Genomic DNA, 121,896 nt, shown 5'->3' on the forward strand with positions numbered 1-121,896 from the left:
TTTAATCAAGAATTTTTCAAAAAGCATCTCTGCAATCCATGCATATCAAAAGAAAGGGCTGGTGCTGCATGCCCCAGTTATATCAATTATCATCTGAAAAGTGAAGTATCCATTACACTTCGTTGTCGACTATTTTCAACCAGTATGAATCAAGAACTGTTTAAATAACACCTTTGCAATCAAAATGGCCACTATGAAAAATAAGGATGATTCCCATTACAAAGGGAAGCCATCATGTGCTACTGCCAAATTGACACTCTTTACTGTCAGCAAAGATGAATGCGACACAAAGGAGGACTCTGGTAAGTCCATGAAGAATGCATTGTACATACTGCAGTATGCCAAAAGACACTTCTCGGGCCAAAGTTATGTTGAACAGTGAAAAAATCAAGCCTATAGCCTTAGCCGTTATCGAGTTATGCTTGTCTGAAGGCATCAGTCAATCAGTGAGTCAGTGAGTCAGTCAGTCAGTGAGTCAGTGAGTGAGTCAGTGAGTCAGTGAGTCAGTCAGTGAGTCAGTCAGTGAGTCAGTGAGTCAGTGAGTGAGTGAGTGAGTGAATGAGTGAGTGAGTGAGTGAGTGAGTGAGTGAGTGAGTGAGTGAGTGAGTGAGTGAGTGAGTGAGTGAGTGAGTGAGTGAGTGAGTGAGTGAGTGAGTGAGTGAGTGAGTGAGTGAGTGAGTGAGTGAGTGAGTGAGTGAGTGAGTGAGTGAGTCACCTATAAGGACTTCCTGCAGGAATGCTGAGCAATATGCTATGTAGCACCAGCTATGATTGACTTATTTGTAAGCATCGTGAACTATTCAGTATCGTGAATAGTGGCTTTAGTATCGATCGTGATACTAAAATGGCAGTATCGCTCAGCCCTAGTAAGCACTACTGCTTTTCTCATTGAATTTTCCATATTGCTAATGAGATTTTTCTGAAAGACATTTTGTACATTTTGTAGGTGTATGGTGTACCATACATAGGGTCCACAATGCAAAAAATTGATATCCTCCAATCAACTACTTAACTACTATCATGTGTTAGGCTAAGTGTAACTTGAATAACTCCAGTGTGGCAGCCAAGTTTATTATTTTCTTCTGGTGGAAATGACACAAATGTCTTAATATCATGTGATTTTTCGTTGCAGTGGTTCGTAGGGTTCTTCATATGCCACGATATTCACTCTCAATACTGTTCAAGTAGTCTACGTATGCCATGATATTCACTCCCAACACTGTTCAAGTAGTCTATCATCAACTCAAAGTATCAGTAGTTTGATGTTATTTGGTGGCAGCACGATCTGTGTTCCTTTTTGGCAACAAACAAAACACTTCTTCCTGTGGAGCACAGGACAAGCAGAGCAAAAACTGCACTGTGACCAGTACTATGTAAAGAACCTGGATGCAAAGTATGGTTATAATTGAAGCTTGTTAGCCATCTGGCTAAGCCATATACTGTATAAACTGAAATTTGGCCAAAGCGACACGATTTTTCAAACAAATGCCAGAATGGTTGATAAATCAGTGTATCAGTGTAAGTCAGTGTAACAGTGTAATCTGTCTCAGTGTATCAACCATAATCTATTCCAATGATCTTCAAATTGCTTGAAATCAAATGAAAACAAGTTTATATGCATTAGGTTCACAGCAGTCTAATACTCTCCCTATGATGCCATCACAGTAAAAGACACACCTGCACTGGCCCAGACCATGCCTGAACTAACAATTAACACAAATATTTACAAAAGGAGTGCACTTCAAGGTTCTTTTTTCAGAAATGAAAGTGGTTTCATGGCTATTTCTGTGGTTTGAATTTTGATCATGTGAGTGCTTATTTCATGCATTGGACTGCTCCATTTGTTTACTAGGTGAGATAGCTGTGCTTTTAGGTGTTTATCAGTTTCAAATCCTTGTTGCTGGAGACTGTTTAACTGATTTATCAACCATTCTGGTATTCGTTTGCAAAAATTGCATCGTTTTGGCCAAATTCCAGCACATAGATGGCTCAGCCAGATGGCTGACAAGCTTTAAATATAACCATACTCCACATCCAGGTACTTTACCTAGTACTGGTCATTGCTGACACATGGTGCAGTTGCTGCTCTGCTTGTCCTGTGCTCCAGTGGAAGAAACATTTTGTTTACTGCCAAAAATGTTCACAGATAGTGTTGCCACCAGAAACTGACCAATAAAATCAAACCACCGATATTTTGAGTTGATGATAAACTACTTGAACAATGTTGAGAGTGGATATTGTGGCATACAAAGAACCCTTTAAACCACTGCAGCAAAAAACAAATGATTTTAAGATATTTCTACCGTTTCTACCAGAAGAAAGTGACAAACTTGGCTGTCACACTGGTGTTATTTAAGTTACACTTAGCCTAACACATGACAATAGTTAGGTAGTTGATTAGAGGATATCATTTTTTATGTTGCGGACCATACCATACACTTTGCATATATGTACCGTATTTTTCAGGTGGCTTAATTGCAAAAACGTATAACAGAAATGTGATCAAACATAGGGTCCACACTGAATCCAAAAAATCTACTTTTACAAATCAATCCCTTACCATTGTGGGATGTTCATTGTAGTATCCAATTGCTAGATCTACCATGAAACTGGAGGCACATTTGTTGTCTTCACAGAAACATCAATTTTAGTATTTTGTGAGATGCAAAAATTATTTTTTAAATTTTGTGCTTCACACAAATAACAGGATAAAACTTGCTACTAAGCTAGATGTTATCTAGAGTTGTTGTAGTTGAAAAGTACGCACAGTAATAAGCAAATGATTCACTGGGTTTCCGTCACAGGGTTGCTTGAACTTGCAGTTAGCTACTGAAGGTTGTTTTGCTTTTAAATCTATGTACTTGAGTTACAGTGCATACTTAGTTGTCATCACGTTGTTGCATTCTGTTGTCTCTAAAATTACTGTCTGAATAATCAAATAATGATGTTGTTATTGTCATAAGGTGTCAGGCCTATGTAGATTACAGTGTTATAATTACTACAAATAGCAAGAGCAGGGTTTAGAAAAATTCCAATTTGAAAAGTTTGCGAATGCATGTTATTTGAAAATATGTAATTGTGCAGAAGCTCCTATTGTTGAAATACATATAAATACAGTGGTTTTGTGATTGTTAGTTAGTTATGAAATTATGCTACGTGTCATTTCAGTCTTTCGGTATTGTACAACTAGAAACTCACCTTCCTCTTGGCTTAACTTTGGCCACTAGCCCTTTACTAGTCCCACACAGTCTTACCTAATTTGTTAATGTTTTATCAGTACTAACTTCATGTATCACATGTACTAGTAGACTGTTATGTACATGTTAGATTTGTAGTGGATTAAGCAATAAATTATACTACATATATTAAATTAAAAGGATTACTGAAAAAGACTGAGAGAAGTATTATTGCTATACACTGAATAAACTCACAAATCCTTATTTTCATTAACTAGTGTCAAAGGATTTGTGGGTTTATTTGATGTAACCATGATCCTTGTCAATTTAATCCAGTAATTCCTTCTTATTTCATGGGTTTTTTCAGCAATCCTTATTCCTAATTTTTCTTAATTTTTAAAATATGTATTGTCTAGTTTATTTACTTTATCTAAATCAATATATGCATGGATTACTAACTTGTAAGACATTTTAGTGTAACAGAGATTTACATGTATCACAGTAACAGATTAATCAAAGTAGCTATCAGATTTTAATGGTAACCTGTGATTAGCCATGCCTGTAAAGATTAAATGTAAACATCTTAGTGGTACTGCATAACAATGATACAAGTAGCTACTTTGTGCAAATAAACAAATAGTGTATGTAAGTTGTATTACAGAATGTAGGCTAAGTATAGGCTCTGCATGTACAGCAGCTATATTATGTAAGAGTACACATGATCACCTGGAAAACTATGATGGAAGACCAAACAAATTAATTGTGCATGACTTACATGTTTGGATGTGAATGCTTCACAGATTCATCCCAGAGTGCCACCAGAAAAGAATAAGCTAGAGGAGGTAGCATTTTCTTCAGACACAAGCACAATACAAGCACACACAGTTCTGTATATTTTCTATGGCTACAGTAGTCTAGAATAGTCAATCCTAAGTGACTGCATGCACAATAACAATGTCAGAGGAAAACTGTGTATAATTGCTCTAATAGGCATACATGGAAACCATGGGCTTTCAGCCAAGTCTGATCAGTAAGAAGCCATATGGTTTTAATCATAGATATTATAATTATACTATGTGTCTAGGATTGCATATATACTGATTTTGTTATTGTACTTCTATTCCAGTGTTCCATTAGTTATCACAAACGTTTTTCCTACAAGTATAGGAATTTTAAATTAGAGTATGGACAGTGTATAGTGCTGCAATAAAAAGTACTGAACAAGCTGTCCAGATAACTTTATCAGCCCTGTGCGGCTGTCTGGTAGTGCTGTCGAGACCTTGTTTAGCCAGTTTAAACACAGTACACCAGTGGGATTAAACTGATCTCCACAAATTATTCCATTGCAAAAGCCACCCATTTAGTAAAACATTCTGTTGGCTATCATGATGGTTCAAAAGGATACCAAGATGTTCCTGTTCATTTATCTGAGTCTGTCTTAGAGAAAAAGAAGTATGGATCAAGCAGCAAAGCATAGATGTAATGTCCATGCATGTTGTATTTTTGTTTGGCTTACTTATACTTACACTTGTATTAAGTTTGATTTACCTTTAGTACTTTTAGTAACTATTCATAGTAATTGTGTTTTGTCTATTTTCCTTTGTAATTGTATTTAATATTTACCCTTTTAACTGTATTTATTTCCCAGTCACCCTCGTAACCTGTATTTCCTCACTCACTATTGTGCTGTATTGCATTTGCACATTCACTCTTCTCTAAACTTACAATGATTGCAATAATTTTTTATATTTTGCTTTTAAGGTTTATAATGTGGTTACTAAGTAATAAGTCTCTCAAACTCTGCCCTGCTAAAGCTCCACTTCCTTTACTGGCTGTTGTTCTTTGTTTAAAGGAATCCACTTGAACTCAAGTGTAGCAAATTTAGTGGGTTAGTTCTTGAAATTAATACTGAATCAAAGCCAGCAAAACTGGCATCCTTCAGTTTGGATATTTTATTCACCACAGCATTAGCAAACATGGATCGAAGACTGGAATTGCTCACAACAGTGTCATGTACTGTTTTTAAAAGTTCAGAACCATATTTCCTGAAATTTGTATCGTTGCAGTTTTCTTCAACTGCCTTTTAAAATAGAATAATTCAGTGCACGGAAGTAACTTAAGATAATCAGCAACATTACTTTTATCTTCTGGCTGCTATGTACTAATCTTCTGTAACACAGATATTTGTATAAATAACTTTTGTTTATCAGTCAAGGCACAAGTTTTGATTTGAGAATACCTATTGTGTAACATGCTTGCAATTGCAGCTCTGCCAAGATGATAATACACATCATCAGAATCTGTAATGCAAGCCTGAACATCAGATTGGCTGCTTGCTTCAATGACTAAATGACACTTGAGATCAACATGACTCATCATGTATACAACTGCAGTACAGTATAAGGAAGGTCTTAGATCTCTCCTTTTGAAGTGAATACTTCATTGAAAGACAGTGCCATTCGGATCTGACAGATACCACATCAACTGCTATTGAGTCTGAAGGATGTAATCCTACCATTGACAATTCAGCTGCAATCAACAAGAAAATAGTTTAAAATAGTTGCAGTAGTGATGCCATTTAAGTTGAAACTGAAGATATCCGTCAGACGCTGCTGAAATGGCAGCACCTTTTTCATATAATGTTACAAATCTTCTCTTTAAATGTTTAGTTAAAAATTCAATAGTACTCACTGGCAGAGAGTCACAGAAATCTTTCAAATCTTCACTTGGAGGGGAAACTGGCTGCATACTCTCATCATGGCAAGCATGAAGAGTGTTGTATTGTGAACACCATCCATGTGATGGATAACACTAGTCTTCTCACTCCTATTCAGAGCTTTTCTCCTATAAGTTTTATTGTTTGGTCCACATTGGGTTCCACTGCAGTGTCTGTTGTGACCTCCTGAACCTTCTTAGTATGTGGGTCTTCACAAACTGTCTTGGCTTTGTTGGGCTCTTCCACAGAGGACTGAGAGCATTACTTTTCTTGTGAGTACCTTTGGGTTGAGCTTTTTGCACAACTGTCTCGACGTTCTCGCTTCTTTTCCCTGCTCCATTCCACATGTAGAGTCCTTACTCATGATCTCTCATGATCCAATATTGGCAACAGATTTGTGGGTAGTAATTAGTCCATTATCGATATCAGTGTTGTAACCCACTCTGTATCCACCACTGTCATAAAAGTAAGCATCATGCTTTGTAAGTAGTGTTCATCTATTATACCCATAAGAAATACCTCTCTTGCCAACATTGTTGGCTATTAATTCCCCTAGTTCATTTAAATGTAAGAGTATTACAATTATTCTATTGACTGCTTAGGAATATAATTTGTGTAACCATTCTATTTAAAATGTTTCACTGTTCCATTGGAGTATCTCGATCATTTTAATGGAATTGTACAAGTTGCAAATTTTCCTACTGTTAAAGCATAATTTCTTCAAAATTTCCCAGCATAATTCCTAATCCCCACACATCTATATTATTCCTAAGGCCAGGCCAAGTTAATTCACAGTTTATCGTCACTGCTGCATGGGTTTTTAGTAATAATTTCATAATTCATTATTTCTCACGTGATAATCATTGTTTACACTTCCAAACTCTTTTTGTATATCAAAACATGGTGTGTGCAACAAACATAACAATTATCCCCAGCCTGGACTCGTTAGAACCTCCAATAAATGGATTTCTAAAGAGAGATTGCATTAAACGAGTAGCTAAGTATTAACAGTGACGTAATCACATAAGCTTCCAATTATTGCTAAAGTAGCTAGCTATGTAGCTAGCAACTGTGTGAAGCTACTTTTTACATGTTTTTCCATGTTAAAAAATTATGAAATGTGAAAAATGACCTCCCACCCGCATGATTTTTTCAAATATCCCAGATGATAAACTGTGAATCAACTTGGCCTGGCCTAAGGTTATGCTGGCATAACTGCAATATTTCAAGTGACTGTCAGTTGCAGTTACTTCAATAATAATGTATCCTTTTCAATTCTTTTCCAACTACTACAAATTCTGATTCTTCCAGCTTACTAGTCCCTTCAATCCTGCCTTATTTAATAAGCATCTGTTAGTACATTTATGCCAGTTAAACTTGATTAGCACTTTTCTATCACTTCCCGCATGCTTGTTATATACTTGTATTAGATTTTCATTTTTAGCAATTTAGATTGAGATGCTGTAATAGAGCGGTCAATTGAGTATAGTCGAATAGAACAGTCAATTCTACTCTGATAGAACAGTCAGCTGTGCTGCACTGCACAGAGCCTTTAAAAACATTAAAGATTTGTGTATTTAAATTTTGTTATGTATAGCTACTTATAATGGTGCTGAGTCACTCAAGCAATTTGAATAGCTATCCATTAGTTATCTTAATGGTTACAGGGTTTTTCTCAGGTTTTTGTTAAGTAACCATACAAGAAACACATGCCTATAAATTATGGCTTAGCCACCATACCACTTAGTACAGCCAACCACATTAAAAATGTTGCCTATCATTCTGCTATGTGACAACTGCTCAGCGGCTGTATTGCAGAAGGGTCACTCAGTATACATAGCAGTTATTAAGTTTGAAATGCACAAGTTAATGTTCAAAATACATAGCTATGCTGGGGGCTGAGAACCATGCCATGAAACTAGATATGGAGTATTTGTGATATTATAGAGGTTGTACAGCTGAGTTGCTTAAAACACGACCAATTTGTGTCAGTATCTTTTTTACAGAGAGTTAGCTATGGTATTTCCCAGGAGTTTTGTCTTGTAGACCAGCGCAGTTGTGTTCCTACATAATGGTGCCCTTTGCCTATGGTTCCCTTCATGGAGTGAATAAATACACATTGTATCTGTAATCAAGAATTCTCTGCAGACCATGCCATGAACTATCTTACTGGAGGCACATATGAAATTTTACTGATGATTAGTGACCAGAAATGCATGTGTTTTGGTGTGTGTGTGTGTGTGTGTGTGTGTGTGTGTGTGTGTGTGTGTGTGTGTGTGTGTGTGTGTGTGTGTGTGTGTGTGTATTAGTTTCTTCATGTGACTGGACTGATATCCATGAGCTAGCCTATGAAGAATTACACAACAGTATATCTGTGAACTAGTTTTATTATTTAAAAAGTCTTAATTTAAAATTGAAGTAAGGATCCAAGTGATAAAAAGTAGTGAAACAAGAAATGAATGATGGATAGCTCAGTACGAAGATTCCTATATTGGAATGTCTTAACAATTATTTTGTTCAAAGCTAAAGCAGGAATTTTCCCTCTAAGCTATACTGTGATACCCTCATTCATCACATGATTCATTACTTTGGATCCCTACTTCAATTTTAAATTAATAATAATTATACTAGTTTGTCTTTTTTTTTGTCACAGTACACAGCTACATATGATGTACACATGTGACTGTTTTATTAGAATAATATCATACATGATTGCTGTATTAGGGTGACTACTGTATTATAGTAGAGCAGCATAGGTGAAGATTGTGTCATTCATGAGATAACATGAAACTTTCCGTATTAATTGTACTCCTAGAATGAAAGTCATTTTTTGATATGGTGTCATCACATTTTTGACTTTTGGTGTCCTTTGCAGCCATTATTGTACTGAAGACTCATAACTTTTGTCTTTATGTCCCTATTATTTTAACATGGGGCTTAATTAAACTAAACAACAACAACTTGAATTTTTTTTGAAATTAATAGCTCGTTCCATTCTAAAAATAATCCTCAATTTTATTAGCCATTTAACTTTGAATTTATACATCCTTGGAGTGTAAATTACGTACCAATGGACAGCTAATTTTATAAAATTTCATGGCTAATGTACATGACTATAACTTAAAAATGAAAGTACCTATTGACTTGAAATAAAAACAAGTTGTTTCATTTGTGATTATAATCATGGCTGATAAGTGCACATGATCAAATGCAAAACTCAAAATGCGACAAAGCTATACACATGGGAAGAAATGCTGGAACTACTGGAAAACAAAATGTCTCCTCAAACACTTAAATTTCCTCTCCCTTGAAGTCTCCCTTCACTGTGTATACAGCAAATCTGTCTTCAGGATTGTAATATTCTTGTTCATTGCAAAGGATTTCACCCAGAAATAGAGTCAAATATCCTTACACACTGGCGTGGTGACTGACACGAACCACTAATGCCTCTATTGCAATGAGCGATTCTGTGTTAACACACCATAATTATTTATTAGGTGTATGTGCCTAACAGATAGTATGATATTTTACAAAAGTTATTATAAGTTGTTGCACTTAACAACCCAATTTTATGATACTTTAAGGATGCAATTAAAACCTAAAACAAAAACAGCCTTGGATCTGTGAAAAAGGTGCTGCCAAGTAAAGTAGGATCAATCAAACAAGCTTATTCAACATGACTGATAAGAGCAAGGACTGATATCAAGTTGTAGCCAAGTAGATTGGAATATTACCATGATCAATCTGTTAAACAACTGGTAAGAACAAGGACTGATATCAAGTTGTGGCCAAGTGAACGTAGCATTACCCATTCTCTTTGTATCTAGCTATAGCTATATAATAAAACTAGAGCAAATACACATGCAACTGTTATTCAATTGTCATTTGGTCGCTTTTTAAAATCACACACTACAAAAAAGCAGCCAAATGACAATTTAATAACAGTTGTATGTGTATTTGCTCTAGTTTTATTATATAGCTATATAGCTAGATACAAAGAGAATGGGTAATACTGTGTTTACTTGGCCACAACTTCATACCAGTCCCTGTTCTTACCAGTTGTTCAACAGATTTATCATGGTAATATTCCAATATACTTGGTCACAACTTGATATCAGTCTTTGCCCTTACCAGTCATGTTGAATAAGCTTGTTTGATTGATCCTACTTTGCTTGGCAGTGCCACCCCAAGGCTGTTTTTGTTTTAGTATATCACACATTTTTTGTCACTGTGCAAGACCAAAAAAAATTATGCATAAAGCTAATAGCTAGTTTCATACAAGCCACCTTTGGATATCACAACAGCTTCAACAGTTATTGTGCATATAATTACATCATAGCTTGGGGCATGAAGTGGCAAAACCAAAGAATATAGTTTGGTACAAGAAGGCAGGTACTGCAACCTCAATAGGTTATGACTTCTAGGCAGCATTAAAACCACCAGTAAACAGATTGAGTAAAGGCCATTTCCCGGTAGGTGAGAATGTGCCCCAAACTTACTGGATTGTCCCTTGAAATGCACAACCAAAGCTGTGTTGTGGGCTGCGTTAGCTACTTCAGACCCATTATTAAACAACTGAATAACAAACACTTACGAGAATAGCATGTGAGATAGCAAGTTCATTGAGTTCTGACTACACTGATCATGTTCACCTGGCGTTGACGCTTACGGCCGAATTTGCACTGAGTTCACCGACTATAAACAAATGCTACTGTGTTAGAGGTGTCTTAAATTAAATTTAAGATATGGTTCTAAAAGACCACAAAATTAATCAGCAATTAGCATAGGTGACATTATTATCCTATGAGCACACTTATGGAAATTAACTCACCACTTCCCAGAAAAATGGCAGGTCATAATCAGGTGAAACTACTCCATATGTTTAATTACATATCAAAGATTGTCCCATGAAGCGCAAGAGTGAATGAATCAAACTTTGAGAAAATCGCTTATGGTGGCTCTTGCAAGAGAGGTGGAGTTCCAAGATTTGTACTTAAGAAACTTAACTAGCCAAAGAACTTGTGATAACAAATCCAAGGCTGTGCAACTATCACAGTGTAAGATATAAGAGTAAAAAAATGGCAGCTCACGATAACAAGTATGCAAAGAAGGAGAAGGAGAAGAATACGATGTTTTCAGCAAAATTTCATTTGGTGTTACTGAAAGATAACAGGAATTACTTACTTAATAATACACTTATATAACAATATACCAAAGGTTTTGTTGTATCGCGAGGTCTTTTTTACAAAAGAATAGTTATAAAGGTAGGTCTTAGGTGTGCGTTCTATTAGAATTAGTTGTTATGTAAATAACTCACGGTAGTCGTACGCCCTACTTTACTTGGCCTCGCAACACCATGAGTCTTGATACTGTTTCTCATAGATATTAAGACAAAAATGATGAGCCATTATAAAAATGGTCTAAAATGCACTATATCAAAAATAAAAGTCACTGTAAACACAGTCTATGTGCAAAGTTTGATGATTTCTCACAAATTGCACAAAGTCACCATATTAATGCATTATGTCACTCTACTATTACCATATCTTGAGTGATCTCTCAATTGAACTTGAGTGGATCTCAAATTTTTCATCTTGAACACTTTGAATATTTTTTAGCATCTAAATACGTTCCTCATGGAAAGTGTGACATGGAAAATATTTCCTTGATATGGTTTAGTTGCACAAAGAAGATGACAACCAGCCCAATTAGAGTAAAAGGAAAGACAAGGTGCAAGGGGGCATACACTTGTTGAAACCCAAAAGACATGCGCCATTGGTGGGTTCAGTGGCATAACTAAACCCGGGCCTACCCGGGCCTGGGCCCGGGTGTCAGCAATCAAGTCATGCCCACAGAATTAGCAATAGAGTAGTAGAAAAAGACAAATTCACCAAATAATCGATCAAGACCTTGACAACAGCACACATTTTTGGCAGCGAAACAGCTATATTACCTTTCGTTATTGTGAAATCGCTTCAAACTGACAGGTTAGTGGCATAAGTGCCTCTAGAAATAATTATCGTTTTGATAATGCAACTACTTTAATAGTGTTTCTTGTGAATGCAACTTCAACTTATTGCACTGGGCCCTGGTGTCGGTGCAAGTCTAGTTACGCTACTGGGTGAATTTGTTATTGTGACATTATAGTCATCATACAATACACCATTTAGCCTCTAGCCTTTCGACTGTGATCAGGAACGTAGATAGGTAGGCAGGCAGGCAAAAATGCAGGTAGACCTCATAATTTCACTTTTAAATTCAATATATAACTTCTGTAATAGTCTTTCTATAGTAGAGCAGAATAGCACATAAATATGGTGACTTTGTGCACTTTGTGCCAAAAAGCATCAAGCTTGACACAAATATACTGTGCTTCCAATCACATTTATTTTTGAATATAGTGTCATTGCATATTAATTGACCTTTGATGACCATTTTTACATGAAAAACTCATCATTTTTGTCTTAATTTACTTGAGGCAGTATTTTACATTGTTAAATAGTTTCAACTTTAAGCTCTTGTCAACTCATTTTTAATTTAATAGGTAATTTATTCCAAAGTTATGATCATTTACATTAGCCATGAAACTTTATAAATTTTATAGAAAAACCTGCCCATTGGTAAGTTACATGTATTACACTCAAGGGCCGACAAATTCAAAAAGTTTGATGACTAATAAAAATAATCATAACTTTGTAGTGGAATGAGCTATTGACTTCAAACAAAAGTCAAGATGTTTCTTAGACTAACATCTTTAATTTGCACCATGTAAAATAATGCGTTAGGGAGATAAACACAAAAATTGATGAATTACAGTACAAAAATGGCTGCAAAGGGCACCAAAACTCAAATCTGTGATGACACCTTATTAAAAAATAAATTCCATTAGAAGTACAATTAATACAGAAATTTTCATGCTTTTCTCACAAATGACAGAATTTTTGCACTAGACGTACTGTTTAAAACCTTGAGCATTAAACTGGCAAGCAAGTTTTTATAATTGTATATTGCAATGTCCGTTAATAATACTAATAGTTACTAATGCTGATTTAAAAAAGGAAGTGGTAGCTAAAATTGTTAGTGTACTACAAAGACTAGTATTTAAAGAATGTAAATTTAAAAGTGAAGTTGGGATCTATGCAACAAAATTTAGTGAAACAAGAGATGAATGATGGCATTACAGCATAGTTAAGTGGGAACGTCCCTACTTTGGCATTGAAAAAAATAGTTGTTACAGCTAATGTGCTAAAATAGGGACTTTCCTGCTGAGCTATGCTGTAATACCATCACTTTTAAACTCATTCATAAATGCAGATTAGACTTTTGGCAATTGTTTTGATTGTAGAAACTCTAAATTAACAATGTAGTCCTTGCTAACACACACACACACACACACGATAAATCAACCAACTATTATATATTGTCGTTGTTATGAAGCAGTGATCTACTTTGGATGGCATGAATGGGATTATTGTATTGAGTGTTAGTGTAATGTTAGTACAGTATATACGTGTTACTACTGGTCAGCTTAAAATGTATGTTTTGTATAGGATAACCAAACACCTGTGTACATTGCTGTTAGAAAAGGACACAATGAAGTTGTGAAGTTGTTGTTACAGTCAAATGCTGATGTGAATTGTGTTTGTACAGTGAGTTAATTATATAATTCATAAGTGTCCATTGAAAACTGCATCATGCAATACAAAAGTATGTATATCAGTGGCAGATACAGGGGGTTGCAATGGTTTCAGCTGAAACCCCCTTTGTAAAGGTGCTCACGACCCTAATTCATGTATGATTGATGTGAGTGATAAAATCACCAACAGTTATGCGTAGTGTATCACAGTGGGACCTTTTCTACTGGCCAAACTTCATACTTTTGCCTTTGAAATCACTGAAAATGGCATTACAGCTTGAAGCATGTTAAGTGCGTCTAAAAATAATTATCGTTTAGTGCTGGTTTGCTTCAAAACTTTCTGCAAAGTCTTGGATCAACTATGAAACAGTGTTTTGGAGTGATTTTTATGATTCACTATAGATCTATGTAGCAGCTATAGGCCACTGAGCTATAGGACTGAGTTAACAGCCCCAGCTAGACTATACTGTAGCTAAGTGGGATCAGAGTTATTGAAAATATCCTGAACCTGAAATTCCCTCTGAAAATTCCCAGATCTGCCACTGTATATGCATTAATCCTTGCAATGTTATGTTCTGATTATTGAGAATGTTTACATTGATGATGTTGATCTTTAAGTTGTTCATTGTACAGCAGATTCCTAGATTTAATCAATTAGGTACGAATAGCTGCAATTCACGTCAAATCTTCAAAATGATTAGTCAAATGATATGCCACACTAGTTAGTCAACCAATTCCAGTGGTATTCTTTAAGACCTGTTTACATTATAATACCACCTGCATGTTCCATCACATGTATGAACTAAATAGAATTATTGTGAAACTTATAGGTTCAGTCTTAAACCTTTTGTGGAAAAAATGTTTGACCAGAAAAGGAATGTACACTGCATAACTTAATAAATAGATGGTTAATTGTTATAATCATCCTGATCAATAACTATGCTGGTACAGTGGTACTACTGTATTACACATAACCATTTGTCTCATATCTTATACTATACACAGTATGGTGTGTAGTGACATGACCATATGTTCTATTTCATTAATGTGTGGTGATAACTCTTTCTGTATTGTTTATAGGGACAGCATACTCCACTGAATATTGCTGCAAAGAATGGTCACCTAATGATAGTGAAAACATTACTGGCATACAATGCCAAACTTGATTGTGTCAATGTGGTAAGTATGATCATATGGTTAACATCTACTCTATATAGTGGGTACACAATGATTAAATGACATGTGTTGATATTACTGGTAAAGATATTGCACATGGGAAGTAATGAATACTATTTTATCTACTAAACTTCAGAAATTTAAGGGAATCATGAAAATCTTTGACAAGGCAATTGTAATCTGAGTCTGATCGTTGTTTAATATTCTTGTTTCAGTCCTGATCAAATGTGTATGATGTGGATCAAAGTGTATATGTATATATGTCAACTGCTTTTTTCAATCCTATTGATGTTACATTGTTTAATCTGACATGTAGTTGTTATCTAGTTTGGTTATAGTTAGGGCTGCACTGATTCCACTTTTTACCGATACTTTAAATACCAAGTACTCAGCTGGGAAGTATCTGCAAGTACAAGTACCGATACCAATTACCTTAAAGTAGCTACTTCATAGTGCACATATTTATTATATAGTGCATTTCATGGTATTCTTGTACACGTTTTCAGTATGGTTCATGTTTATAATGAAGTAGCCAATCAAGATTCACAAAGAAGAAAGTCACTGAAATGCAAACCAGTGGATATTCCAATATTTTTCTGGAGAAATGTAGATAATATCATAATGGTGCTTACAAAAACACAAAATATTCTAATACTGAAACAGTCACTTTTACCTGATTGCTCTATTAGAGTTATTGACTGTTCTATTAGAGTAAATCGATATTTTTCTCAGTAAAGCGTTTTCACACGTAGGTTTCAGCATAGATCAGTAATTTTGCTGGCAGCTATTGGTGTTATACTTGATGCTTTTAGGTGTCCACTGTGCTAGTAAAATAAGCAAGTAGAAACGAACGTTATTTTATTCTCGCACGTGATAAGAATTGGTATCTGCAACAATATAATCGCCGATTCCGATCCTTCATGAAAACAACAGTATCGGCCCGATACCGATACCGATACCGATACCGATACTAGAATCGGTGCAACCCTAGTTATAGTATAGTATAGTGCATGTTTGCATCTGTCAAAATTCTTTATATCAAGTAGTCAAATTAGTAAACAATATAGTATAAATCATTGATGACTGTAGTTCAAAAGCTATACACAAAGCTATACTTAACACATCATGAGATTTACTCTCCCCCCAAGCTGTTGTATTCAGTAGTATGTGGTGACTGACTATACACACTATTATGTGTGTTGAGATTTTCTTCATATATACAGCAATAATTTTATTTCTTATATGTACATTATTGTAAATTGGAAAATCCATTTTAGAGTAATAAAACACCATTACAACTTGCTGTGGAGGAAGGGAAGAGTGATGTTGTGAAATATCTTGTAGAACATGGTAAAATGGACATCACCCAGTTTGATCAGGTACATAAACACTATTGTTGATAGTACTGAGTGATGTACTGTGACTATAGTCAATATGCTTCATGTACATAGTATTCATGGCACATGGTAATATCACAATAATGTCTTCATTCCTCTGTTTTAATGGTGATATGTCTGATTGAAATCACTTCCTAGACGTACATCAGTCAGCATGTCAACCATGATTAGCAACACTATGGATATCTGCATGTTTTCAGGGAGTCTTGTTATTGTCACATTAATAGTTGATTATGAAAATGGGTGGCCTAGCAGGGGCGGATCCAGAGTTTGGAAAGAGGGGGGGCACCTTGCTGAAAAACAGTTGAAGACCAAAACAACTTGCTGAAAAACAGTTGAAGACCAAAAAAAAATAAAATAAAATAAGGTCACAACAATAATAGCTAGTTATCCTTTACCAAATATATCACGTCTGTTATGTAAAATAAAATCCTATTTATAGCTTCATAGGTAAGCTACACTGCCTCATGAACATTGTGACTGCTTTATTAGAGTAATTGACTGCTCTATTAGAGTATCTCGATCTTGTATGCGGTTTCTTGAAGGGCATCCTGGATCCGCCATTGCCTAGAAAAGTCCATACAAGTACACAGAAAAATTTGAAATTTTCAACTAGGGTAGGGACCATAGTACATCGATAAAAAGTTCTGAAAAAAGCTGGAGTAGGGCATGATATTAAATCACAGTAAAACATAAGAAGTGTTATATCCCTACTGTGCCATAATGGAAATGCACAGTAGGGATATAACACTTCTTATTGTTTTACTGTGATTTATATATCGTGCACTACTCCAGCTTGTACTTTTTATCGATGTGCTATGGTCCCTACTCTAGTTGAAAATTTCATTTTTTCTGTGTACTTGTTTGTTAACTTTTTTGTAAATAATTGTTTTGACTGGTAAACCCATGCATAGCTACCACATCTGAAGTGGTGCCGTGCACCCCAATTATCATCTGAAAGGTGATGTATCTATTACAATTCATTGTCATCTATGTTCTAAGTGTTATGCAGAATTTCGAATCAAGAACTGTTTGAAAAGCACCTCTGCAATCCACTCATACCGAAAGAAAAAAATGGTGCCGTGTGCCCCAGTTATACAGTATCAATTATCGTCTGAAAAGTGAAGTATCCATTACGCTTCGTTGTCAGCTATGTTCAACCCGTTACACAGCAGTACAAATCAAGAACTGTTTGAAAAGCACCTCTACTATAAATAGCCACTATGAAAAATATGGACAATTTCCATTACGAAGGGAAGCCAACACATGCTACCACCAAATTGACACTTTTTACTGTCACCAAAGATGAATGGGGCACAAAGGAGGATACTGGTAAGTCCATGAAAAATGCACTGTACATACTGCAGTGTGCCAAAAGGCACCTGTCGGGCCAAAGTGATGTCGAACAGTGAAAAAATCAAGCCCGTAGCATTAGTTGTTATCAAGTTACACTTGTCTGAAGGCATCAGTCAGTTACTCAGTCAGTTACTCAGTCATTCAGTAGAAACTTCTGTTGAATAAAATATTTTAAAAGTTCCATAGCAACTTGTTGAAAGCGTTTCAGGTCATTCTGAAAATTTGTTTGGGCTTAGTTTTAACAACCGATACTGCCTCATCATCATCAGGGAAAATTGAGTCTGGTTTTTGAATGATGTTATCCAATGGGCCACGCCTACTCCTTTGTGGTCCCTACTATACAGTACTATCATACCGTATGATAAGTTAGCAACCAAATTGATTCTGAAGAGTAAAATGTACATCAACTCATACCTTACTACTTTATTTTGCAGGATTTCAAACAAAAAGTGATAGTGTAGCTAGAGTATTCATTGGTAGCACATATAATTATCATGCACAAATGCAAGGTGTTTATTGATTACAATCACTCCAGCCATTGTATTGCTTTGCATCATTTAGACGTGTGGAGCTGAAGTGTCTGTGATATTCAATGCTGCAATATAATAGTCTTTATAGATGCGTTCAGTTATGTAAGTGGATAGCTATACACTATTATATTTTGCACAAACAGAAAAAAATTCAGGCCAAGAATTATTTTTACAATGAGAATACTGTCATATTGGAGGCAGATGCTAAGGGTATTGGAGTTGAATTATTCCAAAATTTATGTTGGTAATAATAGGTGTGCAAAACATATCCAGCATGCAAAGCATGATCTGGGAGCATATATACCCCCAAGAAAGTTTTGAATAATAGGTGTCAGGAGATTGAATTGTGAGGAATGTTCATTGAGAATGTTCAGTGGAAATGTTGGAGAATGTTCAATTTGAATGCACGCTTGATAGATGTATAGGTGACTGCTCTATTGGGGTTACTGCTTTATTAGAGCATCTTGATGTTGACTGACCAGTTTCTGGATACCTTGCAGGAGATTATGTGATGAATATTGCACAAAACAGTGGAACCCCTCTTAATGGACACCCCTGAATGGTGGACAGCCTCTTTATAACTGACAATTACTAAAGTCCTAAATGTAATTTCCAATACCTGTGTGTATTAATGCCCCCTCAATAACGGACACCTCTCTATTCCGTAAACCGGACACTGCACAATTCCCAGATATGGCAAGCACTACAGTACAACACCTCTCTAATCGCAGACGCAATTAAGAAAGATTCATTGTCAGTTACAACAATCAATCGAACTACATCATTTAATGCAGAAAGCACTGTCTCTGCATGTATTGCCTATTCTACAAATCCATGGTTGAAGTTACGAGAAGCCATATGAATGCATACACAAGTACTGCTGTTGATCGTATTGTTCTTACCCAGGTCTTCTGAAAATAGTAGCTGGTGCACTTTAAGAATACACTGCACTACAGGATAAACTATATAATCTGTATAGCCAACCATCTTGATAACTAATCAAATATGGAGTAATCCAGACAAGTCTTTATGGGAGCATGTGTAAAATTTTTGTGATGCCTAATTGTCTGGATAGTGTAGTAGAGGCCACACACTAGGTAACCAATGCTTAATAACATCACTTCTGTTGCTATTAAACTTATCATACTGTATCTGGTTCACATGGTACCATAATCCATCTTGCTCCACCACTTAGTCTAGTTTCATGCATTAAAATAAAATTTTAGATTACTCCTTAAATAGGGACACCTCCCATTATGAAGGACATTACTTCATTTCCCCAATGGTGTCCATCTTAAGAGGGGTTCCACTGTACAGCTTAGAATTGAGGGTGCTCAGCACCTCCAGTAAATAAGTTGCACCCCAGAACCTCTCTTCCGCCATCTACATAGACACAAGAAAATAAAAGAATCTATATACTGCTTGCTGTAATACATTTAGTTATACCATGTAGGGCATAAAAGCTATACCTTACTGTGTGAACAGTCCAAACACTAATGTAATTATGGACCTAAAGGAATGTGGGACATGGCCCAGGCCTGTAACCAGGGGGGTTCAAGTGGTTTGGATGAACCCCCCTCCAGGATTATCAACTTTTAAAAAATGTTTTAAGCTGACATATAAGACATGCATGAGTGCCTGAAAGGTAGGGAGGGGCTATATGTAGGGCACTGACGGCTGCTATGAGGTGTTAACTAAAGTGGAGCTAAGCCCCACTTCTGCACAGCTAAGATCTGGGTGGGAATGAACATTTATTAAAAGATTGATATACTATAATAGAACAGTCACTAAAGTACTCTAATACAACAGTCACTCAAATGTTCTAACAATGCAGTCACTCAAATACTATAATCATGCATGGTTAAAGTTTTCAAATGACCAAGCTGAACCTCTTCTATAATGTGCTTATCTGAACACTGTGCTATACCTATTATTCAGATATGTAGTCATGGCTAAAATGATGAGATTACTATTAATAAGGTGTAGACAACCCAAATTATTAATTTGTGGTTCCTTGTACTGATGTAACTGAAGAGGTCTGTGTTTTATATAGCTGCTAGGTAATGAATAGTAGTTACTGCTTAGTATACCTGAGAAATGCTTGTGTGCATGTAATGCTCTTGATGTTTAGTTATTGGGATAGTGCTGGCCGAATAAGTGAACTAACTATATAGCAAGGAAGTTCACAACAAAACTATCTGCATGAGTATATTTGCAAAGTCCTGGCTCTTTCACTGATGTGCAGGGGTGTATATGGGCAGGCATGGAGAGTTCTGGATACTCCCCCGTGAAAATTCAAGCTTAAAAAGCTGTAGTAATATTGATCTAATCAAAAACAGCCAATCTGTAAAAAAGGTGCAGTCCCCAAAAAGGCCATGGTGAAAAAAGATGTGAAATCCAAGGTGGTGGCCAAGAAATGGCTGTGATGGTAGGTTAATGGTAAAATTTTTAATAACGACAATTCAGGTGAATTTGGTGCCACTTGGTCTTGGCACAAAAGTCACCTGAATTGTAGTTATTAAAATTTTTACCATTAACCTACCATCACAGCCATTTCTTGGCCGCCACCTTGGATTTCACATCTTTTTTTCACCATCGCCTTTTTGGAGACTGCACCTTTTTTACAGATTGGCTATTTTTGATTAGATATCACTTCTTTTTGTATTTGTATACTGCAAAGCCAGCCTATTTTGGGGCTTTTTAAATCTATCTGTTTTTTCCTTACTACAGGAAGAAGAAAAGAACTTAAAGAAGATTTTTAATACTTCAACTATTTTTAATTGTATTAGTAGTTATACAAATTATATACATATATTTATTACATGCCAAATTATTCCCCACAGGATAATTTGTTTACAGCTGATTTCTCTACTGGGTGGCTTGAAATGTAGCTGAACTATCTACAGGATGGTTTCTTTGTAACTGAACTCTCTACAAGGTGACTTGTTTCTAGCTCATCTCTCTATAAAGTGGTTTGTTTGTAGCTGAACTCTCTGCAAGTTAATTTGATTGTAACTGAGATTTCTACAGGCTTCTTTCTAGCTAATCTCTATATAGGGTAACTTGTTTGTAGCTGAACTCTCTACAGAGTGGGTTTGTTGGAGCTGAACTCTCTACAAGGTGACTTCTTCTAGCTGATCTCTCTGCAGGGTGACTTATATCTAGCTGAACTCTCTACAGGGTGATTTGTTTGTAGCTGAACTCTCTACAGAATAATTTGTTTGCAGCTAAACTCTGTAGGGTGATTTGTTTGTAGCTGAACTCTCTACAGGATGGTTTCTTTTTAGCTGAGCTCTCTACAAGGCTACTTGTTTCTAGCTGATCTCTCTACATGGTGACTTCTTCTAGCTGATCTCTCTGCAGGGTGACTTGTATCTAGCTGAACCCTCTACAGGGTGATCTGATTGCCACTGAACTCTCTACAGGGTGATTTGTTTGTAGCTGAAGTCTCTACTGGGTGGCTTTTTTCTAGAGTGATCTCTCTACAGGGTGATTTGTTTACAGCTGATCTCTCTACAGGGTAACTTGAACTCTCTACAGGGTGATTTGCTTGTAGCTGAATTCACTACATTATGTATAGTTTCAAGCTGATCTCTCTACAGGGTGTTTTGTTTGTAGCAGAACTCTCTACAGGGTGATATGTTTGTAGCTGACACTGCTTGAAGGTTCTTAGTTTACTAATTTGTTAAGATGCCTTACTGTAGTTATACTGATAGTAAAGTGTCAGTAAACTTAAGTATATGGAACATAATTATTTTACTAAGTTTTAAACTCTCAGTAAAACATCAGTGAATGTGGGTTTACTGAAAAACTACTAAAATAACAAACAATTAACTGCTCCATTTACTGGGGATATACCACTGTAGTAACTAAGACACTTCAAGCAGTGTGAACTCTCTACAGGGTGATTTGTTTGCAGCTGAAGTCTCTGCAGGGTGATTTTTTAATAAATGAGCTCTCTACAGGATGATTTGTTTATATAACTGAACTCTCTACAAGGTGACTTCTTCTAGTTGATCTCTCTACAGGGTGACTTTTTTCTAGCTGATATCTCTACTGGGTGACTTGTTTCAAGCTGATATCTCTACAGAGTAAATTATTTGTGGCTGAAATCTCTATAGGGTGTTGTTTGTAGCTGAATTCTCTACAAAGTGACTTTTTCTAGCTGATCTCTCTTAACAACATGATTTGTTTCTACTTGAATTGAACTTTGTACAGGGTTATCTGTTCGTAACTGAACTCTCTACAGGGTGAAATGTTTGTAGCTGAACTCTCTACAGGGTGATATGTTTGTACGTAGCTGAACTCTCTACAGGGTGATTTGTTTGCAGCTGAACTCTCTGCAGGGTGATTTGTTTGCAGCTGAACTCTCTGCAGGGTGATTTGTTTTTTGTAAATGAACTCTTTACAGGATGATTTGTTTGTAACTAAACTCTCCACTAGGTTACTTCTTCTAGCTGATCTCTCTACAGGGTTACTTGTTTCTAGCTGATCTCTCTACTGGGTGACTTGTTTCAAGCTGAACTCTTTCTAGGGTGATCTTTCATAGCTGAACTCTCTATTTTCGTAGCTGAACTCTATCTATTAAGAGCTGAGCTCTCTACAGGGTGACTTGTTTCTAGCTGATATCTCTATGGGATGACTTGTTTCTAGCTGAACTCTGTACAGGATGGTTCCTTTGTAGCTGAACTCTCTACATGCAGGTGTTTCATTTGTAGCTGAACTCTCTACAAGGTGACTTCTTCTAGCTGATCTCTGTAACTTATTTCTAACTGAACTCTCTACAGGGTGATTTGGTTGTAGCTGAACTCTCTTAGGGTTTGTAGCTGAACTCTCTACATGGTGATTTGTTTGTAGTCGAAATCTCTACATGGTGATTTGTTTGCAGCTGAACTCTTCAGGGTGGTTCCTTGTATGCTGAACTCCCTACAAGGTAACTTCTTCTAACTGATCTCTTTACAGGGTGATTTGTTTCTAGCTGAACTCTCTACAGTGTGATTTCTTTATAGCTGAACTCACTGCAAGGTGATTTGTTTATAGCTGAACTCTCTACATGGTGATGTCTTCTAGCTGTGAACTCTCTCTTGTTTCTAGCTGATCGCTCTATAGAGTAATTTGTTTGTATTGCTGAATTCTTTACAGGGTGGTTTTTGGTTGCTGAATTCTCTACATGGTGACTTGTCTGTAGCTGAATTCTGTAGAGAGTGACTTGTTTGTAGCTGAACTCTCTACAGGGTGCATGACTTGTTTATAGCTGAACTCTCTTCAGTATGACTTGTACTGTTCTGAATCTCTACAGCGATACATTTGTAGCTGAACTCTCTATAGGGTGACTTGGCTTGTAGCTGAACTGTCTATAAAATTAACTGTTTGCAGACTCCCTACAGAATAACTTGCAATGAAATAGAAATTCTATAATGGAGTAAGTCATAAATGTAACCGAGTGCTCTATTAGGGTGACTGTTCTATTAGAGTATCTCGATCTCGCATTTGCTACACATAGTTGGCTTTCGAATCATAACTCAGTGGTTTGTAATCCGATTCTTCTGTACTACTGCAAAGATTTTCTACGATTATTATTCCAGCCACATACCGATTTTCAGCTCATTGCTATAAGCGATTTGCCTGGTAGGCGTGAAAAGTATTGGTAATTTTATTCACGAATCTCGATCGCGCAATTGTTACACACCTACGGTTTCGTGTCATATCTCCATGATCTTAATTTCGATTGTTTTTTAACCACCAAAAGGTACTCCTACAATGGTTGATCTATCCACAGACCGATTTTTAACTTATTCCATGAAGCGGTTTATCCTGTAGGCGTGACAACAAATCGATCTTGTTTTACGCGAATAATCGGTCATAACTCCCGAACCATTCGTCGAATTTGCACGAAAGTTCACATTAGAATTTGCCTTTGGACTACCTTTATGTGTGCCAAATTTCAAGGTGGTCTGTTTACGCGTTTGTGTTTTATAGCAATTTTTCAAAATGTGCGAAAAGACGAAGAATAAGAAAAAAAAGCGAAGAACTAAAAACGAAATTTTGGCCACTCATATCTCGGAAATGGCTTAGGCGATTTTCTTCAAATTTGGTATGTAGGGTGGCCTACCTGGCGGGCACCTCTGCAGCGAAACTGGTTCCAATCGAATGAAGGATCACGGAGCTACAAAAGTGTGAAAATCGCATTTTCTTTCTTCCTGTCAATATACTCATGGTGTGGCGCGCCGGCTTCTTGGGCCGCACGACACACTACCGTGTGTCTTGATTATGATTATGATTATGATTATGATTATGATGTGATTTGGGTTGAAGCTTAGAAGCCTGTACACCCATTCAATTACATACATATACATACATAAATTAGATGCAATAAACAAAAATTAACTATGAATATAATTATTACATTAACATGGTCATAAAAGTAATTATCTATAGCTGATTTAAAATTATTTAATGAAGAATTTCCTACAATATCACTTGTAAGATTGTTCCAGTCATTAATTACTCTAGTACCAAAATAGTTGACCCGACATGAAAGGTGGGGAGGGGGCTTGAGTAATTTATATGCATGACTTCTAGTTTGTGTATTGTGGGAAAGAGTGAAAACGTTGGAGTGATCCGGTCTTGATAAAGGACTAACCATACAATAAGAAATCATGAACCAATGTAATTTTGAAGTATTTTAATGTTTATAATGTATCAGTGGTGGGGGGCTATGCCCCAAGACCCCTGCACTCATGAATCACCACCAAATATGGGAACCACCTTGGAAAAACCCCTTGTGTATTTAGCTATGTACTTGCATGTGCACTGTAAACCTACTTAGTCTCTGTCCTAAGAAGCCACAGCATTGTACAGTACAGCTAAGGAGTCACATGTGACCTAGATAGCTCATGTCACTTAAGTGTGACACAAAGAAATAATAGCTATTGATTGATTAGAGGAGTACTGAGCAAAACACTGATAAGTAGGTTGTATTGAAATGTATCTATAGCTACTAAATTAGCCCATGCAGATGATGCACATGCAGAAGTTGAGATTAACTTCAAATTAGTTATGTCAGATTTCAAGGGAGTAGTCAGAACCATACACTTACAACTGCTCTTTGGAGTTATTAGTGTGTACTATCAATTTTAGGCCAGTATGGAGAAGTCAAATATTAAAGTGTTGTCAGCGGCTGGGAACTGTGCCCCCAGACCCCTGCTGCTATGAATGCCTACAGTACCATGTAAAAGTTGAACCCCTTTTCATAAATCTTAGTTATGGGCCTGCATGCTCCCCTAGAAAATTTTTGAAAAGAGACTCTAATATAAGTGGTATTGAATCTGAGAGTAAGTTCAGAATTTTACTATTACGGCAACAGCTTAATTAGGGTATCTTGTTCTTGATGTTTATATTCATTGTTGGCATGCATCCAACTGGTTGCAGTTATAGAAGAAACCAATAAAGTACAATATTTAATCAGGAGGCTAAGCCTCTCCACCTACATTTTGACAGGGGCTATTATATAGTCTTCTTGCCTCCCACCCCAGCTATGTGTTCATGATTCAAGATTCACAACACATGAAGCCTAGTGGTGCTTATAAATAGCTTCATTGATTTAAAGGTTGACAAAAATTTCTTGGAACTGCACCCTATACAGACTCCTGCATCTGGGATTTACTGCTACCATTATTACAGTCGAACTTCAATTATTTGAACCACCAGGGGTGGTCCATAAGCCAAAGTCTGTATATTGTGTATAAATAAATTTAAAATAGCACAAGAAATTTTTACTATCACCAACTACCCTAATAGAACAGTCACTACTCTAATAGAACAGTCATTTCCATAGTTCAGTAAAACGAAATTCCAGATAAGTGGGTTCTAGGTTCCACTTTACTCTACTTGAACATTCTCATTAGCATAATTATTACCAGCTATAATGCAATGACTTTGAGCCATGAGGAAAGTGAAGTCTGTTTTTGCTCAATAATCTAGTGGGTAGCTAAGTTCTAATTGTGTATACAGCAAACTAAAGGTAATACAGATGAAAAGATTATAGAATACATATAATTGTGATATCTAAATTTTAATCTTCACTTGTGCAGTAGCTAAACCACTGTAAGTAGTTACATGTATCAAGAAAATGGTATCTACATAACTACAATCATAGATTGCCATTAACAGCTAATCACGTGCTGTATTAGTAATAGTTCATATCAAACAAAAAGATTGAGACATGATTAGACTATAATGTAGGTCTCAAATTGCAGTGAGCAGATTGGCACTAGTTACTATTTAATTTTATACATAGCTATAGCCATACACATTGACATGCAACATCCAATCAGCATAATTATATACTTGCTTATGAAATTCTACAGCTGCTTAGGTAGCTATGTGATATGTATGTTGTTATGAATTTGTATTATGAAATTTGACATAATTTAACAATGCACAAAATTGCATTTTACATCATTGCACACTTTAGGTTTAACACTACAGATTTGTGCAGTGGTAATGCCTTATATGGTCCTTGTAATGGTGGGAAACCAAAGGTTATGCAATTCAAACCATTGCATGGTAAAACAGTCACAGTACACTGTGCAAATAATTAAAGGCTCAATGTGGCTGTGTTGTAGCACTATTCCCATTGCTTAGTTAAAAACAGCACATAATACCAAGCAATACGGTAGTACTGTGTAAGTAATCCCCTAAAGTGACCAGTGCTGTCCATAAATGCCACCTTTAAAAATCATCCTAGAGATATCTTACATGATGAAAATCACCTTTGCAGAATAAAGTTAGTCCATCTAAAATGACCAGTGATAAAAAATTGTGAAGCTATAGAAATAGGAAAGATGGTAGTTACTACAGCATACTGTAGCTATGTGGCAAAATCACTACTTTGGTTGGTAACATGTTAATGTAAAGTAATGGATGCGTAATGCTTTGGAATCAAGGGATAATCTAACATGCCAGTTCATCAACTAGTGCAATTATAAAATAATAAAAAGTAGGGTTTCAGTGATAAAAAGAAATGAAACAAGATATACTGGATGTTATAGTTAAAGCACCGCCGAGCATGTGTACGAAAAATACAGCATGAGGGGGCGTGTCAAGAGGCTAATACAGCTCGAGGCAAATCCAAGTGCTTTATTTGCCTTGAGACACTCCGAGTGCTGTTGCTGTATTTTTTGTACAAACAAGCATACATGGTGCTTCAGGTGTTTTATTGCTGTCTTGTTCAGAGCGATTTTCTTGAGTACCCAAATCACTTCAATTTTCAGTGATCAGACTATCAGTAAGTTGTCTGTAGTCGTAGAATAAACTGGTAGGATTATTTCAGCTAGTTTTAGCATTTGACAGTGTCGTGCACGTGATCCATTGTGTCGTCTGTGTGAGATTGTTGCTTCAATTTGCATCTCAGACTATCAGTAAGTGTTAATGTAATCTATTTCTAGTCATAGAACTGACTGGTAGGATTAGTCCGGCTAGTTTTAGCGATTTACAATGTCATGCCCGTGATCAATCATGTTGTCTAAGTGGGATTGTTTTCGTACATTCCTTACATAACTGCGCTGCATAGCTCTACTGAATTTTCCCAAGCATACTGTATTTTCCCAATTACCCACATAACTCTGCTGTCTGACTCATACATTACAGTTATGCAGCTAATCGGTACAATATAGAAAATACAGAATGTAGTGGCATTTTGATCCTCCCATGCAAGGTACAATAAATGAATGATGGTGGCTAATATAATCAAGACTCACGGTAGTGAGTCGCGTGGCCAAGAAACTACAAAGCGCACACCCAATTAAAAGACGCGCGGCCACTACTGTGAGTTATTTACGTGTAGGGCCGGTTTTGCAATATTAGTCCTAGATTACGCAAGATCTCTCAATAGATTTGTATTGCGTTACGTGATAAAAAATCTTTAGGAGTCGTCATCATCATCATCATAGTTTTCTTGCGACCTCGCTAAAATAAAAAAGTAACCATCGCAAAATAAAAAATAGGTGTATTTTACTTTATTTCTCTACCTTATGTTACAACTACTGTCACGTTATACCAGTCAACATAGTCGTGTTTGTATAGTCCATCTAGCACTGACATTATCCAATCCTGGTTTGCCTATACGCGTATTTTCTTCAATCAAACCTCTAATCCCTACAATAACTTTTAAAGGCACGACGTGGACACAAACTCTAATGCCTGATAAACAAGTTGTGACAACGTGCTGAACTGTAAGTTCCCTAGGGATGGCGTTTTAAGCAGAAATCTTTTAAATTCCATTTAGTGCCACACCCCATGCGAGCGTTTATAAATCGCCAGTTGTCTTAAGGTGTGAAGAACAAAATCACTAGCGAAGGTGCTTTAAGCATACTCTTCAATTCTCTATTTACATGTAATTTTTAATAGATTAACCACAAAGGCCGATAAGGTGAATACAAAAGGTAACAAGCCTTTAGGGGTTACCACCTCTATTTAGTGTTTACCATGTAGCTTGTGTTGTGGCTTTCATTAAGTATTATGCACACACAAATGGTGCAACAAAATTTTGTAATGGATCGCTCGAATGTGGTTGGTGGTGTTGTGGCTCGAATGTGGTTCGTGGTTTGCCAGTGACCATGTATGAGTTGGGGTTGTTCCACACAACTTACACAATATTCAAATTTCATGATGGCCATGAAAATTTCTTGCCATATGGTAAACATACAACAATGTGTAACAACGTTAATCAACATCACATCAAGACTTGACTAAAAATAGTTCCAACAATAGTGATGATTTCTTGTATATCAGCATGACGATACTGAGACCTGTAAAAGAATAAGCAGGCACTGAAGTTAACCTTAAATTAAACACTCATGCAACTGACCTGGAACATTGGTCACAACACCAAAAACACTTGTTTCGATATCTGATGACACAATCCAGCAGGCACTGAATTAAAAGAGAATGTATAAAAAATCAATATGCCGGGCTGTATCAATAATAGCATGGATAATCAAAATGAACAAAATTATATCCCAGGCTAAGTGAATGAATAACATAACTGTTGGGTAAGCATGTCAAACCTGAACATTAGGACATTAGTCAAACAAAAGTACGCTATCACAACTTGGTCATAATAAAATGTTTGTACTACTGGACTTCACACTGGTTGCCCAAAAATTGTGCCATTCCAGGACAACAGCATAATTATGAAACAAATAGTTACTACAACACAGAAGGCTTACTGTTGTACCATCTACACTGATATACCATAATTTAAAAACATAACAGGTAGCTAGGCATTAAATACAATACACTTAACATCTGGGTACTAGGAAAAAATCACTAACATCACAACATGTAAACTGACCTAGAAATTAACACCCTTGATGCCACTACAGTCTACACTGGATATTTGTTTGAACCCATCAACACTATGCCCGATACATCTGAGTAGACTGACCTGCAAATTCACATCACTAGTATACAGTGATAATTGATAACTACAAAAACAACAATTGCAATAATACAATTCTTCTGTACGTCAACTGACCTGAAATTCATGACACTCGATACCGAGACCTGTAAAAGAATAAGCAGGCACTGAAGTCAACCTTAAATTAAACACACATGCAAACTGACCTGGAACATCGGTCGCAACACCAAAGACACCTGTTTCAATATCTGACGAAGCAATCCAGCAGGCACTGAATTAAAAAGAGAATGTGCAAAAAATCAATATGCCAGGCTGTACCAATAAAGGATGGATAATCAAAATGAACTAAAAAATATATATCCCATATGCAGGTTAAGTGAGTAACATAACTGTTGGGTAAGCATGTAAACCAGAACATTAGGTCATTGGTCAAACAAAAGTACGCTATCACAAACTGGTCACTGATAATTGATAACTACAAAAACAATAATTGCAATAATACAATTCCTCTGAACGTTAACTGACCTGAAATTCATGACACCTATATCTTTGTTCTTGCATGGTCTCAACTTACATATGTACCATGATCACATTCAACTGCTAGTGGATAAACCAGTATGACCAGATGGCCTGCAAAAACCAACAAGCAGGTGTTAAATACAATACACCTAAAGCCTGGAATATGAAAAATATTATATAAGCATTATTCCACACTGATATAGTAATAGATTATAGGACGTTGTGGAACTTGCCTAAACGTGTAAACTTGAACAAGAGGACAACTGCATAATCTGGACACTTGGAATTGTCCAATACCTGATGAACAAGTTAGTACTAATGACATTCACTTCAACATTTTATCCCAGCTGGGTGAATCTCTTGTAACTGAGTAAAAAGGTGTTTATTTTCCACCTGCAACCAAAGTTCTACATTTCGATCTGTGGTTGAGTGTACATAAACTGACCAGGAAAATTAGTATGCCATAGCCGGGGTATGGAAATGGTTCCTTTCCTTCTGTTGTGACATTACTTACAGCTGACTGGTAAATGATCATCGATGTCCCCGTGGACCCCAACAATGAGTATATCAATAACTTCACAAGTTGGAATGAATTTCCTTTCAACATGTGGTGGAATGAATTTCCTTTCAGCATCTGGTGGACAGGTCCATAAACCCTATCGCACAAACACGGTGAATCAGTGTGTGGCGATGTGACACGTTACACAAACTTCACTCCTCGTTTCGTTAGCATTCAAGACCGGCATATATCATAGAGTACCTCGATCAGTATTCTTGACTCTTACTTCTTCAAGCGTTGCTCAAGCGATGTAGTTTCTCACGAGGGGCTTGAGTTTCTCATTAAAGTCGAGCCGATTAAAGTACGCCTCACCACCTAGTTACATTCTTGAACCATTCAATTTAAAACCACGTATTACGAGTGTCTGCTTAAGGTAATTAGGGACTTTCCACGAGATTCCCCCCCCCCCTAAATAGATCACATGTTAGTTGTCAATCCGGTGGATTCTGGTGGTATACATTTTTTTTTTTACAAATTAATGACATAAGATAAAACAGTACATAATAAACAAAAACAAATTATCTTACATATGGGCCTCAGCGACCTGCACAGCAATCGGTGCCTCAGCAATGGGACAGCGCAAACTGGACCTGGCACCGCGAATGCACATAATTGCAGACCTCAACAAAGAGAAGCTCAATTTACATCTCAGCCATCCCATCACTATTCCATAGGAAAGACTGTGCTTTGCACTCAAAAGGTTGGCCAATCTCTTATAAAACTGAGTAGCAGCATCACCCATTCCACCAGTAGTAGTAAAAATTAAGGGAGTAAATGAGGCATTCTCTACTTCATGAACCCGTTGTTGGTATTTACGTCTCTTTTCCTTGTCATGACATCGGTATGCAGAGTGTAGGGGTTGATTTGAGGGTGCACTAGGGTTAAAAATTCTGACATCAAAGTATGACCTCTCAAATCGTCCTCCCCAAAAACCATTAGCTGCAATGTCAAGCCTTGCATTATCATCACGAGTAGCTGTTTTGTATTGAAGGGTCTCACCAGAAAGAGGCTGAAGGTGGGGTTCAGTGACAACATTGTTACAGACCTCGGAAAGTAAATTGGCAGTTAGATCACGCACTTCATTATGTCTCAGAAGGAAACCCATCCTTTGGGCAAGACAGAGCATGTTCTATGGTAAAAGAGTGACCACAGGCACAGGAAGTAGGGCAGGCAGATGGTAGCCAATGATAGTGAAGCAGTTCTCACTGTGGCCATCACACTTAATCATAAATCCATCCGGCAGTACCAAAAGGCCGCCCACAAGAGCACCACACACGGTCAGGGTCATCATCGTCAACATCGACGTCATTATTAGACAGATCAACTGGTTGTTTTTGACGGCTCTTCTTACGCCGTCCGGGCATTCCAATAAGTGCGCATCAAAGGATCAGAACTCAAGAAGCAGAGCGAGAGAATAACATGGTAACAAATGGTAAACTCAACCTACTTAGCGCCGTGCCCAGAGCCAGGAAGCGAATACCAGGACCGAAGATCACTCGAAGAATCAAGAGGAGTTTCTTGGAGCTACGAACACGATCAAACACGCCTATACACTGGTTCAACAATGCGGTAAGTGTACATATGCTGTCAATAATTGTTTGTGCACTGCTAAACTAAGTTATTTTTGTGTGGTAAGTATGCTTGAGGAAGGGTCTGGGGGACGACACTAATGTTTTGACAGCAGTTGATGATGCCCAGGCAAAGAACTGCGAGAAGAACTACTGTGATAGTGTGATAGTAGGGAAAAATTCCCACCCCTATAGCACTGCCTAGGGGCATTATCTACAGCTACTGTATTATGTTGCCGATATGTACATCCGGGCCAAGAATAAAGGTGAAAGTGGTAGTAAGGCTCAATCCTATTATTCTGCTGAACAGACAAGGGAGTCTGGGACTCTGGGGGCATGCTCCCTCAGGAAAGTATAAGTACTACAACTTTTTTGTTTTAATTGCTTCATCAAGTATAAAAATTTCAGTCAAAAGGTGATGATCGAGGCTCTGGTCTTATGCACTGGTTGGAGTGGTTGTATCGATACTGCACTGTGGCAACCTTGAGGGGTTAGTGCTGGCATTATCCTTAGCAATACTATTCCATCTCTCTGAGTCTTGATGATTGAGTCCTCCATTTCTTTCTCTGCTGCTCCAATCCTGAAGTTGTGACCACAGTCAAAAGGTGACGATCGAGGCTCTGGTCTTGCATCTATACTGTACTGCAACACCCTTGAGGGGTTAGTACCGGCATTGTCCATCGCAATACTGTTCCATCTCCCATATACAAGTCTTGATGGTTGAGTCCTCTATTCCTTTCTCTGCTGCTCTAATCCTGAAGTTGTGACCAAAATAATAAAAAATGGTTATAACATGATAAATGATTATGGTGATAACAATTACAAATGTATTTATAGCTGTGTAGCAACTGTAAACTAATTAGTCACTTGCAAGTTTAATTAGGTGTCTGAAGCATTTAACATGCACAGATATGAGATATATTCATCACATGCAGGCAGTAAAGATAGACTTACTCTAATAGAACAGTCATACTACACCGTAAATTCATACTTCCGAATTTACGGTGTTATGAAACAATCATTATTATGTATGGATTTTACTGACTCTCCAAGATAATATTCTGCATTAATGTTAATTGCTCATTTCCAAAAAAATTACCTTTTAAACCAAATGTAGAGTCTATCACTGACAAAAATGAGTGATATCCACCCCAAAAACACCTTCGCTGTAAAAAAGGCGTGCCCAAGAAACTACAAGTACCTGGAACCCAATGTAAAAAAACAAAAAGAAAACAGCTCAGCTGAAGTGAAAAGTAACTGGTAACTTAAAGAGCTGATATCTGAAGCGGCCAAGAATACAATTACTAAAGTTTAATCCATGCAAGAACACCTTGGCTATAAAACAGGTGTGTACATGAAAGTAACTGGCAACTGAAATGGCTGATATCTGAAGCGGCCAAGAATGAATGGTCATATACAACTAATTCAAAAATTTAACACTGAACCTTTATAATTCGGCTGTGTTCTATATTCACTCTTGCTACATCGTAAAGTAATTTCTTTTAACTCTAATTGGCTGGTAATTTGGCCGCCTTTTTTAATAGTCAGTATAATAGAGCAAAAAATGGCGGCCAAATTACCAGCCAATTAGAGTTAAAAGAAATTACTTTACGATGCAGCAAGAGTGAATATAGAACACAGCCGAATTATAAAGGTTCAGTGTTAAATTTTTGAAATAGTTGTATATGACCATTCATTCTTGGCCGCTTCAGATATCAGCCATTTCAGTTGCCAGTTACTTCATGTACACACCTGTTTTATAGCCAAGGTGTTCTTGCATGGATTAAACTTTAGTAATTGTATTCTTGGCCGCTTCAGATATCAGCTCTTTAAGTTACCAGTTACTTTTCACTTCAGCTGAGCTGTTTTCTTTTTGTTTTTTTACATTGGGTTCCAGGTACTTGTAGTTTCTTGGGCGCGCCTTTTTTACAGCGAAGGTGTTTTTGGGGTGGTATAATATAGCTATGTGGTCTCTTTATTCTCAACTTTATAGCACTTGTATACTTGTAACTATCATCATGATGTTTTCAACACCAATTCTTTACATAATCATGCACTACTGGTATACATTTATGTTGTAATTGCAATTGTAAAATGGGTAAATCAATGGGTACGATCATACAGAGCAGACTGGATCTGCAAAAACCCGACACAATTGCATATTTTTAAATTCCTGTTTATTAAATGTTTACGATCTGCTTAGCCAAGTGTAAACTCTGGCAAAGTTTCAACCTCATATGCCAATCACTTTCGGAGTTACAGCCTTACAAAGTAGCAACAACAGAAAATCGATTTGTACAGCAAATATAGGGAAAATAAATTACAGGTGCTTACAAAACCGGTTGTAACTTACCAACTGATTGAGGTACAGAGCTGAAATTTTCACCATCATTTTCACCATCATGTTCACCATGAATAGAGGAATGAATTACTGGGTCTGTTTGTCCTTTACTCGCCTTTCTTCACTGCACACTCTAAGGCGACATCCATGAAGAAAAATTTATTGTGTACAATTACTTCGATGTGATGTAAACAAAGGCTCATAACTTGCGTATCCTTGGGTCTACTGCAGCCAAGGCAACTGAAATGAAACAAAGATTTCCCAACTCCTCTTGAGCAGGCATATAATCTGTAAATGGGATTGGAAACAGCTCAAGTGTACCCAATAGACCAATAATTTCTACCACTTTCTATCTGTGTAATGAGAAGTTTTCGTGGTTAGTATCCCTCCTTATGGAAAGAGAACTTCGTTGCTACGCTGGTTAACAGGTTCCATTAGGGACTAAAAAAAGGGGCTAGCTGTGGCCAAAAATCTAGTTATAAATAACTTTTGGTTAGTTGTAAATGGATTGGGCTAGTTGTAAAACTTAGGTAAAAATAGTCAGCTGCAGCACAGAAAAGCCATAAACTCAAAGTTATATATAGCTACTTACATGTTGTATATACATCTTAACTCTTTACAATTTACTACAGGGATTTGACTAAAGTATTCAAGATCCAATCTTGAGACAGCCATTTTCAAATTTTTTCTACATATCAAGGACATTTGCTATACATTTGTCCATGGTAAAAATGCCAGCTGGAACAGGCATGTCCAATACATTTTAATTGAAAAACCATTTAAAATTAAATTAATTATCGTGTACCGCCTACCTTGAGTCCGTTTGGTAACTTTCCGAATTTGATACATGTAGAGCAACTCTCTTCAAGTACAATGATACCAAAAGAAATCCAATTCATGGAAATTTTGGTGTGTCAAAATGGCCTAAACCGACCAGGTGTAGCAAATTTTCCCATACATTTTGTATTGGGTATTTCGAGGGGATGCAATAAATGGTATAATAACCTACAACACATGATAGATACCTCAGATTCCAAACCAAGTTTGGAAAGAGCAGTGAATAGCAATTAAGATGAAATATAGCAGAAGGAAATCAGAGTAAATTTAAGCACATCATTTTAAGGTTGAAAATCACTTACTTTTTCTATGGAGAATTGAATGGAGGATATTTAGAAGGCAACACTTTAGGCTATTTCAATGTCTTGACAGTTAACCTCACTACATTAGTGTTACAATGAAACAAAAGCACTGTGAATTAGTTCTGCAGGTTAGTTTGTGAAGATTACAGTGTTCCATGATTAAGCCAAATTATGTCCGTGCCATGTAGCAAACTTCTTCATATGTTTGTGGGTTAAAATTGCCTTACAATCCAACTAGTTTGTATTCTCTTCCTTATAGTCCACTATAAAATAAAATTGCCAAAATCCAATAAAACAAGGCTCGTAACTTTATAAATAGTCTAATTTTATCCGTTCAGCTTTCTATTTTCTTTAAGATTTCAATCATTTCTCTAGAATTGCTTCCAAATTCAATCTTAGTACATTTATGTTTCAAAATTTTCCCTCTTAGTCAGACAGTTTTCTTCTTTACAGGCACTTTGTCCACATACCCTCTTTTTACTTTAACCGTTTGGACAAGCATGGCAATAAACAGCACTAAACTTAAAGTACTTACTTTGAATTCAAACACTACATGTATCCCCGGTCTCAGGTTAGGGCTAGTTGTAAACAAATTGTTATTTTTAGCCACTGGGCTTCGTCTTGTGTCATATCTCGTGTCGCTCTATTACTACCGCAGGAACTGTATAGCTGGTATGTTAGATAATTATGCCAGAAAACCGCACAGTTGTGTGGTTAGTTATGTTGAAAATGTTGATGGTTTTGAGACAAATGTTATGTGGGGGCAGCGTCGCTGTATACACACTCTACATGGATGGTAATTAGCACGTTTACCTACTCTCTGAGTGTTATTTTGCATGCTGTATAAATGTTGTTGTAACTATGGAGGTTTACAAGTTATTCAGTGAGACATCTTAAAGTTTTGGTTGCCTCACCATCTGATTTTGTGGGGGAAGTTCTCTTATTCTAAAGTTAATAATAGTGACCAATTCTTGATTATTCTGAGCAGCTTAAATGCTATACTTTTGCATAGCACTTGTGAACTACATCGGGTGTTAGGCTAGGTTTAGTATTTGAAGCATAAACAATGTGAATTTTCATTGTCACCGCTGGCATGTAGCTATCATTTAGGCTAACTTGTTGTACAGTATGACTCTACAACTTTTTGTGCAGAAGAAAGGGTGGTAGAAAGTTAAACTGTAAGACTGAAGAAAGAAAGAAGGCTATGAAAAAGAAGCATGTTACAGCCATGCATGCAAATGATTCATAATGCAGCAGTATCAATTCCTAGACAAATTACCTCTTCTGATGTTATTCACTCCCAAATAACTACACTGATTTCTTCTTTTTCATACTTACACCCATCTTGGAAGATAGCCACTGCAGATCTTGCACTGACCCTTTGTAAGCTGGAGGTACAACATTTGTCTTCAAGTGAAGCATTGTTATTGGCCTCAGCCTCATTGGCAAATCTCAACCTTCTCAATAGACCTCTCCCAAAGGTATTTGAGGTCTCTATTGTGCTGGGAATTGTTGTCTGATTATCAACGGTAGCTTTGTCAGTTTCCTTATCTAGAGCTGACATTTGCATAAAAGGCATAAAACTTTGATGCAATCATATTTATTTTATTTATGTGCGTATACAGAATCCACAATAATAATTTGAATGCTGAAAAATGTTGAATAAATAATTCTGACAGAGAAGTCTTTTTTTACAAAATAGTTTATTATTTGTTATGTCTTAATGTGAGTTCTGATTTGGGAGGTATAATGTGGGTGTGTGGTGAAAGAAAAGATGTCATACTCTGCTAAAAACTGTTCAGTCAGAGTGGACTATGACTGTTACATTTGTAATCAGTCTAGTCACATAGAAAAGAACAGTTTTCCCATTTTCTTCACCCAGCTGCTTCTTTGGGATTTTCTCCTTGTATTTAAAGCATGATTCAATGGAACTCGTTAAGTTCTCTTCAAATCTTGTTGTTTCTGCATTGTTCCCAGGTCGTTCAGTCCATTCCTTTGCTGTATTAATTATATTTCTTGCTGCTTATGATGGCATCATGAAAGATTCTTCTTGTAAAATTGCCTTGATTCCACTTTTCACCAATCCACTAGCTGTAGACTCTGTGCAGAATGTCATTGAAAAACAATTATATTATACTTACGTAGATATAAGACATATACACTTATAGAATAGTATAAACAGGAGTACATAATATATAGGGATGGAGCCCCTTTATAATATGAAGTTATCAATGTATTAAATCACTATGGTTCAATTTGTAGAATAAAACTGGCAATAATGTGGTATGTCACCATACTAATGTGGTAAACTGCAAACTTAACTACCGAACTACATCCTTGACAAATTAGCTAGCAAATAACACGAAGGGCATAAAATACCTGCCATTACTACTGCTTTCAATCATTAAACTAGGTAACTAGAAGAAGCTAAAATGTGCTGAATTAATGTGCACTGATAACACGGATAGAAATTGGTTGCAAGGTAAATTCGAGCGTGTTTCCACTCCCGTTTACGCCCTTTATTATCCCTGAGCATGCAAATAAGATGATATCCAGGTTTTTATTGTTAGTCCCTTCCTTCACTAAGAAAGAGGTGTTTAAGAAATTTACGGAATTTTTCAATATTATGCAAGTAGCTATTTCACACATTCTATTCAATGCTTTAAACTGTAAAATTTAGGTTTGTGTAATTGTGTCGGGTTTTCACAGATCCAGTCACAATTGTATATTATGGATCATGGAAGTTTACACTTACTCACAAAAAATACTAACCAGAAACCAGCCTCATAATACATTCATGGTGCTTTGACAGCATTGGTTAGGTAGAATAAAGTCCCCGAGTGTCTTTAGAGCTGCCAAAAAATATTTCTGATTAGTTACTACAGAACATTTTAACAAAATTTCTACTGACTGACTATATGCAACTGGATCTGCAAGAACCACACATGTTAGTGCATTTTTCGAATTACAGTTTCTTTATCTAGATAGCCAAAAGAATGGTCAACTGAAGTTTCAGCTCTAGAAGCCATGAACTATTGAAGATACAGAGCTACAAAGTGGCAACAACAGAAAAATTGATTTGTACAGTGAGTGACAGTATGGAAAATAAACTACAGGCACTTGATTAAACGGTCATGACTTACACAAATCCAGTCTTCTACCAACCTTGCTACTTTGTGACTACTAAAGCATTCTTTGGTGCTTTAATCCTCCCATACAAAATACCATTATACTAATATATGCTATAATATTCGTTGGAAACGTGTAAATGGTTTTTAGCTATACTGATTGCATTTTAGAATTGTCAAGAGCAAATCTTAGGTCTCCTTCAGTTTGAAGCAGTCCTTGAAAGGAGCAAGACTGAAGTGCATACAGAATCATCACAGTTGGGCATGCACAGTGGAGCTGCTACACATAAATCAACAACTATTCCGAAGTCCATATTTCCTAGGTCTTTGAGCTCCTACGCTACAAACATGACACTTGAAGAAGTTAATGAAGGATACATGGATGGCACTTTACCCATAGTAGATCCACGTGTGGTGCTACTCGGATGTGAAGGATCGGGAAAAACATCTTTAATTGACACTTTTGTTGGCAACAGCTTTCAAAACACTCCTGCAACTGAGGGTGCAGACCAAATGGAAATCAGTGTCACAACAGCTGCCAATTGGGAACTCATGAATGAAAAGCAAAAAATCTATGACCTCCAAAAGCAAACCCTGTTGGAATCAGAATTCTTTTTATCAATAAGGGAATGTTGCCGCTCTCTTGATATTCCTCAGTCAATCTCGCAACCCTCTGGTACGGCTGCTTCATTTCAACCACAACAGCCTGACCCAGTTCAACGTTCTATTGCTGCAGTAACTCCAGCACTTCCTACATCCAGTAAATCATCAGAAATCCCACCATCTTCAGCCAATAGAGAAGCAATGGCACAACCCCATAAATCAGCGCATGCTAATTTAGGTCGTCACCATGCTCACAACAGCAGGAAGGAGAGGCTTGTTTACATAACAAAGGAGGAATTTCAGGAGTTGAAAGCCATGACAGAAAAATATGACCCAAAAAAGAAGTACATCCACCTGTGGGATTTTGCTGGCCAACAGATATTTCAGCATACCCATGGCTTGTTTGTTTCAGAGGAAGTTGTTTGTCTGATAGTGTTCAATGCAGGAAGGTCACTCTATGAGGTACCAGGACGTCGTTACGCCAATGATGTCACTCCAGCCAAATCAACAATCAAGGTGATATGCTACTGGATGGAGTTGATCAGTTCTCGCATTAGCAGGAGAAGCACTGATGGAGATGACCTGTCAATACTGTTACCAACATTCATTTTAGTTGGTACTCACATTGATGAGCTAGATCCTGACATTGAAAAGGCTGCAGAATTGGCTTTTCAGATAATTGTGCCAGCCCTAATCAAGGAGTTAGCATCAAAGCCGTTTGCCAGGCACATTGCTGGGTCTAAAAATAACAAGCTATTTGCCAAGGGGTCTTCTTCAATCTTCTTTGTGAGCAATAAGAATGAAATGCGAAACCCAGTGGTTATTAATAAGCTCAAAAGAACAGTGATGAATGCAGCCTCCATTACCAGAAAGGTCCGTCCAATTCGATATGTCAAAATGGAAAGGAAATTAATGCTGCTTGCTTACCGGGAGAAAATGTGTGTCATTGACAAATCACTGGCAAGGGAGGTTGCTGAGAGTTGTGGCATTGCCTGCACTGATAAACAGCTAGTTTCCATGCTGCACCATTTTCACCAGAAAGGTATCCTTCTTCACTTCCACAATGTTTCCGCTCTGTCCAGCATGATAATACTCTCCCCACAATGGTTGGCCAAGCTCCTAACATATGTGCTGACCACCCTGAAATGTCGACCCATTGGTCCACCACTTGCACTCTTCATGGAAAAGCTTGAGAAGACAGGGTTGCTTGAGCAGGAGCTGTTGGATTGGAGTGTGCTGCAGTTTTCCAAAGATGAAATAGCTAGAGGGAATAAGATGTTGGATTTTCCTGGCCTGAGTGTTGCAGAGCTACTAATCAACTTCAAGCTGATGGTTGATGTTAGCAATACTTCACTGGTTGGCCGAAAACCCAGAGGACCTGGGAAGCATTTGTTTTTGGTGCCTCATCTGTTGCCTGCAGAAAGGCTTGCTTATTCCACAGTTTTTGGTTATTACTTCTTTTATTATTTCCCAGCCAAATTTATTCCAGAACACTTGGTTGATCAATTGATTGTGAAGTGTGCTGAATGGAATGGGACCAAACAGTATGACATGCTCAAGTAAGAGATACAATTTATAGTAAAGCAGTTACATATTGTGTGTATTACTGTACAGGTTGATATACCAGTGGGTATGCTTGGAGCTGGGAAAACGTCAAATATATGAGCTGGAACCAGAATTTGATCATCACATTATCAGTTTGAAAATCATCCCTGAGCCATATCTTCTTCCAGTAGAGAAGGAAAGAGCTTTCGTTGACAGCAATGAGCTTGTCAGATCAGTCCAGAAGTTCATTGATGATCTAATGAGACAACACATGACTGCTACATTCATGAAGGCTCCAGTGGTTTGCTACATACCATGTTCACAGTGCATGAAAATGCACTTGAAAGTGGACAAGGCAACTGAGAGTAGTACCATATACTGTCCTGTGAATCGTGTCCATGCTGACATTACTGACTACCACAAGATCTTGACAGGTATGGAAGATTGCATTATGTATAATGTATTAAGCAGCCTTTCTTTATCAAGCTCAACCCTTAAAGCAAAGGGATGAAGATCCTACTAATATAGTCTCCCTAGCACTAAACAAACTTCAGCAAAGCCAAACTGATCAGAATTTATCAAGTAAGTTGTATATACTGTTTTGTAGCATTGCTGAGTATATTGTTTATACATACATAGCAACACAAGAGCAACTTTTGAAGAAAGCTAATCCTTCTGAGTCATTACCCGTAGAATCTGTTGCTCAGCATCTCTCATTGTCAGGTATGTAGTTATCAGTAATCAAGGTAGTGATTAGCTGGTATGTTACAACTTAAAAAAACCATACAACTATCCATATGAATAGTACGTACTCCTTGACATGCATTTTTAGAATATGCCATTGCAGTTTTGACTTTTGGTGACTTTTAGTGCCAAAATTTTGATCATTTCTATCTGATATCAATAAGTGATTTCATTCCAAAATTATAATCACATTTACAGCTGCAAATCCTGTAAATTTACCTGGGATATAAATTAATTGTATTTGGGTATGCAAATCTATACAATTTCATGGCTAATATTAAAGGTCATAACTTCAGAATAAAATAAACTATTGCCATAAAGTTATTTCTTTCAACTAAGCCTTTGTTTTAGTACCATGTTTTAACAATTCAATTAAAGCCTTAGGGAGTTAAAGACAAAAATGGTCAAATTTCTGTGCAAAAGGACCATAAAAGTCACCAAAGTCAAATCTGCTGTGGCATTGCATCTAAAACTTCATGTCATGAGAAATACTATTAATTTTATGTGAAAAGTTGCAGATGCAGTGGCTACGCTATTATACTAGTAATTTAACTTACAGGTCCGTCTCTCCAGTCCACTTCTACTCTTTCTCCAAGGAGTATTACTGAACAAGGTAATCACAGTAAAGCCACTGCCTTAGATTATTTTATAAATGTTTTATAGTGCCAAAAATGAAGCTCCTACACAACATTGTGGTTCCAAAGATTTCATCTGAATGGAAAATAGTGGCAGATTTCCTTGAATTAGAGTTTTCAATAATAGATGTCGTTGAAGAGAGATGTAAAGATGACCCTGTCAAGTGCTGCGAAGAGATGCTAAGAGAATGGCTCAAGACTGATCATGGACTGCAACCAAAGACGTGGTCTACACTAATCACAGCATTGAAAGTGATTAAAAAGCTACCTACAGTCAGTCAAGAAGTTGAGCAGGAACTGAAAAGTAAGTAATGACCTTTGCAATTCATGTGTGTTTTACATAGTGCTACCACTAGGTGAAATTCTAACCAGTTCTCAACCCAGTGACTGCAATAACAGTTTCCAACAACTTTCTGCCATTGGCAGTGATAATCATACAGGTAGTTGGTCTTAATACAGAACCTGTATATTTGTTTACTGTGTATGTATTACAGGAAATAATGAACCACAAACAAAGGAAATATCAAACGAGCATGAACCTCACTTGGAGCACTCAAAAATGAATGCTGACAGTGACTCAGGTCAGTTGAAATATCGCCACAAACTATGTTAACACTACTCACAGGTACAGTCAGGGCAGCTGAAACCATTGAAAAAGTACTTTTTCCTCATGTCTTCGATGCTCTTTCACATTCTCCATCAGACACAACACAACCACCAGCTAGAGGTGAACTTGCTCTCAAGCCAACAGCAGGTTAATTTCAATGATGCATATATAGCAATAATGTTTGCGTTAAATAGGAATGTTGTGTTTATTACTATAAAAACTGCAGTGTAAGATATCAAAGCAATCCATTTAATGTGGGGCTTTATGTTGATGGCTTAATATTAAAACCTTGGGAGGGATGTTTCTTTTCATCTATTTCACTTCACGTGGGTTACACTATCAAGAACTGTACTGCTATACATGTAGTTACTGTCAGATTGTCACAAGTCTTTGCTTTCTTAGGCTCTGATTGTGAATATGCACTATTGTGTTGTACTGCAAAGTTTAAATGGTTACACATATACCATGCATTTAGCCTCATCTCTACGTATTTAGGCCAATCTATCCGGTCACTTACTACAATAAATCCTCTTGCTGAAAATGATATTACTGAACAAGGTTCAAATTAATTTTAATGCATGCTCTATATATTACATGCTTGTCATTGTGTATTGTATATTCATCCACAGAGCCAAAGATGAAGCAACTCCACGAACATGTGATCCCCAATGTAGCAGCACACTGGAGGAAAGTTGCTGAATTTCTGGAATTTAAAATGTCTGCAATTGACCTCATAGAAGAAAAGTATAGAAGTGACCCTACAAGATGTTGTGAAGAGATCTTTAGAAAGTGGCTCAAGACGGCCGACTGTGGTGTAGGACCAAAGACTTGGTCTACGCTAATAGAAAGTTTAAAAGGAATCAAGAGGTTTAAAAGTGTTGCTGAAGAGCTTCATCATGAGCTCAACAAACAATCAGGTTGGGCTGTATACATTATGTAATGCAGCTGTCATATGCATGTGCTTACAGGTGATCATGAACAAACAGCTGCAGCTAACAATCTGGTAGAATCCAGCATACTAGAACAAAGTGAGAGAGTACACTATATAAAGACATTTAATTTGTGTATCAACCATCTGCTAAGCTAGCCACTAAACTAACCCATCCCCACTATTCTAATAATCTGTGCAGGTGCATAGTTTTATTGTAAATTTTATATGCTAAAAATGTACCAAGAAATTAAATTATTTCACCCTGAATACTACTTATAGATATGGCCAGTAGGGGCTATGCCCTGTGTATAAAAGTATATATTTATATGTGCATTGGAAAATTAATGTTGATCTATATACACACATAATAGATTGTGTTTGTGTTACAGATGAAAGAGGTGTGGTTATATCAGTAGCTATATAATTTGCTATGGATTAATGTGAGATAAACACTGCGGTTTGCTACATTCATGATAAGATCTCAAACTCGTAGCTTTAGATCTTGCCAAGCTATACTGGATTGAAATGTTTAAAATTGCATATCGTGGGTAGAGGGTGGAGTAGTGGGCGGACAATTGGTATAGGAACTGAAAATGTCTGAGTAGGTCATATGGTATCTCCAGCCTTAATATTGGGCTCTCAAGACACCTCTGCTACTGAAAATGAAATGAATTTACATAGAAAACATCTAGGCAACTGTCCAAGGTTGTTTGTGTCATTTCAGCTAGCTAGCCAGTGGCATTACAAGGTGCTAGAGCATTCCCAGTGGCTGGCACATGTCTCTAGAAATTTACTCATGAAAACCAGCTGCAGCCTGAGCAAATCAGTGGCATGGCTATGGTACAAATGTATAGTGCTATCCATTCATGGTGAAAAGTAAATTTTACTGGTGTGTGAGTAGATCAACAATTATCAAACATTTGGTCACATAATGAAGCTGTAAAACCCAACACATATACTGTTCCTCACCTGGTCAATGTAGTTGAGATATTGAACTTCTGTTTGGTGCAAATTTCCAAAGCATGTACAAATTACAGCATTATTACAAAACACTGTAATTTTACACTGAGATTGACTTTTCTCCTACTGCTAATTGTGAGTATCTCCAACAATTCTTGTGGATTTTTATGGTATTGTCTTTAAAAGTATGTAAACAGATTTTTAGATGGATAATGCTGAGTATCTGATAGTTCATTTGAAAGAAAAATTGAACCAGCACTTAAAACAGACCATAGAACTACAACTAAGAGAAAAATAATATTATTTGTGGAAATGTGCAAATTTCTAATATTTTTGGTCCAAAACACTGAACTGAGTCTTTATGGCATTATGGCATTTTTCCTCCCTTAAATTTGGTTAAAAGTGGCACAATCAGTTGTGCATTCTGCAGACAGTTTAGGCACTAGAATTTTCCGTTTTATAGAGATTACCTGGTCAAGGTAGTGATCTTCTGATGAGTTACCTCATGATTAGAGTAGCTACGTAGGCAGCCCTAAACTTAATCCCTCTGTAGAAAATGTATTGAAGATGACAGCAGGCTAGGTTTGTCAATCACCACGTAGAACAGTGTTCCAGTTATTCAATAGGGTAGTTTTCAGTCAGAGACTTGAGCATCTGTATTAGTTTCCTGGTAATTCTACGTAATTTATAATACAAAGTGACATATGATCACCTATACATCCCTTGTTTTTGTTTCGTCACATGTTTACCAATGGTGTTCAATAGAGGTCTGGAGAATCACCTATTTGCGATTATTGGCTATAACAATCTTAAGCTCTACAAGATACAGTGGCTAAAACATGCATTTGTCACACTTTTAAAAATCTGTTTGATATCCCTACGGCTACCAGTGGTACAGAAGAGTGAAATACTCTAATAGAGCAGTCACAGGGGAACTATATACTGCCCAAGATTTTTTAATTTTGCACAACAACAATAATACTAAATTAATTATGGCAAAGATGGTCATGTGATACAATCTTGTTACAGAGCCCAAAATGAAACACCTCAATAATATAGTTGTTCCTAAGATTGCTGCTAAGTGGAAAAGATTTGCTGATTCACTAGAATTTGAAAGTGGAGTAATAAACACTATTGATGTCAAGTGTATGAGATCCCCTGAGGAGTGCTGTGAGGAAATATTCCGAGATTGGTTGTCCCTTGACCATGGTATTGGGCCTAGGACTTGGTCTACACTTTTGAAAGTTCTTAAAGAAACCAGAGGATGTGAAGCTGCTACTGAACAAATTGAAAATGAAGTTAAATCGTTGCAAAGTTGATAGATATGTATAACGTGTTTCCAGTATAACTTTTTATTTAATAGATAGCATTTGTTTGAAACTATACCCTACTGAACAATACTTAGATCTTACATGTTCGCACAAAGACAAGTAGTTGTATAGAAGTTTCTTTAACTTATATCACACCAATTTTGTAATTACATTGCATAGTGTGTGTACCAATAAGATTATAATATTAAATACTAAGCTCATTTGCTGTTAGTTGTAAATATTTATAGATCATCTTCAGTCGTACTAGTTCTTGTACTTCAACTGATGGATCAACAATAGTCACTGCTGTCCCCTCTTTCCCCACCCTACCAACACGACCACACATGTGTAGATATTCTGCAGCTCTCTTTGGGACCACCAGGTTGTACACTGTCTGTACCCACTTGAAGTCAAGTCCTCTCACAGTCTCTTCAGTACCCACAACAAAGTTGATCTTTCCCTGCCTGAAATCCTCCATAAAGGAAGAGAAGTTACCTGCTGAGTGTTTATATAATGGATCTGCAGTGAATCCTCTGTTACGTAATTCATAAGTGAACTGATCAATCTTGGCTTGGCTATGTATAAACACAAGTGCTGACTTTTCTTGAGACTTACAGAACAGTTTCACTAACACATCCAGTTTGTTTAGCCCACCACCAGTCTTGTTAGCAACAACATAACAGTGTTTGATACCCTGGGGTATGGTAAGAGGAGCTGTGTAGCTGATATCAACATAATTCTCACCCCATCCCAAGTCAGCTAGTTCTCCCTTCAAGGTGTCATTGATAGTTGCTGATGTACAAATTAACTGAATCTTCCCTTTACGAATATGCAACAATTTTGACAGGAACATTTCACCAGCCCTAGGATGTATGTGTGCTTTTCGTTTCTTCAGTTTTTTGTGTCTCAGTTTGAGCTGTTCGAAATCCATCATCATAAATGTCTTGTCTGGCTCATCAAAAACCAAACGATGAACATGTTGGAATATATGAACATCATCTTCTACAGCTTTTAAAAGTCGTTTTGGAGTACCAATCAAGACGCTGGGCTTAATTTTCTTAAGTTCGTCTGCCTATGAAGTCAACACTGCATTTAATGCTGAAATGAATAGTATCTATTATTAATACTTATTTATACTCCACTGTTACTGGCCAACTAACAGTAGATCAGATATTAATATTTAAATACATATGTAATTAAGTTCCTACCCTGTAAAAACTGACTGTGACTCGATTTGGGAAAATTAACTATTATTGTTGGAACATTAACAAACTTTTATAAATAACACCAGTACAAGATACCTACATTATCTGGCTAACAATTTTCCTACTAATTTTGTTCAGGTCTGCTTTCTGGGATGGGTGTAACAAAGCACATGACATTTCTCGGCAACTTTGGCACTGGAACAACTAAAGATGATGTTATTCAGCTGGGCCTGTCTGGCAGAGTTGATTGTGTAATATTTTTTGTGTTATTGCAGCACCATGGAGTGCAGAGGAATGTAAATGAGTTTGGAGCTTGCTAATACAAACTTCATCTGTTTTACATCCTAATTGGTGCCCACTCAATCTGTACATGATCTGATACTCAAGATAATCTGAATGGCTATCATTGGGTCTATTTTAGGCCTGTCCTAATAAACCAACAAAAATTGTGAACAGATCAATAAGGAATCAGCCTGAAATTTGATCATGCATACCTCTAACATAGCATTACTGCTGGATATGTTTCAAGACAATTGGTTGAGTTTGGAATTTGGAAAAGCTACGTATAAGACCCCCTTTTTGCAGATCTGGTCAGGTCTAAACTTTGTAAGCATAATTCTAGGCTTATAGGATATTTAGAAGTACGATTTTAAAATAATTTGGCATCAATTGTGCAAGGAAAAAACTGTCCATGCATTACCTTTCATTTTGGAACCTGAATACCTTATATACATTACACACTACTACATCTTCTCCATGCCTTTGAACACATTGAAAAATCTACTGTATAGGTAAAACGAAGAATGAACTTTATTGGAATGATAGGTGAATAGAATAATAGGTGAAGTGGCCAACCTTGGCAGTTATGAATAGTGAGACTAATATGCTCAAAAATTTACGGATTATTCCTTCCATAAAATTCTTCAACTTGATTAGTTATTTCACAGGCGAAAATCTCAATAGAATATGGTCAGTAGGTTGACATGGAAATAAAACCATTCAGGACAAAATGAGCACAAAATAACAAAAGGGGTGTGGTCTTGATCAGATACTATCATGAAAAAAGTTGCTCAAAATCATGGTTATATGTTTCAGTAGCCAGCTTGCTGTGAGTTTAAACATTATGGTTGGCCGCATTCATGGTAAAAATTTAAAACTCATAGCTTTTGGCCTTGCTAAGCTACACTGGATTGAAATGTTTAAATTTGCATACCTCACAATCTATTGATGTGCGTACATCAACAGTTTTTCCAAATTAGGTCACAGATTGGTGAACTCCTTATCAATCAGTATTGGTAGTACGTTACGATTAAGACCCACTCAATCCAATAGTAAGAGTGCTATGCCAGCAAAACTTGTGACAACAGGCTGGAAATCGTATACTAGCATAAAAGGTGCAGTGATCTGATACCAATAGCAGTTGGTTACTGATAATTGCTGTAAAGTTTGTGCTTGCTTGCTCACAGTTTAAAATTGCATTATAGTGCCTGTACTTGTTTTACAATAGTGTATTTTATGGATGTAACTAACCACTGCACCTAACCACTGGACTGACATATATGACCCAGTCTAGAAACCAAGCTTATCGTCTATTTTAAAGTATCGAGAAATTCCGGTTTTAAATATTTAGTGTGTTGTAGCTCGCCAATATGTATGTGTACCAAATTTTCACATGTTTTACACCAATTCCTTACCTTCCAGAGCATTTACTGTACAAGTAGCCAGCAGCTAAGTTTCCCACGATTTTAGATAGCTTTTGAACCAAGGTTGGCTGTATAAGTCGAGCTCCAAATGGGATGGGAGGCGGGGGCCTGGAAGGAGAGCATGAGGCTGTTCAAAAATTGAAGAGGAATGCATAGGGATGGATTAGGCCAAGTTATGGGCCATTCAGGTCTCAAAACTGAAAGGAAATTCGCAGCATAGGTCTTTAGTGAACACCACGGAGCTGTACAACCACATACAGCCATCCTGAGGCTGACCATAGCTCCATTATGGCCCCACACCACACATACAGATCACCACTGGGCTTGGGAAAAGCAGCCAGCAAAAGCAGACCATTCAAGTCTAGCTGATTCTGATTGTGCAATTTGATCATTTATTCCTGTAGCTTTCTGCGTTTGGTGAAAAATCGAATCTGCTGACATGGGCGATAAGACCAGTTTTCCCACATCCAGTCACATATATTTTTTTTTTTTTTTTTTAATACATGGATATATTGAGTGTCGCTAGCTACGGGCCTTGAGGGGACTTTCAGCCTACTCACGTTCAGCAGTTGAAACTCTCTCTAAGGATTTCACTACTTATTATGTTCTATAGCACTTATACACTTTTTGTGCTGCACGGAGTGTGATAGCAATGGTTATCCAAAACTCAACTTACCAATGATATCTGTGAATAAAATAGAGTGATGCAGACCATCTGAGACACAAGCCATCTGTCCTAAGACAATCTATCTAACCTAACTTCCTTCCAATTATTACACAACTGTAAGCTTTTTTCTGCCATCATGATAGTTCTTACATGCACAAGCTGGCCTATGTGACTAGTATATGTGACCAAATTTATTAGAATTGCATTGTACAAGTTTACTGCTGCCTCCAATACTCATCGTTGGTTAACTATTGCTATCACATTCCCTGCAGCATAAGGGTAAGGATAAAGGAGTATTAAGATTTATTAGTGGGGAAGAGCATAATAAATAGTTATGAAATTGATAGTTTCTGCATTACTCTATATTCATCATTTAATAGTGGGCTGAAGGCCCTTAGCTAGCAACACTCAATGAATCCGACCTTAGCATGTGTAAAAAATAAAAACATATCAGTCCAGTAATCCAGTCCAGTGATTAGTTACACCCGCATTTTATAACAAATTAAATTCCTTCCAAGCTAGGTATGCATGTATGATTTTATTGTATTAGAATTTATACTTTGTAGTGACTGTTCTATTAGAGTATTTCAATTTTCATGCAAACCATGATAAATTGCAGTTGCTCAACTTTAAAAAAGCAACTCCTAGGTACTGATAGAACACTACTTTATCATTATCGTATCTATACATAAAACAATTCAGAATAAAAACAAGCCAGTTTATGGTTGGCTTTCAAATTGGGATACTTAAAATGCAAAAAGTGAAATCTATGCAATAAATAGCCAAGCTGTATAAAGGGTGCAGCCATCAAAAGCCTGGGTGAAAAAGTTGTGAAATAAAAGGTGGCAGCCATGTAGCAATGATGTTAATGATTACAACAGCTGTGTATTATTAAAATATATTATCATTAACTGTTGCAGCTATTTCATGGCCACCACCTTTGACTTGATGATTTCACAACTTTTTTTTTCACTCATGCTTCTAAAGGTGGCACATGCTATCATCACAGTCCTTATAGATCACATTAAAATAATAACAAAAAAATGTGTAATATCCAGAAGCGAGGGTATTTTTAAAGGGGCTTCCACAGCAGTATTGAATTACCATGAAGGGGGCACAGCCCCCAGCCGCTGAGAGACTTTCAAATTATTTTAATAAATCAAAACTCAGCAAACTGCTATATTTTATGCAAAAAAATAGTACATTAATTATAAGTGCCCCTGGTATGAAGCTAGTACTACCTAGTGGAAACAGGCAGCATAACACATAGAGACACATATAGACATCTGTAAGTGATAGCTATCTCACTGGTATAGGGACCATGAATCCACTGATACAAATGGAATGACTTACAATCAAAACATTACAAGTACATATGGGCAATAATAACATGGATTCGTTATATATGCCCAAGTGATAAATTACTGGAGTTCTATATCTTTAAACACTGCACACCAAAGCTATAGCAGTATAAGGCTAAACACTGCACACCAAAGCTATAGCAGTATAAGGCCATGCTCAGTTTTGCATTTAATGCTAGAATGCCTGAAAAACTCCACTAACACTACTGGACAATAATCCATGCTATTACCATGAAATTCCCATGATCCTATGAAATACCCATGAAAGTTGCAGTAGGTTTTTTTTTTCGTGGATAATGAAATACCCTGGAGTAAAATAATGTACCCATGAACAACCCATGAACAAGTGAGTTTTCATGAGTTTGTATACCATGAAAATCTGTGAAATCACTGCCATGAATAACCTGTTGAAAACCTATGAATAATATTCATTGGCTTTCCACAGGTTTTTCATAGGTTTGCTTTTCATGGGATGTGTATACATACAAACCAATGAACTCACTCGTTCATGGGTTGTTCATGAGGATCATGGGAATTCCATGGTAATAGCATGGATTTATTGTCCAGTAGTGTAATGAAGTTCCTTAACATAATATTATGGATATTTACATACATGTTCTATTAGAGTATACATGACTGCTCTATTAGAGTATATCGATCTTATGTTACCTCTGTAAATCCTTCCCTGACAGATGAATGCAAGCTTTATCAATTGTTGTGCTGTGCCATACACTATTACTCACTCATTTGTCCTGCCACACTAAATGAGTAATTTATTTTAAAGTGATTGTAATCAGCTTCTTGTGTTTGCATTTGTTTATGTATTTGTATGGCTGCTCGTGTTTTTGTTTTGTACTCTGTTGTATGTATGTGTGCTCCAGTAGCTTTGCCGACTACTGTGAGGATAAACAATAAATCAAATCAACGGTGTGATAGCTAGGGTCCTGCCGTAAACTTGAAAATCTAAATTTTACAGAGGGGGTTCCTGAACCCCTTGGAACCCCCTCCCTACACCTCTGTAATATCATTGATCATAGACAATGCATTATATTCAGTCAGCAAAATAGCAGCTTAACGGACACACAATAACCATTCAACAAATCTACCCATACCGTTAAATCATTATCAACTCCACTGAACAAAGACACGATCCGCTTTCCCTTGGGACACATTCGGTTAGCCATGTAGTGTAGTTGAGCTCCTAATTCACGTGTTGGCGTCACCACAACTGTATTCAACCTAGTCCCGCTGTCCTGCAGGACTGGAATGAGGAATGTAAGGCTTTTACCAGTTCCAGTTTCTGAATGAATAACGCAGTGTCTCCCTGCTAGCGTCTCGGGTAGTGATAGGCGCTGTATTTCTGTCGGGTGCAATATTCCCTCATTTTGCAAAGCTTTTATTAAACGAGGCTTCACTCCCAATGCAGCAAATAGACTATCTGTCAATGTCTCTAATGACTGTCTTCTTAAAAACACATTTGCTCCACAACAAACTCGCTGCCAGCTAGCAAATCGCGATAGCATGCTAATTTTCGATTGTGGTATTTTATTACAACCAGCAATATTACGTTGTGGATTTGATTAAATTTCACACATAATTAAAAAGGTTATAACAAGACACACAGGTTTAGTTGATGTCAGTGTGGCGGACACGAAGTGCACCCTCTTCCCTCAGCACATGTCGAGATGAATGATCAGTAGAATCAGTAGCAAAACTATTGGAGCTCACTACACAATAACATATATGAGGTAACTTGATCATTCCACATGATATTATTCATGACTAGAACAGTTCTATTTTATACTCAGTCCTCATCTAATCCAAACCCAAAATGGTACTTATCAACAGAACTCTCACATAGCCCACCCATGACCCATCCCTACCAGAAAGAAGTCGTTTTTCTTTCCTCTCATCAAGACAGCCATACAAGTGTACTCCACAGTAGAAGAACACCACTAAGGCAACAAATCCTCCAGTGATAATTCCCACCAAGAACAAATTCTTTTTGGGTAGGTAACACTTGAAGCGCTGACTCCACTGTAGTCTTGTCATGTTCACCTAAAATATAACAAGTTACAATTGAAGTTGGGTGTCTAGGACACTTCTTGCCATCTACAGTATCTAATTTATGTAGAGTTTGTCACCTACAAAAACACTCGGTTAGATCTATTTTCGAACAAGCTGCTTGAGTTGCCATTTCATACTCCTATAGGATCTTCAATGTTCGTTCATCAGAATTGTGGGATATTACGGAACGTTTAACAGTTTTTTAGTTAATGTTGTAATTGTGTACTGTATTTTATGGTTTTCTTTTGTCTATCCAGATACCTGTGTTTCAGGTAGTTGTGTACCCCTGAGTCTAGGCCCCTCTTACCTTACCTTGCATATAGCTATTCCTGTATGTTATTATCATGACGTTCACTACTATAATTGTGTGACCACATAGCAGACTGTACCATGTTTAAAGACAAAATTTGTACATACAGCAGTCTTGTGGTCCCATTTGTACACACTTTAAACCCGTGACATCAGGACACTTCAACATGGCCCAAGGTATCCGGATGCTGGTATAATTATGTAGTTTCAGTGTAAAGCATGGAAGCTATAGTGAATAATAACAAACATCATTCAGGGGCCCATAACACTGCAAGGATGAACCATCAGTCCCCTCTCATCTTGTAGGTTAGGCCTTAAAAAGTCTGGGTAAAAAGTTGTGAAATCGCAGCCAAAAAATAATGTTAGCATTTACATCATTGCAGCCATTTCTTGGCTGCCACCCTTGATTTCAGAACTTTTTTTATCCAGCTGCAGGTTCTTAAGGCCGCGCCATGTTTTCACAGCTTGGCTGTTTTTGTGTGGATTTTGTACTTTAGAAGGCCCCCAAAATTAGCCTATGGCTGACTTAGGGGTTTCAAATTTCTTCTTTTCTATACAGACACAATGATGATTGTTTACTTCAGTATGTGGTAATATTATTGCAATATCAAATGGTACGGTAGTACCGTTTAAGTAGGGATTGCCTTGAAAATTTAGAAAATTCTGCCTTTAAAAATCATCCTAGAGACATTTTACGTAACAAAAATCACCTTTACGGAATAGTACTACATATAATAGTCCATCAGGAGCTTATGAGCCGCCGAAGGAATGAAACTCGGTTCGATCACAATCCAAATCACGTCACGTTTTTTGAATAAATTGCTACGAGTGTCACACACAATTAGTAGACGGCATCGACTAATGAGATTTTATTTTCCTCATATGGAAACTAATCGCAAATGAATTTGGATTTTGATGGCACCCAACAGGCAGCGTAAGTTTCATGCTCCTTTGCCGCCTTTGGCGGCTCATAAGCTCCTGAGTCCATATATTGTATAAAACAGTATTAAATATAACAAAACACTTACAGGTGGCCGGATATAGAATTTTTTTAAATCGCCAAAACTCAAATTTTAGTCTCACTGCCCCACTCACTGACCACAGTCACAAGGCTAGAGGCCAAACGAAGCAGCACACAGCCACCACAATAACAAACTCACCAATGGGATGTGCCTTTTGGGGTTCCGATGAGTGTAGGCCCTCTGCGCCTTGTCTTTTCTTTCATCTTCAACCAGGCTGTTTGTCTTCTTCTTCATCCAACGAAACCATATCAAGGCGTTCAATTTTTTGTATCAACACATTCTTTCAGCAACATGTATGGATGCCACAGAATTATTTCAGAGCTGGATTTCAGAAACACTTCAGTCCTGGTGCTACTATAAGACTAGATATGAGCAAGTTCGCGATTGGAATCCCGTTCGCAATAGGTTCGTGATGCTGGTAACCTAACTAATTTCTGCTTTATAAATGAAAATTCTAAATAAACATTTGTAGTTTCATAGATCTACCAATAAAAGTACTAGAATGTGTGTAAGTTCTATTAGAAATCCTCAAAAATGTAGTCTATTAGAACTAGTATTTTAAAAAATTGTAAATTTAAAAATGAAGTAGGGATCTATGAAGTAGGGACTTAGCTAAGCTGTAATACCATCATTCACCTCTTGTTTCACTACTTTTTGTTGCATAGATCCCTACTTCATTTTTTAAATTTACAATTTTAAAAATACTACTTTGTTTAGCTTTTTTGTTGTAGCACGGCTAGTTACAATGTAATTGTTCTATTAGAATATCATACAGGACTGTTGTATTAGAGTATATCTCGTGTCAGCCAAGAGGTGTGCAGCTAGCTAGACCAATAAGGGTGAGGTCATTTTGTTTACTGTTAAGTAAACAGCTAGATTGTTAAGAGGTGTGGTCTCCGTACTCTATCACTATTAGTCCACCTACATCTTTAATTGAAGGGCATGCAAGATAGCAGTGGTTCAGTAGTTAAGGATGCAGGTGTGACATACGTATGGAGGTCCCTGGTTCGAACTCTAGTAAAAACATTTTTATGTACCTTTTACCCTGCGTGACTGCTCTATGAGAGTGCATCTTGATCCCACAACTTTACACTTGTCTGGTGTTTGCTTTATCACTTTGTAACTGTAACTCTATTACTTTTCAAATCATCAAAAGGCACAAACCATCAAAAGGCACTGCTATGATGATCAGCCTATGTAAACACCAATTTTCAAGTTATTCGTTTACCCTGTAGCCATGACAGAAATTTGATCTTTTATGTAAATAAATGCTCATAACTCCTTGGATATTCATCAGATTCACAGCAAACTCAGTACATAAATTTACGCTCTTCGTTTGAGCTAAAGATTGAGGCACACATTTACTTTTTATACCATTTTTTTGCAAACTGTGCAAAAGTAAATCGAAGCCCCTGTACCCCCCCTACGGCTTAAGAAGGAAAAATACAGAAATTAAATCGAACCTTTGAACGCCCATATCTCATAAATGGCTGGTGCCGCGATTAAATTTGCTGCGTGGCCTACCCTACCTGGCAGACAGTTGTATTCCAAAAATGGTGTACTTTGGAGAAGAGGCCATGGAGCTATGCACGCATGAATATATTGCTTCCTTTCTTCCAGTCAATATACTCACGGTGTGACACGCCGGCTTTCTTGGCCTCATGACACAATACCGTGTGTCTTGATGTACACAAGTGAAGGAATGCCACATCACTTAACCACATAATCGTTTCATAGTTGTTGAAAGTGTCCTTGTTAAAGGAACATACATGGTCTTAACAGGCAACTGTAGCCACAAAGTGAGGACACCACAATAGTACACTATAGTATTCCTTACATGTTGCATAATATCACCACACACATCTTCGTGTTCACTACTGTACACTTTAAAGTAGTCAGTAAAGTTGTCATACTCATTGGAACAATTGATACATATTGAATGGTTCACTGCTTCATTGTCAGAGCTATCCAACAGTGTTGTATCCAGTAGTACTGAGTCATTCTTAGGCACAATCTATTAAGAAACAAGTATGAATGACGGATGTACAATAATGTGTAGAAGTCTAACAAGGTCCCCATACTATACAACTTACTGGAATGTACTCCTCCCAACATCTCAACAAGTCATCAAGCTTTTCGTAAAACTTTACAACTGCTTGATCAGAACTGTGACATTCTGAAATGATATAAACACACAACAGGTTGATGACTACTATAGGGGATCTCACAAATTTACTAGAAATCGCATACTAACCCGCATAAGCTAAAAAATTTCCCGGTTAGGAGACTGGGCGTCCAAAAATTTCTGCGAATATTTTAGAAACCGTCTTTGCAGAAGGTTTTAAGAATAACTGAAAGTTCTGAGGTTGTTAATAGTGAAATTAAAGACTACTTGTTGAAAAATCTTGAAAGAAAGTTGATAAGAAGGTACGCTAAAATAACCTTAAGTCACGAGAAACCTTGGTTTGAAAGCCGTGATTTGTTCTGTAAGTTGTAGTTTCACAGCTACAATCTGGAAATTCCTTACACAGTACCCCTATGAACCTGTCAACAATATATGTGTTTCAGCCCACTCGCACTTCTCACTTTCGAGATGTTAACGATACATGCCATACTTTAACCGGGATTGGTCCTGAAGCATGGGAGTTGTTCATAGCATCTCAAAAATGAGCAATGCTAATGGGTCGAAACACACATATATTGTTGACAGGTTCATAGGGGTACTGTGTAAGGAATTTCCAGATTGTAGCTGTGAAACTACAACTTACAGAACAAATCACGGTTTTCGAACCAAGGTTTCTCACGAATTAAGGCTATTTTAGCGTACCTTCTTATTAACTTTCTTTCAAGATTTTTCGCATAATTTCACTACTAACAACCCCAGAACTTTCAGTTATTCTTAAAACCTTCTGTTAAGGTTACGGGATACTGTAAATCCCACATGTACACTATCAATCATTTTTCATGATTAGGATTTGATTTTTCTTAATGCATTGGTATCAAATATTTATGCATTCTTAACTTCTCATTAATTGACATGAAATTCAAATGTTGTTATGGAAACATGAGTTGTCCCCATGCCAATTAGTGAAAGCTATGAACCAAAAATCAGACCAATGAAGAGCCATGACAACTTACTAACAATTCTAAGATTTGAAGAACATCACTTGTGAGGGACTGACAAGAGGATTTGTGAATAATGCGTATAGTTGCTGAAATATGACTACAATATGACCTAAAGCAAGACACTGTGGTCACAAAATTAATTTTTAAATTGATATCACAAGCACTAGAAACATTATTTCTAACAAATGGCTCCGTCAGGACCTAGACAAGAAGCCAAACTAGTAGTCTGTTTATACAAAATGTTAACAACTAGTTTGACAGTCCTGATTTTTGGTTCAGGAAAATATCGCCATTAGTCAGCTAAACTACGCATGCGCTTACAGGTGCGCCAGTTGCTAAGTGTGTTGTATCTATGTTATCTTGTACTGTTACGTGTGTTTTCTTGTACCTTGTACCTGTCCAGTCAGCACGCTATGATTCTCCCAACAATTTAAGCCTGTTACCAGCTGATACACAACACAACACCAGCCCGCCTTAATTACATAATAAAATTTTTGTTTGACGGCAGTCGCTCAGTATCCCGTAACCTTAAGACAGTTTCTAAAATATCCGCAGAAATTTTTGGACACCCAGTCTCCTCAACCAGGAAATTTTTTAGCGTATGCAGGTTAGTATGCGGTTTCTAGTAAATTCGTAGAATCCCCTATACCAAGTGTGACTGTTTCACAGGATACTGGAAAACAAGTTCACATCACATTACATAGGTACACATTAAAGTGGAAATGTTTTATCAAAAAGGAACCATGTGGAGTAGCTAATACTAGTTCATACTAGTTCAGGCCCGGGAATACTTGCAATATAACCTCCCCTATATTCAAACACTAGAGCTATCTGGGTAGCCATGACATTTGCTGACCAACACTGAAAGAAAGATACCCGACACACACAAACACTACACACACAAACCTTTACAATGTGACTTAGTCCACAGCGACTTGGCGAACTGATAAGTGCTCCTCACTACTACTAGATGGTCACTATCCAACAATGTCTGCTTACAGCGACTCTCACGAGTATTGTCACCGGTATAATTTGTTATTGTATAGTGTGCAGTATTCATTTGTTTGTATTTCTCAAAGCACGCATCACACAAACACATCGGCTTGGAATAGTTCAACGCACAAGTGATAAAATCACCACACACTTTCGCAAAGTCCTCCAACAACTGGGAACATGTTACAGACGGGGAGTTATGTAACAGCGATGATTTATCTACACCAGAACACGTAGCATCCTCCGTGTGATACAATGGAGCTAACGAAAGACTCAAAAACAATACTAATATTAAACCGAACGCCATAATTGAAAACTTTACGTGAACAACACGTGATCTGAATTTAATAATCATATTGAAATTCATAAAAAATTTTATTGAAATACGTATCAGCTATCATCATCCAGCAATACATCACTAGTTCTGGCCAGTGACTTCTGGTCCCAGTACTCTTTGGTCTGCATCTCCATCAGACGTGAAATGGTACGATTGAATGCAAACATCTCTTCTTCCCCAGTGAAGATACTTGCCTTGGCATTATCACTACCCTATTATGGAAAGTACAACAGTAAAAATGACTTGCACAGAGAAATAAATATGCAAGCACAGAGAAATAAATATGCAAGCACAACCAAATCATAGACCTAGTTTAAAGTACCGGTAAAGGAACAGCCTGTATACCGGATTATTACCTACAATACAGTGGACCCCTCGTATAAACTGGAACTCCTAGACATGGTTTCATTATAAGGACACCCCTGGGCTTTGTTCTTGCACCATTAAAAATGTCAGTTGTGTAATTTGAGTAAAGTACCTGTGTTTATGAGGATTGGAAGTCCTAATGGTGAGACTGGTGCTATGCCTATCAACCTCCGTAATTTAGTTACATTTAATTTTGTTCCACAAGTGATGAGCTCCTTTGATTTATTTGTCTGATGTGACTTCAGTATTTCCAAATCCCCAAGGAATAGACGACGCTTTACTGCAATGGCCAGCTGCAGCCATTATATAAAACTAACACTCAAGTCTTCAATATACTCTAATAGAGCATACACTACTAGCTGATATCAGGGCTGTACTGATTCCACTTTTTACCAATACTTCAAGTACCAGTATCTGCAAGTATGAGTACTGATATCAAGTACTTTAGATACCTCATCTTCGCACGCATATATTTGTCATGCACACCATACATAGCTCATCCATATATCAATTTATTAATTGATTTATTTATTTGCATTCGTAGTTCATGGTACTTCTGTATAAATTTTAACACAATAATGGACAATTCATTGTAATGCGTGCATGATGAAGTGACTAACTGCACAAAATTCACTAGAAGTACAAACCAGTTTGGAAGCTAGTCAAGTAGTCTTCTATGATTGAGAAAAAGTCTAAATAATGGTTATCATAGAAATATTACTATCAATACTCCAATACTCCATTGCTCTATTAGAGTTGCTGACTGTTCTATTAGATCAAATCATTTTCACAGAGAAAATTTCAGCATAGAAGAATGTTTTTGCCTGTTATTAGCTACTAACATTGTGCTTGATGCTTTCAAGCATTTATTTTGCCTGTGAAATAAGTTAATACAAATGGATGTCATTACCATCCGATACACGTGACAACTGGTACCTGCGGCAATACATTGGCCAATTCCAATACCCCAAGAAAACAGCAGTATCAGCCCAATACTGGAATCGGTGCAGCCCTTGGTGACTTTTCCAGTTTTAAACAACAACAAATGTGGGTATAAACTTTGTAATGGTTTATACAATAGTTATATAGCTACCTACCTGAATACTGACAATTCACCAGAAAATTATTACGCAAATTCACAAACATGTTATCTACGGTGTATAGGAAAGTCTAGACTTGTTTTACCTCCTGTATATTCAGATCATCCATTAACAACCTTGCTTCTTCAATGTGTTTAACTGTATCATGTGATCTAGTGAACAACTGATCTGCAGGACACTCTGCACTGCACACCAGCCCCACCTACCAAAAAATAGCCAATCACAATACACCAAACTAATAAATAGACACAACATACCTTATTATCATACAAAGTGTCAATAAAATTAATAAATCTCCTAGCCTCAGTTTTATCACTGAGGGTCATTTTGGGTATATCCTGAACAAACACAAAGTCAAAATGTCTACAGATCTCGAGATAATCCGCAGAACTTGTTGGCTAAGACAAGAATAGTTTGAAATAATTGATAGATGAAATCTAGTAAAAATCACCTGTCTACAAATATCAGAAAATGTGAACCAAGCTACTGACTTGAATGCTCTGGGAACAAGAAATTCCCTGCCCAGGAAGTGAAGTGTCTGTGGATGGATGACTATACAACACAACAAATATCACAGCATGTAAACTGTTTACATAGCTACCGTACCATCAGTGTTTCCTTCACAAAGTCGCTCAAACATTACATTAAGACGATTATTATTCTCTGCAGTGTTTGGACTAGAGAAGAAACATTTAGAATAGATAAGAGCCATAGCCAGAATTTAAGCTACCAGGGCCCAGGCCCACACAATGCAATATACATACAGTACACCTGCAAGCAGTCACCCAAATACAACAGTACAGTCTTAAAAGACACCCATATACATATTAGAGATGCAGGGTTCTGCCCAGAAATTCCTAAGTGATAGCCTATAGTTAACATGAACTGATATGCTGTGAGTTATATTAGAGTATATTGCACGTGAATCAGTGATATATGTAAGAATTATACTGGTCAGACATAAGAGGGTGTTAGCCTGTTTATAGAGGTATTGGTCGCTTTGAACCACTGCCAACCAGCGTAGGAAGAACCCTGGAGATGGGATGATACATCAATACATCACCGTATCACAATACGCCAGAGAGTGATACAGGCATCAATACAAATTTTAATCCATTTATACACCGTGTATCGTGGTACGACGTCTTGAACAATATATCCATAACTGTGTATGGCAAAAAGTTTTACTATTGAAATGCAGGTGCCAGTTAATAACCAAATTATTGAGTCAGTATTGCCACATAGTTAGATTGGAGAAAATATTCTATCAGTCCTTAAGAAAATCTTTGTGCACTACTTTGTAGTATTGCAACATATCGTTGTATCATGGTATTTTTGGGGAAATGTATCGATACTTTCAAATCCTGTGTCATTCCACCTCTAGTATATATGTACGTATTATCACTTGACCTTTAAAATTTAAAAGCCTTTGGATCACATGAAGCCACTAATGCTGACGTACAAAGAATCACAGTGTTCCATGTACTTATAATATCCAAACACACACACAAACAAGCACTGGTACATGCAGGCCTGGGTACATGACCACATGAGTACAAACTGATATTCAATGTACAGTACCTTAAGTAAAGTTGCCCAGCTGTTGCAAGCACTACGAGAGGATACCACAATAAGCTAAGTGTTCATTAGTGTTACCAACTTACACTTCCTACGATAGTCAATGGAAGAATCTAGTGATAGTATATGACAGTGGTCCTGTAGTAGTGTAGACATTAGAAGATGTGGTATGCACTGTATTATACAGTAGTGTAACCTCTCTATAACAGACACTTTGTGAACTTATTATTGACGTTTTTGTGTCCTCAATTCAGAGAGTGTTAAGAGACATTTCACTGTACATTACAAATATGTATACATGACCTCAACACACACACACACACACACACACACACACACACACACACACACACACACACACACACACACACACACACACACACACACACACACACACACACACACACACACACACACACACACACACACACACACACACACACACACACACACACACACACACACACACACACACACACACACACACACACACACACACACACACACACACACACACACACACACACACACACACACACACACACACACACACACACACACACACACACACACACACACACACACACACACACACACACACACACACACACACACACACACACACACACACACACACACACACACACACACACACACACACACACACACACACACACACACACACACACACACACACACACACACACACACACACACACACACACACACACACACACACACACACACACACACACACACACACACACACACACACACACACACACACACACACACACACACACACACACACACACCTTTAATACTCCAATAAAAGGTACAAAATTGCTTCTCTGCAAACCATGTTTGTATAGGTCTACAAAACAGAACAAAAACACACACTAATTTAAGTTATATGTGGCTTATACAACAGTACCATCAGGGTGCCTATTAGAGGTGGCCACCATAACCACTCCATTGTTGAAAAGTGTAGTGAACAATCTTTTCAATATCATCGCATCAGCTATATCTGTCACCTGAGCGTGTAGGTAGTGAATTTAATAAAACACATCATAATATTATTTCTTTCTTTATATGGACTCAATATGATCATTACAAAAATGTATCAATTTAACACACTGCAATCTATGTATGCCAAGAGCCCAATCTGCTTCAGTTTCAGTTATGTTCCACTCATATGCACATATCAACCCACCTATACAGATGTGGGGATTGGTGGGTGTGTCTGACAAAAAAACCCACCCCTGAAGACAGCTTCATGTTACAAATCTCCACATATTTTACCCCGGGAATCACTAACAGTATTGCCTCTACTTGTTAAACTACAAGTAGCTACAAATACCCTGGGGACGAGTTCAAGTGACAAACCTCCAACAAATCCACACCCGATACCCAACCTGTCCTGAGGCATAACATTGATAGGAGCATTACAAATGAAGAATAGTACAAGAAGTGTCTCTGCAATCAACCCATGGAAATTAAAGCACTGAAGCCATCATGAATTACGCCAATCAACACCAACGTGGTAGTGGAGAAAGAAATGGAACACAAAGATAAGTCCATGATGCATGCACTGTGTCTACTACAGTTGGCAAAGAGGCATGTCTTGGGCTGAAGCGACATCAAACACTAACAGTGAAGAAATCAAATAAGTAACCTTGTCCATAGTAGTTAGCTGGAGGCATCAGTCAGCCAGTCGGTCGGAGCACTGCTCAAAAGCATAATGCTCAACTTCATAAGCATGACAGTCTTATGTCTATACCATATACCCTTGTAGAAAGGTGTATCGTAAAGTGATGATGGAACAACATAGTGTAAAGTTTTGTGACTTATGTCGTAACAACAGACGGGAGGTTCGTAGACTGGTGAGAAAAGACTCGTACTAGTGTGATTGGTAGGATAACAATGACACATTACATGCACTATAACAGTACACACATGACTAAGTATTACATCACAATACACTCTAATTAATGTCTCAGTCATTCTCTACAACCTACATGAAGCCATAAAGTGCTAGAATTGTAAGCATTGTACCACACACAAGATCTGATAGACAATTCAGCTACATGCAAGTCACCCTGTAGAGAGTTCATCTAGAAACAAGTCACCCTGTAGAGAGATCAGTGGTACAAGATGCTCAAGACAGCCATACACGTAAATAGCCTAGCAAGAAATGCATACAAAGCCATGAAGGAGGTATGTTTGTAGTACAGTGAGCAAAACTGAGGTTGGTTCAATCAGTTGCCAGCAACATTGTTAGGCATCATACAGTACAATCAATGTTTATGTTCAATTAATGACATTATTAGTTAAACAGGTAAACTAGGAAGTATTGCATGATCGCTTTATGATATGCAGGAGGACAATCTCCTCAGTGTATTATGAACTTTTGCTGTCACATTCCAACCTGATTATTCACAACATGACTGCTCTATTACAGTACTTAGAGTAGGTATATGTCACAGAGTTTGATGAGACTTCCAAGTCTGTTTTAAAAATGTTCAGATATTAATATACACTACAATGTAGTTTACCATAAAATAGTTTGTCCAGCAGTACAACAACAAATGATATTTGCAGTTTTAAATCACATGTGCCCATGAATGGCACACAATACACTACCATGACCTCTATCCAAAATGACGTCACAGACATAAAATGGCCACCAATAGTGGGGGGACTTCAATATTTTCGAGTACAGACTAGGGCTGAACCGATTCTAGTATCATGCTGTTTTCATGAAGTATCGGAATCGGCCATTATATTGTTGCAGATACCGATTCTTATCACGTGTGAGAATAAAATAACATTTGTTTGTACTTGCTTATTTTACTAGCACAGTGGACGCCTAAAAGCATCAAGTGTAACACTAATAACTACCAGCAAAATTACTGATCTATGCTGAAACCTACATGTGAAAACGTTTTACTGAAAAAAGATCAATATACTCTAATAGAACAGTCAATAACTCTAATAGAGCAATCAGGTAGCTAGAAGTGATTAGAATATTTTGTGATTTTGTAAGCACCGTTATGATATTATCTACACTTCTCCAGAGGAATACTGGAATATCCACTGGTTTGCATTTCAGTGGCTTCCTTCTTTGTAAATCTTGATTGGCCATTTCATTATAAACATGAACCATACTGAAAACGCGTACAAGAATACCATGAAATGCACTATATAATAAATGTGTGAACTATGAAGGAGCTACTTTAAGGTACTTGGTATCGGTATTTGTACTTGCAGATACTTCCCAGCTGAGTATTTGGTATTTGAAGTATCGGTAAAAAATGGAATCGGTGCAGCCCTATATAGTACAGACGCCTATGGAGAAATTTTTTTGATCGGTCATATTTCAGCCGAGAAAAAAGATACGGAGCTACAGCCAACAGTTATGGTTATAAGACATTACAGTGAATCATTTAAGCGTCTTTTGGAAGATTTTGGTTGTAAATTTAGACTATAGTGTAAGTTCATCCTTATATTATTTATAACCATACCCGTTAGTTAGAGCTCCGTATCTTCTATTTTGGCTGAAATATGATCAATCAAAAATTTTTCTCCATAGGCACCTATATTCGAAAATATTAAAGTCTCCCACCATTGGCTATGTTTGTGACATCATTTTGGATAGAGGTCATTGTACCTTCACATGATTTGATGATACTTCAAACACATCTACACTCTTACCTGAAACTCATCAAAACACAACAGGTGAGCTTCTGATGATATATCAGTAGCCACTGGTGGAATAGGATCATAAGATTGTCTCCTTCCTCCACTTCTTGATTGGCTGATGGTTGCCTTGAACTTGTGTATCCCTTAATTGAGAATAGCAAAGAATAACTGATGAACTTGAACGTACCATATATGGTGGTACCCTACTCTACACAGTAACAAACTAAATAAATGTTGAAAAACTTTTACGGTTTTCCTTTTTAAAAGCATACCATATTTGTCCATATTAATAAACGCCAGATCCTGAATGAAGGGCAGGGGGTGCTACTGTACCTTAATATAAGGTCTTGTACGAGATTACAACTTACTACAGTACACCTAATGATTTGTCACAAGGATGACAACAGCAGCTACTACAAGGAGCAACAAGATGGTTCAGTCACCAGTGGCAGCGGATTGTAATAAACACAGCATCTATACTAGTTTTCTCATAATTGTTGTACTGTTCACAATTTTTTATCACGATTGTATGGAGGCTCTTCAAAGCCAAAGATTGTTGTTTGATAAATGTAACCCAATAATTAACCATCACATTCTCCAAAGGCCAATGATGATAAAGGGCACATACATAAGATGATATATTCCACAAAGGAAAATGAAAAACCTCTCTATCATTCACGTCACTTTTATCCACTCACTATCGTGTACATCCAACATGAAGGAGTTGAAATGAACTCTCTTCTTTTTATCCAGCTCCACAGTATCATAGAACAGGTCCATTAACATTGTCTTCCCAGAACCTGTACAAGATACAATAATGACACTTATACCTACAATATGTATACTATATGTATATACGTATATTATGGAGAAATTCAATTCTTTTGCATCAATATTATAAATGACAAGTAGTCACTCATCATGCTACTGGGAGCACTCACCTACATTTCCATGTACGTAGACACCTTTGACTTTTCTGTTAACATCACGTCTGAACAACTGAAATATAAGAGTATGAGTTACAAAATCAACTTCTACACACACACACACACACACACACACACACACACACACACACACACACACACACACACACACACACACACACACACACTACACACGCACGCACGCACGCACGCACGCACACACACACACCCACGCACGCACACACGCACACACACGCACTACACATACACGCACGCACGCACGCACGCACGCACACACACACACACACTACACATACACTACACACACACACACACACACACACCCTTCCAAACACAGATGGGGTAGGAGGCAGATAATCAGATAGCTGATGATGCAGATCATCTAACACATCCAACACAGTCATTTGATGAGGATCATCCTCAACATTACCATCATTGACTAGTTGTTGGTACTGATCTCTTGGGGTAGGTGACCTCATCATTAGTGAGCTTGATATACACCTGTATGACACTGTGGGAGGGAGGGATATGAACACATGTCCAACCCATCCACTACATACAACACTATTTCTGCTAGTAAAAGACCTACTGTAAGTATATACATTTATTATTTATTTATTAACCCTGAAATGGTTTTATACAACTGTACAAATGCCAGAGTGCAATATAAACACCAGGTCTCAAATGAATGGTTAGTGCAGTAACAATTCTGTGCAGTATCACAAGCCAAGAAGCAAAAGATTGTCACAGAGAAAATAGTTATGAAGTTGACTCCAATGTGTTTGTGACCGATAGTGTATAAGCACTGGCCTAGTTGCTGGTATAAAAGTGGAAATGAAATAATCACAAGACCACAATTGAAGGTACACTACACAGTAGGTACTACATATCTACATGTACGTAGAACATGGTACCACATAGTTTGTCACAACCGAATATAGACTCCCTGAGGTGCAACATCAGCACCGCCACTTCTGTCACAAATACATGAAGCGCTAACTATAGTAATACAGTACTGTTGAAGGAAATACCAACTGATTCACATTACGTATGCATGACATGTACACACTGCGACTGCTTTGTATTTGAGTATTGAAAATGAGTGTACCATGAACAAAATAATGCAACATATACGTATGTGTGTTTCGGAGAAATTTTAGCATGTAGAGAATGTATAACAGCAGGTACGTATCTCAAATTTTATAACAGTTATCCTATATCATACACTGGTACACTTCAAGAATAGTATTTCATACAGTTGAGACTATGGTAGAACACACAAACAGGGCTCATGCTCTTCTAACATTTACTAAAACAGAAGATTCTCCCTGGATCTATGACTTTTACTGTTCAGTTTTCTCTGCTGGAAGATAAGGCCACTTCAACTAAATCTTAAACTAAATCTTACTGGTTGAAGAGCGAACTGCATGTCATATGGCACATTTGATTGCTGTGGCAGCCGCACTTGTCAGTTGCAAGCTATATTTGGTGTTCCTTATAAGGTAGTACTCACAACCTTTCGTGGCTTTATTTCAAAGGTCGCTCAAGCCCAAGAAACATTAAAAGTGGTCTTAAGTACTAAAATATCACTGTTTGTAAATTTCTAAACTCTGTTTTTCTAATAATACTACATCAAGCATATTTTCTGATGTCGCATCCTCGGACACTTCTAAAATGCTCTATAACCTGATGCACCCATGTACAACCAAAGATAACAATCATGTAAGCTTTCAATGTTACTGCAACTAGGTATCACTAACACATCAAACACTATTCCATATGAATGTAGGCTTTATGCACCCTGCCAAATTTCTAAACAAAAAAAATCATGTAAGCCCTGTCTGAGTACTTTACTGCCCAGGCTACTTCCTTTCCTAAAGTCCAGGGATTACTATTTTAGGGTGGGGTACCTCACTGAACTTTCATATAAGTAGTAGTCACTATTTTATTAAACATGTAGGTATTAAAACATTCATTACCATGTAGGTACTTACCCTTCATTTTAACACGACCTCTCCCAAGCAAACTGGCAATATAATTCATTTTTACGCTATCTTGTACCCTCGAGCAGCGACATAAGACCCTCTGTAGTGGCGGTCGAGTTGGTTGCCAAGGAAAAGGCCCACAATCGTAAGTCACTTGATTTGAATTAGATTTCTTAAATTCTTTGTATTTCCGTTAAGCGGAACGGAAGTTTGAAATACACCAAATAAGATTGTCTTTCACGTGATGGCTGCCCCTGCTGCCCCCACTTGCTGTTTGCTCCATTCGCCACAACTACTGGAGATTAGCAACAGGAACCCGAAGTTTGTGGGCAGGGTAAGTGTGCCGCCAGTATTTTGTACTTTGTGTGTGTTTTTGATGTGTAAATGCATCAGTTTTGTTTTTATCAGTGTCTATTTCTCTAGTCCCTACTTGTTCAAGGGCTCATAGAGGCCTACAAACTCACTGAAGCGTTAAGGTAAGGTGGCTTTAGTCCCAGTATATTGTTATTCAATTATAAATATTTGTATTTGGTTGAATTATGCAAGGTATTTCTAGGATAATTGCACCTCAGGCAGCTAGCAAGGCAGATCTACACTCATTTCATGCTGCTTCGTATTTGGATTGCCTAGCAACAGCCAATGAATATGTTTCATCTGACGAAATAGCTGACGACTATTTGACAGAAGAATTAGAGCAACATGGAATTGGTATGTCATTGGTACATTGTATTCACATTACCTTTGCCAGTGTATTGTATGATGTAAGCCTAAATGTCAGGGAAATACTGTTTGGAATTTAACTCCTGCTGTCTGTATAAATGTAGCATCTCAAACAGCCCCGGCCATGACTGTTGTATTGGAGTATTTACCGTATAGCGCCAAATTTTCGTAGCGCAAAAATTTTGTAAAAGTTGAAAATATTCGCCAAACAAACTTTTCGTAATAAAATAATTCGTACTAGTAATAGCATGGGTAGCAGTGAAATTTGGGATAAATATCACGAGTGTTATATTGGAAATGGGGATAAATTTCACGAGGCGAAGCCGAGTGAAATTTACCATTTCCAATACAACAAGACTGGTATTTATCCCAAATTTCACTGCTACCCATGCTATTCCCAGTTAATACCATACTCGCTGCATATACGCATGCTGTGCATTAGCGTTGCCATGTACGCAATTTGTCACTATGTACTAAACACGCGTCGACACTAATTGGCACTACATTGTTAACATAAATTCTAGCCAATGAAATTGCAATTACAACTTTTTCACTGCTGTCAGTGAAATACGGGATAAATTTCACTGCTACTATTGAGACTTTTGTATGGGCAGTGAAACAGGTATGGTGTTAGTAAAAATATGCTGAGCTACACTAGCGGTTTATTTTCATAATTATAGCTAATTTAATTGAGATGCAGACGGACTTCTAACCAGCTGAGGTGCTAGTGATCGATAACGACAATGCCAGAAGTACAGTTTTCTTCCTGCGTGAAAAGATTCACGCAGTATACAAGGGTGGCGGATGGACGCCGATTCTAGAAGAAATGCTTCTTTGCCAGAGGAAGATAGGCAACACGCACGATCCATTTGCTGTAAAAGTAACAGAGAGTGGAAATATTGTTGGGCATTTGCCAAAAAAAGAAGCACAACGTGTTCGTTATTTCTGAGGAGAGGGGATGCTCCAATTAAATTTGAAAATACATGCGAAATACGTGGACAATTTCCGGTAACAGAGCGCGACAGCTACTGTACTTGCACTGAATAATGTCTATTTCCTCTACAAACCCTTACATTTGTGCTGGTTGTGGAAAAGACATGAGAAGCTCGCCGTAATCAGTGGCCAAATCAGAAATAACGTCATAGAATGTTGTTGATTGGTCACTAAGCGATCTGATTGGACACTCCAGTTTTTCGTAAGACTGGCACAGGTACTGAATGCGGCTGTCACCAGACCCTCGCGCTACGCGCGCAGGTCGGCTACGCCAGACTAGCTCACGTGTACCAGTGCATAGTTTTCAATAGCGGCCTTCTGTTTCCCATCGTACAGTATTTATTAGCACTTTACAGTGGTATCTCTAACAGCATCATCTCTTTCTTGAATCTTCACATTGATTCTTGAGGGTTTTCCAGCTCGACCTTTACTGGGGATATAGCGGTTGACAGTATTTCTCGGGATAATGGGCCATTTGGAGAAGGAAGTGCTACTTGCAAGGATTTCGAAGAGGCCTTGAAAAAGCGAACCGAATATTCGTAGGAAAAAATTCATAACTACACACTATTTACGAAAATTATGAAATTATTTTACTACGAAAGTTTGACTCCATACGGTACGTACTGTATACTGGTGTTGCCAAATGCCACATACAGTGTGTGTGTGTGTGTGTTCAATAGTGCACACATTAACTATTTATGTGTATTATTTCACTCCCACCAGCATATGATTGTCCACTATTCAAAGGAGTCTACGACTACTGCAGTTTAGTGGGTGGAGCTTCAATTACAGCTGCCAAATGTCTGCTCCAAAAAGAAGCCACAGTGGCTATCAACTGGTATGGAGGGTGGCACCATGCTGGAAGGTAAGCACAGACTGTTAGTATGGTAGTCACTGTGAAGTGAAGACAAAACCAGCCAACTTGAAATCCCGCACATGTCTTGTACAGGTGACATGCCCAGCACAATCACCTGTTTAATATTTACATCACCAAATATAGACAGGTAGTCTAATAAGCTTTGGCTTACCTATGTTGTAAAGTTTCATAATCTAATGACCAATTCATTATGGGATGCATGTCACACGAAGTGCACTGGAGCACAATGATCTACAGTGAGGGGCACTTGTTGCATGACACATGCACCTCATGTACATGTACAGTAACTATCATGTTACGGTATGCCAATTGCTTAGTACATTCATTGTCGAGGATGTAAAAAATTAGTAAGAAGTGTATCAAAACAGCAAACTATTGGGCCCTATAAATACAGTATACATACATGTGTAATGCATCACTAGAGCTCACATGACCCCATATCATCTACACAGGGATGAGGCTGGTGGTCACTGTTACTGTAATGATATAGTACTGGCCATACTCAAGTTAGAGGAGGGGTTCCAACGTATTCTGTATATTGACCTTGATCTTCATCATGGAGATGGTACGTATATATGTAACATGTTGTACATATGTGTGTATGTATTGTATGTACGTACATATACTGTACATACGTAACTGCGTATGTATATGGCATGATGTACAGCTAGATAAAATCATTTGCTCTAAAATTTCCTGCGAGCTTACCTCATGTAGCCTGACTTGTATTTTGTTTTGTACAGATCACTGTTTCCCATAACACTTCGTATTGTAGTAATGTAGTGATGAGTTTAGTGTACACCGTGTGCTTTTCCCCAATCATCACACATCTTGTGTGATCCTCAAAGAAGAGTTCAACCCCACACACATCAGTATCAATGCAATTCACGAAATGGCTAAACTACAGCTCTCAGAATCCTTATATCAACCACCCAACAAATTTGTGTGGCTTTCCTAGCAAACACTAAAATAATTATGTACACTTCGCGTGAATATGACAAAAGGACTCATGTCAATTTCAAATGCCAAACACATATACAGTAGCAATGCATCATAGGGCTATGATGCATAGCCGACTTCCCCTGGCTTTTGCCAGATATTGTAGTAATAGTTTTTCTATACTGCTCTTGTACATGTTGTGTAAATCTCTCTTTCTACAGCTGTGGAGAATGCATTTAGCTTCTCTCGTAATGTCATGACTGTGTCATTCCACAAGTATGAGGCTGGATTTTATCCTGGTGAGTGGGTGGGAGTAATATAGATACACCCTACTCTACACGCAGTGTACTCATGCACGCACGCACACACACACACACACACACACACACACACACACACACACACACACACACACACACACACACACACACACACACACACACACACACACACACACGCACACACACATGCATTACATAGAGGTATCATACAGTACCATGACCCCTCTACACAGTGATGTTATAATGACATCACTCTACGCTACAGGTACTGGTAGTGTGGACAAGGTTGGTGAGGGAAGAGGATCATTCTACAGTGTTAATGTTCCCCTCAATGACGGCATCCGTGATCAACCCTTCACTGAACTGTTTGCAAGGTATTTGCTAGTTTGCTACTCGGTTCATCACCAATATGGTACAGTAGTTAGTGGTTCATCATTATAGTGTTGTGTGATACGGAATATTTTGTGTGTTATCCTTTTTTCCAGTGGAAAGTGCTGGTTAGGGATTGGCTTTGCGATGTACTGTACAGCTACTCTTAATAAGTGGCTGTTACATGTTCCATGAATTTATCAATAAAAATAGTCCACAGATTGCTGTCTTGGATTTTAGAAAACCGATCCAAATCACGCAGTACGAAATCGTCGGCAATAAGCTTCTGTCATATCGAGCTAAGATAGCTGCCTTAACTGCACTATAATCTCCCACATCAGCTGGCGAAAAAGCTACATACGCCAGTTGAGTTTTACCGGTTAGTTGTGGAGTGAGGTGAATTGGCCATCGGTTTTCTGGGATCTCGTGAGCTTGCATGACGAGTTCAAAAGTCACCAAGTACGCTTCAATGTCATCCTTAGCTGAGAGGGGCACAAGCTTAACTTCTAATGAATTGCGGGGTGGTGGAGCTTTCTCCTTACTTGTTACCACGTCCATTAGGGCTTGCATGTGGTCCCGCATCTGTTGCATCTGTGCTGTAACTAGTTTCTCCCGTTGTTCCATTTCAGCTTGGTGGAGTTTTCTCTCAGTAACAATCTCTTCCTCGCGAGAAGCACGCTCTTCTACTAACATTCGAACCATGTCCTCTAGGGCTGTAGTGTTTGACATCTTGGCGGCGTTGCTTTGGCATACAGTCATGAAAGTAGCTAGCTGGGTAGCTAAAGAAACACTCCTGTCACCAAATGTCACAGCGGGACTAGCTCTGTCACGCTGGGCTTTACTCGTAAATAGTTCAATGAGCTTTGACTAAGTATTATTCATTGATTCAAAGTATTTATAGGTACAAAACTATGCACAAAATTCTATCCTATATTACAAAACATGCATGCAGAAAAACAAACAAAAATGCCTAACCTTACAGTACACAACAACAAAATCAAAATTCCTAAAGCAGCATTACAACACCTACAGAAATGTGCCTACTCTACAAGTTACACAACTGCAAAAATCACCATTACAAATAAAACAGTTCAATCTCTTACACAAGTCAAACGGTGTTAAAGAATATAACTTGCCAAGGAAAGTGAGCACGCATCTGAAATTTACACTCAATTTATTAACCTTCGCAGTACTTGTAGCTGCTTGTAGAGTTTCCCACCAAATAAGATAGAAAATCTGAGCAGTTGGACAAGCAAAGCAGTATCACGAGTGCTCACAAAGTTGTGGGAATTGAAGTCCAGACACAAGATTACAGGGAAGTGCTGGCTGATTAGTGGTTGATATGCAGCAAAAACCACACAGAAAATGTTTGTTCAACCATAGACACTATACTAACAACACGGGATTGGAAGCTCCGTTTTGTATGCCGGCACTTCTCAAAGTAATTAGTTTAGCATAGAAGAATATTTTGCTACGTCATATAGGTTTATGGCCAACAAGCCGATTTAGTGACTTATATGTTATATGGCTAAATATATCATTTTATTTTCTACTGACTTGCTATGATTTATACTAGTTGAGTAATATATAAGCACGGAGCTGTGTAGGCATTTAGCTAGGCTAAGCTAGCGAGTTTTAACATGCTGAAGAAAGCTATTGAGAGCATTACTAAGGACAGTAGTTTCCACCTTCTAGTAGAACCCGCTGCAAGTCTCTGTGAGCCACTTATAGATTGCTGGAAAAAATATGAGCAATTCAAATACTTCTTTGACTGCAAGCCTGTTTTGCTACCTCCAATAAGGAAATATCCTTTCAGACCAAGAAATCCGAATTGTGCAGGGAGTATACACTGTACCATTCAGTTTGAACTGCAGTAGGATTTCATGCTTTATGGGAGAAGTTCTTTGCTCAGGTTGGTATTGAAAATCCTGGACCCACATTTTATCAGGAAATAACAGATTTGCTGTAGTAATGATCAAAGAGTCATTTCCAGTTTGTCATGTGGATAGTGGACCTGTAGACCAGCCAATTACATACGAAGATGCCAACATAGTACAGTACGCTGTTAGGTATGTTTGCAGGAAGATGAAGGGGAAACTATAAAAGAAGACATCCCCAAACCAGCAAATGATAAACTGTATGAATCGGTTAACTGCATAAGCTATATTGTTGCAGGTATATATAGATAGATAATACTTAACACAAGATTTACCGGAGAGGTTTTTGAATTGCAACATCAGCGAGGAAGAGTGAACGACAACCCAAGTGTACAAGAGTTTTGCAAATATTCTGAAGCAATATGAGTAATCCAATCATCTATGGCAACTGTTAAGGGAAATTGTATAAGGATGTGAAATAGAAGACAATACAGATGTTCCAATTAAAAAGAGAAAATCATATATGGTTGCTTAAAAGCAGTTTGATTGTCCTGGCCTTCTGTGTAATTTCCCATTAAAAACTTGTTAATAGGGTCAACAAATCTGCAGTTGTCACAACTTCCTTCTTTTTGTGAACAACAATGCATGTGCTGCACTGCCTGCCAAATGCATGGGTATAATTCTAGAATACACAAGCAAAATCCATGACCCTACCTGTGCAGCTAGCTCATCTTTGAAAAAGTATTTAAGTATTTGTGCTCATACTTTAGCTTTCTTGCTAAAGAAGTACCAGGTGTCTCTAGTGTACTCCTTCCTTCAGTATACAGCTGAACAATGTGTGACCAGCTAATTGGCTTTTTGAACTGTAAAAAATAGCTAGCAATTAAGCATATTAGCTACATGGACATTATTCATGTACCCAAAGTTGTCTATACTTGCAAAACAATTTCTGATGGTTTCAGGAGATGAGGAGGGTCTGAAAAAAAAAAAGAACACACTTCTATTTTCTGTAGTATACAGGTTTTGACTTTGTACACTAATTCTTTGGATCTTGCAGGACCATGCTATTGGAATAGACGGCGATTTGCTGACAGGCAATCACAAGCACCTTGAATCCGATCCTCCTACTGCTTTCCAAGACACACGAAACATTCAATCTCCAGTTAAATTTGAACAGGAAAATCGGGCATGCAGGCCACTGTTAAGACTTCTGACCATTAGAACCAGCATTGTCTTTGCTAATGGTCATTAAAAGGTAGGAAGATGAGTGTCTATTTTTCTGAGGTTAGCAAAACCCACCAAAGTACCTAGCAGTACACAACTGCCTGACACTTTGTCATACACTAAACTCTCTGTAATGTGCATCTCATCCATGAGCACTATCACACACTTCTCAAATTCTGGACAAGTAGTGAGTTTTGCTGCTTCAATTAATTATAAGTCAACATCACTAGAAAGCCTAGGGGTAACATTAGCAACGTAGGTATAGTCACAAAGAGCTCGCTGCAATGGAAGGGCAATACAACCAGACTTTCTCAGGGTTTTATATCCACCACTGGAAAGATGGCAAAGATAAATGCACCACTTAATCATTGTTGGATTCCATCGCATAGCAGATGGTGGCTTTTAGCGAGCAGCTTTAAGCTGTTGGTCCCAAAACAAAGACGTTGAAATGAATTTGATAGAGACTTCTGCTGAATTTCCCCCACTCTGGCTTCTATTACAGCCAGCAAATCTTAATGAATTTGTACATTAACACTTTCTGCACAGCTGTCAGAAAATGTCTCTAGTTGTACAGTAACTGCAGCTACTGTAGTTCTTCTTTTGTCTTCCTAATGCAAACATGATAGTTTCAGATGGTGTTAAGCAGCAGTAATTTACATGGATGTCTGAAGTAGTTCTGTGTTCACTTGGTTGCAGCTTTTTGAACGACATAGCATTTAATTCACGGATTTTCTGTGGTCCTTACAAGGTGAACAACGCACATCATCTGCTGGTACTAGTTTATGATCTGGATTACCTTGGCAGATACTCATTTTGGCAAGGTGTTACAAAAGGTAGTTAACACAAGATGAATTGTTTACTAATGCTAGTGTCTCTGTTGCTGGTATATTATGCCGAGAAAGCTCCACACCATACACAAACAAGCTCCATGTCAAGTCTTGGTTAATAGCCACACTGAATTGAGTCAGTGGTACACACCACTCCTCATTCGCAGTTTTGAAAACACCAGTTTGACTCTGTATTCTCATCTTGTAGTATGGCAGTCCATCTTAGAGATGTGCAGGCAGATACCTTGAGACACTCCACCAACTGTCTCAATTCTATGTTTTCAGTGCTTGATGTTATTGGTGGTCACAGTGGTAAAAGCACTGAGTGGCAGTGAAACAACAAAAGGGCTTCAGTTCTCTGTTTCTTGGGTGCCTTGAGATGGTCTTCATTCTTTCTGTGTCTTTCTACAGCTGTAGTTTAAACTTTCTGTGAAAGTATAGCTAGAGTGTATGCAATAAAGGTGCAAAGTGCCTAGCTCTATAAGTTAATAAAACAGAAGCTAAGATTATATATTTGTAACTATTATACTAAGCCACTCTACTATCTTTAAGCTTCAATATAATTACAGCAGTTGCAAGAAAGATGCTGAGAACTACACAAAATTTACCTACAGTACTTCGTACTTCTAGCTAATATGTTTAGCTGCACAACGTATAGCTCAAACAACTCGAAATTGCCTTCACTTTAAATATCTTTCACACTATCTTTCACCGTACTGTAGGTCGTTAAAGACAGAGTATGGTGTACAAAATATACTGTGTGCAGTGTTGTGTTGTAAGATAAGTTAGGACAAATTGTATAGAGAAATGCACTCATATTTTGCCATGTATATGTACCTTTGTTCTTAATAACTTTTAGCGAAGTTTATGTCCATATAACCAGACCTTTACACTCGTTTCTAACCCTTTACCAACTTGAAGGCATAGCTAAGTAAGTGTGTGCAAAACTACAAGAAGTGTGTAAGCAGAATGTACACGTAATATTAATCTAATCCAAAACAGCCAAGCTGTAAAAACAGTGTGCGGCCCTCAGAAAGGCTATGGTGAAAAAAGATGTGAAATCCAAGGTGGCGGCCAAGAAATGGCTGTGATGGTAGGTTAATGGTAAAAATTTTAATAATGACAATTCAGGTAAATTTTGTGAAGCGGCACAAAAATTCACCTGAATTGTCGTTATTAAAATTTTTACCATTAACCTACCATCACAGCCATTTCTTGGCCGCCACCTTGGATTTCACATCTTTTTTCACCATAGCCTTTCTGAGGGCCGCACACTGTTTTTACAGCTTGGCTGTTTTGGATTAGATTTCATTTCTTTTTGTATTTGTATACCCCAAAGCCGGCCTATGGCCAGCTTTGGGACTTTTTTAACCTATGTTTTTTTTCTTTACTACAGGAAGAAGAAAAGATGAAGTAGATGTACTTTAAATATTTTATCAGTAAATGTACAAATTATATATATAATACATATGGGACCGGATTTGCGAAAAGGGGCCTTCCATACACATCCAATTTGCCAACTTTGACAATTGATAACTTCAGAATGGAAAGAGCTATTGCCTTGAAATTTGGGCAGTGGTGATTTCTTTGCAGCTGAACTCTCCACATGATGATTTCTTTGTAGCTGAACTCTCTACAAGATAATTTCTTCTAGCTGATCTCTCTACAGGGAGATTTGTTTGTAGCTGAACTATCTACAAGGTAACTTCTTCTAGCTGATCTCTCTACAGGGTGATTTGTTCGTAGCTGAATTCTGTACAGGTGATTTGTTTGCAGCTGAGCTCTTTACAAAATGGTTTCTTTGTAGCTGAACTCTCTACAAAGTAACTTCTTCTAACTGATCTTTCTACAGCGTGATTTGTTTGTAGCTGAACTATCTACAATGTAATTTCTTCTAGCTGATCTCTCTACAGGGTGATTTGTTTGTAGCTGAATTCTGTACAGGTGATTTGTTTGCAGCTGAGCTCTTTACAGAATGGTTTCTTTGTAGCTGAACTCTCTACAAAGTAACTTCTTCTAACTGATCTTTCTACAGCGTGATTTGTTTGTAGCTGAACTATCTACAATGTAATTTCTTCTAGCTGATCTCTCTACAGGGTGATTTGTTTGTAGCTGAATTCTGTACAGGTGATTTGTTTGCAGCTGAGCTCTTTACAGAATGGTTTCTTTGTAGCTGAACTCTCTACAAAGTAACTTCTTCTAACTGATCTTTCTACAGCGTGATTTGTTTGTAGCTGAACTATCTACAAGGTAATTTCTTCTAGCTGATCTCTCTACAGGGTGATTTGTTTGTAGCTGAATTCTGTACAGGTGATTTGTTTGCAGCTGAGCTCTTTACAGAATGGTTTCTTTGTAGCTGAACTCTCTAAAAGGTAACTTCTTCTAACTGATCTCTCTATACAGGGCAATTTGTTTGTGGCAGAATTTTCTACAGGGTGATTTCTTTGCAGCTGAACTCTCTACATGGTGGTTTCTTTGTAGCTGAACTCTCTACAAGGTAACTTCTTCTAGCTGATCTCTCTACAGGGTGATTTGTTTGTAGCTGAACGATCTACAAGGTAACTTCTTCTAGCTGATCTCTCTACAGGGTGGTTTCTTTGTAGCTGAACTCTCTACAAGGTAACTTTTCTAGCTGATGTCTCTACAAGGTGGCTAGTTTGTAGCTGAACTCTCTACATGGTGGTTTCTTTGTAACTGAACTTTCTACAAGGTGACTTCTTCTAGCTGATTTTTCAATAGGGTGATTTGTTTGTAGCTTCACTCTCTACAAGGTAACTTCTTCTAGCTGATCTCTCTACAGGGAGATTTGTTTGTAGCTGAACTCTCTACAGGTGATTTGTTTGAAGCTGAACTTTCTAAATGATGGTTTCTTTGTAGCTGAACTCTCTACAAGTTAACTTCTTCTAGCTGATCTCTCTACAGGGTGATTTGTTTGTAGCTGAATTCTGTACAGGTGATTTGTTTGCAGCTGAGCTCTTTACAGAATGGTTTCTTTGTAGCTGAACTCTCTACAAGGTAACTTTTCTAGCTGATGTCTCTACAAGGTGGCTAGTTTGTAGCTGAACTCTCTACATGGTGGTTTCTTTGTAACTGAACTTTCTACAAGGTGACTTCTTCTAGCTGATTTTTCAATAGGGTGATTTGTTTGTAGCTTCACTCTCTACAAGGTAACTTCTTCTAGCTGATCTCTCTACAGGGAGATTTGTTTGTAGCTGAACTCTCTACAGGTGATTTGTTTGAAGCTGAACTTTCTAAATGATAGTTTCTTTGTAGCTGAACTCTCTACAAGTTAACTTCTTCTAGCTGATCTCTCATACAGGGTGATTTGTTTGCAGCTGAGCTCTTTACAGAATGGTTTCTTTGTAACTGAACTTTCTACAAGGTGACCTCTACAAGCTGATTTTTCAATAGGGTGATTTGTTTGTAGCTTCACTCTCTACAAGGTAATTTCTTCTAGCTGATCTCTCTACAGGGTGATTTGTTTGTAGCTGAATTCTGTACAGGTGATTTGTTTGCAGCTGAGCTCTTTACAGAATGGTTTCTTTGTAGCTGAACTCTCTAAAAGGTAACTTCTTCTAACTGATCTCTCTATACAGGGCAATTTGTTTGTGGCAGAATTTTCTACAGGGTGATTTCTTTGCAGCTGAACTCTCTACATGGTGGTTTCTTTGTAGCTGAACTCTCTACAAGGTAACTTCTTCTAGCTGATCTCTCTACAGGGTGATTTGTTTGTAGCTGAACGATCTACAAGGTAACTTCTTCTAGCTGATCTCTCTACAGGGTGGTTTCTTTGTAGCTGAACTCTCTAAAAGGTAACTTCATCTAACTGATCTTTCTACAGGGCAATTTGTTTGTGGCTGTATTTTCTACAGGGTGATTTGTTTGCAGCTGAACTCTCTACATGGTGGTTTCTTTGTAGCTGAACTCTCTACAAAGTAATTTCTTCTAGTTGATCTCTCTACAGGGTGATTTGTTTGTAGCTGAATTCTGTACAGGTGATTTGTTTGCAGCTGAGCTGTTTACAGAATGGTTTCTTTGTAGCTGAACTCTCTACAAGGTAACTTCTTCTAACTGATCTTTCTACAGGGCAATTTGTTCGTGGCAGAATTTTATACAGGGTGATTTCTTTGCAGCTGAACTCTCTACATGGTGGTTTCTTTGTAGCTGAACTCTCTACAAGGTAACTTCTTCTAGCTGATCTCTATACAGGGTGATTTGTTTGTAGCTGAACTCTCTACAAGTTAACTTCTTCTAGCTGATCTCTCTACATGGTGATTTGTTTGTAGCTGAATTCTATATAGGTGATTTGTTTGCAGCTGAGCTCTTTAAATAATGGTTTCTTTGTAGCTGAACTCTCTCAAGGTAACTTCTTCTAGCTGATGTCTTTACAGGGTCACTAGTTTGTAGCTGAATTCTCTACATGGTGGTTTCTTTGTAACTGAACTCTCTACAAGGTAACTTTTTCTAGCTCATCTTTCTACAGGGTGATTTATTTGTAGCTGAATTCTTTACAGGTGATTTGTTTGCAGCTGAGCTCTTTAAAGAATGGTTTCTTTGTAGCTGAACTATCTACAAGGTAACTTCTTCTAGCTGAAGTCTCTACAAGGTCACTGGTTTGTAGCTGAGCTCTCTACATGGTGGTTTTTTTGTAACTGAACTCTCTACAAGGTGACCTCTTCTAGCTGATCTTTCTACAGGGTGATTTGTTTGAAGCTGAACTCTCTACAAGGTAACTTCTTCTAGCTGATCTCTCTACAGGGAGATTTGTTTGTAGCTGAACTCTCTACATGATGGTTTCTTTGTAGCTGAACTCTCTACAAGATAACTTCTAGCTAATCTCTCTACAGGGAGATTTGTTTGTAGCTGATCTTTCTACAGGGTGATTTGTTTGAAGCTGAACTCTCTACAAGGTAACTTCTTCTAGCTGATCTCTCTACAGGGAGATTTGTTTGTAGCTGAACTCTCTACATGATGGTTTCTTTGTAGCTGAACTATCAACAAGGTAACTTCTTCTAGCTGATCTCTCTACAGGGTGATTTGTTTGTAGCTGAGCTCTTTACAGAATGGTTTCTATGTAGCTGAACTCTTTACAAGGTAACTTCTTCTAGCTGATGTCTCTACAGGGTCACTAGTTTGTAAATGAATTCTCTACATGGTGGTTTCTTTGTAACTGAACTCTCTACGAGGTAACTTCTTCTAGCTGATCTTTCTATAGGGTGACTTGTTTGTAAACGAATTCTCTACATGGTGGTTTCTTTGTATCTGAACTCTCTACATTGTGGTTTCTTTGTAGCTGAACTCTACAAGGTGATTTCTTCTAGCTGAATTATCTCTTTCTATAGTTGCATGAATTCCCTACAAGGTAACTTCTTCTAGCTGATCTCTCTACAGGGTGAATTGTTTGTGGCTGATCTCTCTACAGGGTGGCTTGTTTGTAGCTGATCTCTATACAGGTTACTTGTTTCTAGCTGATCTCTTGAATTCTCTTCGGGTGACTGCTCTATTAGGATGACTGCTCTATTAGGATGACTGCTCTATTAGAGTATCTCGATCTCACACTTGCTACACTAAGTTGGATTTCGTGTTATAACTCCGTGGTTTTAAGTCTGATTCTTCTACACCATTGAAGAGCCTTTCTAAGATGATAACTCCATCTGTACAGCGATTTTCAAAGCATTACCCCAAGCGGTTTACCTGGTAGGCGTGGCAAGCAGTCGTTTTTTATTAGCTAATCTCGATTGCGTAATTGTTACACACTGTTGGTTTTTTCGTTGTATCTTCCTGGTTTTTAGCTCGATTTCTTTCAAACCACAAAAGGTTTGAGGTTCAATAGTTAACCTATTCACCCACCGATTTTCAGCTTCTTCCCATACGCGGTTTACCCTGTAGGCGTGACAACATATTGGTGTTAATTTTCGTGAATAATCGCTCATAACTCTTTGCCTGTTTATCGTATTCCAGCCAAAGTTGGTACCGAGATGCGCCTTTATATCCCCCTTCTGTGTGCCAAATTTCAAGGCAATCGGATATGGCGTGCGAGTTTTATAGCAGTTTTTGTAAGTGTGCGACAAGAAAAAGAAAAATAAGAAGAAGAAGAAGAAGAAGAAGAAGAAGAAAAAAAAAACGAAGAAACTGAGCCAATTTTTGAAGTCGCATATCTCGGGAACGCGCGAAGCGATTTCGCTCAAATTTGGAATGTGGAGTGCTGCAGTTGGGGGGCATGTCCACAGCAAAAATCGTCTTGTTTCATCAAGGAAGCACAGAGCTACGGAGGTGCGAAAATTGCGTTTTCTTTCTTCCTGTCAATATACTCACGGGTGTTACGCGCCGGCTTCTTGGGCCGCACGACACACTACCGTGTGTCTTGATACTCTACACATTTGCACCACAGCCATGCCTCTGGTTTGAACAGGCTGCTTTTCACAAGTGGATTTCTAGAGACGTGTGCCAGCCACTGGGAATGCTCTGGAACCTTGTAATGTCACTGGCAAGCTGAAACACAAGACTAGAGACATGAACAGCTGTCCAGATACTTTCTGCATACATTTCTGTGTTTTTCAGTGGCACAGGTGGTCTTGAGAGCCCAATATTAAGGCTGGAAGCACCATATTACCCGCTCGGCTATTTTCTGTTCATATATCAATTACCCACCCACCACCACCCATGGTGATGTGCTTGTGTTACAGATATCGTCATGAAAAAAGGTGCTCAAAATCATGCTTATACCAACAGCTTGCTTTCTATGGATTGAATTGTAATAAACACTATGGTTGGCTGTATTCACGGTGAAAATTTAAAACTCGTAGCCTTTGTCTTTCCCAAGATTGAAATGTTTAAAATCGCATATCTCACAATCTATTGATGTGCGTAGATCGACGGTTTTCCCAAATTAGGTCACATAATGTTTACGTTAAACTCAATTACCATTCCATGTATGTGCGTTACTATAAGTATTCATCTATTTGCTAGGGTGATGGCAGAGATTAAGGACAAGTTTGAACCTGAGGTGGTTGTTGTACAGTGTGGTGCTGATGGTCTCCATGGTGACCCGATGCAGTCATTCAACCTCACGATACAAGGACTAGGAAATTGTGTAGCCTTCATCTTGAACTGGCAACTACCTACATTGTTACTTGGAGGAGGTGAATCAACTGTATATAATTAACACATATTCAATTGGTTTTAAGTAATAGAGTGTGCATAACATTTAAAGGTACTCTTTGCAATTGACACCATAACAGAGAGTCTTACTTCCTGTCAGCTTTAATAATAACATTGGCTTGTAGCAACTGTGAATTTTTTTTCTAGTTTTTGTATATGGTGTAGGTGTTCTATTACCTGTCTGTGCTTACATTCACTGTATGTTTAGATGTGCTTACCACTGTTTGTTTTCTTCCACATTTTTTTCTGTCCAGTAGCATTGAGCATTTGCCATTTTACTATGTATACATGTAGTTTACTAGTCCACACCCCCTTATAGGTGGCTACAATTTCCCAAACACTGCACGTTGTTGGGCCTACTTGACCAGTATTGCTGTGAAGAGGATGTTACCCAATGATATCCCGGAACATCAGGTGTGTCATTGTGCATTCTATTAGAGCAGTTTATTGTTTATTAGTGTACATGAGTGTTGTTGCTGAGCTATACGTGCAGTTACCATAGTTGTACTATAGTGATTGTATTTTAATAGCCACTGTCTCTACTGGACCTAAAATATTGTCTTATTAATGAGGCCTTTCATAATCTACATGTACGTTTAGGACCCATGTAGTTAACATTGTCATTATTGCTAATGAGGTTATGAGGTACACCTAAGGTGTACTTGAGACTTACTAGACATGTTATACCACATAGTATCATAGCACTACATTTAAGTGACTGTTCTATTAGAGTATTTCAGCACTAGTGTAAAGTACAGTGTGTTCTTAATTGTACACACTTATTGATTTTAAAACTCTAGTTTGAGGATCAACTGTTGTGTGTATATTATTTCTGTCCAGTGGTTTAGTCAGTATGGACCGGACTACACACTACACTGTCCCCCTGGTAACAAGCCAGACAAGAATAATGTGAAGTACATGGCTGAACTGGTGAACACCATATCAGGTCAGCTGTGTAATAGTGTATAGGGCTCTATATCACACACGTACACATACTCAAACATTGTACACTACACATTACAAGCAGGCAGGGGCTCACATGTACATACACAGTTGTACTTGTGCTACTCTAATAAATATGCTGCTACTGTTGCTTCATGGATAACTGTCAATACAGTGGATAGTCAGTTGTCCACACTAAAGGGAGTGTTGATTAGAGTACCAATTACAGTTTAATTTTTTTGTCAACAGGTGTATGCTCTATTAGAGTAACTGAATATAGAGGTCAGCGTATACGTAAATGAGTGGCTCTTTGATTTTTATGTGTTTTTCAGTTATACAAATCTCCTCGTTTGGATCTGTTATAGTCTCACATGGCATAGACCATATTTTTAGGCACAGGGGCTTATTTGCTATCAGTATAAGCACCAACACCTAAACAATTTGGTCTGGCACATTTCTTGTACTGATAGATATCCCAAAAAAAAAAAAAACTTGGAATAATTGTGTACATTTTTTATGTGCAAGTAGAGATGGCAACCAAGGCTTTTAACAAATCTACGTTAGAATTTGGGGTTAGAAACCTATGCCTAAATAGTACAAACCTCCTGGTCATACAGCCTTACTGAAATGTCTGCTACAAGGTGTTGCTTGGAAACACAGTGAGTTACACTAGTACTTGTATGACTTTTCAGAGCAACTTTGGCACCAGAAATGTGCTAGAATAATTGCACTTATAGTGAAAGTGATAATCCTTTATGACTTGTGACTAAAAACCGTATGGTCTGTGCCATTTACACAAGACCACATACAGTAAAATCTTAGTGATTAAAAAATCTAACTCTTTAGTGGTGTAGTGTCAGGTTACAAAGTTGAGTTGGCTCACTTGTCAGTTGGACAGTACGGCTGATGCTGTACGTATATTTTACCACTACAGAGATTATTGCAGGCCAAAATCAGCTACTAGGACCAACTGTTGACAAACCAAAGTGTGTAAGAACTGTAATTGATGGGGACACACACACACACACGCGCCTACCATATTGCATGCAGATAGATTTTTGGATTAGGAGTTGTTTGATCAAACTGTACTGCATAATATTTTTACAGGCAACTTGTCGCATCTGTCAGAGTGGTTACTAAGGACAGAACGGCTCCAGGAATTGACAAGCGTTAACAAAGTGATTTCCACATTGAGTGCAAAGTGTGATATATACAAGAAATGAACATATTACCCCATCAATATTAATCCTAATGGACTATTACAATATACAAAAGAAATTATTCACATATATACAGATGTTATGTAAAATGTATTAAAATAGAATGGATGTTTTTTTTTTTTAAATGAATATTATATACTGTACAACAGATACTGTACATATGACTCAGTGACTAGTTAATTCTCATCACCAGCTGGCATGTTCCGTTTACAGTAGTCCTAGAAGGCACATAAAGGTGAAACAATGTAGTGACTACATAGTTTAGCTGAAAATAAAAACTACCTACTATTGTAGTTGTGATAGTACATCAATGAATGCATACAGTGTAGTAACACAGGTACTGTACTAGGAATTAGGGATCGATCATAGGCATAAAAAGTAGTGAAACAAGGGAGGTTGCCTACACTTGCAGATACATACGTCATTTACTCCCTAACTTTTCCTTGTACCTGTTTACTTTTTTTTGTTACACAATTATGACTGGTGAACCCCACATTAGAAAAAATGGCAAATTGTAATGTTTTAGCTTGAACATGCGCCCCAAAATTGAATCGCTTAAAAGTGTAGCAGCCACTTACACTATGTTTAAGCTATGCATTACAAATGGAAGAATATTACATGAAGAGCCTCTGCAATCAATCCAGCTATTATGAACAATTTCCATTACAAATGTAGGGAAGCCATCATACACTACTGCAAATTGACAGTCAAGAAGAAACGGGACACAAAAGGACAAATGTAAGTCCATGATGCCTACATTGTATGTACTGCATATTATGCCAAAAGCACCCATTGGGCTGAAGCTACATCTAACAGTGAAAATAAATCACACCCGTAGCCTTAGCCATCATCAAGTTATGCTTGTCTGAAATCAGCAGGCAGTTAGTCAGTCAGTCAGTAGAAAATAGTGTTTAATAAGTACAACCAAGAGTTAACCTCTCCAGTATTATTAACTCTTAGTACAACACTCTGAGGTTAATACAGCACTCAGCTTCGCCTCATGCTGTACTAGCCTCTTGACACATCCTAGCTTTCATGCTGTATTTTCCATACGTACTGGTGATACTGCTTAAACTACAGGGTATAGTGTAAACTACTATCGTGCTGTGTGATTAAAGAAAAGTTGAACACACACCATAATAGTGGTAAGTATGTTCTGTAGCAAAGAGAGGAGTGTCCCTTCAAAAGGTGCATATGGGAATTGTTTTAATGGGTTTCTGTAGTGTGGAAATACTGTATTTTTTCACCACATTTCTTCTTTCTATACATGGTTAGTTCAGTACCTCTAAGAAGATCTTGGCCAGATTAGATATTCTAGTATTGGTAGACTTGACAAGTTGTTTCATCCGATTCTGAATATATCCAGCTGTAATGGCTGTAATAATAGTGAGAAAAGTAGCTATGGACGTAACTAAAACATGAAGGATAATTACACACAATGAAGACATACGTACTATAGAACTCAGGTCGCCTTTTGTTAAGGCTTTGCTGACAAGTGGGTGTGTGCATTAAGTGGGTGCATGAATATATATGGATATTGCACTGAATAAATTTATAGTTAACTGTTAAAATCTTTCTATATATCCTGTAACTACACACATGCTCAAAGTGGAATGTACAATACACACACAATTCTACCCACTCACCCAGCCTGGTTTCCGGGGTGATCAGATACATCAGTGTAGTAATGGCTGACATGACTGTACAGTCATTAGTACTAGTGGAGTGGAGATGCACGATAACGGTATTATCATTAATATTGAAATAACTAAACATGCAATAGACTGTACTGCATCCTAGTGGGGCACTGCACCGGTGCTGCGCACACACATGTACGCACGCATCCCCCCCCCCCCACACACACACACACACACAAGGCTTGGGGTCAAATACTTTGAAAAGTATTTAAATACAAATACTCTGAAAGTATGAAATACAAAATACAAATACTTATACCCAGGATGTATTTCAAATACAAATACTTCTAAATTACTTTTGTACTTTGATCTGAACTACACGTTACACAACCACCCAATAGTACACACAGCTGTTTTAATATTGTTCTAATACACAAGTGTATGGTAAAAGCAACTGACCACTCATAATAGCTTAGTAACTGGCTAGCTACTTAACTTATTGAATACATATCTTATAAACATATATTCTTCAAATTGTTTGTCAGTTAAATGGCATCGATCAGGGCAAAAGACTTTACTTACTATGCTAAACAGTCTTTCTACGGGTGCTGAGGATGCAGGTATGCAGAGAAATCTAGCTACAAGCCATTTTGGCTAAAGGTGGAAATTTTGTTTGATTTACTTTCCAAAACACAAGTGGATCTTCTCCTTGCGGTATGCAGGGTGAAAGTAAGTACTCCTCAACAATTGTGTTTAAATCCTTGGAAATATCAGCAGTTGCAAAGTCAGACTCATTTATTAAATCACTGACAAAAGGTTTTTAGTTTCTTGACGCCAGATTCTTCCTCTATTTGTTCAGAAATTTCAGCAGCAAAGTATTTGAAGTATTTGCAGAAAGTATTTTAAGTTTTTACACAAAGTATTTAAGTACAAATACAAATACATGTTGTTTCAAAACTTCAAAATACAAATACTCAAAAATAGTATTTAAATACAGCTAAATACAAATACTCATGTATTTGACCCCAAGCCTAACACACACACGCACACACAACACTACAAACCTCTCCAAACACTTCACAGTATATTGTATCCCATCATTCTCAATGATGTAAGCTTTGTTCAACTTGTCTGTGTAATGACATGTTAATCAAGTGACAATGAGCCCCACCCACCTAAGCAGCAGTTGCAAATCCCACCAATGGCAAACTGTATCATTGTGTCATTGTACTCTTTGTCTTCCTTGTCTTGGTCTTCCTCAGCCAACACATCAAGAAACAAGTCAATCACATTCAACGTGCGGAAGAACTGATAGTTGATCGGATCATAGCCAAAGTTGGCCAAGTTAGCAATGATCTGAAGTTTGTGTTCTAAAAATATCACCATAGACAGATAAACACCATGAGATTTATTATCAGCCAGCACTGGTACCCGCCCTATGTTATGCACTCATATAGAGTGATAAATTATAACTGGTACCTGCATATTCCCTACATGCTTAACAAAGCTAAATAACTGTTTTTACAGTAATGAGTAGTAGCTTGCTTTACTACCAACTTTTATAGCTTATAGGAAGGTGACGACGATATAGGTACAGCTGTAGGTTAGCATGTGTACTGTATATAGCCCAATATTGTTTAAGTGCTATTCATACACTCTAGTAGAAAGTTTAATACTTAGCATTGTAGGGCAATTAGTTCTACACACAGGGCACCATCTATCACTCTACTTGATTGCACAACATACTGAAGTGATTTGTGCTTAAAATCCATAAATGTAGATTGCTTTACTGCAGACTTTAGATTATACGAAGCTGCAGGTTGTAGGGTAGTATAGGGAGTATAAGTGTACGATTGTTTTTAGTACATGTACCCAGCTAACATTGTTTCAGAGAGAATATAAAGGTATAGCAAGAAAAGTTGCACTTGTGGTGCGAAAAAATGACATGAAAAGGTAGAAGTAAAAATGCTGCACCAAAAAAGGTTCTGAATAAAAGAAAAAGTATACACATGAACATAAATGTTATAGTTTTAAGGCAAAACAGATTGGAATGAGACCCAGTCCACCATCACACAATCAGACAAATTAGAGAGCACTTGCTCCACCCATACAGCTATACAACACACTTAGTTTTCATGCTAGTAAAACTAGGTGCTTACTTGTGGTTCACCATGCAGTTTACACACAGAATTCCAGCAATTTTTGCTCTACACCATTCAACGTGCTGCAAAACGATGAATGATGGCCATTAGAAGCTCAACTTCAGTCCCAGATGATCGACGCCTCATTTGGCACAAAAAAAGGTGCTCCGGTGCATGCAACGGTTGACGAGACAAACATCTAACATCACAAAGAATATAAACAGACAGACAGCTTAATTAGTGAAGTCCACTAGGGGTAACACGTTAAAATGCAATCATAAATTCAGTCTAGCTTTTAAAAGTGTCAAGGTCAATTGTGTCAATGATATCAATTCTTAATTGTTCCGTTCTAGGTAGAAAAAGAATATTAATTTTGTACTTGACAATCTGGATTGTAGCTCTGCAAGTTTAAGGAGAATTTAGACACAAGTATATGACACAGGAGACGCTTAGGCAGTGCAAGTTAGTTTCTCACAATCTTGAATAATAAGAAGTATAGCAGCATGCAGGTATTCTTCTACTTCATTAACTTGGCCATTAAAGTTAACTCAGCATGTCTATAACATTGCGTTGCTAGAACAAATCTTGCAGCTCGATGTTTACACTTAATATGCTTTTGTATGTCCACAGCACACAAGTATTGTACTCACCCTTGTCACTAGTGTCTTGATATTCAGTGACTATCGCCTGTAGATATTTCAATCTTCCCGTTCCATGAGGTCCTGTGCGTCTCTTCAGTGACTCCTCGCTACTGAACATATGATAGATGAGCACTAATTAGAATATAACTCTAATTAAATTCCACCATTTCGTCAGCGTTAAAAGCGCACCTGTCATGGACACTTTTAAAAAGACCGTTGGACTAACTGATGAGGAAGATGACGACAAAAAAGGAATTCTATCAAGCGTAAGAACCATCTATATCGCTCTCAAATAAAATATTAGTCTCTTTGTACCCCGTATGTTTTTGTATAGCCTTCGCATATCATGTATTTTGGTTGGGCTATGAATGCACATAACTTGAAATGTGTGTTGGTGTAGCTATACCATATGCCAGTAGAGAAGTGCATAGCTCCAGTACACTGAATTCCTTACAGGAAGTGGCTGAATTTCCCCTGGTGCTTGATGTTATGCATTCAATAAGCTATCACTATGTAGTATGCAGTGTTAGGATGAGAAATGCCTGGCTATTTAATATTTACGCACAAGACTAATTCACAACTATACAAATATAATAGCTTCACGGTTGTCTACAGCAGCAACCTTATGAATAACTACCAATTACATGCTAGAGAAAATTTATGTCTGTATTGGAACCTCCTAACATAAATTGTGGACAACCTCTTTAAATATAATGCCTTGGTCAGGTGTAGTAGTAATAATTTTATACTCACCTCAACTAACATTACCTCTTACAGAGGACAAAAATAAATTTCCCAACGTAGTCCATCCTAGAGAGAGATTCCACTGTATTGCTACCATTGGTCCAACAGTATCCATATGGTGTCACTAACTAGGTTATACTTATTACACTGTAGTTTGGGGATGACTTCAAGAGGGTGACCAAGATGAGCTGGACTAACAGGCTGATTGGGTTTGGAATATGTTCAGGATTAGCAGCTCTGTTTATTGTACTAGTAAGTTATTATGTTGTGGTATCAAAACAACCTGTATGTACATGTTTGGGGTATATGTACAATACGTAACTAATTGCAAAACAAAACTGTTTCTTTTTTCCCATTTATTTGTGATCAGCATTTTCTTGTGCTGTATGTATTAAAGAGCTTGACATTAATACACCTATACTTATCTATCCTTTAAAAGTACCGAATAAATTAGGGAATGTATGTATGTGCCATATTAGATTGTGATACTTAGGTCTATCATGTGCTCCTTCACAGGGATGTATTCTAGCCTTCTTCAACAAGGCAGTGTTTGCAGTGTTGTTCACAAGTGGTATGATCCTTGCAGTTGCTGGGACCTTCTTCCTTGCAGACCCAATAAAACAAGTGAAGAACATCGTTCAACCACAGAGAATCATTGCAGTGATAGCATTAACGGTGAGTGGTATACTATTGAATCAGGACACCTAAAGAAATGTGTGTACATCCTAAGATAGTGAGATATGTTCTTGCTTAGCAGTGAGGTGTCCTGGTTTCAGGGGTCTAAAGATGTGCGCATTTCTGATGCTAAAGGGACCATAGACAAGTGTCATAATTATCAGACATTCCAAAGCGTCCTTTTATGTGACTACACAGAAAGTCATGGTTCCATAGACAAATAGTTGTTCATGGTCTTAATATACTCAATGGTGGTGTACTGTATAGTACAGCTATTTAAGATGGTGACTATTCACTAATACTAAATGGCGTCAATGGCTCACAATAACTGTATGTGTATATACAATTTGAATATTTAAATTATACAGTGATGTTGATTGTCTTTGAGAAATGAAAATGTTGGCCTTATAGATACAGGTGTAATATTATTAATGATTACTATAGGATGTGCCAATTTTATTCATAAGAACACAGGTTTTGCATTCTTATACAGATCCAAATTTAGTAGGGCAACCTGTGGGACCAAGAAATACGTTTTTAAAAGGTGGTCTTTTACTGAGGCCTTGATAATTATGTTTGGGACCTATTTGACATTAATTTTACTGCTTTGTTCTGTAGTTGGCATTTGTGTTGACATTCTGTGCAGTATTTTGGGTAAGTATATTCTGATATGATGCTTAATTTCTGCTAGTAATAAGTAATGTGTGTTGAGCATTGGCATAATTTTCATTTCTCATAGTGGGACTTGGCTGGTTTGGCATTCTTGTTTGCTGCAATACAAGTTATTTGTTTCATCTGGTAAGTGTGCGTGTAGTGTGTGGGTCTGTGCATAGTGTAATCTAGTGTACCGTACATGTACATAGCACATGGGAATATATACTGTTGTGTGTTTCAATGACAAGGGTCCATCTATGTACCATGACTGAAATAGATATGCATATACACAACAAAAGAAACAAAGCTGTCAGTTGACGTATGCATAGTCTGTTTACCCAATGAAACACTGGGCCACAAGTGCCCTACTTTGGGTCCAATGAATCAATGTTTACTAATCCTCAGGAGTAGTACCCCATAGCAGGCTGTGCCATATGTCCTCCTCACTAAACACCTTGCATGCTCCCCACTGGGTTTTCCTGGCTGTGCACTAAACAAATCACCGTGATACATACACTATGGGATGCAAAGAATGGGTAGATGCCCAGGCTTTAAAACACTCAAAGTCAGTAACCAGAACTTTTTGGAATGCCTTCTACCATGCTTCTTAAACAATCAATCAGCTTGGGCTGTAGCAGAAACACACCTAAGAGTATGCACTCCAAATTGGTCTGCTGAATATCCTGTCGCTCTATCAGCAACTCTCGCATCCTTGTGTATGGCAAATGACCTGTGGGCTGAAGCCCATACCTTCTTTGGTAAGTGGGTGGAATAAAGTACTTTCGAAAGCATTTCAGCCCACTGACCGACAGTGGCTGGTACTCAACATAGCAATCATACAACTCATCCCACTGACCAACAGTGACTGTTACTAAATAAACACAGCAATGTTGTCCGTTTTTTTTTTGTCCAGTGACTGGCGGTGCCAATATAGATAATGATGTTTACCTTAGCTCACTGGCCTACAGTGGCTGGTACTACAACACCATGAGGCTATACAAACCGTACATACTGACAGCCAGATATAATACAGCTATTAAAACGCTCTACCAGCAAACATGACTTTGTAAACACTACATACAGGATGAATAGATTAAGCAAGGGGATCAACCTGAGCATGAAAATCTAACAAAACCAGGACCCGAGTAGTGGGCTTAGAACTCCCAAAGAACCAGACGCAACTCTACCAGGTTAAAACAAGTTATCAGTAAGTGGTAAATCACACCAGTCCGAGCAAAATGTTCACCATCTGGGCAAATGAGAGGCCAAAATGGTGCTGAAGGCCAAAAAGAAACCCTTCACATTCACAATTCTCAGCATGTCTCAACAACCTGGGAATCAGATAGACCAGTGGACACCACCAATTTATTTCATCACACCAATCACTGCATCAAAACCTGGATTACAGAAACGGCTGTTGAATCTAGGGAGCTAATTCTAGCAAAACAATCTACAGTAATTGACCCCATTTGGAATTCAGCCAGCTAAACATAGCAAGGTTCAATTGCCAGTCATCAAAATCCTGAACATGGCTAAGCAAAATGATTCTCATCGCAACAAACCCACTTAGGCTCAATAGATACATTATTGGAGGTAAAAAATCAAAAGGTCCTCTTGCTGAAGGACTACTGCCTTACTTCCAACTTGGAGAATATACTTGTACGTTAGACGTTCAGAGTATCAGTAAGCCACTAAAATTGTACAATTATGAATATTGGGTACCAAAGACTCAAAAACCATTTTGTGACTGCCCATATCTCACGCCATGTTGGGCCTCTACCACATCCCATTGACCGTGGACTACATAGTGACTATGCTCCATAACATTCGAGAACTCAGTAAGAGCTTCTGGGGACAATAGCAAAAATCATTCCAATAGTCATGGTTATTCAGGACTGCATACAAATTCCTGGTACCCAGAGTTCTGAAAAGAAGGCGCCCAGTGGGACTTCACAGGGTGGGCCGGCTGCTACCAGAATATCCTGATTAAACTGGCTGGCAGGTCAGTGTGAACTGAAAATATACCATCATCTAAGTATTACAACCATGCTTAATTATAGCTTAGTAAAGAAGTAACATGCTGTAGATAACCCAAATGGAAGAACCTCAAATACAAAAGTGTGCACCCCTTCCACAGTACACATGAAATTCAAATACTGTTTCATGTATATCAACATGATGGTGAAGTCAAATGCAAACCCCATACCACCTTTCTCAAAAAAGTAATAAAAGCAATTTGCAGGTCTTCATATTTAAAGACCAGCTTCCAAAGAAACTGATTTAGGTGTCAAAGATTGATAACCGACCGCTTCTTACTACTGCCTTCTACAACTGATGAGGGGCTACATATGAAAGATCTCACTGGGACCATAGACTGCTAAGTGATAAAATCAGGTTGGTCTATGGCTGAATTATGATTAGCACTAAAATAAGAAGTAGGAGAGGAAACAGTGGCAAGCCGTAACCATGTTCTATGACATCAGCAATGTGCTTCCCTCGTTGCCAACTGGCACCAAATCATACAAACCCAGATCATAAGCATTCATGCAATATGCATGACAAAGGATACAACTTGGGCTGTACCACTCTTGTTGCTTTAGTACAGCTCGTCCATATTCTCCATAGAAAAATGCACTCCTTGAACAGCACTTACCCGGTGCCCAGGAGTTGGAATAAAATTAGAAGGCACCTGAATTGGACGACTTCCAGTGCACTTGGTCTGATACGTAGACTTCTCAAGAAGTGGTGTAACTGGTGATGGCACCTCCAGTTGGTGGCTGTGTATCAGCACGCTTCCTACATGCCAATGTTACCTTTCCCTCTGCAGCATTTTCTGCTTTCTCAATTTTCTTTCTTGTCTGAATCTTCACCAGCTCGTCAGCATTATATTTGACACAACTGACCACCCAAACTCGGAGCAGTTGGCCAGCCTTATTGACTTCTGCCTGGACTTAGTAGATGGGTACCTTCATCCAACACTTGACTTGCTTGTTGTAAGGTCGAGGAAACATGTTTGAGGTAGGTGTGGAGCTGACAGACGCTTCTTGAAGTTGTGTTCCAGCTATTATTTGAATCTGTTCTTGAACTAATTCATCGAAGCGACATCGTCTCTCACTTCCTTTCTTACAAAAAAAAAACAACTTTTGCTGAAGGTGGGCTTTCTTAGCAGCTTTTTCAGCTGTTTCTTCTTGGTCTTTTTATTTAACTCAGCCTGAAGCTCTTCTATAGACTGCCGGGTAGCTGCTGGGATGAAGTCACCATAGTGGCAATTTTGTCCTCCTTAGCATACATTTCCACCGTTGACTATAAAAATGCAGCAGTTGTTGCAAAACATGAAACAGAAATGGTGTTCACTATGGTACTTGTTGCAAGTGAGGTATCCATAGGGTCGATGACCATGAGCATCTTGCCAGTAGTAGTTGCCATAATGAGAACAAAAATAACACATGCTTTGCTTGGGTTGACAACCTAGAACTGACTTAGCAACCAGGGTACCCTCCTAAAGTATCTGGTACACATACGCATTCCAGTAACACGGAGAGCATATTTTGGATTTTCTGTCTACAGTAGTATCTGCTGATAATCAACAGAAATTAAATAGGTACTGTGAAGGTTTGAGCATCTGAAGTCCCACTGGTATATACCTCACCTGTTGTTCTATGTAAGATGTGAACAGCTTTCTTTGTAAATACCAGGTCTCCATTAACAAGGAAATGTGAGTGAAGAAACTGAACATGGACTTAGGCTGAGCTTTAAAGTCACAGCATTATTATGGAAAAGATATCACAATGTTTTTACAATGGTTGCGGAATTTGCACATGTGAACATTAGAAACCTGGCTGTTATGTTATAGACTGGTCCATTTCTTAATGTTTTAATTTTGATAAGCACCCTCATTGGATCACATGATCTACAGTTGCTGCTGGGTTAAATTGTAAGTACCAAACACCAGTAAAGTCATGAGAATATCATTTACCCAACTTTGTATGATCCGTTCGTTACAGTTTTTACTGTAATACTGAGTTACCAGGCTGTAGTCTAGCCACTGGCCTCACACATCACATGTATGCATTCTACTTGCACATGCTTGTATCTGCACACACAGTCATACACATGCAGCAATACTATAGGAGACTACTAAAGGTAATGGTATAGTAGTACTGTTCACTACCCTGCCCACTCTTCAAACCCCAAGTGGTCAGGGTGGCTAGTCCACAAAGTTATAAGCCATATTTTATTAAATGTTGCTTTTGTTGTTTTACAGGTACTGTATCACATATATCCCATATGCTCAGTAAGTGTCTCTGTGTATAGTAGTGTATGTTTGCATGCGTCTGTGCATATGTGTGGCATACAGGTGCATGTGTACATGCTTGCGTTCGTATGTGTGTGTGTGTGTGTGTGTGTGTTTGAATATAAAGTACATAAAGCGTCCATGTATGAAACTGTATGTGTACATACATACATACATCCCATGGTTGGTTGATACAACTAGTATACTTTCTGTGCTGTTTATGTATAGTAGATAACTACTGCACATGAAACATGGACCTATGCGATTCTGACTTTTTAATCGCTTTTAGCATGCATTACCAGGAGTTCATAAATAATAGTTAGAAGGTAACTTAGCAATTTAGTAACTCTGAAGGCCCAAGACTTTAGTGTCCAGAGTGTAGCAAGAGCACTACTAAAGGCCTGAGGGTTTCTAAATCTTTTGGTTCCCATCAGCTGCACTGTGTATCTTGTTTAGACTAAACATTACCATAGCCTTTAAAAAGTATCTTTATATGCTAAATTAGTCGTGTGTGACTTCCTTGATTGCTTCACTACTGATTTACCCGATATATATCCCCATGCACGAGGGCTGCAGTTAACTTAGGTGCCTGCAAATTATATCACACTTTCTTTCTCATCAGTAGATTTTTGAATACATACTCTTTTCGCAGTTCAGTTGTTACAGTTACTATACACTAGGGCCCAAACAAACTTGGATTGTCAGGGTTCGAACATTCATTCATTGAGTAAAGTTCACAAATCTTTCGAACTTTCAAATAGAACTTGTTCCTGTATATAAATTGCGAATTACAGCATACTGTAGTAAATGCATGTATCACAACTTTGCAACATGTACAGTTGTCAACACTTTAACTGAGAAAACTTGAAATTGAATAACTACAAGTAAAAATACTCGTGGTTACCAGGTTATTACTACTGCTACAGTTGAGACAACTGGCTGGCACAACTAGCTGGCACAACATGGAAACCTTAAAACCTCACAATTTACTTTATAGGCTTGGCCTGAAATGCCACTAAATCATCAACACATAACTTCCCACACATCATTATGGAATGGTTAACTGTATCACTATCTAATTAGTATAGTTTGAACTGTTCAACCCACACTCGAATGTTCATTCATTCGAACGAACCTTTGAATTCACTTAAGTTCGTTTGGGCCCTACTATACGCCATTGTAGCTGTGTTGTAATATAACAATTTATTTTGTGCTTGTTTCAATCCATAGGACGTGTATTACAAAAAGCTGTGCTACACTGTTCACAGGATGCTGCTAACAACCACCACAGCTACATATAATGACATAGTGATTTTTAAAGCATGAAAATTTGATGTCATTAATTTTTGTATTAAATACTACTATCACTACTACTGCACATTCTCTGTACGTACACACTTGAACTCTGTCAGTGTATACTGATACTCAACATGTTGCATCATTGGTAACAGATGGACCTTCATTAGCTACCGGCTTACATGTATACTGTACAATTGTTAAACTCTAGTTTGGATGTATGGTGACAATTAGCAGGTGGGCACCTGAAAAGTGTCTAGTATTTTGTATGATGATGAATGTTTAAAATAACAATTATTGTGCATATGCAAGGCCACAACAAGTTATACCTTAGTCTGGGCCCACATGTAAATCTTGGAACTCCTGTTTATGAGTAGACTTTTTAAGTACAAGTGACTCCAGAAAAGATTAAGATACTCTAATAGAGCAGTTTGTTTTATTGGACAACTATAGACTAACAATGAGGCAGGGAGGCAGAAACCTGTAGCTGAAGAATACAGAAGAAAGCCTTCTTGTTTTTCATTAAGCAGTGATATACATTTGCTATCCTTAACTAACAGTCAAGTTGGTGAAGTATATTTGACCAACAGTCAAATACACCTTACCCACTTGATTTTCTGGTTATTTATGCCCTTTGAGCCATACTGTAGCATTAATTTTGCAGAAATGTGTGTATACATGTATTGTATTGCTATCATATTATTTTACCAAACTCTTATTTCCACCATGTATATTCTGGAGCACAATTTTTGCAGAGGTACCACTTGACTTCTTCCTGTAAGCTAAGTTTCATATCAACCATACAACGTTAGATCATGGCTTGGCTTCATTTTAGTGAAGGTGAAATAGTAATTTAAATTAGAATCTACAAGTGAAGGAGAGCAAACATCATTGATGCATGGTGAAGGTGGATCTACACCACAAAGAAGGTACATATACTGTCCATTCCTTTGTCGCAGTAATCAGAGGAGTTATAGCCAAACTTATAGACTCTTTGTCAACCATGCCACTTCTTTGTGCCACAGAGTCTTACTGATTTTATTAGCACAATATGCACCTGATAATTCAATATTCATTTCTAATAATCAAGCCCACCTGATAATTGGTTGCTTACACCACAAAGAGCAACTTTACTGATTATTGAGACCTAAATCATCAATCAAAATCAATTACACTAGCATCAACGTCACAAACCCAACGACATCAGTGAGGTAGGCCATAGCTTCAGCATTCCTAATAATAGAGATGTGTTCCTTTAATGATCTTGAAGCAACTCTTAGTGGGTCACAACTATATACAATGACTGACATGCTGGTAACATTTGGTGAGTTAACTTTTTCCATGAAGAAACAGCTAGTCTGCTCTAGTCAACTACATCTCTGATCTGTTCGGGCTGGTCCAAGATTGGCAAATGACAACTTTTGGTAGCCATGTGTTGGTTAAAACTTCAACTTCCTTCTTAAGTTTGTTGAAGCTGTTCTTCCAAGCCATATTCTGGTAACGCTCAATGGCTCTGAACTTTTCTGCATGATTTTACTGAATGGAAGATTGGAAACACATTGATACATTTGAACAATTTAAAATGCATTTATACATATCACCTGAACTGCACAGCCACACAAATTAAACCTTAGTGTATAAAATCCAGGTCATGTAGTGTTTCATTGCTACACAATTGCAGTGTACATATGAATTGTGATAATTCTCACTCCCACATCCTTTTGTTATAACTATATATATTTAGGCTGTAACTGACCAGAAACCTAATATAAGGTAGTGGCCTAACATATGATATTAGTACTAGTAATAGCATGGGTAGCAGTGAAATTTGGAATAAATACCATGAGTGTTGTATTGGAAATGGGGATAAATTTCACGAGGCGAAGCTGAGTGAAATTTACAATTTCCAATACAACAAGAGTGGTATTTATCCCAAATTTCACTGCTATACCCATGCTATATTCCCAGTTAATACCATACTTGCTGCATATACATAAATTCTAGCCAATGAAATTGCAATTACAACTTTTTCACTGTTACCAGTGAAATACGGGATAAATTTCACTGCTACTATTGAGACTTTTGTATGGGCAGTGAAATAGGTATGGTATTATGGTAGCTAATGTCAGCAAGTTCATCCACCTAGTTCAATTCACATTATACTGGCTCATATTATAGTTTCAGTCTTTTGTAGCAAAATTAAAGTTGCTTTATTGTGATCAGTAGCTAGCTATCCTTTTACATAATATACTCCAAATTACAACAACTTTCAGGTCATCGGAAGGGAATATTTCCAAAGGATTTTTGGAAAGTATGGCTCTTCCAATGCCTTTCCAATGACATGAAAGCACCTAAAAGTTGATCATTTTTTGTAGTGTTAATGCATTTCCATCACACAAATATTATGTGTCTATCATAATATGATAGATAGCATTGCAGTTATTTTTAATGTGCTGGGAGCCTAGCCAAGTTAAAGAAATAATATGCTTCAGACACATGTGCTAAATGCAGTGTTGCATGCTGGGCAACTCCAGGAGTTTGGTGATTGGCATGGTTTCCAAACTACCACACTTAAACCTAGAGGATCTGGGGGCATGTACCCCCCAGGAAATTTTTGAAAATTAAGCTATTTAGTTTGAAATTGAATCTGGCTAACATTTTAAAACATGTCAGGAATAATAGGCAGCTTGTGCTTACTGCTTTTGATGGAGGAGCAGGCCAAAGAGTAAAGGGATGAAGCGGTTTAAAGCATTGATCATTAGGCTTGAGTCAAAATGCTTAAAATTTTGCCCAAAATGTTTTCAGGGCTGCGGGTTCCCATTGTGCTTGCATTATACATCTAAGTTAGTAACAGTTCTTGACATTTTAATCAGTGAATGCTCTATTAGAGTAATTCACTAAAAAGTGACTGTCGTGTACAATGTTATAGCATAGATAATATAGTTTACAGTCTCCGCTGACTGCTCTATTGGGGAGTATCAAAATAATGGAATTAAGCTTCATAGACATAGTTTGAAATACCCATCTAGCATTGTGCTGGCATAGCACTCCAGCCTATTATTATGCTGCCATATTTGACGCAGGCCTAAGCATCGTACAACGGACACAGCTAGTGGATGCCATTTGCCATTCCGGGAAAGTTAGCTTTCTGGGAATGCCCCAGCATTAGGGCGGCCGCACCAGACCATGGTAAGTATGAATACTGCGATGTTTTACGGAGTTTTACCAAGAGAGAGAACCATCACTAATAATTGATGAGAAAACATGCATGATTACAAACAAATTATATATTATGTGTTATGTGTCCTCGGACAACATGCGACCACATGTCTGACCAACAGTGGACAGCAGTGGGCATGGCAAGGAAAAAAAAAAAAATTGTATTTAAGTACAAAACTAAAGTTACAGCTTAAATTATATACAGATTAAAAACAGTCCGGGTTGATTGTCCATTCTTTAGAGTTCCTACCATAAAATATTCTCTGTGAAGCAGAAATTGAGGCACTGGCCATCTTGAACAAAAGATTTCTAGCACTTCCCTTGGAAAATAGGGATACTTGCTGGGTAAAATTTATCACATCCTTAATTGCAGCAATAGAACTAGGTTGAAAATGGCCCAAAACACTGACTTCCACAGTTCTGTAGCAGTGAGGAATCTTCAAACGATCCAATTCAGCCAAAAGCTGTACATACTCAGGTTTATAAAGTTTGCGGTTGTGTGCAGACTCCAAATGATGTATTGAGTCCAATGGACATGTAAGCTCTATAGCTAATGCCCATCGATGCAGAGTGTCTGTTATAGATGACAACATCGGGTCTGTAAGGAGTGACTAAGACATTGGAGGGGATGGTTTCAGGAGGAGAGTCATTAAAACGATGTCCCTGCAGGTCCGCATAGACACTGACCATCTGGCAATCAGAAAAGAGAGTAATTAACTGAGAAATTAAAGTGAACAGTACTTGATTATGTCTATAGGTGTACCTTTGTTGGGATAGTGCTATTGGGCAACCACCTAAAATATGAGCGGTAGTTGGCCGGTTAGAGTCACAAAGGGTACACTTGGCACCACACTGTATGTGCCAGCGACGCAGGTTAACAGCAGTAGGCAGAGTGTCCGAGGATGCTCTCAACAAGAAAGAAAGTTGCCCAGGGTGAAATCCAGTCATTAACTTATTCCATGTTCTGCAGCTAGTTTCTAACCTAGCAGAATCCAAAAATTTGCATTGCACAGTGAGTTGATTGAGATGGGCTTCACTGTCAGAAGTAATTTTACTAGTCAAATCATCCTTAGCTCTCTTGTAAAGAGACCGTGCTGATGGCATATCGGACAATTGGCTTTGGGCAGCCGACAATATGGAATAATCTAATATTATGAGAATTGCCACGCCCCATTCAAAAACCATCTTTATTTTTCTCTCTAAACACCTACTGCCAGTTGCAACATACACATAACATGAACAATGCAATGCATGATGATGAAACCAGCTAGCTAGGGTTATAACCGCCTCCGGTCATGTGCTTTTCTTGTGACCTCGCTTGTGACGGTATCACGTGGATGCCGAAGCGCTGCTTAAATAGTTTGTTAATTCTGAAATCCAGTTGTTTAATACTTCGAAGAATTACCTGAGCTTTGCAGCATTTCCACGGCAAAAGGTAGGCAGTTCCTTGCCTATATAGTCTATCGTTACAATTTGCATTTCTTAAAGGATGATGCTGTCCCTGGTGATAGTTGCGGTGGTCGTACTGCTAGAATCTGGATGTGCTCAAGACTGTCTTACTGGTATCAAAGATGGCCCGTCACTCCCAACATTTCCTGACCAATTCTCAGCTGAAATTGAAGCCAACATCATACACCTCAATCTCACCCTGCACGTGACCGAGTATTATGACAACATTAATCAACGTGGTCGTTTTGAGAGCTATTCAGCTTTTGGGAGCAATGTGACATTTGTTAACTATGATACAATGGAGGTGTCCCACATTACAACAGGAGCTGATGGTCAGAAAAGTTGTATGGCTGCTCCACTTGCTGCTAATTCATCTCGATTTGCACGTTTCCTTTTTGGTGCACAATTTGACAATGGTACGGCTCACATTGTACCAACCACACAATTTCTGATGTTTGGAGCAGAGTTCAATGAGACATATATCGGGATTGAAACTGTACGTGGTGTTCCTTGTCATAGGTGGCAGTCATGTAACGTTACCACAGGATCACAGAGGAATTACACAATTGACTACTACTTTACCCAAACCAATTGGAACTATAATCCTGTGATGATCCCATTTCAGGTGGTGATCAATGGTACTCGTCCTGATAGGAATGTTACCGATGGTTCGGTCCATCAAGTGTATAATGTGTACTCGTTTGTTAACTTCCAACCTGGTCCTGCTGATGATGAATTGTTTCGTGTACCCCCAGGCCTGCCATGTCTTGGAAGACAAACAGGCAAGCCACTACCACCATTACCACAAGACTACTACACTCTATTGTATGAGTATGTTAATACAGAAAATAAATATGTTGTGTACTTCCGAGTAAGTTATTATTTTGTTACAGTAACTCTGTGATGCACACGTGTTTGAACTCACACATAATTGATCAAGTTCTTTTACAATTAGCAGGATACAGTGTAAGGTACTTTTTAATTACTAAACAGGACTTATCAAGTTAACTACACAACACACTGTATAGCCAACTAATACCTGGATTGCCATAACCAACAAAATATCTTTTGCAATGAGTAAAGCTCTTCAGAAACTCAACAGAGTAGTCATAGTATGTCCACAAATTGTGTATAACAAAATCAAATTTTAACATGCATGTGTATATTCTATTGTATAGCTAATATTGAATGTTTGTTTGTTTCTATGTCTGTCCATACCTGCACTTGTATTGCAAAGAAGCCTTAATGTAAAAGCAGCTTGTATGAGTACTGTGTAGGTCCTGTGTTGAACGTATATACAGGTAGGTAAGATTCATTCTGAAGCATATACTTCATGTCAGTTTGAGATACGGGTGATGGTGGGTTCTGAATATGGTGCGACAAGCTTTTCCAATAGGCTGTACCGGCGTTGTCAAAAGACAAAAGCGTGCTCATAGAATATTGGATGGAAAGACGGACTCAAAAGCTTTCTGAAGAGAATTTCTGTAAGAATATTCCACCAAAGACAAACTATAAATCAGTTGAGAAGATATTTCTAAGCATTCTTTGTGTTTATTTTGAGTTATGTTGTGCTTCTTAAGCAACAAAAAGCTGGAAGTCACGATTAAATTGTTCTTTCGTGGTGAATCCTGTTTTCTTTTTCATTTAATTATCAGTGGTGATAAGTAACAAGATTCCGCACATAAACTCTAAGGTATGTAAAGCTCATTAGAATAGGCCACACTATTGGAGTTCTCCATAAGGCCACCAATTGTAGATTCCTTGTTTCCTGTCACCCACCCGCCTGGTAATTTTAGAGCCACATGCAAATTTTTTTATTGCATTTGATAATCACGTGATCTAATTATTTTTTTGTTTGTAAGTACTAGTGTGAGCACATGACGTACTATTGGAAAGACAGTGAGTTTCTGGTGTTATTTAGTTCCAAAAGGCATGGATATAACTACGTAGGATGAATCCATTCTAACCTTGGGCCTGATTAAATATAAGCAGCAAGTAGCCATTGGTGAACGAGATACTTTGGGAGTCCCACTCATCTAACAATCTGTTATTAAGGCATGTGGAACATATGGAAAATTCGTACTGTTGCAGTTGATAGTGTTATGACCACATCCTGCCAGCAAACTCTATAGCTAAAAGCCTTCAAGATTTGGTGGCTGCATGCTCAGAGAAAATGAGGAGTCTGCAACATTTTTCAAATCTAACCTTCTATGAGATTTGAATCTTAATTAATCCCAGTGAAATCACAACAAATCTTACATCTCTGCTAAATCTGAGAGAAAAGGCAATTAGGAGTTAATGGTCTCTATCCTTGATATTTAACAATATAATAATAATAACCTCCCACCCACATGGTATTTTTTGCCTGACCAGGATGAGAAACTAGCAATTCACAATTGTTGGCCTAATTATGAACACCTTACGAACATGCGGAATGCTATTACATAATTTTAATGTTCGATAATAAGTATCATTCAATAATTTGGTCACTTATGCCATTAGTATTGTATTACTGAAAGTATATTCATTTTAGATGTCTCATATTATTACAGGTGCACTATGCGTACAGTCTTCAGTTGTACAGGTTTGACTTTGATACAAGTTTCTTCAACTCATCTGCCCGAATTGAAGACTTTAATGAGGGCGTGCAGTACAACATAAACTATCGTTATGGGTCTTGTACTGTACAACCTATCAATGCCACTGATAGTACAGCTGTTGCAACTGATTCTGATGGAACATTTCACTTGGAAGGAATAAAAGAACACTTTCTTCGTCAAGATCAGTACGTTTACACTTACGAAGGAATTAGCCAAGTTCGTGATGTCGATACTGAGTCATGGATATCTTCACGTACCAATGAAGTATTAAATCAGAGAACTAATTTCAGTGGTTTTATTCAAGTTTTTTACACGTCCAACTGGAGTATTGTCAATGGCTTTAACAGCACCTTCAATATGTCTGTCCCATGGAGGGTAATTTTGGATGGTAATTTCACTTATCGGTTTGACAATGGCACTGTATCACAATTTTATCAACGAAATGAGTACAACATGTTAGAATTTCAGACATCAGAGCCGGACTATGATCCATTTGATGCATCAGTTTGTTTTGGTGTTGACCAGTACACTTTATTGAGGTTGACTCTTCCCCTTCCTGATGGTACACCATATACCTCTCTTGATCACAGCCTGCTGAGGACCAGAATTAGACTGGCACTATCACAAGCTGTTAATGTACCAGCTACAAGATTTGCAGGGATCATTGTAAGTGTTTATTAACTTTACAGTTGATTGTAGTTTGCAATATTTCAAAATTATAATGCATTTTTAGTAGAAGGGTTTGATGGGAAAATTAGCATTTTCCGGTATATACTAATAGTACAATTTTGTGGTACTCACTTTTTTAAAAGTATGTATGCATGGACAACTTTTTGTGGTTTTATTAATTATTAGCCACAATGACCTTTTGGTTTCAGTTACGTAAACATAAATAACCTAGTCAAACTTAATATGTGGAGATTAATTTGTGGTGTATAGACTAACAATCTCTAACATATCGGAGCGCAGTATACAACACATATGAGAGGCTTTGCTTGTTAAATGGTATCAATTATATGTGTGGGTGGCCAACAAATGGTTTTACTCTTCAAATAGAGGTAAGACATCTTGTGTCATATGAATCATCCGATATGTGAAAAAGGGATGCACCTTCTAATTTTCAAATCAGCCAAGAAATGTTGCACCCTTTTAACTATGAGTGACTTTTCGTTAATATTTATCCTGTCACTAGTTTAAAATCTTCTTTTTTTTCAAAATACAATATATATATATATTTTAACTATTGATGGTAGAGACCAATTTTCCACTTGTTTTATAAGTGGTTTATGCTGTAGTTATGACAAAAACAATTACACTTGAAAAGTGCACACTTAGTACATCACTTTATTTGTTCCCTTGGCTGCACAACATACTACCGTGTGTCTGCATGTATTTTTTATATTTTATTGTGTAGATGGTTGATCGTGGTAACAACAGCTTGGCTGTGTTTTTACGTGTGTTAGACACTCCTCCTTACTCTGTGAATACCAACACTATACAGAGTAGCCAGATAGTATCCATGTTAATGAACAAGGTGAATTCAGGACAAGTTAGTATCACACTTGGTGGAGTCACCATCTCACCATCAATAAGGCCAGCACCTAGTAGTTGTAATAGTTGTGAAGAGGAAAGTGAAGGACTAGGAGCTGGAGCAGTAGCTGGTCTCTCTATTGGGATGGTGATTATTGGGATTATTATTGGTATACTGTCTACACTACTGACCATCTGGTTGATACGTAGAGGAAAATCAGCATCTTATCAGACGTCACCTTATAGCAAGCAAACTGATGATGCTGTCAACTAAATATCATGATGATGTAACTGTATACCTCTTTCTGTAGGGAATTTGTATTGTAATTTTTGGTAGGTTTATCACTATCCGTCAATCTTAATACATACATTTCTTTTAATTTGAGTTGGATAATATATACCAGTTAATGTGGATGTATAGGTCTACTGAACAGCATGTAATCATGCATAAAGTATTAAACTGGTGTCTACATTGTAAACTATTGTATGCTGCCTTCGTCATATGGCCACACATATATCAATGGAACCAAGAATAAATACATTATTTACTCTTTTGACAGAACCAATCTACAGTACCAAGCAGTGCAGTAGCTATACTGCAGACTGAAATTGTATTAGTATTATTAATTATAGGTTAAAGGTACAGCCTGTGAAACTTGATCACACACATACACTGAGAAAATACAAATAACATGACAAAAAAAAATGGCTACGTGTATTGAAGTATAGCTACAAAAACAAATCAGGTATAGAATACTAATTTACGGAGACGCATGCTCAAGTTTAATGACATAAAAAGTGAGCCACGCCCCCATAGCAATTTATATTTGTGACCGGATCTTGGAAAACCTACTTTTTGGGAAAACTCAAATGAAAATTTCAACTCTTTTTTAAATTAAATTTTTTGCACATTTGGATAAAGCAACTATTAAACCTTCTTGCTATGAAGTTTCACACCCATAGCTTCTTTTTCCTAGGAGATATGGATGATTATATCAGACCATGTAGTAATTTCACATGCGTGGGACAACAAGTAACTTACAAATTGGGTAATTTGTTCAGGTGCTGGAATGGCTAAAACTTAGTCTTGGACAATGATACATGGCATTTAATTGCAGAAAAGTACCAAGAATACTTCATTATAGAGGTGTACCGATAATCGGATCGGCTACAATATCGGCCACCGATATGGAATTTTTTACCAATATCGGTATCGGTACAGAACAGCAGGAGGACCGATATCGCTACCGATATTTATACAGCAGCAATAGTTTGTACATAAACGGATTATGCATTGGTTTTCTACGTTATTCATGTGGCTCATTGTTCACTCTGCAACAAGCGCTACGCTACGAGAAGCCATATAAATACACACGATTCTAGTGTTTGTTGCTGCAAAGCCTATCACAGTCTTTACAAATGAAGCAGTTATAGAGTACCTTTGTAATAAAAGAAGGGTCGGAGTAACCAAGGAAACTTGCTGTACAAGCCATTAGAATTTGCAGTAATGCAGAAATATCCGTTTTAGGCTTCATGGGAGTGTACATAAAAACGTTTGTGGGTGCCTAATTGTCTGGATTGCACAAAAGAAACCCAAGCAGTGCACCACCACCGGCAGATATGAATACATGCACATGTTGTTGTAGGGTAGGTAAATGTACACTTAAAATATTAATGCAAATATCGGATCGACTATCGGTTATCGGCTTCTTTGGTTGCATCAATATCGGATATCGGTACATGCCAAAAATTCATATCGGTACACCTCTACTTCATTATACTATCAGAAATGTCTTTTAAAGTATTTTAGATGGTAAGAATGGAATTATTAGTAAACAAAGTGATTTGTCACCATTTGTCACCCTTAATCACCCACAGAACTCAATACATTAGGCCACACCAAGTCAAACCTTAGTTTCTGGTCACCCGCCCGCATGGTAAACCTGAAACCCTAGTTTATGAGGACTATTATTAATATTACAGGTGCTTAAGTGCTCGTGACCCAGCAAGACACTTATTTTTTACTGCAAAAGATCGATATACTCTAATAGAGCATTCAGGGATTCCAATAGAGCAGTCACACTACTCTTAACTCTAATATTAGGTATATATTAGGTATATATGCCACACTAATAAAATGTTTCTAACTATAGCTAGTTTTGTCCTTGATTATATAGCTGTTCAGATTATAACTGTTACTAATGCTTCTGTAACCAAAGTAATTTCAGTAGCATTAACTACTAGTCCATGCAGATGGGCCATAGCTTTAACTTTATAATTCAAATGTAGTCCTCTAATGATTAGTCTAATTCCTTATCACTGAACACTACAGGGGTATGGAAAGCCGGCAACATTCGGTGAGCTTAAACTTTTCCATAACTAAAATTAGATTGGCAAGTAGAAACCCTTATAGTTTAAACATTCCCAGATGATCACTAAAAAACAGTAGTCTGGAGCACTCAATGACTCAAAACTTTGACAGTTACTTTTCTCAAGGTTACTGAATAGAAGGCTGGAAACACATAGCTAGTGGGCTAAGACTTTACATTTGAATGAAGAATTTCTGATGTGAAAATAGAAGTTAAATTTCATTGTGTATCATGATCATTTGAACAACTTAGCTATAAGTCATAGTAATACTTTCCTGACATAGCTAATGAGACATTTATTTCACTTGGAAAGCATAAGTAGCTACATGAGCACAACATTTCCTATAGTATATTCTAAATAAATAAATAAATATATACTTAAATGCTATACATCAGTGTATAGCTAGCCATGATCCATCAACAACTTTCCTAGTGCATTTTTTGCCGAAGCACAACTACTTATGTTGTTGGTTAAGTATAAAATCAACATGAATTTGCTAAATTGAGCAAATAATAATACCATACAGTATATTGTCACAGTAGAGTCTATAGTCCTGAAGTCCTGATCATCCGCCCGCCCGCATCCATTTGTAGGCTTGGGAGTGACCAGAAACTAAAGTATGACTTGGAGTGGCCTTACCATAAAAGTTAGTTTGTAATGTACAGGACAGAAAATTGGCCATATCTCAGGAATGCTTAAAGATATTAAGCTGAAATTTTAACACAAGATAGATGAGCACCTAGTACCTCATCTAAGCTATAAAACAGAAAATTGACCAATGTGCCAAAAAGGTAGGTTTTCCAAGATCAGGTCACATTTCCCCTTTGTACATCACGTGGGCTCCGATAGAGCTTGGGGCTTTCAGTTTTAGCATTGCAGCTCCTCGTCGTGTAGAGGTACGTATGTTGTCAAAATGTAACTTTACGGGAACTATACACAGTTTGTGATATTTAAGATGGCTCCTAGACCAGAGGGAACGACAAGGTCACTCGTGATAATCGCGGTAGTCGTACTACTAGAATCTGGATGTGCTCAAGACTGTCTTACTGGTATCAAAGATGGCCCGTCACTCCCAACATTTCCTGACCAATTCTCAGCTGAAATTGAAGCCAACATAATACACCTCAATCTCACCCTGCACGTGACCGAGTATTATGACAACATTAATCAACGTGGTCGTTTTGAGAGCTATTCAGCTTTTGGGAGCAATGTGACATTTGTTAACTATGATACGATGGAGGTGTCCCACATTACAACAGGAGCTGATAGTCAGAAAAGTTGTATGGCTGCTCCACTTGCTGCTAATTCATCTCAATTTGCACGTTTCCTATTTGGTGCACAATTTGACAATGGTACGGCTCACATTGTACCAACCACACAATTTCTGATGTTTGGAGCAGAGTTCAATGAGACATATATCGGGATTGAAACTGTACGTGGTGTTCCTTGTCATAGGTGGCAGTCATGTAACGTTACCACAGGATCACAGAGGAATTACACAATTGACTACTACTTTACCCAAACCAATTGGAGCTATAATCCTGTGATGATCCCATTTCAGGTGGTGATCAATGGTACTCGTCCTGAGAGGAATGTTACTGATGGTTCAATCCATGAAGTGTATAATGTGTACTCGTTTGTTAACTTCCGACCTGGTCCTGCTGATGATGAGTTGTTTCGTGTACCCCCAGGCCTGCCATGTCTTGGAAGACAAACAGGCAAGCCACTACCTCCATTACCACAAGACTACTACACTGTATTGTATGAAACTGCCAACCCCATGAGCAATGTGATTGTATACTTTCGAGTAAGCTGTATGCACACACACACAAGCACACACGCACACACACACACACTCACACACTCAAAAATACAGTGCATCACATCCTCAGTTATTTGAACACCTTGTATATTCTGAATGCCAAAAGTTACTGTTGTGAAGTGTTTTGCAACTGAGTGTACTTTAATACTGTAACAGTAATTCTATTAGAATGCAACTCTGTATAATAGATGCTTCAGTTGTAAGAACAAATAATTAACTTATCTAGGAATAAAGATGAGACCCACTGTAGTAAATGTAGACCCATAGTGTAAAACACATGACGAGATAGTGCACCCATAACAGATTGCTCTATAAACATTCATCTGTGGCCAATATCTCAAATTTTTTATCATACAAAGTTTGCAAAGTTATTACTTTACAGTGTCTATCACCTATTCCCTTATACAGCCTGTAGACTAAATATTTCAAGAGGCAATAATTTCGAGGTAAAATATAAATTTCAGGAATTTGCAAACAATCCCATAATGTATGTAATATAATATAGTGGAGGTCTAAACTTTAACGATGAAGTTTTCACTGTTAACTCCCAAAGCCTCAAAACGTGATAATTTTTCCCTCAAAATATTTAAGCTATACAAAATACTGGGAAGCGAGCTTAATTCCTTTACCCTATTGGCCCTATAGGTATTCAGCAAATTGACATAAATTGGGACCAGTTAAGATACAGGCTGGCAGGTGGGTAATACTATTCTGTTCACGTACAGTACTTACTTTGTTGTGAGAAGGGAGTCTTGTTTAATTATTACTTATAATCACCCAGACATACGTAGTTATTGTCAGACATGCCCACAAATGTGGTTATCTTTTTCTTCAAGTCACATAATGTATTTGAAATCTCCTATACTTTATCTAATGGCTGTTTCATCTACATAATCACTCTGTTCTTCGTACAGGAGTACTATGGGTTTAGTCAGCAGTTATACAGGGTGGACTTTGATACCAGCTCCATCAACTCAACTGTATTCATTGAAGACTTTAATGAGGGTGTACAATATATTATAAACTATCGTTATGGAGATTGTGTTATTAGTGCAATTAATAACACTAGATCAGCTGGTGTAATAGACTCTAATGGAACATTTCACTTAGAAGGACTTAAAGAACATTTCTTACGTCGAGATCAATACAATTACACTTATGAAGGATTCAGCCGAGTACGTGATGTTGATGTTGAATCATGGATATCTCTGCGTGACAGTCAACCTTTGAATGGTGGTACATTCAGCAATGGTTCTGTTCAAGTTTTCTATACCTCTGCTAAGTGGAGTATTGGGACTGGTTTAAGCAGCACCTCCAATGAGACTGCCCTTTGGAGAGTTGTGTTAGATGGTACCTTCGGTTATCGGTTTCCCAATGGCTCAATAGGTTCAGTATATCAGAGGTTAGGGTACAACATGTTGGAATACAAGACATCAGAGCCAGATTATGATCCATTTGATGTGTCAGTTTGTTTTGGTGTTGACCAGTACACTTTATTGCGGCTGACTCTTCCCCTTCCTGATGGTACACCATATACCTCTCTTGATCACAGCCTGCTAAGGGCCAGAATCAGACTAGCATTATCACAAGCTGCTAACATACCAGCTACAAGAATCGGAATGATCCATGTAAGTGCTTGATCTAACTATTTACATATTGTAATTAGCTTTTATGTTGTGAAATAAATTTTGTACACAAAAAAATTGCACAACTATTGTTTACTAAAGTTTTTTTTTGCAATTATATAGCTTGTAGCTACTATCCGAAATTTCCAAAGGTTAACATTGTGGCTTAAACTTTAACAGGAGCAGCTTCCTTGGTCCACCTTATCGTTACCATGTCAAGAATTGTAGCATGCACAATAATTAAATTTTCACATGCTGAAATAAACAATAATGTGCATTGCCAATTGCCACAATGCAAAATACTTTAATTTTTAGTATTCCACTACCATAACACCTTGCAACACAATCTGTTTTCTTCTATTATCACAGCCATGGAGTCTAGATCTGTTACATTGCATTACATACAAACAAGCTGAGAAAGGGTACACTTTTGTGTTCATATACCAACCCTGAAGATACATGTATTAATATAATTGTATTCAATACATTGTATACTTGAATTATATTTATGTGTATTGTCATCAGGTATTCGACCGTGGTACCAACAGTTTGGCGGTATATTTGCATGTCTTAGACTCACCTCCTTACTCCATACATCCCAACACTGTATCAAGGGACCAGATAGTATCCATGTTGATGAACAAGGTGAATTCAGGACAAATTAGTATCACACTTGGTGGAGTCGCCATCTCACCATCAATAAGGCCAGCACCTAGTAGTTGTAATAGCTGTGAAGAGGAAAGTGAAGGACTAGGAGCTGGAGCAGTAGCTGGTCTCTCTATTGGGATGGTGATTATTGGGATTATTATTGGTATACTATCTACACTACTGACCATCTGGTTGATACGTAGAGGAAAATCAGCATCTTATCAGACATCACCTTATAGCAAGCAAACAGATGATGCTGTCAACTAATGAGTTTATGTGACACTTATAAATCAATTTTTTTTTTTCAAATTTGTCTATATATCATGTATATAATATAGGGTAATAATATTACTAGTTGCCTGTAGGACAAAAAAAAAAGATGGAAAGGGGTGGAGGGGGGGGGATAAATAATTACGGTAGTTACATGCAAAGTTTGCTTTTGAATAATTCTGGATTGGAGGATGTCACATTTTCAGTTGGCAAACTGTTCCAAAGTCTGATGGTACTTGGGTAAAAAGAATACTCAACACAGGAGTGTACGTAACTGCTTAAATTGTAATGGAAGTATCCTTGTAACACGTGAACTCTCCTATATATAAGGTACATATAAAATTAGCTTGTTGGCTAACTTCACATTTAAACACAAATGAAATATTGTACATGACAAGTGCTACTAGGGCCATCAATCAGTTATGCCAAGGGTGATGCAATAGATGGTTATTGCTGAGGTTAATTGATAATCAGGCTATATATCACATGACCACAAAATTCAGCCTACAGTTTTAGCCATAAAGGGTGAGGAGGCCAATAATTGAATTTTACATCACAGATCCGTTCTTTACCCATGCCAACATTTTGATAAAACACTGTTAATACACAAAATTACATTGGAAAATGTATAAAATATATAAGCATCAAACCAATTAATTGACCAGTAATTGGTTATGGAGACTTAATTGGTCCAGGTCACAACTCTAGCATCAGAGAGGAATTGTGCTATTACAGTTAGTGTAATTGGATTTCCAAGTGACACTTCAGGAAAATCCATGGTAAATTTTGAGAGGAGGCTGCTCTATTAGCATACCTGGCTGTTCCATTTGGATCAATCTATCAGTTTATTCTCAGCTTTATTTCTTGGAAACATTATTTCAGCAAACTTGCTTTGTTCAATGAAATTGGTCAGATTAAGTCTTAAGTCTGTTCACTTACAAACTCAGTAAGATCTTTTCCACTATTTGTGACCCTAAAGTGTTACTTGTGATGTTTGGAAAAACCAGGAGTGTTTACACATTCAGTGAACTGTGATAACAAATTTCCTGGCAAGATGCAGCGTGTATTTAAAAAAAAAATTATTTTATACAATATCCGAACAATTCAAACGCTTGTATCTAATAGCTATTCATATCACGCAATTGCAAAATCAGTACAGTGTAATTATTTTAATGCAGACAGTCAGACACCATTTCAGTGTAATAAGAAACCTCCTCATTATATGCCATGTAAATTTTTCTTGCAATGGCATATTATAGTCTCCTCCTCTTCATCCCAGACTTTGTTCCCATAATTTTGATATGTCATGACATAACTGAACTAAGGATACAAAGATAAACGTATTCTCAACTCAAGACAAACATTGTGGTCCCAACAAGTCTAGCTTGTTAAATTCTGTTTCACCTTATTGGCTAGATTAACTAATTTGTTCATTGTCCACACTTCAGAGCTAGCTCAAAGGTTGCCGCACATGTTGCTGTCAGAGCTGGTCACTGCATGCAAAGCATCAATACTATTAGGCGTATACATATTTAAGGGCCAGTGTCCAAGGAATTCCTCCTGAAATTTCGTGTTAATCTGTGGTCTATGTAGCAGCAGGACCACCAGACCTATCTCAGTTTGGCAGCACAAATAGGAAACTTACAAAAGTGGATTTGGAGAGCAAGGGTATGTGTCGAAAAACTTTTACAAAGATCAAGATGAAGCAGTCAAAACTATTCTACATTAAAGAGGGTATATATTAAAATAATAATGTATAGTGACTTGGAATTTTTTGGGATAATTTATTAGCTACATAGCTATATCTTGTGTTTTTTATTTCAATTGGAGAATTTGAATATGTATTTTGATCAATGGTCAAGCAGTGCTACAAATGAGCCATAATTATTTCAAGATCATGACATCCATGAGTAATTGAGTATTTTTGAGGATTCAGCTTATCACATACATACTATAGCTACTATCAGCATATTAACATCCTAATATCATGGGTATTTGGTGGCACAATTATTTGCTACACAAATGAAAGATCATTACAATAGACAAAAAATATCGTTCAAAGGTTTATACACAAAATACAGTTTAAAAATTCCACACAAAAATTGATAATCATTCAACTGCATGCATTCTTCTCTACTGTAAGTTTGAATATGCTCCTGATTTTCTTCTCCGTGTTATCCACATGATCAGAATTGCAGGAACTATACCAACAAGAATTCCAACAAGAAACAGTCCAACTGAGAGGCCAGCTGCTCCCCCTGAGCTAATTCCTTTACTTTCCTCTACCTTAGCACAAGTTGGAGATGGTCTTATAGTAGAGGTCATGGTTGCCGTAACTGTGACAGTAGAAGGCACATGAGTCATGCTAGTCGTTGCAGTTGGATGTGAATGACTGGAGCTGTGACAAGTATTGTTCGGCGGTGATCTTATCGATGGTGATATGGTGACTCCACCAAGTGTGATATTAACTTTTCCTGAGTTCACCTTGTCCATCAACGTGGATACAATCTCATCTCTCGGTGATGTATTGTTATGTATGGAGTAAGGGGGTGTATCTAATACATTCAAATTCACCAACAAAGAGTTGTCATCGCGATCAAACACCTGAGAGAACATGATGAATAACGATTAACAGTGCTACCCACATTACTTGACAAAGAGAATTTTTATATGTGTGAATAAAAGGAAGGGTTCTGCACTGCTCTCAAGGGAAAGCCAAACTATTTTAAATCATGCATGCTACACCACACACTATGTGTTAAGATAATAATTATGTCATGTAATTAACCATACATATTCTAAGCTACTTTCAGAAATTAACAAACACTTACCTCAATTGCTCCAAGTCTTGTAGCTGGTATGTTGGCAGCTTCTGATAATGCTAGTCTAATTCTGGCCCTCAGCAGGCTGTGATCAAGAGAGGTATATGGTGTACCATCAGGAAGGGGAAGAGTCAGCCTCAATAAAGTATACTGGTCAACACCAAAACAAACTGACACATCAAATGGATCATAATTCGGCTCTGATGTCTTGAACTCTAACATGTTGTATCCTACCTTCTGGTAATATGGTCCTACCGTGATATCGCCAAATTGGTAAGTGAAGTTACCATCCAACACAATTTTCCATGGGATTGTCATATTGGTGGTGATGTTTAAACCAGTAGCAATACTCCAGTTACCAGCAACATAATAAATCTGAACAAAGCCATTGGTAAAATAAGATCCATCACTAAATGTCTCATTGTCTCGTGGGGATATCCATGACTCAGTATCAACATCACGTACTCGGCTGAATCCTTCATAAGTGTAATTGTATTGGTCTTGACGGAAGAAATGTTTCTTTAGTCCTTCTAAGTAAATGGACCCATTAGAATACGCAACAGCAGAAGTACTAGAGGCATTAATTGGGTTAATATCACAAGTTCCATAACGATAGTCTACTAAATACTGCACACCCTCATTAAAGTCTTCAATGATTGTTGAAGAATTCAAGTAACCGGTAGCATAGTCCACTCTGTATAACTGCTGACTAAACCCATAATACTCCTATGTAAACGACAAAACCACCACCAATTAATTCGCAATTCTTGTTAGATAAACACTACCAATTATTTAAGTCAGACACATGCATGGTCCTACCACAAAATTGACCATTGTACATTTGTCATACAGTGATATTGGAACACTTTGGAATGTTGTTAACCAAAAACCGGACACGTGACCCTTGTTCCTGAAGAGGAAATGAACTTTCCCATATTTTTTCTATCATGCCTACTTTACATATATCAAATATTACGAGTGGTTTGGAAGTGGATCTAGAGCTAATAACAGTCACTGGGGTGAAGTCATGTTATTTAGGAAGTGTAAATGGTTGCTAAGGTCAGTGTAGTAAAGCATGCATGTCAGCATAGCCAGAGGCAATACAGCAAGTACTTAGCACTCTTTTAGGGCTCAAACAAATAGTGGTTTTTACTATTCGAATATTCTTTATTCACAACTACCGAATATTCGAATATTCTTTTTCAACATTGATATGGATGAGATATCAATAATCCTGCGGCTGTACAAGATGTCTCTTTAATACAATTCAGAATCAACATGATTTGATCACTTATGTCATAGATATGCTTATGTAAGATCAAGAATTTCCATGTACTCTACCACTGATGTTATATATTTCCTTTGAAACGAATATTCGAATACCAGAAATGGTATTCGAATATTCTCCGAATATTCGAATAATAGAATATTCGTTTGAACCCTACACTCTTTAAACAATAATGGCCTTATTTAAGAAGCAGTAAACATTTCAATGTAAATTTGAGTATTTACAGTCACAAAAACTTACTGTGACAGCACTCAAATGGAGCTACACTTACTGTACAACTATAATTCCCTTGACTTTCTACAGTATACTGAAAATACACTGAGCAAACTTTAATTCTGTGACTGCTATATTAGAGTATCTCAACTTTAATTTGCTGCAATGGTGCATAGCTTGTATTAAAGATCATCAACAGTACTAGTGTTCTTTGATGCTTGCATGTATCTTAGTTGGAGATAAGTAGCTATAAGGCAGTAAGCTACATAAATACACTTGAATTGAGCTCAGAATTTAGTGATATTGTAGCTTGATGAAAAAGATATGGTTGGGTCCATAAAACATTTAATTCAGTTAAATGGCCTTGATGACAACATGTTGATTGTGTATATACTCATTAGTCACTACAAACCATAATTCCTCACAAAACATATTATGAAGTAAAACGACATAATTAACTATACTTCACTGTGTCTTAAATGGTGCACACTAACTTACTCGCATATACAAGATCTCTTTGCCCAAGCGACTGGCAGTTTCATACAATACAGTGTAGTAGTCTTGTGGTAATGGAGGTAGTGGCTTGCCTGTTTGTCTTCCAAGACATGGCAGGCCTGGGGGTACACGAAACAACTCATCATCAGCAGGACCAGGTCGGAAGTTAACAAACGAGTACACATTATACACTTCATGGATTGAACCATCAGTAACATTCCTCTCAGGACGAGTACCATTGATCACAACCTGAAATGGGATCATCACAGGATTATAGCTCCAATTGGTTTGGGTAAAGTAGTAGTCAATTGTGTAATTCCTCTGTGATCCTGTGGTAACGTTACATGACTGCCACCTATGACAAGGAACACCACGTACAGTTTCAATCCCAATATATGTCTCATTGAACTCTGCTCCAAACATCAGAAATTGTGTGGTTGATATAATGTGAGCTGTACCATTGGCAAAGTGAGCACCAAATATAAATCGTGCAAATTGAGATGTGTCATTAGCAAGTGGAGCAGCCATACAGCTCTTCTCACCATCAGCTCCTGTCATTATATGAGACACCTCCATCGTATCATAGTTAACAAATGTCACATTAAATCCAAAAGCTGAATAGCTCTCAATACGACCACGTTGATTAATGTTGTCATAATACTCGGTCACGTGCAGGGTGAGATTGAGGTGTATGATGTTGGCTTCAATTTCAACTGAGAATTGGTCAGGAAACGTAGGCAGTTCCGGGCCATCTTTGATGCCAGTAAGACAATCCTGTGCAGATCCAGATTCTAGTAGTACGACCACCACAACCAGTCGCGCAAATATGGGCTTTCCCTGAAACATCTTCGTCTGTATTCTGTGGCAGCAAAAGCGACCAAGGGTATAATAGCCCAACAGATACATTTATACACTTACCTTTGATACGCTGCGAAGTTCACGCTGCGAAGTTCACGCTGCGAAGTTCACGCTGCGAAGTTCACGCTGGAGAACAAAAATTTCAGCCAGTAGGCACGTGATTAAAAGAGCATGTGATTAAAAGAGCATGTAATTACGTCACCTAACAGTATATTTCTTTATACAAAGGATAAAATTGAAAAAAATACACTACACAAGTACAGTAAACAAAACTCAAAGCTCAAGCAGTTATTCAGTATACTTTTAAAGGCTGTTTACCGCAGGATAATATCCCAGAAGATGAAACACGTTCGTTTGTGTGAAAGCACTATTAGTGCTTTCACACAAACGAACGCAAAATATGTGCAAGTATTATTTATTTCATCTGCACACAAAACATGTGTGCAGATGCTCTCAAAGCATAACATGAGGTCAACATGAATATCATGCGGTAAACAGCCTTTAGAGCTGATCACTGTGCAAGTAGCTATACAGTTTACATGCTGTGGCTCTTGTAACACGTCATTATTATACTCAATCAGTAAGGAATTTTGGTATTAAGCTATATATATACATAAAAACATTTTCATAGTTATACATACATTTGTTTTCTGCCGGTATGATTTGGGGATTTGTATGTGTTGCTGCATGCCACACCAGTGACCTGATACATAATCCGGCATGTGTCACGAACTACGTCAACTTTGTAGCAACAAGTTTAGAAGTACAGTACGTAGCTATAATATTCTGATTTCCATTATACAACATTTGCTGCACATTGACCACTGTGATGATATTTAGTCTAGAGAGCAACTGCCAACTGATTGTCCTCTCTCCCTCTCTCACCCATTGACAGTTAGTGCAAGTGAGTCATTAGCTATACAGTGATACAACACAGTAACACATGCACATTAGTACTGTCAAGAGAAAAAATGCACCACAGACTATAAGAGGCCCGGCCAATCCCTGCACTTGCAAACATGGAGCCACTAGAAGGGATTGCAGTAATCAATGATAAGGGAGCAATTAATGTCACAAATCTTTATTTTGACTCAAAGAATGCAAGTTAGTAAACTTGTTAAATATGCCTTGGGAGAAGGGTCAAAATTTGTGTACTAATTAATTACTTGGCAAGTATAAGTTGCTTGTGACTATTTTACCGCCTATTTACCTTCTGTATTTTACAATTCCAAGTTCTTAACATTAAACTATAATGTCTGTAAGTGGAGGATGAAATAGAGAAGAGAGACGATCTAGGAAATGTGAGTCACAGCGAGTGTGTGCGGTACATTAGACATGTTGCTAAATGAGTTTACTTGGATCTAAAGCTAGACAAACACCCAAACAGTTGGTTGTCTCGCAGGCAACTTGCTTGCATGCTATAGCTACTACCAGGTTTAGTTTGGGCTTCACAAATCCGCATGCTGCACTTATGCTTCCCACAAACTTATGTACTAGCTAGTTACCATATTGTGGGGTACAGAATCACTGGTTCACTAACTGGTCGGATTTTGTCAGAGTATTACATAAGCAAGAAATATATACTGTATTTTAATCTACACAAAATATGGGTCGGTCAGGCCTGTGAAATAGCTAATTAAATTGGTGAGGCCTAAGGCAAAACTTGGGCATATATATACAGCAATTCAGTAGTAGTCCCAGTGCATGTTGGTGAAATTGCCAGTACAATATTTCAAAATGCAACGACAGGACTTTTTGTTATTATGTTGAACTATCAATATTAACTATTATTCTCAAACCAATTTGATCAAGACACACGATAGTGTGTCGTGCGGCCCAAGAAGCCGGCGCGCCACACCGTGAGTATATTGACAGGAAGAACGAAAACGTCATTTTCACACCTTTGTATCTCGGTAATCACTTATCTGATTGGAACCAAATTTGCTACGCAGTTGCCCGCCAGCCAAAGGAGTCTACATTCCAAATTTGAAGGAAATCGCTCCAGCCATTTCCGAGATACGAGCTGCCAAAGTTTCGTTTTTTTTTCTTCGTTTTTTTTTTCTTCTTCTTCTTCGTCTTTTCGCACACTTGCAAAAATTGCTATAACAAGCAAACGCGTACTCCGATCGCCTTGAAATTTGGCACACAGAAAGGGAGTCCAAAGGCGAATCCTAGAATCAAAGTTGGTACAAATCCGATGAATGGTTCAGGAGTTATGACCAATTATTCGCGTAAAACAAGATCGATTTGTTGTCACGCCTACAGGGTAAACCGCTTCATGGAATGAGTTGAAAATTGCTATGTAGATGGAGTAACCATCGTAGGAGTGCCTTTTGGTGGTTTGAAAGGAATCGAGATAAAGACCACGGAGATATGACACAAAACCCAACCTGTGTCACAATTACGCGATCGATTTTTATGAATAAAATAGTATTAGTTTTCACGCCTACTAGGCAAACCGCTTAGAGCAATGAGCTGAAAATCGGTGTATAGCTGGAATAATCTTCATAGAAAGTCCTTGCAGTAGTACAGAAGAATCGGATTACAAATCACTGAGTTATGATTCGAAAGCCAACTCCGTGTAGCAAATGCGAGATCGAGATACTCTAATAGAACAGTCACCCTAATAGAGCATTCGGCTAATTTATTTACTCCATTATAGAATTTTATTACATCACAAGTTATTCTGTAGGGAGTTCAGCTGCAAAC

General features: G+C 37.7%; 10 protein-coding genes and 1 long non-coding RNA gene across 14 annotated transcripts; 5 read left to right on the plus strand and 6 right to left on the minus strand.

Moving 5' to 3' along the window:
* Nucleotides 1–13,350: 13,350 nt before the first annotated feature.
* Nucleotides 13,351–46,310, plus strand: LOC136259210 (uncharacterized). Its single transcript, XM_066052694.1, has 17 exons — nucleotides 13,351–13,374; nucleotides 13,443–13,541; nucleotides 14,609–14,707; nucleotides 15,982–16,083; nucleotides 38,835–40,825; nucleotides 40,881–41,245; nucleotides 41,298–41,393; nucleotides 41,451–41,534; nucleotides 42,115–42,168; nucleotides 42,219–42,494; nucleotides 42,547–42,630; nucleotides 42,685–42,771; nucleotides 42,816–42,944; nucleotides 43,293–43,355; nucleotides 43,427–43,714; nucleotides 43,766–43,825; nucleotides 45,718–46,310. The coding sequence occupies exons 1-17, from the start codon at nucleotides 13,351–13,353 to the stop codon at nucleotides 46,005–46,007; spliced, it is 4,191 nt and encodes a 1,396-aa protein (XP_065908766.1). The 3' UTR covers nucleotides 46,008–46,310.
* Nucleotides 28,646–30,842, minus strand: LOC136258618 (uncharacterized). Of its 4 annotated transcripts, none has more exons than XR_010702886.1 (7): nucleotides 30,374–30,842; nucleotides 30,162–30,321; nucleotides 29,935–30,039; nucleotides 29,616–29,680; nucleotides 29,344–29,555; nucleotides 28,858–28,922; nucleotides 28,646–28,798 (listed from the first exon to the last, which is right to left on the minus strand). It is a non-coding gene; the product is annotated as an uncharacterized lncRNA (long non-coding RNA). The 4 variants fall into 4 exon arrangements; XR_010702885.1 differs by having other exon boundaries at nucleotides 29,344–29,436; nucleotides 29,527–29,555; nucleotides 29,935–30,321; XR_010702887.1 differs by having other exon boundaries at nucleotides 29,344–29,476; nucleotides 29,527–29,555; nucleotides 29,935–30,321.
* On the minus strand, nucleotides 46,103–52,491 carry LOC136258256 (uncharacterized). Its single transcript, XM_066051575.1, has 2 exons — nucleotides 52,047–52,491; nucleotides 46,103–47,070 (listed from the first exon to the last, which is right to left on the minus strand). The coding sequence occupies exons 1-2, from the start codon at nucleotides 52,455–52,457 to the stop codon at nucleotides 46,204–46,206; spliced, it is 1,278 nt and encodes a 425-aa protein (XP_065907647.1). The 5' UTR covers nucleotides 52,458–52,491; the 3' UTR covers nucleotides 46,103–46,203.
* Nucleotides 52,492–52,497: 6 nt separating this feature from the next.
* LOC136258260 (osteopetrosis-associated transmembrane protein 1-like) lies at nucleotides 52,498–58,789 on the minus strand. The gene is made up of 5 exons (XM_066051579.1): nucleotides 58,365–58,789; nucleotides 56,426–56,508; nucleotides 56,170–56,346; nucleotides 52,818–52,992; nucleotides 52,498–52,661 (listed from the first exon to the last, which is right to left on the minus strand). Exons 1-5 carry the CDS (start codon nucleotides 58,756–58,758, stop codon nucleotides 52,561–52,563), a joined length of 930 nt encoding a protein of 309 aa, XP_065907651.1. The 5' UTR covers nucleotides 58,759–58,789; the 3' UTR covers nucleotides 52,498–52,560.
* A 1-nt stretch (nucleotide 58,790) lies between these two features.
* On the minus strand, nucleotides 58,791–68,643 carry LOC136258255 (AFG1-like ATPase). The gene is made up of 14 exons (XM_066051574.1): nucleotides 68,476–68,643; nucleotides 66,805–66,992; nucleotides 66,476–66,533; nucleotides 66,233–66,334; nucleotides 65,547–65,677; nucleotides 62,767–62,866; nucleotides 62,648–62,706; nucleotides 61,919–61,970; nucleotides 61,836–61,866; nucleotides 60,861–60,931; nucleotides 60,706–60,806; nucleotides 60,512–60,652; nucleotides 60,340–60,456; nucleotides 58,791–59,000 (listed from the first exon to the last, which is right to left on the minus strand). Exons 1-14 carry the CDS (start codon nucleotides 68,522–68,524, stop codon nucleotides 58,842–58,844), a joined length of 1,359 nt encoding a protein of 452 aa, XP_065907646.1. The 5' UTR covers nucleotides 68,525–68,643; the 3' UTR covers nucleotides 58,791–58,841.
* LOC136258257 (histone deacetylase 8-like) lies at nucleotides 68,626–86,046 on the plus strand. The gene is made up of 11 exons (XM_066051576.1): nucleotides 68,626–68,800; nucleotides 68,890–68,942; nucleotides 69,023–69,174; nucleotides 70,903–71,044; nucleotides 71,509–71,621; nucleotides 72,217–72,294; nucleotides 72,542–72,650; nucleotides 83,543–83,715; nucleotides 84,054–84,148; nucleotides 84,575–84,680; nucleotides 85,784–86,046. Exons 1-11 carry the CDS (start codon nucleotides 68,711–68,713, stop codon nucleotides 85,897–85,899), a joined length of 1,227 nt encoding a protein of 408 aa, XP_065907648.1. The 5' UTR covers nucleotides 68,626–68,710; the 3' UTR covers nucleotides 85,900–86,046.
* Nucleotides 85,990–90,487, minus strand: LOC136258266 (armadillo repeat-containing protein 7-like). The gene is made up of 6 exons (XM_066051608.1): nucleotides 90,325–90,487; nucleotides 88,709–88,903; nucleotides 88,598–88,664; nucleotides 87,543–87,613; nucleotides 87,180–87,271; nucleotides 85,990–86,114 (listed from the first exon to the last, which is right to left on the minus strand). Exons 1-6 carry the CDS (start codon nucleotides 90,431–90,433, stop codon nucleotides 86,073–86,075), a joined length of 576 nt encoding a protein of 191 aa, XP_065907680.1. The 5' UTR covers nucleotides 90,434–90,487; the 3' UTR covers nucleotides 85,990–86,072.
* LOC136258268 (vesicle transport protein SFT2B-like) lies at nucleotides 90,424–98,052 on the plus strand. Its single transcript, XM_066051609.1, has 7 exons — nucleotides 90,424–90,581; nucleotides 91,213–91,311; nucleotides 91,576–91,734; nucleotides 92,353–92,388; nucleotides 92,474–92,532; nucleotides 96,653–96,682; nucleotides 97,913–98,052. The coding sequence occupies exons 1-7, from the start codon at nucleotides 90,510–90,512 to the stop codon at nucleotides 97,959–97,961; spliced, it is 504 nt and encodes a 167-aa protein (XP_065907681.1). The 5' UTR covers nucleotides 90,424–90,509; the 3' UTR covers nucleotides 97,962–98,052.
* Nucleotides 98,053–102,490: 4,438 nt separating this feature from the next.
* Nucleotides 102,491–107,255, plus strand: LOC136257575 (uncharacterized). The gene is made up of 4 exons (XM_066050807.1): nucleotides 102,491–102,632; nucleotides 102,686–103,517; nucleotides 105,199–105,912; nucleotides 106,661–107,255. The coding sequence occupies exons 2-4, from the start codon at nucleotides 102,687–102,689 to the stop codon at nucleotides 107,048–107,050; spliced, it is 1,935 nt and encodes a 644-aa protein (XP_065906879.1). The 5' UTR covers nucleotides 102,491–102,632; nucleotide 102,686; the 3' UTR covers nucleotides 107,051–107,255.
* A 2,693-nt stretch (nucleotides 107,256–109,948) lies between these two features.
* Nucleotides 109,949–113,605, plus strand: LOC136257574 (uncharacterized). The gene is made up of 4 exons (XM_066050805.1): nucleotides 109,949–110,042; nucleotides 110,102–110,953; nucleotides 111,883–112,596; nucleotides 113,119–113,605. Exons 2-4 carry the CDS (start codon nucleotides 110,102–110,104, stop codon nucleotides 113,506–113,508), a joined length of 1,956 nt encoding a protein of 651 aa, XP_065906877.1. The 5' UTR covers nucleotides 109,949–110,042; the 3' UTR covers nucleotides 113,509–113,605.
* Nucleotides 113,606–115,496: 1,891 nt separating this feature from the next.
* Nucleotides 115,497–119,350, minus strand: LOC136258368 (uncharacterized). The gene is made up of 4 exons (XM_066051681.1): nucleotides 119,248–119,350; nucleotides 118,333–119,188; nucleotides 116,343–117,059; nucleotides 115,497–116,115 (listed from the first exon to the last, which is right to left on the minus strand). Exons 2-4 carry the CDS (start codon nucleotides 119,173–119,175, stop codon nucleotides 115,645–115,647), a joined length of 2,031 nt encoding a protein of 676 aa, XP_065907753.1. The 5' UTR covers nucleotides 119,176–119,188; nucleotides 119,248–119,350; the 3' UTR covers nucleotides 115,497–115,644.
* Between the last annotated feature and the right edge of the window lie 2,546 nt (nucleotides 119,351–121,896).

This window comes from Dysidea avara, chromosome 6 (assembly GCF_963678975.1).
Source record: "Dysidea avara chromosome 6, odDysAvar1.4, whole genome shotgun sequence".
In the NCBI taxonomy this organism is placed as follows: domain Eukaryota; kingdom Metazoa; phylum Porifera; class Demospongiae; order Dictyoceratida; family Dysideidae; genus Dysidea; species Dysidea avara.

What these genes read in the sequence shown, in the direction of transcription:
- LOC136259210 (XM_066052694.1), top strand. Translation starts at nt 13,351, where the DNA reads ATGAATGGGATTATTGTATTGAGT. An exon ending in GAATGCTGACAGTGACTCAG is followed by an intron (nt 42,772 to 42,815) that starts GTCAGTTGAAAT and finishes CACTACTCACAG; the next exon opens with GTACAGTCAGGGCAGCTGAA. An exon ending in ATCCAGCATACTAGAACAAA is followed by an intron (nt 43,826 to 45,717) that starts GTGAGAGAGTAC and finishes ATCTTGTTACAG; the next exon opens with AGCCCAAAATGAAACACCTC.
- LOC136258256 (XM_066051575.1), bottom strand. Translation starts at nt 52,457, where the DNA reads ATGCTATCGCGATTTGCTAGCTGGCAGCGAGTTTGTTGTGGAGCAAAT. An exon ending in GAGTTGATAATGATTTAACG is followed by an intron (nt 47,071 to 52,046) that starts GTATGGGTAGAT and finishes TTGACTTCATAG; the next exon opens with GCAGACGAACTTAAGAAAAT.
- LOC136258255 (XM_066051574.1), bottom strand. Translation starts at nt 68,524, where the DNA reads ATGAATTATATTGCCAGTTTGCTTGGGAGAGGTCGTGTTAAAATGAAG. An exon ending in CTCTAATAGGCACCCTGATG is followed by an intron (nt 62,707 to 62,766) that starts GTACTGTTGTAT and finishes TCTGTTTTGTAG; the next exon opens with ACCTATACAAACATGGTTTG. An exon ending in CATTGACTATCGTAGGAAGT is followed by an intron (nt 61,867 to 61,918) that starts GTAAGTTGGTAA and finishes ATCCTCTCGTAG; the next exon opens with TGCTTGCAACAGCTGGGCAA.
- LOC136257575 (XM_066050807.1), top strand. Translation starts at nt 102,687, where the DNA reads ATGATGCTGTCCCTGGTGATAGTTGCGGTGGTCGTACTGCTAGAATCT. An exon ending in AATATGTTGTGTACTTCCGA is followed by an intron (nt 103,518 to 105,198) that starts GTAAGTTATTAT and finishes ATATTATTACAG; the next exon opens with GTGCACTATGCGTACAGTCT. An exon ending in CAAGATTTGCAGGGATCATT is followed by an intron (nt 105,913 to 106,660) that starts GTAAGTGTTTAT and finishes TTTATTGTGTAG; the next exon opens with ATGGTTGATCGTGGTAACAA.
- LOC136257574 (XM_066050805.1), top strand. Translation starts at nt 110,102, where the DNA reads ATGGCTCCTAGACCAGAGGGAACGACAAGGTCACTCGTGATAATCGCG. An exon ending in ATGTGATTGTATACTTTCGA is followed by an intron (nt 110,954 to 111,882) that starts GTAAGCTGTATG and finishes TTCTTCGTACAG; the next exon opens with GAGTACTATGGGTTTAGTCA. An exon ending in CAAGAATCGGAATGATCCAT is followed by an intron (nt 112,597 to 113,118) that starts GTAAGTGCTTGA and finishes TATTGTCATCAG; the next exon opens with GTATTCGACCGTGGTACCAA.
- LOC136258260 (XM_066051579.1), bottom strand. Translation starts at nt 58,758, where the DNA reads ATGGCGTTCGGTTTAATATTAGTATTGTTTTTGAGTCTTTCGTTAGCT. An exon ending in GTTGGGAGGAGTACATTCCA is followed by an intron (nt 56,347 to 56,425) that starts GTAAGTTGTATA and finishes GTTTCTTAATAG; the next exon opens with ATTGTGCCTAAGAATGACTC. An exon ending in GTGGTGATATTATGCAACAT is followed by an intron (nt 52,993 to 56,169) that starts GTAAGGAATACT and finishes GTTATATTTTAG; the next exon opens with GTGAACATGACAAGACTACA.
- LOC136258368 (XM_066051681.1), bottom strand. Translation starts at nt 119,175, where the DNA reads ATGTTTCAGGGAAAGCCCATATTTGCGCGACTGGTTGTGGTGGTCGTA. An exon ending in AAGAGATCTTGTATATGCGA is followed by an intron (nt 117,060 to 118,332) that starts GTAAGTTAGTGT and finishes TCGTTTACATAG; the next exon opens with GAGTATTATGGGTTTAGTCA. An exon ending in CAAGACTTGGAGCAATTGAG is followed by an intron (nt 116,116 to 116,342) that starts GTAAGTGTTTGT and finishes ATGTTCTCTCAG; the next exon opens with GTGTTTGATCGCGATGACAA.
- LOC136258268 (XM_066051609.1), top strand. Translation starts at nt 90,510, where the DNA reads ATGGACACTTTTAAAAAGACCGTTGGACTAACTGATGAGGAAGATGAC. An exon ending in CAGCTCTGTTTATTGTACTA is followed by an intron (nt 91,312 to 91,575) that starts GTAAGTTATTAT and finishes GCTCCTTCACAG; the next exon opens with GGATGTATTCTAGCCTTCTT. An exon ending in CATTCTGTGCAGTATTTTGG is followed by an intron (nt 92,389 to 92,473) that starts GTAAGTATATTC and finishes CATTTCTCATAG; the next exon opens with TGGGACTTGGCTGGTTTGGC.
- LOC136258257 (XM_066051576.1), top strand. Translation starts at nt 68,711, where the DNA reads ATGGCTGCCCCTGCTGCCCCCACTTGCTGTTTGCTCCATTCGCCACAA. An exon ending in TGATCTTCATCATGGAGATG is followed by an intron (nt 71,622 to 72,216) that starts GTACGTATATAT and finishes CTCTTTCTACAG; the next exon opens with CTGTGGAGAATGCATTTAGC. An exon ending in TACATTGTTACTTGGAGGAG is followed by an intron (nt 83,716 to 84,053) that starts GTGAATCAACTG and finishes ACCCCCTTATAG; the next exon opens with GTGGCTACAATTTCCCAAAC.
- LOC136258266 (XM_066051608.1), bottom strand. Translation starts at nt 90,433, where the DNA reads ATGTTCAGTAGCGAGGAGTCACTGAAGAGACGCACAGGACCTCATGGA. An exon ending in TCAAGACACTAGTGACAAGG is followed by an intron (nt 88,904 to 90,324) that starts GTGAGTACAATA and finishes TGATATTTTTAG; the next exon opens with AACACAAACTTCAGATCATT. An exon ending in GATTTGCAACTGCTGCTTAG is followed by an intron (nt 88,665 to 88,708) that starts GTGGGTGGGGCT and finishes GTCATTACACAG; the next exon opens with ACAAGTTGAACAAAGCTTAC.